Raw genomic sequence first — 144,179 nt, 5'->3', positions numbered from 1 at the left:
CAACATTAGCTATCCTCCAGTCATCTGGTACAGAAGCTGAATTAAGTGATAGGTTACATATTACAGTTAGTAGTTCTGCAATTTCATATTTGAGTTCCTTCAGAACTCTTGGGTGAATGCCATCCGGTCCAGGTGACTTATTACAGTTTCATCTATCAATTTGTTCCAAAACCTCCTCTATTAACACCTTAAGCTGGGATTGTTCCTTAGATATATCAGCTAAAAAGAATGGCTGACATGTGGGAATCTCCTTCTCATCCTATGCAATGAAGACTGATACAAATAATTCATTTAGCTTCTCTACAATGGCCTTGTCTTCCTTGAGTGCTCCTTTAGCTCCTATCTCGATCATCCAGTGGCTCCATTGATTGTTTGACAGTCTTTCTACTTCTGATGTACTTAAAAAATTGCTGTTAGTTTGTGTGTATTTTTTGCTAGTTGCTCGTCAGATTATGTTTTGGCCTGCCTATTATACTTTCGCACTTGACTTGCCAGAGTTTATGCTCCATTCTATTTTTCTCAGTAGGATTTGACTTCCAATTTTTAAAAGATGCCTTGTTGCCTCTATTGTTCAGCCATGATGGCATATTTTGCAGAAGTAAGTTTTTCTTGGTTTCAAAAATAAGGTAGGGTGACCAGACGTCCCGATTTTATCGGGACTGTCCCGATATTTGCTTGTTTGTCCCGCGTCCCGACCAATGTTAGGTCGGGACACTGGACAAACTAGCAAAGGCTCCGGAGCCCGAAGGGCTCGCGCCCTCCCCTGCCCCGACTCCGCCCCCTCATTCCCCCATTGGATCCTTCCCCAAATCCTCGCCCCCATCCCCGCCCCCTCACTGCCCCATTGTCTCCCTCCCCAAATCCCCGCCTCTTTCCAAGCATGCCATGCCCAGGAGACTCAGGGGAGTGCGGGGCCGGGGTGAGTGTGAGTCTGGCCTGGCCCCGAGCAGGCGGGACTCGGGCGCGGTACCTGGAGGGAGAGTAGGGGGGCGGCCTGTGGGGCTAGGTGGCGGCTGTTCTCCCCACCTGGGCAGGGGACTCGGGAGCAGCCGCTGCTGCAGCTCCCACTGCTGCGGGGGGAGGAAGTGGCCAAGCATGTGGCGCTCGGCGGCTGCGGCTTTGGTGCCCGGGCCCGAATCCCCCGAGCCCGGGCCTGCTGTGGGGCAGCGCGCACGCTGCGCCCAGCCCCTGGCCAGTCGTGTCTGGGCTGGCTGCCTGGCTGGTGCAATCCCATGGCGGAGGCATCGGCAGCCCAGTCCCGTTCGTTCCCCTGCAGGACCCGAGCGGGATGCGGGGGGCTGGGGCCTGCTGCCCCCACTCCGAGGCCGCCCGCAGGATTGCACCAGCTGGGCAGCCAGCCCAGACGCGAGTGGCCAGGGGCTGGGTATGCGCAGCGTGCACTCTGGGTCCCCACAGCAGGCCCGGGCTCGGGGGGTTCGTGGGCGCCAGAGCCGCAGCTGCCGAGCTTGGCCAGCGGCCGCTTCCTCCCCCCGCGGCAGTGGGAGCTGCAGCAGCAGCTGCTCCCGAGTCCTGCTGCCCAGGTGGGGAGAACAGCCGCTGCCTGGCCCCACAGGCCACCCCGTACTCTCCCTTCAGGTACCGCGCCTGAGTCCTGTCTGCTCGGGGCCAGGCTGGACTCACACTCACCCCGGCCCCGTGCTCCCCTGAGTCTCCCGGGCCTCCCTCCAGCGCTTGCGGAGGGAGGAGGAATCGGGGGTGGGGGATTTTTTTTTTTTTTGCTCTGCCCCCGCCCCGCGTCCCGATATTTGACCTGGGTGATCTGGTCACCCTAAAAATAAGGAGACATTGTTTTAGGGAGTGCAGTCAGAAAGAACAAAGAATGAGTGTGATTGGTTGAAATGTCTGGGTTATATGATATGCAGTCTGATGTAGCTGTGTTGGTCCCAGGATATTAGCGAGACAAGGTAGGGGAGGGTAATGTCTTTTATTGCACCAACTTCTGTTAGTGAGAGAGAGAAGCTTTCAAGTCACACAGAGCAGCTTTTCTTCAGGTTCTGTATGGCTCAAAAATTTGTCTCTCTCATCTACAGAAGTTGGTCCAATAAAAGATATTACCTCACCCATCTTGTCTCTCTGGGTTATAGGGTGGCATTCTCTGGTATGGTTTCATTTTCCACGCTGAGAAAGGAAGCAAAAAGCCTCAGTAAAACAGTTATGTGCAGCAGTTGCTTTTGCAGAGAACCGGGGCTAATTCCAGTCCAAGGTTTTTTTTTTTGCAGACTTCTCCCTCCCATCACTCTCTGTTGTTATCGCCTAAGCCACCTGCATATCACAGGTCTTGCATCCGAAGAAGTGGGTATTCACCCACGAAAGCTCATGCTGCAAAACGTCTGTTAGTCTATAAGGTGCCACAGGATTCTTTGCTGCTTCTACAGAACCAGACTAACACGGCTACCCCTCTGATACTGCATATCACAGTGCTTTCTGTCATATGTAGGCCTGGACTGTTGCTTTGATACTAGTGCACTGCATCGGAGGGCAGTGCAGTGCTACAGAGTCCCGAGGGGAGCACCACAGAGATCATGCTTCAAGCTTCTCCATGTACACAAGGCTCATGTGCAATTTGCTCTGCATGCATTGATGTTTGAGGTGCCCAATTACCTGCATTCACCAAACCCTATTGTTTTGGAAGGCCCTCACTCGGCCCCAGGAGGGCCTGTACACTTCTTGCCCATGCTTGCACCCATGTATAGCCAATCACCTCTCTGTCTGGCCCGCAATATTTTCAGTGTCTGGCGATAAACAGCAAAAAGATATGACACTTTTGTGTAAAAATCCCACAGGAAAATCCTGGAACACAGGTGCTCACTGAGTAGTTTCTAAAATAGCATTTAAAAAACATCTTGGATCCCACATTTAACAAACAGAGGTGCACTTATGTGCTCAAAAATGAGTGTGTGATTGCACAGCTATGTTTGCATACATAATACTTGCTATGCTGTTCTTACAGTGCTCCATGATTTGCATTGGCTTGCAGGTTGCAGCAAACTTCTAGTTGCTACTCAAAGGGTTGGAAATTTTCCAGCTGAACATTTTTGCATTGGAAAATATTATTTGTCAAAATCGACATGTTTCACGGAAACATGTCGATTTTGACAATTCTATTTTTGGGGAAAAAACATATGACAGTGTTCTGATAAGCGTCTCCTTTTTGGGATGGAATGTTTAAATTTTCTGCTCTGAAAGAACTTTTCATTGAATGTTTTAAAAACATTTATATCATGTAAAATAAAAAAGTCAACATAGGAACAAAATGTTTTGTTCAGTGCAAAATGATATTTTTAAAAAATTTTGCTTCAGACATTTTTTTTTAAATGGTTTAGTTCTTGTTCAAAACAAAAACATTTTTTGAAATGTAAGAATTTTGGGTGGAATGGAAATTGTGAGTTTAAGAGTTTTAGTTTGAGCTCATAAAGCCGTAAGTGGTTTGGGATCTCTTCTCTTCATATTAGATAGGGTTGCAGTTCAGCTCAGCAGAGAGAAGTGCTCTGGTTAGAACACTAGCCTGTTTCTTGAGAGACCTTGGTTCAATCCCCTGATCCACTACAGACTTCCTGTCTAACCTTGGCCATTTCACATAGTAGCTCTGTTTAGTTCACCATCTGGCAAATGGGGATCATAGCACTGCCCTACCTCACAGGGTCATTATGAAGCTAAATAAATACACTAAAGAATGAGGGTCACTCAGTTTCTATGATAATGGGGGCCATATATGTAAGTAGATAAGATAAGCTATGGTGCTTCTTGAGGGTAAACAAGAGGAAGCTCTGGCAGGGCATTCTCAACGACCATCCGCATATTGATCTGCCATAGCTCAGATTTATAACCATTCTGGGGATGCTGAACTGCCAGTGTATTCTTCTCACCTCTGAAGCTCTTCAGGAGTGGCTGGTTCAAGGTTGATAAATTTATTGGCAGTCCTTTGTTTCTGTTGTGATTTTAATTTATGGGACGGGTGTCCAGAGCACTGAATGGGCACCCCACAGCTACATTTTGGAAACTCAAAATAAAAATTGTTTATGTTACATTACAGCAGGCATGGGCAAACTTTTTGGCCCGAGGGCCACATCTGGGGATGGAAATTGTATGGCAGGCCACGAATGCTCATGAAATTGGATTTGGGGTGCAGGATGGGGTGACAGCTCTGGCTGGGGGGTGTGGGCTCTGGTGTGGGGCCAGAAATGAGGTGCTCAGGGTGCAGGAGGGGGCTGTGGGTTGAGGCAGGGCGGTGGGGTTCATGAGGGGGTGAGGGCTCCGGCTGGAGGTGTGGGCTCTGACATGGGGCTAGGGATGAGGGGTTTGGAGTGTAGGAGGGTGCTCCAGGCTGGGACCAAGGGGTCTAGAGGGGGATCAGGGCTGGAGAAGGAGGTTGGAGTGTGTTAGGGGCTTCGGTGTGCAGGTTCCAGGCAGTGCTTACCTCAATGGGAGCTGCAGGGGTGGTGCTTGGGGCAGCATGCAGAGCCCCCTGGCTGTCCCTGTGCATAGGAGGCAGAGGGGGACGTGCCGCTGCTTCTGGGAGCCATGGCATGCACACACAGAGCAGTTCCCAACCCTGCTCCCCAGCTGGAGCGTGGGAGCGGGGCAAGCCCCAGACCTCGCTTCGCAGCAGGCACTCGAGGGCCGGATTAAATTGGCTGAGGGGCCGGATGTAGCCTGTGGGCCATAGTTTTCCCACCCCTGCATTAGAGCCTAGTGGCTCCCCTGAGACTGGGGCTCCTTTTGCCATGCACTGTACAAATACATGAGAGACAATCCCTGCCCTGAGAATTTACAGTCTAAATAGAGAAAGGGGAAATAGAGGCACAGAGAGGGGAAAGAGACTTGCCTAAGTTCACATAGCAGGCCAGGGCAGATCCATGTATAAGACCCAGCAGCCCGGAGGCCCAGTCTAGTGCCTTTCACTGCATCATCACTCCTCACACATTGTTTGCAAATATTGTGCACAAAATGTAGGCAATTGTGAATGAAATCTGTCAATAAGGTGCTCCTCTAGCCATTTGTACCTACAGTCAGCTGACTGGCACACACAAAGGCAGCAATTTCACATGCATATGTGGGCTTACAATTGATCAGAGACCTGGTGCAGGGCTGTCCCTACCCATACGCAAAGTACACAGCTGCTCCAGTCCCTGCCCTGCCTCTTCCCCAGGACCCCCACCCCTGCTCTGCCCCAGCCCTGCTCTCATCCCACCCTTTTCCCAAAGCCCCCACCCCTGCTCTGCTTGCCCCACCTCTTCCCTCCCCTGCTCTGCCCCAGCGCTGCCTTCTCTCCACCCCTTCCCCAAAGCCCCCACCCTACTCCGCCCCAGCCCCGCCCCCACTCCTCTGAGGACTGCCTCAGGGCCAGGCCTGCATTCATGTGCACTCACTGTGTAGGGACCCAGAATAGTTAGGGATGGCCCTGACCTGGTGCATATATATTTTGCCTATTTAAGGTTTGTTTATTTGTTTGTTTGTTTGTTTGGTCTAGGTTACATTCATGTTTAACATGAAATTTCTTCTGAAGTCAAACTTAGAAGTTGGTCTTTGATCAGGAGAACTCTTTGATGACAAGAGTGACTAGCTGTTTTCTCCCTCCTCTGTTTCCAGAATTTTCTGATGTTTTGAGGGAACAGGTGATAATCCTCCACTTTCAGAGTTAAAAGCTTTGATACAGATACCAAATGAGCTCCTTTGAGGGTAAGCAGTTAATTAGATTAAGTGTTTCCAGCTCCGAAATATTAAAAAAAAAAGGAGCAGAATGTTATGATCTCTGAAATGTAAAGGGCCAGAAGCTCAATTTTACAGTATTATTATTGCATCAGTCCTCACTAGCTTTCATGTTTTCTCTTAATGGGATAGCCTGGCTCATCCTGTCAATCAGGATCTGTCAGCACAACATGATAACGTCTGTGTTATTACTCCAAAGATCCTTTTTTTCAATGTTAATTATCCTCCACCAACCAGGGTTACATAATATAATTGTACTGAAGTGGCAATGCAGTGCTTTAAATAGGGATGGCGGAGAGGGGAGGGGCTCATTTGGCCTGATTTTCTAACCTACTCAAACACCACTGGTTCAGAAGTTCGACTGAGTCATTGCTTGTTTTGTATAGGCATAGAAACAGGACGAAGTAAATATATCCAGAGAAGAAATACGGTGAAAATTAGAGCAGAGTGGAAAAAACAGAAAGAGAAAATAGGTGCAAGAAAAAAGTAAGTATAACACAAAAATTAAGGAAGAGCAAGAATGTTACTTGGCATGTGTGTCTACGCTGGAGACTGTGGAATATAAAGTGTCCACTTCTTGCCCTTATTGTACTATGTTGCTGGTGTGAGAACAAGGGATAGACAGGGCTCTGCAAGGCCACTGCTCTCCCAGCCCTGCAGAGAGGGGTGGGAAAGGTGTTGAGCCATGATGGTGTCCTCCAATCTGTTGGCTACTAAAGGTGAGCTAGAATTGTTTCTCCATGGAGCAAGTGGGGAGCCAGGGAAGGTGACACTGAGATGATCATGCATTCTAATTTCTTCCCTAATTTGCTCCTGAGGCAGCACAGATACACACAGCCACTTATACAGGGTTATATGTGAGGACACCATTTGTAGACCACACTGCACACAGCAAGCCTGCTTTAAAAGAACATCACTAAGGTGTGCAAAGTCAAGCACTCAAAAGGTAGGAAATGCCAGCCCCCAGGGGCATATGCTTTAGGATACAGTCTTAGCCCTCTCTCTCTCTTGCTCTGCCCAGCTCTGCAGAGCTGGCTGGTCACAGAAAAGGAATGGCCCCTTGTGTTGACTCCAACTTTGTCTCCTGGAGCTTCTGGGAGGACTTAAAGGCTGTGGTTAAATGCCATAGCCCAGGGGTCGGCAACCTCTGGCACGTGGCTCACCAGGGTAAGCACCCTGGCGGGCCGGGCCAGTTTGTTTACCTGCCGCGTTGGCAGGTTCGGCCGATCGCGGCTCCCACTGGCTGCGGTTTGCTGTCCCCAGCCAATGGGGGTGGTGGAAAGCCGTGGCCAGCACATCCCTCGCCTGCGCCACTTCTCACCACCAATGGGAGCCGCGGTTGGCCGAACCTGCCGACGCGGCAAGTAAACAAACTGGCCCAGCCCGCCAGGGTGCTTACCCTGGCAAGCTGCGTGCCAGATGTTGCCCACCCCTGCCATAGCCTATGCTTATGTTTCTTAGAGTGTAAGATCTTTCTTAGACTGAGAGCTCTTTGGCACCAGGACTACGTCTTCCTGTGTATGGAACAGACCTAGCATGTTGTAGGCGCAACCAGAATACAAATAAATAATATCAACCAAGCATGCCAGGTGTCTCTTGGCATCTCTGTCTAGATCAACATGGCTATTCTGGGAATATTCAGGACAGCTTGTAAGCAGGCAGCACACCAGCTGAACTCAAAGCCTGCATCCCTGCTACAAGTAACAATGTGTTTTTGTAAACAGTTTTTGATATACTCATATCAACCGTTTACAATAAATACGGTAGAGTTGTCTTACAACATAATGGCTTTCTCCACAATGCATCTGTGTTTCAACCATGTTTGTTTATCCCCACTTACTGTAGTGCTGAACTGTGATTATATTAATTGCCTTCTATGAGGAGATAACTGGGTCTGTGGATGAGGGGAGAGCAGTGGATGTGTTATTCCTTGACTTTAGCTAAGCTTTTGATATGGCCTCCCACAGTATTCTTGCCAGCAAGTTAAAGAAGTATGGGCTGGATGAATGGACTATAAGGTGGATAGAAATCTGTCTAGATCATCGGGCTCAACAGGTGGTGATCAATGGCTCCATGTCTAGTTGGCAGCCGGTATCAAGTGGAGTGCCCAAAGGGTCAGTCCTTATTTTGTTCAATATCTTCATTAATGATCTGGAGGATGGCGTGAACTGCACTCTCAGCAAGTTTGCAGATGACACTAAACTGGGAGGAGTGGAAGACACCCTGGAGAGTAGGGATAGGATACAGAGGGACCTAGACAAATTAGAGGATTGGGCCAAAAGAATCCTGATGAGGTTCTACAAGGACAAGTGCAGAGTCCTGCACTACGGATGGAAAAATCCCATTCACTGTTACAGACTAGGGACTAAATGGCTAGGCAGCAGTTCTGCAGAAAAGGACCTAGGGGTTACAGTGGACGAGAAGCTGGATATGAATCAACAGTGTGCCCTTGTTGCCAAGAAGGCTAATGGCATTTTGGGCTGTATAAGTAGGGGAATTGCCAGCAGATCGAGGGACGTGATCATTCCCTTCTATTCGACATTGGTGAGGCCTCATCTGGAGTACTGTGTCCAGTTTTGGGTCTCACACTACAAGAAGGATGTGGAAAAATTGGAAAGAGTCCAACGGAGGGCAACAAAATTATTAGGGGGCTGGAGCACATGACTTATGAGGAGAGGCTGAGGGAACTGGGATTGTTTAGTCTGCAGAAGAGAAGAATGAGGGGGGATTTGATAGCTGCTTTCAACTTCTTGAAAGGGGGTTCCAAAGAGGATGGATCTAGACTGTTCTCAGTGGTACCAGATGATAGAGCAAGGAGTAATGGTCTTAAGTTGCAGTGGGGGAGGTTTAGGTTGGATATTAGGAAAAACTTTTTCACGAGGAGGGTGGTGAAGCACTGAAATGGGTTACCTAGGGAGGTGGTGGAATCTCCTTCCTTAGAGGTTTTTAAGGTCAGGCTTGACAAAGCCCTGGCTGGGATGATTTAGTTGGGCATTGATCCTGCTTTGAGCAGGGGGTTGGACTAGATGACCTCCTGAGGTCCCTTCCAACCCTGATATTCTATGATTCTATGATTCTATTGTATACTGGGACAATACGGGAAGCTATCCCACCATGTCTCAGCAAGAGAGAGAATGCACCAGCAGTATATCAGGCATTGCCGTCTGGGATATCTTTATAGATGGTCCTTGTCTATGTTAGGTTTGTTCTCTACCATGTCTCACCAGCTCCATTAGCTGTAGCAAGGGTGGAGACCATCATATAGATGAGAAAATCGTGACCACTGGCTTTTTGTGCACCATGTCACATAAACCTGCTGTGAGTCAGGTTAGAGATTCATTGGTGATCCCTCAATTTGAGGATGATCTCTACCATGAATTTACATATGGGTCCTGAGATGACTCAGGAGTCTGATCCTGGAATCGCAAATCTGCCTACGGTAGGTACAGACATTTTGTGACAGGCCAGCTGCCTGCTAGGAGAAAGTTCTTTCTTTTGCCTGCCTTCTGTCTCTCTTTTCAGCTTCAAGGGCAAGGCGTTTCTCCTCAAAGTGGGTCACTGCCTGATGGAGGATATGGTGCCATTTGGGTCGGCTGGTGGCTTGCTCCTCTCAGCTTGTGATGTCCATATCAGTTTTCTTAAGATATGCTTTCAGTGTGTCCTTGTAGAGTTTCCTCTGACCACCACAGGGTCTCTGACCATGGGTGAGCTGAGAGTAGAGGACTTATTTTGGGAGGCAAGAGTCTGGCATCTGTGCACAATGTCCAGCCCAGTGAAGTTGGTGCATGAGGATCATTGCTTCAATACTGGTGACATTGGCTTCAGCGAGGATGCAGGCGTTAGTGGAGCAATCTTGCCACTTGACATGAAGGATCTTCCGGAGACAATGTTGGTGGTACTTCTCCAGACTTTTGAGGTGCTGTTGATAAGTCACCTAGGTTTCACATCCATATAGGAGTGTAGGAACAACAATTGTCTTATAGACCTGGAACTTGGTGTCCTGCCATAGGTTGCAGTCCGTGAAAACACGTCGAAGCAATTTCTGAAAGGAAGCACTTGCACACTGGATCCTGTGCAGGATCTCACTGTCAGTTTTTGCATTTTGAAAAAGTTGGCTACCGAGGTAGAAAAACAGATCAACTGTCTCCAAAGTCTGACCTTTGATAGTGATTTATGGTGGTCCATGTGCAAGGCCTAAAGCAGGTTGATAGAGCATTTTAGTCTTCTCAATACTGAGTGAGAGTCCTAGGCTTCGGTAAACTTGTGCAAGAAAATCCAGTATGGACTGAAGGTCATTCTCAGTGTGCACAAGGATGACACAGTCATCAGTATACTGAAGATCAATATACTGAAGATGCCCTGAAGACTTTAGACTTCGAGCGGAGATGTCGAAGATTAAAGAGCCGCCGATACATTCTGTATTGAATGTCAACTCCACTGGGGAGCTGATTTTTAACGAGGACCAATGATGCATCATTGCTTAACCCCAGTTTTGATGATGAAAGTTCTGTCTCAAGGCCGTTACAGAGAACCATGGCAGTCATCTGATCATGGACAAGCCTTAGGACCTTAATAAATTTTTTAGGGCAGCAAATTCTGGCCAGCACCTTCCACAAGGCTTCATGATTGATGGAGTCAAAGGCCTTTGTCAAATTGATGAAGGCCTTGTACAGGTCCTGATTTTGCTCCCAAGACTTTTCCTGGATTTGGTGGGCAATGAAGATCATGTTGGTTGTCCTGCAGGATGGTCTAAAACCACACTGAGATTCCAGCAATATTTCCTCAGCAAGGGGAAGTAATCGGTTTGGGAGGATACGGGCAAGAATTTTCTCTGCTGTAGATAGCAGGGCAATGCTTTGATAGTTTCCACACTCCGACTTACCTCCTTTCTTAAAGATTGTAACAAAGTTAGCATTTCTCAAGTCTTCTGGAATCTTCTCGTTATACCAGATATGAAGAAAAAGTTTGTGGAGCTTCCTTACCAGTTCTTCACCTCCAAACTTGTAGACTTTAGCTAACATGCATTTGGCCCTGCTTGTTCTTGGTGTGCATAATGGCTCGTATTGCTTCTTCGAGGGGGAGGGGGAGGGGAGGAGGTCAGCAAGAGATTCTCTTTCACGTCATTGAGGTACAGATTCAGTAGTGGCATCAGAAGCAGTTGTCTCACTGTTCAGGAGTAATTCAAAATGCTCCTTCCATCTGGCTTTGATGGCTTTGCTGTCCTTAAAATATGTGGAGCCATCTTGGGCTCAAAGTGGTGTGGATCCATGGAAGCATGGACCATAAATGGCACTTACTGCCTGAAAAAAACTCCTCATGTCATGTTTATCAGCATAAAACTCAATCTCCTTGGCCTTTTCTCACCACCACTTATTTTTGATGTCACAGATTTTCCTTTGGGCTTCAGCCTTGAGTTGCTTGTATGACTCTATCTTTTGCTCTTGTGATATGTCACTGTGCCACATGCTTTTCTTTTCTGGTTGAGCAGACCCTGAATCTCAACATCGTTCTTATCAAACCAATGTTGGTGATGGCGGGTGACATAGCCAATGGACTCAGCACATAGAGTTGAGCGGGAGTCAGATCTCTGGAATGGCACTATCAGAAAAGAAGGATTAGGACAGGCTATTTCCAATGACATCCTCCTCCTGAGCAATTGCATAGAACATGGCCTGGTCATCATGGACACCCTCTTTAGACAAAGTGAGAAGTATAAGACCACCTGGAGACACCCTCGTTCCAGGCATTGGCATCTACTTGACTGTGTTATTGTTAGAGATCAGAAGGATGTCCACATCACGAGGGCCATGCATGAAACCAATGACTGTTGGACAGACCATCGTCTTGTTAGATCAATCATGAATTTCCAGATTGCCTCGAGGCATCGCAAACAAGCAAAATCAGTATGAGAGAAATTCAACGTCAAGACCCTTGAAGATATAATGACTTGGGAGAAACTTCAGCAGTGTCTCCAAGAGAAGTTTGCCACTATGCCTACAGCTGATGATGGTGAAAATTTCTGGAAGGGATTAAAGACTGCCATTCTCTCAGCATGTGCTGTGCTGCTACTGGACTTGCCATATAAGGAATCCAGTGAACTAAAGTATCATTCTTTCTCTTTAACCAATTCTGCTGTGTGCTGCCCTGAAAAATAATAGGGAAAAGGTGTATTTGCAAAGAAATTGTAATAAGCCCTTTGAATCTGCTCCTATTGATCCCCCTGTGACTTTGTTTTAAAACTTGGTATCGTTCTTGGGAAGCTGACATTTAGGAACTGCACTGTGTTAATACAATCTCTCTTCAGAGGTTAAACCCTAAAACCCATTTTATTTTTAAAACAGGGAGAGCTGGAATAGGGAGACTGTCTGTGCTGCCATTGAACATTTCATTGAACTTTTGTATTCATTTTAACAGCGTGATCCTCTTAATTTTTTTCCTTAAAAAAAAAATTTGACAGTTTGGTTAACTGCTGCGCGAGACCGGGGAGATAATACACAGAAAGGACTCAGTTAAAATTGCACGTTCTTTAACTTTGGTGAAATTCATCCTTTTATTTGTTAGGCAAGATAGCAATGGGAATGGCCCACTGTCTGTTGTTACCATATTAAACATTGCCATTAAAGAGGTCACATTACCTAGGCTTGCCTGAGAAAAAGACATCTACTACGCACTGAGAAAAGCCCTATGTTAATTAATAGCACCTGCCACCTGCTGCTTGCCTTCCACTCCTGTGAAGATGAAAAAACAGACATATAATCCTATCCTTAGTATGTCCACTGTGATATTGGGAAGAACTATTAAAATGCGGAGGGACCATTGCTCTGCCTGCATGCAAACACACAAGGATATGCGAGATCCATTAAAGCTGTGTGCAAAATCAGAGCAGGATTGTCACCTGCAGGGGAGCAAGGAATCCCTTTTCTGAGGCAGACTGTATGCATTGATAGTTGGAGTGCAGTGGGTGGGGCAAACAGGCTATGTGAGGCTGTTATTCCCCATAAGGTAGGTGGTATGGTATTAAGCACTGTGCCTTTAAGGACTAATCATCCCAGAGACTGGAGGGGGAGTAAGGAGTGTGTGCTGTTACATTCCTATTATCCACAGCCAGTTGAAACCAGACATAGAATAAAACAGAGCTCTTGTAAGCACTTCCAACACTGTGCCCCAGGTCCTTAAAGGTAAATGGGCACCTAACACCCATTGGTTTCATTAGGTGTTAGGTGTGCCTAAATACCTGTCAGGATCTCAGCCTGAGTGATTGGTGAACACCACCGTTGAGTAAGAAATGGGCAAAGAGGGAAGGGAAGTGAGCAGATTTGACTCTGTCCGTCCAATATGCTGCCTAGCACAAGCTGATGCATTGTGAAGGAGGAAGTAATATGCTACTGGTATGAGCATATAATAAATTACTACCTGAAAATCAGGCCATTTATTTAGGTGCCTATGTATGACTCCAGTTTCATCAATATTTGAACATTTTAGCTGAAATCATTTGGGTTCAACTGAAACAGCGCTCAGATTTGCCCATAAAGGTTGTGATCCCAGATTGAATCCAAAGTTTTGTTACAAACTTTCATGTGTCCGTGTTAAATAAGTGAGATAAATGAGCAAATCCAAAGATCCAGAGGAATGCAAAGTGGCAGATTTAAACAGGAGAAGAACCATTATGTATCCTTCAGAACCAGTTCCCTGTTCTTGACTAAATGTTGATATATTTTGATTGCTTAAAATAAAAGCTGAAGTTCAAAGTAAAGATATTTCTTTTTTCTTGTTTTGTCATAGCAGTGGAATTGCTGATTTTTCATGAAAGCACAATATGTGCACGCTTATCTATCCTTTTCTGGGAGAAATTGATTCTTTCTGAAGTTATTCTTTTGGTTCTTGTGTTAATATTTTCGTTTCTACTAGAATTACAACAGGGCAGAGCTGTTGTTGAAAGTGTGTAATGTATTAAAATTATATTCAGGATTCAATATTTTACAGTTCCTGTCTTCAGACTCGAACAGCAGCTATGCCCAGCACCCTACTGGTAAATATATTTTCTTTGATCACTGCTGCATTAGTGATTTGAGTGATAAATATTACATCAACAGCTACTTTTCCTTTTGTCTGCTCAGCATGAGGTTTTCAAATAAGAGACACTTACTTTCAGGCCAAACATATTTTTTTTGTACTATGTATTTTGCTTTTCTATTTGGGCTATATTTGCATAACTAAATTGGGCTTTTATGCCCTCGAGAATGGGAAAGATGGAATTTGAGCCCCTTAAGCATTTTCAAAGGAGCTCATTTTCAAAGTGTTATGCTCACCAGAAGTTGCACCTGTAGGGAGAGGAGTAGAATGGGCATGGCCAGAAGACTATATCCTCCCTGGAATTTCCCAAGAAGGGGAGCACCTGTATGTTTTCACCATAAATTGTACTTGGTAATGGCCCCATTAGGTGGCCCATCCATACTGGTTGCCCTGCCTTGCCTCCGCAGATCAGCTATTTATGTACTGTAACTAGAGACAGACCAGCTTTCACTTGGGAGCCATTTGTGCCAACTTGGCACTGCTGCAGTACCATGCTTCCACCCTTCATGAGGGACAACCTGACTCAGAACACACAGGGAAAACAAGGAGTAGGTGGCTCACAGGACCTGAGAATACCACAAAGCCTGTGGAACCTTACTAGAGAAGGGTGTTGTGCTTGCAGTGCTGTGTTGGGAGATGTTCTGCCAGTCCTTCAGACACCCTATGGATTTGACCACTGGTCTGTCTGTAACATAATCATAAATTTGGAGATTAAAGAGATGTGTGAGGCTTTGTACCTAGTTCATTACCCTGCCAAGGAAGGATTTTTCCCTACAACACATTGAACAGTTTTGTTTGGTCAAAGTTGCAATGCACAAGTAATAGGTTGGAATAGTAATAATAGTTACAATCCGAAATAATAATATTGCCCTTTTGGTCAAGCAGTAGCTGAAATTCTGGGTCTTGCAGGGAGAAATATGTTAGGTATTTCCTTGATATAATTATTTATTTACAAAATGTATACAAGTCCTGTTCCTCTAAACAACACTAAAAGCAAAACTGCACCTACATAAGTATCTTCTGTAGAAGTCTCAGATCAGGAACTTCTACCCTATCCCAATAATAATTTATTTTTATTATTATCATTATAACTATTAATTATTAATTATGCATTTATTGTTTGTAGTCCCATAACAATTAGAAGCCCCAGTCACAGAGCAAGGCCCCATTGTGCTAGGCTCTACACAAACATGGAAGAAAATACTGTCCCTGCCCCAAAGAGCTTACAACCTAACTGTAAGACAAGAGATAACAGATGGATACAACCGGTTGGGGGAGTGTAAACAAACCAATGAGACCACATTGGTCAGTATGATCGGCTGTAATGTCAGCTGTTGTCAAGGTTTTGGTAGGCATCATGACAGAGTAGAGTTTTACAGAGAGACTTGAAGGACGATAACAAGGTAGCTTTGTAGAGAAACAGCTCTTTTGCCTTTGTTTTTCTCCAGGGATCCACACAGACTCTCAGCAAAACACAGACTCCCCTGCTCAGTGCCCACCCAACACTTTGCCCCACCCCCTGAATATGAAATGTATGAAATGCTGTTAGCACCGCACTCCGCTCTGGGCCACATGATACTGCCATGTGGTTCCGGGCATCAGCCATCGCCTTTGTCTGCAGCTGTTTTTCTGCACAAACACACTTCCATGCATCTTCTTTACTGAGGACTGTGATTGCCTTAGGATCAGAGGCTCTAAAGAGCAGGCCTTTAATACCCTTTTCCCAACAGTAATAATAACCCCTGCAAAAATACTTGTCACAAATAGATCTAGCACAGTCAGGACTGGTTTTGCAACCTATTCGAAGGATGGTTCCTCTCAGGGCCGGCTCCAGACCCCAGCGCACCAAGCGTGTGCTTGGGGCGGCATGCCGCGGGAGGGCGGCAGGCGGCTCCGGTGGACCTCCCGCAGGCGTGCCTGTGGAGGGTCCGCTGGTCCCGCGGCTTCGGTGGAGCATCCGCAGGCACGCCTGCGGGAGGTCCACCGGAGCCGCGGGACCAGCAGACCCTCCGCAGGCACGCCTGCGGGAGGTCCACTGGAGCCGCGGGACCAGCAGACCCTCCGCAGGCACGTCTGTGGGAGGTCCACCGGAGCCGCGGGACTGGCGACCGCCAGAGTGCCCCCCACGGCGTGCCGCCCTGCTTGGGGTGGCGCGATTCCTAGAGCCGCCCCTGGTTCTTCTAACAACACAGTGTCTCTAAGGATGACCCAGTTGGTGGCTCGGAGAGCTGTGTGTCTTCCCCAATGCCATGGACTTTCCCCAGTTGATGCTTTATGCCTTTATGCAATCTTGAACCAATCGAAATAATTCCTCTCATTTTGGGGAGATTTATACCCCAAAGATATATAGTTATCCTATACTCCCATTAGCATCCATTAGGCAAGAGTGAATATTCCTATTAATGTCATGTAACCTTTCCTTATAGCATATATCAGTCCTTCCAAACACTTACTAATTTTTTTTCTAAAATTCTGAAGTCCCTCCCACAAGCTGACACCTTTTGGACCCAGATCTCCCCATGCAGAGTTGCTAGAGCTGTATAGAAATGGACTATCACCTTCCTTCCCATGATACGATGCTGCTGCAATAGGAAGCCCAAAATTGCATTCACCTCATGCCATCACATCACATTGCAATTTCAGATGTAATTTGCTATCCGCTATCTCCCTTAGGTCGCTCTCGGCATTATTGCTTCTGGATTTCTCCTTACCTTTGAATGTACGTGTTGTGTATTATTTTATTCCACTTCTACATTGATTAGCTTGCATTTGTCAATGACATTTCATTTTGATATTTCCTAGCCGTATGTCTGACCTCTTGAGGTCATTTGCTCTCTGTGGTGTTTACAACAATTTCACATAAAACACAATTTACAAACAACCTGTTTTTGCTTCCTTCTAATGCAAAGAGAAGGCTAGAAATGTTTTCTTGTATTGCTACCTTAGAAGTAAAAGTAATGTCAATTCTACTCTTTTCTGCTTTGACTGGAGGACTTCTTTGGGATCTTACATGACTTTCATTGGTTGGTCTCCCATCTTTATCGCCTCAGGTCAGATTTTTAAAGCTATTTAGGTGCCAAAAGATACTGATAGGCACCTAACGGGATTGTATGTGGTTTATGCTCTTAGTTTTGGAATTCAGGGGTTCAATCACGGTGGTTATGGCCTACTACGGGGGTGAGTGAGTGAAGTTCTGTGGCCTGCAATGTGCAGGAGGTCCGACTAGATGATCATGATGGTCCCTTCTGACCTTAAAGGCTATGAATATGAGAGGCTTAATATAATCCATGCAATGTAAGTGTGCATGTTCCATGCCTAACCACTAGAGGGCATCTGTATGTAGCAAGATCCCTAATGGTGGGACAGTAGACTGTGGTGGAGGAAGAAGCAACACACCAGCTGAATAAATAAGCAGGTTGCTTAGCTCTCTGCCCATATCCTAATTGGCAAGTTCCTGGGTTCAGATGTTACAGATCTAACAGTGGCAAAGAGGAGGCTGGGCTCATGGTGCAGCTGTTGTTTTAACTGTTGTCCAGTATCAGGAGCCCATGAGTGCGGCCTGGCTAAAGGGTGATGGAGCTGGTGCAATGTATGGTTCCCCAGCAGCAAGCCTTACTGAGGGAAGGAAGGGAGCACACACTATCACTATAGCTAGACAAGGCATGTGAGGTGGGCTCAACAGCCTCGCTAAGATTTAAAGAGGCAAAACAGTTAGTTACTTCTCAGCAAATGTTAACTCACTAGAACTTGGAGCTAGCAATCTCCTTGGCATGTGAGGCATCACCCTATGGAATTGGAGCAGTGATCTCCCATGTGGTGCCTGATGGTCAGGAATGACATAACGCTAACTATGGACACACATTTATACACCCCCTTTTGGCTTTTCTCTGGAGGCTTTTGGCTTTTGCTCAGTCTCTGTGGAATGGTGTCCAAACTCTTTATGTGCACAGCAGCTCCTTAAAGATGGGAAACAAGCAATAGTCCCACTGTCTCCTTCAAATTCCCTTTGAACCTTTACAATGACAGTCTGCAATTTGCACTGTCTGAAGCAGTTCTAATCCTCTTTTCCAGTGGGTAGGGGAGCCTGCAGTCTAACCCAATAAAACTGGCAAATGCCTTGAACATTTTCCACACAGCAGACCCTTCTGGTTCTTGCTCTGCTCCACTACTGAGTCCTCCTGTATGGCACCCACACCTCCTATTTATATACTTCTCCACCTCCCACGCATTCCCATTGGTTCTATTCTCAGAGATGACTCTGAGTGTGTCCTGCTAGTCTCCTTGCCCATAATGGAAGTCAACCACATAGCTTCAAACAGCTAATGAGCACACCTAGTGCCTCCCACATCCAATTTCTGGATGACTCCAGACCATCTAGCAGAGTCACCCAGCCTGGCTCCATCAAGACTACAGACACACAGAGTGCTCCAAACCAAAACTAGCTAGTGATCAGGAGCATCAAACAGGGGAGAAACAACCCCTCCCCCCCCAAAAAATACCTCCAAACCTCAAAGAACAAACAAACAGAGAGTAAAAATAACGCAGGCAGCAGTCCAGTAGCAGAATGGGGGCTGTCCAGTTTATTGCACTGAATGCAGGATGGATGATTACCTGCCGTGGGGGCAGGTGGCATATGTTTGCATTCAGTGCAGGCAACTCATGGCCCTCAGAGATTGAGTATGGGCTCTTGAGACCAGAGTGGCTGAACTGGAGGAGCTAAGGGAGACAGAGAGGTACATAGATGAGACTTTCTGGGACATAGTAGAGTGGTGCCATCCCCAGTCTGACAGCCTATTGAGGAGGATGAAAGTCTTGGGGAAGGGGAACATCAAGCTGGAGCAGAGGGAAGTGATCTCATAGTTGGGACCCTACTTCCAGTTGATGTCATGGTCTCCTCTAGCACTGAAGATACCTCTCTGAGGGAAGGGACCCCAGGTATTAGGAAGAGACAAGGCTGTTGTGGAGAAGCTTTACATGAATACTTTACATTGTTCTTCACAGAAGAGGATGTGGGGGAAGATTCCCACACAAGAGTCAGTCTTTTTAGGTGATAATCTGAGGAACTGTCCCACATTGACACGTCAACAAAGGAGATTTTGAAACAAATTGATAAATTATTCAGTAATAAGTCACCAGGACCAGATGGTAGTCACCCAAGAGTTCTAAAGGAACTGAAATATGAAATTTCAGAACTACTAACTGCGGTATGGAACCTATCATTAAAGTTAACCTCTGTACCAGATGATTGGAGGATAGCCAATGTAATGCCGATTTTAAAAAAAGGCTCTAGAGGTGATGCTGACAATTACAGGCCAGTAAGCCTAACTTCAGTACTAGGCAAACTGGTTGAAATTATAATAAAGAACAGCATTACAAGACAAATAGAGGAACGCAATGTAGTGGGGGAAAGACAACACAGTTTTTGTAAAGGGAAATCATGCTTCACCAATTTATTAGAGGTCTGTGAGGGTATCAACAAAGCTGTGGACAAGGGTGAGGTGGCAAATTTTGCAGATGGTACAAAATTATGTGAGATAGGTAAATCCAAATCTGACTGCGAAGAGTTACAAAGGAATCACGCAGAACTGGGTGACTGGGCAACAAAATGGCAGATGACCTACAATATTGATAAATGCAAAGTAATGCACACTAGAAAATATAATCCCAGTTATACATACAAAATGCTAGGACCTAAATTATCTGTTATCACTTAAAAAAGAGATCTTGGAAACCTTATGGATAGTTCTCTGAAAACATTTTCTTAATGTGAAGCAGCAGTCAAAATAGCTAACAGAATGTTTGGAGCCATTAGGAAAAGGAGAAATAATTAGACAATAAATATCACATGCCACTATATAAATCCATGATACGACCTGTAGAAAGTACAGAACCACTAACAGTCCTGCCTAGTGGTTAGGCCAGTGTTTCCAGTCCTCCACTTTAGCACAGGTATTTGGGGGCGGGGGAACGCTAGGCCCTTGAATAGTCAAGGCCTTTTCCAGCTGGTCTCTCTCTCTTAGTTGAAGATTCCTGCTGTTGTAATATCCTCTCAGAGTGGGTAGACGATGCTGGGCCCTCCCACTTCACCGGGCTCCAGTCCAGGGCCCAATGGTGAGCAGGTACACTGAACACCTTGAGGTGCTATGCTGCTGCCCCCTTGGACTCCTTCCTACCCCTGTCCCCTTTAGCTTTCCAGAGTAAATCACTCCAGTCAAATCTCAGACCTGCACACTCAATACCCTGCCTCTGCTTTGTGGGTTTGCACAGGTCTGCATTGTCAGGTCTCAGGCAAGCAGCTCCCGGGATGTACTTTCCCCTCATGGCAGCCATTTGCTCCCTGTCACTGCCTTCCTCAGAATTGTTCTGCTCCACTTTAAAAAGCACTATCCAGCTTGTGAAGGCCTTGTAGGTGTGTCTGGGTGGGGCCTCCTGGGCTCAGACCTGTTCCTTAACTCCTGGCTTTCCAGTGTGTGGTTTGTAAACCCCATCACATGCCCACACTTTGAATACCGTGTGCAGTTCTGGTCACCCCATCTCAAAAAGGACATATTAGAATAGGAGAAAGTACAGAGAGGAGTAACAAAAATGATGAGGGATATGGAACAGCTTCAATACAAGAAAGAGATTAAAAAGGACTGTTAAGCTTAGAAGAGAAACGACTAAGGGTCTATAAAATCATGAATAGTGTGGAGAAAGTGAGTAAGTGTTATTTATGCCTTCACAAGAACCAGGAGTCACACAATGAAATTAATGGGCAACAGGTTTAAAACAAACATAAGATAGTACTTTGTTACACAACACACAGTCAACCTGTGGAACTCATTGCCAGGGGATGTTGTGAAGGCCAAAATTATAATTGGGTTAAAAAAAAGAATTGGATAAGTTCATGGAGTATAGGTCCATCAATGGCTATTAGTCAAGAGGGTCAGGGACTCAACCTCATTTTCTGCATGTCCCTATAGCCCTGACACCAGAAGCTGGGACTGGACAATGGGGGATGGATCATTCGATAATTGCCCTGTTCTGATCATTCCCTCTGAAGCATCTGGCACCTGCCACTGTCAGAAGCCAGGATATTGGGCTAGATGGATCATTGGTCTGACTCAGTATGGCCGTTCTCAAGTTCTTAAAATCAAGAATCTGTATATCCTCCCCATTGTTTCTTCCCTTATTTACACAGGAAATGCTGCAATGAAAGCACATGCATTACACTAGCAGCTGATGAGTCATATTCACTAGGGTTTTAGCCACTGTTGATGCATGCCAACTTGGTGTTGGGGGGTCTGCTGAGGCAATATTATGTTTAACTCCATTACACTCCCCGTCTTCCTGAAACTCAGCTGCACTCTTTGCTGAAGTACAGGTTAGAGTTCTGTGTTTTCAAAATTTTTCAGAAACCATTACATAGCATTAAACCTCAGGGCTGTTGTATCTAAACCCCTGGAAAGCTGGCAATACGTCATAGTTCCAAGTCAACTTCAAAGAGAAAGTGCCGTAGCTTTTCTTAGTAAACAAACATTTACTGCACACAGAACAGGTTCGTAATATTTGGAATATGATGAATAACTCTTAAAAAAATCTTTAAGGCCATAAATCTATGTGTCTTCTTTATACAGACTTCTCTATTTTGTTATTGTTGCACATATTTAAATATAAGGTTGGAGTCTTCAGAACTGGAGGAGAATGGCTGCATCTCAGTTCTTTTCCATACACTTCAGAGTCCTGTCAGAAAAAAAATGCTCCACAGCTAGCAGCATTCCAGCCCTTTGTTTAATAGCTGACTGGTCTTCAGTTGCTGGTGAAACAGAAATGTGTAACCTGTATTCAGTGTGGTACATTTATTGGGATCAGCATGCAAAATATCCAATCCCTGGATTTTTAGAAGACTTCATGTTACTCAGCATCTTCTCCCCAGTGAAGTCAGGTAAGAATTTACAAACCGTCACCACGTGCTACCCCATTCTCTCTTTAGTGGAGATAAAATCCCAGTTTAAAGCAGTTCACTAATAGTTAAATTTAAATTCCATAGGTGTGTAGCCTCTAGGGGTGACCAATGTCTGTAGGTCCTTAACAGACACCAGGGTTGACCAAACATTATTCGAATGGAGGACTTCCCTAGCACATAAAGCCAGAACAGTACTCACCTAAATACAAATTACTTCAGGGACTGGGACCTTGCCATCATAGCAGATGCAGCTCTTGATCCTGCAGGGGTCAAGCACTGAATTCACAGCTGTCTCTAATGCCTATATTTATAACCTTCCCCTTGAGACCTAACTGGCTCAGTTTTCAAATGGGGAATATGTGGGCAACCTGCAAGACTGCTTGCCTACAATAAAAATCTATCTAGCTTCAGGAACAGCTACTGAGCATGTCCAATAACTGCCACACCCTTCCTCTGGGTGTTTCTGGGCCCTTTTCGCTGAGATGCCGTGCTCTGCACTCTATATGTGCAGGAACACAGAGTATTCGGGTAAAATCCACATCTCCTCCCCACTGCTCCTCTCCCTTTCTTTGGGCCAATATGTATATCTCAAAGGCTGCCCAGGAAGCGTGTGGTTTACACTAGCACCCCTTGAACATGAGTGAGAGGGTTTTGTGTATGGGTAGAGATCCAGTTAACAAGAACAATCAAGCTATACCATGAGCTAACTTTGCAGTAAAGAGAAGCCCAAGGGGGCTTGATTTTCAGAAAATGCTGAGCATGCACCATCTGAAAAATCAGGCCCCTTCAATATCTCAAATTTGGTACTTGAAGTCACTAGTCACTTGTGAATATCTTGGCCAGTAGTGCCTTTAGATGCTCAAATACATCCTTCTTAATTTGTTCCTGACTGTTGTATGGTTTTCCTTGTTTTCCAAGGAACCAGTTCCATAATGACTTGGCTAGTAAAAAATTATCTTTTTTTGTAAGGAGTCCTTTTTGTAAGGAGTCCTTGACCAATTTTGTCCCATTCTACTTCATTTAAGCCTTTTAACAGAATCGTTTAATTTCTGTTCTGCTTGTCAGTGACTATCTTTGCAATACTTTGAAAGTTTAAAAATAGAAATGTTACAAACAAGCTATCTGGTAGTACCAATTCAGCTCAAACAATACTAAGTCAGCTCCTGTAAAAATTGCCTCTGCACAAAGTCTGAGAGTGTCTCCTTTTTCTTTTCCCTCCCTTTGTTAAACTTGAATGAAAGTTAATAGGGAGCAGAGAAAAAGAAGAGGGTAATAATTTGCCAGTGAAATGCTCTCCTACAGGAACATGTCCATTTCATTGAAATTTTGTTTAAAATAATTGACTTTGATAAAAAATTAATTTACAAAAATTTCAATATTTCATGCTGATTTTGTCATTTCATTTTTAAATTATTTTTATTTTGAAATGTATATTATAGTATATTATTTTATTATTCTGATATAATTTTATGTTATCTTTTTATTCTTATCTTTATTTTATGTATCTGATACAAATTACAATAGGAAATTGCCAACTATTAAGCCAATTTCTGCTCACCAATTAGAATTAAAATTAAACTACAAATGACCAGTTACAAAACCAGCTGAGCAAATCTGCTACTAATTGAGCAAACCAATTACAACTAGAACACCATTTAGTTACCATATGCAATAACAAGTAGCAATTAAAATGCCACTTACTAATTAGAATACCAATTACAATAGAAATTACCAATTAATAAATTAGAATAAAAATAAGTATAAAATGGCAAAATATAATAGTTTAATTTTTTTGACTTTTCTGTTATAATGGAAACGTAATGTTTTCTCAGGAAATTTATTCCATAGGAAATTTTTGATATTTCGGTTTCTTGTTCTGATTTGGAATGAAAAAGATTTTGAAATGTCAGAAGTTCCTACAGAATAGAGATTCTGAGTTCTAACCAGCCTGTTTTTGGCTAACACCAGATGCCTCAGAGGAAGGTGCAAGAACCCCTCAATGGATAAACATAGGATAATCTGTACTAAGATCTCATACTAATCTGCAAAAATTAGAGATTGGCATAAACCCTGAGACCATGAGGGTTTTTTATTTATTCCAAAACTCTTTGCTTGCATTTCTGTTTTCTGGATACATTTTCTGATCCATATGAACATCCAATCCATTGTTGAATCTTGCTAAATTCTTGGCCTCAGCAACATGCTGTGGCAATAAATGCCATAGTCTAATGTGCTGAGTTTAAAAGTATTTAATCAATTTTTAACAGGCTATCTTTCAATTTCATTGAATGTCCAAAATTCTTATATTGTAAGTCAGAGAGCAGATGCGCCAATGGTCCATTACCTTTGAATGGAGCCAAACTTTTCAGCTTTCAGCTGTATCTGTATGTGTGTATAATTCAGCCTCCTTGTGCATGTACATTGTGATACTTGAGTTTTAATTTTTATCATATATTGTGAAGAACTTCAAAAAGATCTCACAAAACTAAGTGATTGGGCAACAAAATGGCAAATGAAATTTAATGTGGATAAATGTAAAGTAATGCACATTGGAAAAAATAACCCCAACTATACATACAATATGATGGGGGCTAATTTAGCTACAACGAGTCAGGAAAAAGATCTTGGAGTCATCGTGGATAGTTCTCTGAAGATGTCCACGCAGTGTGCAGAGGCGGTCAAAAAAGCAAACAGGATGTTAGGAATCATTAAAAAGGGGATAGAGAATAAGACTGAGAATATATTATTGCCCTTATATAAATCCATGGTACACCCACATCTCGAATACTGTGTACAGATGTGGTCTCCTCGCCTCAAAAAAGATATTCTAGCACTAGAAAAGGTTCAGAAAAGGGCAACTAAAATGATTAGGGCTTTGGAGAGGGTCCCATATGAGGAAAGATTAAAGAGGCTAGGACTTTTCGGCTTGGAAAAGAGGAGACTAAGGGGGGATATGATAGAGGTATATAAAATCATGAGTGATGTGGAGAAAGTGGATAAGGAAAAGTTATTTACTTATTCCCATAATACAAGAACTAGGGGTAACCAAATGAAATTAAGAGGCAGCAGGTTTAAAACAAATAAAAGGAAGTTCTTCTTCACGCAGCGCACAGTCAACTTGTGGAACTCCTTACCTGAGGAGGTTGTGAAGGCTAGGACTATAACAGCGTTTAAAAGAGAACTGGATAAATTCATGGTGGTTAAGTCCATAAATGGCTATTAGCCAGGATGGGTAAGGAATGGTGTCCCTAGCCTCTGTTTGTCAGAGGATGGAGATGGGTGGCAGGAGAGAGATCACTTGATCATTACCTGTTAGGTTCACTCCCTCTGAGGCACCTGGCATTGGCCACTGTCGGTAGACAGATACTGCGCTAGATGGACCTTTGGTCTGACCTGGTACGGCTGTTCTTATGATGCTTTTCATGGGTAGATCTCAAAGCACTTTTCAAAGGAGGTGAGTACCATTTTACAGATGTGTAACTGAGGCACATAGATGAGGAAATTACTGGCTCAAGGTCACCCAGCAGGCCAGTGGCAAAGCTGGGAATAGAACATAGGTCTCTCCTAAGTTTCAGTCTAGGTTTCCATCCTCTTGACCACACTGCTTTCAAGGCACTCTTATTTTCAATGTTAGAAAAAGCTGGATTCATGATCATAAAAAGCAAATCTTTTCAGAGAAAATAAATCTGCATTTGGATATAGTTCCCATTGCCATCACTGAGGGCTGCATACATATGTGCATGGCAAGAATTTGATCTAGAATACTGTAGCAATATTTTTTTTTAGTGGAATGGGATCTAGGAAGGAGGATTTCTGCTTCAACTCTTACCTTCTATTTCCTACCTTCCGATGCTAAAATAAACCACACTTTGCCTGATATGGTGTACAAGAGATCCATCACAACATTGACTAGACATTAGCCGTAGAAAGTCAAAACCAGGTCCAACCAACTTAGAATAATTGCCCTCTTCAGAACTCTACATGAAAAAAGGTGCGAAAGAGCATTTTCTGTTCTTGCATAATACACCTCTACCCTGATATAACGCTGTCCTCAGGAGCCAAAAAATCTTACCGCATTATAGGTGAAACTGCATTATACTGAACTTGCTTTGATCCACCGGAGCACGCAGCCCCACCCCCCAGAGCGCTGCTTTACTGCATTATATCCGAATTCGTGTTATATCTGGTCACGTTATACCAGGGTAGAGGTTGTGACAAAGTTCCTCCTCTACCTTGGTGGGTCCTGCACTTATTGGCAGATTTGCTCGCCTCACAGTTTCACCCTGTGGGTCGGGAAACAGCCCAGAGACCTTCCCCTCTGGTAGAAGCCACAGTCCAGGTCAATTCCTCCTGTGTTTGATCAGGAGTTGGGAGGTTTGGGGGGAACCCAGGCCTGCCCTCTACTCTGGGTTCCAGCCCAGGGCCCTGTGGACTGCAGCTGTCTAGAGTGCCTCCTGGTACAGTTGCGCGACAGCTACAACTCCCTGGGCTATTTCCCCATGGCCTCCTCCCAACACCTTCTTTGTCCTTACCACCAGACCTTCCTCCTGATGTCTGATAACGCTTGTACTTCTCAGTCCTCCAGCAGTATGCCTACTCACTCTCAGCTTCTTGCACACCTCTTGCTCCCAGTTCCTCACATGCACAACTTCCTCTCCTCTGGCTCCCTAGCTCTCTTTGGCCTGACTGGAGTGAGCCCTTTTATAGCATCAGAGGGGCCTTAATTAGAGTCAGGTGCTTAACAGCCTCACCTGACTCTTAGCAGGTTAATTGGAGTCAGGTGTTCTCATTAGCCTGGAGCAGCCCCTGCTCTGGTCACTCAGGGAACAGAAAACTCTTTCTCCAGTGGCCAGAAGACCTCCTTTCTGCTCCTCTGCTGTAGAGGGTAGGAGGGAGAGGGCTGCTGCTGCTGTTGCTGTTCCTGCTGGGCCCTCACTGCTGCTACTGCTCTGGCTCCGGCTGCTCCCCTGGCTGGGCTAGACACCACCACCCACCCCCTTTCTCTGCTGTCTGCTTGCTGGCTGGCTAGTAGATTTCCCCCCCACCACCCAGTTGCTGCTGTTGCTCCACCCACAGCCCCTTGGGGGGGGGGGCTGCTGGCCCGCTCCCCAGAGGAGGGGAGTGAGGGACCCCAGCTCCAGGCCTTGTTGCTGAGGAAGCCACCACCACCATCTTCTGGGCGGGGTCCCTCCTGCCTAGCCACCAGACCACCACCTGGAGCTGCTGGAGCTGCTGTGTTAGCTGCTGGGGAGCTGCTGGAGCCCCGAGGAGAAGGAGAGTGCTGCCTGCTGCTGCTGGAGGACCTCGTAGAGACTCTGAAGGCCACCGTGGAGGGGGCACCTAAGGACTGAGTATTTTTCGGACTGTGCTCTTGTGGTGGGGGCTTGGACTGTATCTGTTGGGACACTGGGGGTGTGGCGTGGAGCCTGCCCCCGGTCAATCTGTGTCCCCCTTCGCCCCCACCACCGTCGTTGCCCCCTCCACCACCCCCGCTGGCGTTTTTCCATCTGCCTCATTCTCCTGCCTCTGGGACTGAGCTGCTCACCTGGCTTGCCATGCCCACCTCCACCATTTGGGCCTGCAGCAGCAGCCAGCTGCATTGACTTTTTGCACTAGTGCCCGTGGGCGCACCCCCCACCCCCACCCCCTTGGCCTGACCCCCTCTCCTTTGCCACATTTGTCTGCCCCGCCCATTTCCTCTGTGGCCCTGACTGTCCTGCCCCAGCCCTGCAGCTAGCCCCGTGGTCCCACTGCCCTGTTCCTAGTTTGATTTTCCCCCCGGCCCTGTGATCCCCCAGCCCTGATTGGCCCCTCCCCCCGGGCGCCCATGCCCTCCCATGCGCTTGTGCCCTTCCCCCATTTGAGTTTGCCCTTGTTCACTGCACCCCCCACAATGTTGTTAGCCCCCCTAGTCCCCTAGTGCAACTAGAGGAGCCGGAATTCCCCTTTGGGTCGGTGGCCTGCCACCCTCCCGCCCCTGGGTCCTTGCTTGCTCCCCACGCCCCTTTAGCCTTCCCTTTTTGGCACCCTCCTCCCCTGCCTGCAGCCTAACGGGGAGGGGTGGTCGCCTCCTTTCCCTCCCCTCCCCTTGCTGTTTGTCCCCCTTCCCGCTCTCGTTATGGCGGGGGATGCGGCGGGGGAGACCCCTCGTGATGCTCCCACCGCCCCTCCTCCCGAAACCCCCGTGTCCAATCCCCAAGCCTCTACCTCGACCGCCGCTGCCGGTTTACCTGCCACTGCCCCCGCTGGGGCACCGGCAACGGCGAGTATCGGGGAGACGTCCGCTGCTGCCACGTCCTTCGCCCCTTCCGATTCGGAGGGAGCCCCCCCAGCCGGTCGGAAAGGTCGGGGTGGGAAGAAGGGTAAGGGCCCAGCTATAAAGACCAGGCCCTCCATGGCGGGGACTACCCCCGCTGCCGTGGTCCCGGTACCGGCCGCGGCATCCCTCCCCACTGTTCCCTCTACCAGCTCCGCAGGTGTCCCTCCCCCGGCCCCCAGGGCATATGCCCAGGTGGCGGCGGCCCCCCCGCCTGCCGCTACTCCTCCGCCTGCCGCTTCCACTACCATCTCTAGCGGCCGGGGCCCCTTTCCCACCTTGACTAGGAAGCACGGCGTCCGTTGCCTCCTGGTGCCCGCCTCGCCCCACGTCGAAACCTATGTGAGGGCGTTGGCGAGGGTAGTGGGGCCCACGGCCATTGTGGCGGCCTCCAAAATGTACGGGAAGGTGGTCTTCTTCCTGGCGTCGGAGGCCGCCGCCCAGGAAGCGGTAGAGACGGGTCTGGCAGTGGGGGGCGTGTTTGTGCCCCTGGAGCCCTTGGAAGACCTGGGGGTCCGCTTGGTCCTGACCTCCGTCCCTCCCTTCCTGCCCAATGCCGCCCTGCTGCCCGCCCTTTCTGCCCTGGGGCACCCTCTTTCTGTCATCAGCCCTCTCCCGTTGGGCTGCAAGGACCCCGCCCTCCGTCACGTCCTCGTTCCGCCGGCAAGTGCAGCTTCAACTGCCGCCGGCGGCACGTGACGGAGAGGCGCTCGAGGGGTCCTTTGTGGTCCCCTACCAGGGAGCCCGCTACCGGGTGCATTATTCAACGGGGGAGGCCCGGTGCTACCTCTGCCGGGCGATGGGGCACGTCCGGAGGGACTGCCCCTTGGCCCGGCACGGAGGAGCGTCCGGGACCCCCGAGCCCCGGTATGGCGCCGGCCCCGTCACCGCCAGTGCCCCTAGCTGCCCAGCACCTGAAGCTGCCCCTCCTCCTTCTCAGTCCACTGCTGTGGAGGAGGGTGCGGCGGCGATAACGCCGAGCGTGGGAGAGGGCCCGCCCCAGGGAGACTCCTCCCTCGTTCCTGTTGCCCCTCCGTTGCCTCCCCGAGTCCCTAAGCCGCTGCCCTTGCCCCCAGACCTGACCCCTGTTAGCCAGCCCCTGGATGATGCCATGGAGGGCTGGTCTTTAGTGCAGGGGAAGCGGGGCAAGCGGAAGGCTCCGGTCCCATTACATCTTTCAGATTCGGAGGCCCCCCGGAAGAGCAGGAAGGGGGTCTCTGATGACGAGCCTTCCGCCTTGCCCCCCGACGACGCCCGTTTTGTGGTGCCGGCTGGGCGCGACGTGGCAGCACCGGACGGTGATGCTGCCCCTCCTCCAGGGTCCCTTCCTGAGGAAGCCCTCGAGGGAGCCCCCCTTGCTCGCTTGCCATCCGCAGCCTCCGCGAGGACTGAGGTGGGCGTCGCTTCGGGTGTTGGCGGGGAGGGCCCCGGGATGGCGGACGGCAATCTCCCCTCCATCTACGAGGAGATCGAGGCCCTGGGTCTGACCCCGGTTACACAGGGGGAGGACGACCCTTTACTAGCGGGCCTCGATCTGAGTGATCTCACCTCGGTCCCCCTGTCCCCGGTTTCCCCTCCCCTGACTGCCGCTTCTGCTCCTGCCTCTGAGGGTCCCCTGGGATGCTCCATCATCCCGGCTGCGGGTGGCACCCCGCTGACGGCCGCCGAGCCCGTCGAGGCGACGGCCGATGCCCCGCTGCCCGGACCCGATTCCCAGGGGGTGTCCCTCTTGGGTGAGGGCCAACCGACCCCTTGCCCTACTCTTGTCCCCTCCACCTCCCGTGATGCCATTGCCGCCCCTCGGGATACTCCCCAGGGTGCGGCCTTAGTTGTTTTTCCCTGCTCTGACCCATCAGGGGCTGCTGCTCTCCTTCCGCCGCCCCTGTTGAACTGGGAGCGGGGCGGGCGCGTGGCGCCGGCCCATCGGACGCCACGCCGAGGGTCTGCCCCTGCCTGCCCGCCTTGGTGGGCCACGGGCTGTGACGGGGCCCCGCTGGGGACGGTCATCGGTCCGTTACCCCGCCCCCCCATGCGCTGAGGGAGGAGCTGCGGGCGTTCCTTGAGGACGTCCGTGGCTCCCGTAACAAAGTCCAACTCGCGCTCCAGCGGTGGGGGGATTTCCATCTAATCCTCCGGGCCACAAAGGCCCTCATCGGGGAGGGTAAGGGGACCGGGAAGCAGGCCGCCGCGACCTACCGGCGGGTCTGCCTCTTCCGTGACTCTCTCCTCACCCACGGGTTTGGTCACGGATTGCTGCGCGGCCCGACGGAGGCCGTGGGCGTGTCTGCCAGCGAGGATCCCCCCCAGCACTCCTCATGGCGACGATCATCTTTGCCACTTTGAACGCCCGGGGCTGTAGGATGGGTCTCCGCAGGAGCCAGGTGCTCTCCTTCCTTCGGGTCGGGGGGTACTCTGTGGTTTTCCTGCAGGAGACCCATACGGATCCGGCCGCTGAAGCTAGCTGGCGGCTGGAGTGGGGGGACAGGGTCTACTTTAGCCACCTCTCGGTTCGCGGGGGGGGTGTGGCGACCCTGTTCTCCCCCGACCTACGGCCCGAGGTGCTGGGGGTTGCCGAGGCTGTGCCGGGCCGCCTGCTGCACCTCCGGGTCCGCATGGAGGGGCTTGTGGTTAATCTCATCAACGTCTATGCCCCGACATCGGGCCCGGAGAGGTTGCGTTTTTATCGGCAGGCGTCCGCCTTCCTCGGCTCCCTGGATCCTCGTGAGTGCCTGGTCCTGGGCGGGGACTTTAACACCACCCTCGAGGAACGGGACCGCTCGGGGACCGAGCAGTGCCCGGCCGCAGCGGACGTCCTCCGGGAGATCGTCGAACGCCACTCCCTGGTGGACGTCTGGCGCGACCACCACCCGGACAACGTCTCGACTTTCACCTTCGTCCGGGTGGAGGCCCATCGGTCGCGCCACTCCCGGCTGGACCGCATTTATCTGTCTCGTTTCCACCTTTCACGAGCCCACTCCTCCAGCATTCGGCCGGCCCCCTTTTCTGATCACCACCTTGCCACCGTGACGGCCTCTCTCTGCGCGGAGAGGCCGGGGCCGGCCTACTGGCATTTTAATAATAGTTTGCTGGAGGACGTGGGCTTCGTGGCGTCCTTCCGGGAGTTCTGGCTGGCCTGGCGAGGGCAGAGACGCGCCTTTCCCTCGGCACGGCGATGGTGGGACCTGGGGAAGGTGCGCGCCCGGCTCTTCTGCCGCGACTACACCCGGGGCGCCAGCCGACGGAGGGATGCGGCGATACAGCAGTTGGAACGGGAGGTTTTGAAGCTGGAGAGACGTCTGGCCGCCAGCCCCGAGGATCCATCCCTCTGCGGAGCGTGCCGGGAGAAGCGGAGGAGCCCGGGCCCTCGAGGATCATCGAGCCCGGGTGCCTTTGTTCGATCCCGCATCCGCCTCCTTCGGGAGATGGATCGCGGCTCCCGCTTCTTCTACGCCCTGGAGAAAAGGAGGGGGGCCAAAAAGCACGTCACCTGCCTCCTGGCGGAGGACGGCACCCCCCTCACGGATCCGGCGGAGATCTGCGGGAGGGCCAGGGCCTTCTACGCGGCTCTTTTCTCCCCGGATCCGACCGATCCTAACGCTTGCAAAGTGCTCTGGGACGGACTCCCGATGGTCAGCGCGGGCGACCGGGACCGGCTAGAGCTGCCTCTCACTCTGGCCGAGTTCTCGGAAGCCCTCCGTCGCATGCCCACCAATAAATCTCCGGGCATGGACGGGCTGACCGTGGAGTTCTACCGCGTGTTCTGGGACGTCCTCGGCCCAGACCTAGTCACCGTCTGGGCCGAGTCTTTGCGGAGCGGGGTCCTCCCTCTTTCGTGCAGGCGAGCCGTGCTCGCCTTATTGCCGAAGAGGGGGGACCTCCGCGATTTACGGAATTGGCGTCCCATCTCGCTCCTCAGCACGGACTATAAAATCGTTGCGAAGGCCATTTCGATTCGGCTAGGGTCCGTGCTGGCGGACGTGGTCCACCCAGACCAGACCTACACCGTCCCGGGCCGCACGATCTTTGATAACTTGTATCTGGTCCGGGACCTTTTGGAATTAGGGTGTAGGGATGGTCTGTCGTTCGCCCTCCTGTCCCTGGATCAGGAGAAGGCGTTCGACAGGGTGGATCACGGGTATCTCCTGGGCACTCTGCAAGCGTTAGGCTTCGGACCCCAGTTTGTGGGTTTTCCAGGTGCTGTACGCTTCGCGGAGTGTCTGGTCAGGCTCAACTGGACCCTGACCGAGCCGGTCAGCTTCGGGCGAGGAGTACGGCAGGGGTGTCCTCTCGGTCAGCTGTACGCTCTGGCGATCGAGCCCTTCCTCTGTCTCCTCCGTTGGAGGTTGACGGGGTTGGTGCTCCGGGAGCCGGAGCTGTGGCTGGTCCTGTCGGCGTACGCCGACGATGTGCTCCTCGTGGTCCAGGACCCGGGCGACTTGGCGCGGGTGGAGGCTTGCCAGGCCATTTATTCGGCGGCCTCCTCCGCCCAGGTCAACTGGGTCAAGAGCTCTGGCCTGGTAGTAGGGGACGGGTGGCAGGCGAGCTCCCTCCCACCCGCGCTTCAGGCCATCCGGTGGAGCGCGGGTCCGCTGCTCTATCTCGGCGTTTACCTTTCTGCTACGCATCCGTCTCCACCGGAGAACTGGCATGGTTTAGAGGGCGGGGGGAGGGCGCGCCCGAAATGGACAGGACTACTCCGGTGCCTCTCTCTTCGGGGGAGGGCGCTGGTGCTGAATCAATTAGTCCTGTCCATGCTCTGGTACCGGCTCAACACCCTGGTCCCGGCCCCGGATTTCCTGGCCAACCTCCGGACGGCGGTTCTGGAGTTCTTCTGGCCAGGAACGCACTGGGTCTCTGCAGGGGTCCTCCACCTGCCCCTGGAGGAGGGGGGGCAGGGCCTGAAGTGCCTGCGCACTCAGGTTCACGTCTTCCGCCTCCAGGCCCTGCAGAGGCTCCTATACAGTGTGGGTAGTCCGGCGTGGAGCGTATTGGCACACACCTTCCTCCGCCGCTTCCGAGGGCTCCGATACGACCGGCAGCTCTTTTCTCTCCATCCGAGAGGTCTTCCGCGAGACCTCTCTGGGCTGCCGGTCTTCTACCAAGACCTCCTCCGGACCTGGAAGCTCTTTTCAACGACCAGGTCCGTGGCGGCCACCGTGGGGGTCGATCTCCTCGCGGAGCCCCTGCTACACAACCCCCAGCTCCGTGTGCAGGTGGCGGAGTCCCCCGCGGTGCGCCAGAGGCTGGTCTTGGCAGGAGTCACCAGGGTCGGAGACCTCCTGGACTACGACCGGGGAGACTGGCTGGATCCCCTGACGCTCGCTCAGCGCATGGGGCTCTCCAGCCTTCGTACACCCCGGCGCGTACTTCAGGAGGTGAAGGCCGCTTTACTGCCCGCTGCTCGGGTTTACCTCGACCGGGTCCTGCGGGAGGGCACGCCCCGCCCACCTTCCACCCCGGGCCCTGTGGATCTTTTTATCGGGCCCCTGCCCCGTGGCCCCACTCACCCCCCTCGCCCTTTCACTGCCAGCTGGCTGCCCGATCTGCAGCCAGTTTTGTTCCAGACCGCGCCAAGGAAACATCTGTACACGCTCGTGCTCCACACGCTTCACTACCTCACCCTCGCGTCCCGCCCCGATACGAAATGGCGGGACCTCCTGCCACCTCTCGAGGGTGAGGAGCCCCGGTGGGCCAGCCTGTATTCTGCCCTAGTCCCGAGGCCCGCCGGGGATGTCAGTTGGCGGCTCCTTCACGGGGCCGTGAGCACGGGCATGTACTTGGCGCGGTTTACCCCTGTCCCCAACACCTGCCCCTTTTGCAGCGTGAAGGAGACCCTGGCGCATGTTTATTTAGAGTGCGCCAGGTTGCAGCCCCTGTTCCGGCTCCTCTTGGATCTCCTATTGCGTTTTTGGTTGCACTTTTCCCCTCACCTGTTTGTCTATGCACTCCCTATCCGTGGCCCCACGAAGTCGCGGGATCTCCTTGTCAACCTCCTCTTAGTCCTGGCCAAACTGGCCATCTATAAAACCAGGGAGAGGAGGTTGGCCGATGGGATTTCCTGCGACTGTGGGGCCTATTTCCGCTCCTCCGTCCGTTCACGCATCCGGGCGGAGTTCCTCTGGGCGGCGTCCACTGGCTCCCTTGACGCCTTCGAGGAGCAGTGGGCGTTGTCCGGGGTTCTCTGCTCGGTGTCCCCATCTGGTTCCCTTCGTTTAGCCCTGTGACCTCACTCCCGCTCCTGTTTTTTTTCATTAGTTGTCCCACGTACTTACTTAGTGTCCCGGACCTGTGGATCCTCTCCTTAGGCTGGGGGGAGGTCCTTTAGTAGTGGGCGGGCTTCGCCCGCCCACTTCCTGGATACTAATAGGACTACTCTGCTGTTCCCAACTGGTCTGGTCTATCACAAGGTGTATATGGAGAAAAAGTTGACAGACATTTTTAAGTGTCTTTATTACTTGCTTTTCATAGAGGGAACCAGTTTGGTGGGGTTGTCCCTAATATTGAGTTGCATCTTTTTTTCCATGGACTGTGTACTTGTTAATCATACAGACAAGATATGTGTAATATGATGATGAATGCAGAGTAAAACTTCTATAGAACTTCTATAGAACAGAATACAGCCACAGAGTACTGGGATACAGCATTCAGAATCAGAACCAACAGAAAACATTGCACTTGTCTGTTGTATACTTGTGACAGTGTCCCCGGGGTACAACTTGGAACTGTCAGACCACTGTGCCTCCTTAACTCTCTCGCCCAGGTTGTCTCTCACAAAGCTATACCAGTGACAACCAACAAAACCCCTCCAGAGGTTATGATCATTCATCTATCAACATGTGGAGCCATGCACCCAGCTAAATTGCATGAATACTCCCTGAGCCACTCATAAATCACACAGAGAGAGGCACCAGTAGATCACCCCAGCTCCCAGACTTCCACCCCAGAAATATACCGTGTTACACTGCTCAAGGTTCCCTTAGACAGTACAAGCTCATTAATAAGTTCACCATTTCTCCATAGGAAAATGGACATACATAAACCTTTGTTAACCTGACCTGAGATTCCCTGAGCACTTCCACCAAAAATGCAGTGTTTTAGGTAAAATATAAAAGAGATTTTTTTTAATTACAGAAAGATAGATTTTAAATGATTATAAGTAGCAGGCATAGAGTTCAAATTTGGCTACCTTAGAAATAAAAATAGAAACAAAGTCTAAATTTTAATTTTAACAGACTAAGGAAGATTTGAATCAATCTCTCACCCCCGCTGAATGTTCCAGGCAGCTTACAGTTTTCAATCCTCAGACTGAACTCCTTTCCAGCCTGGGGCCAATCTCCCAACTTCAAAGTCTTTGTTGTCCAAAGGATCTTTCGGGTGTTCAGATTGAGGGTGGGGAGGAGAGGCCAAGTGATGATGTCACTGCCCCTCTTTTATACTTTCTTCCAGCTGCTAGAAAGATCCTTGTTGTGCTGTGTGTTAGGCCTCCTCATTGTTTACGTGTCTTCTCTGAGAAGTCTCTGGGATAGTGGATTCTTCTTGAGCCATTATTGCCTGTCTGGCCAGTGATGGCTGCTCCTTTGTTGGTGTTTCCCAACCTCACAACATATTTCAGTAACAAATATAGTAATACTTCATAGGCTCACATACAATGCTAGTACATAGACTTCAATAAGATATTAATGTTCAACAGATTCAGACTTTTAAAATGATACCTCAGAAGGTATAATTTGTACAAAACATCTCATAATCATATGAAGTGGTGAATATAGGGGTTCCAAGGTGCTACTTTGAGGTACATAGTGTCACAATAGTGTAAGACCAAAATACTTGCAGGGAATCCTGTGTTGTGAAATCTTCTGGGTTTTTTTTCCTTATTGCATTTAAGATTAATGAATGCTTTCTCATGTTCATGTTGTGTTTGTGAAACAGATGGAATTTTAAGTGTAAGAGCTGTAATAAAATGTGTTGATCACCATGACAAAACATTCATTATGGGCTGTCAGAGGAATACAGAACACGGAAACTTGGCTCTCACATAGTTTGCAAGCATAAATGTGTGATTTATTTAGCAGTGTAAAAGGTAATGGTGTAGGCTGTCAAAACTACAAACCATATTTTTGTTTGTCCTGCAATGCTGCCTATCTGCCTTATAATCTGAAATAAGGAACTAGCCGTTCCCATTTGTTAGAGTGGTTTCTGTTTTGTTAAAAAAAAAAAGGATCTTTGTAGAAGAGGTTGTTTTGTATTTCTTACTATAAGTCCATTGCAACATGCTATAACAAAGTGAACCTTTTTAGAGTACTTCTCTTGAAAATATCAGAATGGAATCTGGTATTTATAGTTGCAGTGATTTTGATTTTAGTGAGATTTCCTCCTATGCATCAGAGCCAGGACAAGGTCTAGATGTCATTTAAGTCATCAAGATTGGATTTAAGTGAGACTTAAATTGTGCATACGTGATAGTTGCCATCTTGGCCCACACACTGGGGATTGAACCAGAGACCTGCAGAGCTAAAAGCAGAAGTAGCTACTGCATGAGCTGAAGAGCCAAGACTTTTCTAAGGGGTGCTGTAACAGACTCATAGCCACTTTGGGTCCCACACAGTAGTGGGTCTATAACACACTCACTGGGGGGGCCATACACAGACCATGTGGTGACCCTCAGCGCAGGGGAGAATTTAACTCATCAAGAGTATTTAATTTCTCCTTTCACTGTTACCAGAACAAGTCCCCAGCCTTGGGACACACCTGTAGAAGCTACAGAAGCCAGAACCTTCTGACAATCTTGAACCACAGAGGCTCTCTACACCCCTACCCTGAGAGATGGAGCAGTCCAAATTAGGGTATATAAGTGCTGTGGCTTCCCATACACCCTCAGTTCCTTCCATCTTGTTAGGCTCCAAGGAAATGGGGCTGGAGGCATGGATTTGTACTGATAATCTCCTCAGAGAACTCAAGTTATGGGTAAGTAACTCTTCTTTGCCCTCTTTATTTCTGAAAGTACCCCTGCAGGGATCTGCCATGCACAATATGCGCTGTTGATACAAATGTGTAGGCACAGCTCTCTGGTGAAACACTACAGTCACAGATTCCTGTTTAGAGATATAGTTATCTCTGAGGGGAATACACTCCTATTTAATGTGTAGTACATGGGTACTGATAAAATTATTGAAACATTCCTTAGTGAGGAGACAATGTATCAAATAAAATGTCTGAGTCAGTACTGATACACTGGACCATCATGACAATGAAACTCACGTAAGCACAGAAGAATGGGGGGGGATGCAAGTTGCCATACGTATGTAACAAAGGGTGTAGAATTATATTATATGGGCCCAAAGTTGAATGAAGTGAAGTGGGATGGCTAGGAGGAGCAGAGGACGTCATTTATGGATCATGGTTCGGGGATGCCTGGCCCTGGCACAAAATAGCTTATGCGGCAAAAAGTGGTTGTAGAGGACCAGAGTGTTTGGCTCATTAGATTGTATTACTGGAGAAAGAGTATGTGATCGTGTAACTAGGCTACCAGGCATATTCATAGCAGTTGCCACATTGGATCAGATCCATCCTGCATCTAGTCCAATATCTTATCTCTGACAGGAGCCAGGTGAAGGTGCAAGAAACTCCATTATGGACAATTATAGAATAACCATCCCATAAGTGAAGTTCCTTCATGTGTCTGGTCAGTGAGGGTTATATTCTCAAACATTTTTATTCTAGGTAGTGGAACTCTGGATGTTGTCAGTTTCCATATAGCTAGGGTGGCCAGATAGCAAGTGTGAGTGGGTGGGGAAGAGAGATAGTTGCATATATAAGATAAAGCCCCGAATATCGGGACAGTCCCGATAATATCGGGCTGTCTGGTTATCCTACTTGTAACTTTCTGATCATTCTATGAATCCTCCTTTGTTCTTGGCATCAATGTCTTGTGGCACAGGTTAATTATATGTTGTGTATAAAAAGTATTAGTTTTAAATGTGTGGTGTTTCAGTTTCACTGAATGTAGTACTCTGGTTCCTATATTATGACAAAGAGTAAATAGAAGTGGCCCAATTTAACTTCTCTGCATCTTCTTTTCTGGATACCTGAATCATATTCACCTACTAGCCAAACTGAATCACCCCAAACTTTTTACTTTCTCTTCTAATGGAAGCCTTTCCATTAATCTTTTGCATCATCTGTCTGTGGAAGCTTTGTATTTCTGCTCTCACCTTTTTTTAAAATGGTGACCAGAATCTCACACATCTGAAGTGAGGATCAACCTATTTAAACACTGTTATTACATTATCAGTGTCATTTTCTATAGGTATCCTACCACTTCCTTTGGGCTTTGAACCACATTGAGCAGAGGTTTTAATTGAGCTATAACACACTCCTGCCTGGTCTCTATAAAGTTGGAAGCCACCAGTGAATCTGAATAGTTCAAAGCAACAAAGAGTCCTGTGGCACCTTATGGACTAACAGATGTATTGGAGCATAAGTGTCATGATGAAGTGGGTATTCACCCACGAAAGCTCATGCTCCAATACGTTTGTTAGTCTATAAGGTGCCACAGGACTCTTTGTCGCTTTTTACAGATCAGACTAACATGGCTACCCCTCCAATACTTGAGTAGTTCAAATTACTCCATCCATTACCTTGCATTTTCCAACACTCGGTGTCATCTGCAATCAAGCTGCCTATTTGTGATGGATTGGATCACAGAAACCCCCTTGGGGCTGCCAACTGATGTGCCAAAACTACTTCTTCCCCTGCTTTCCCTGCCCTGGCAGCTTGGGACTTCAGTGCCCTTCCTGGTTAGAGCCAGAGCCTGCTACAAACCCAGACCCAGGGTCTGAACCACGTCCCCTAACAGCTGTAGGCTTGACTGAAAGCAGCTAACAGAAGTGTTCTTGTCTTTAACATTCAGATGTCCAACTCCCAATGGGGTCCAAACCCCAAATAAATCTTTTATCCTGTATAAAGCTTATACAGGATAAATTCATAAATTGTTTGCCCTCTATAACACTGATAGAGAAACATCTGTTCCCCCCCTCCCCAGGTATTAATACATACACTTGGTTAATTAATAAGTAAAAAATGATTTTATTAAATAGAGAAAGTAGGATTTAAGTGGTTCCAAGTAGTAACAGACAGAACAAAGTGAATTACCAAGTAAAATAAAATAGAACAATGCAAGTGTATGTCTAAGAAACTGAATACAAATAAAATCCCACCAGTTTCAGTAAGCTTCCTTTTACAGACTAGTCTCCTGCTAGTCTGGATCCAGCAATCACTCACACCCCATGTAATTACTGTCCTTTTGTTCCAGTTTCTTTCAGGTATCCTTGGGGTTGGAGAGGCTATCTCTTTAGCCAGCTGAAGACAAAATGGAGGGGTCTCCCAGGGGTTTAAATAGACTTTCTTTTGTGGGTGGAGACCCCCACTCCTCACTCCTATGCAAAGTTCAGCTCCAAGATGGAGTTTTGGAGTCACATGGGCAAGCCACATGTCCATGCACGACTCAGTTTTTACCAGCCAAGCCACATTTCTGTGAAAACTCAGATGTGGACTTCAAGTTCATTGTTGGTTTAAGTGGTTTTTGATTGGGCACTTAATTTGCACTTTTCTCAAGAAGCTGACCAAATGCTCTACAAGGCTAGTTAAAATCAAGCCAGTATTCATAATTTTGAATACAAAAATGGTACCTGCATACAAATAGGATTAATAGATTCAGTAGATCATAACCTTTACATAGATATATTACATGGCATATGTAGCATAAAACATATTCCAGTTATGTCATATATATATACACTCATAAGCATATTTCCATAAAGCCTTATGGGGTGCACCGTCACACTATTCACCTAGCTTTTTAAGTCTCTGTGAAGTTTATTGCTGTCTTCGCTCATCTCATCTTCTCTAAATCACTGTGCGCCACCTGAAATTTTGCCATTTCACTGTTCACCCCTTTTCCAGATCATTAATCAATGCATCAAACCATTTTCCTCCTACGATGGAATAGTGTCACTGTTGACCGCTTCCCATATTGAAAATCGATCACTTACTCCTACTCTTTCTTCCCCATCTCTTGGCCAGTTTACCACTTGTGTAATTGATTCCAACACTGTGACAGCAGTGATGACCTGGACCTTATATCATAATGCATTTGGGCTGCAAATTCAGCCATAACATAGGCATTTCCTGACTTCTGAGTACTGACCTATACAGCCCTACTGTTGAATGAACATAGTTCCTTTGCATTTATTATTGATATATTTGGTTTTCCTATTTGACCACCATCTTTACTATACACTCTGAAGACAATAAACCTGTTAATGAAGGGATATGTGGGGAGGAAACAGTATTTGTTGCTTTCTTGGGGTCTCTGTCATTCTCTAAAGGACTAGGGGATTTTTTTTTATCCAACAAGAGCTCTTATCTTCAAAGTGCCCACTTTCCTTTATACTATATATGACATTACTGTTCTGTTTAGTTTTTAATGGAATCTTTAGTGTGCTCTAATAGTTTCTCAGAGTGTAAGTTGTTTTAAAAGATGCATTAATCCTGCAGGTACTGTACATTCATCTTAGCTTCTCAGAGGCCACTTCAGTGTTAATTTAACCTTCTTTCTAGATAAAGAATGTTTATGGAGCCTCCAGAATAGCAGTGTTTTATTATTTGAAGATTTTCATAAGATCAAGTGAGTACTTTGGCAAAAACGATTTACTCTTACTCCATTTATCTATCAACATTTAGTCCCAAACTTTTCTGTTTTTTTTTCCCTTTCATGCAGAAGATTGTGTTCGCTTTGATGTAAAATAGTATGATGAATCAAAGGTTAGGTTTTAAGCAGTACCTATAATCATGTACCAACACTTCAATTTTAAATTCCACGGTTAAAATGACATTGACTAAAGGGACCCTGGTGGTATAAACATGCAAATCTCTGAGGGATTTTTCTTCCCTTCCCCAAGGGTTTTGCCCGCAAACAATTTGTAACCTGGATGTTTCATTTGATACTGGGCTCGATGTCATCATCCCTAAAGGAGAATACAGCAGTAATGTATCAGAGGGGTAGCCATGTTAGTCTAGAACTGTAAAAGCAGCAAAGAGTCCTGTCGCTCCTTATAGACTAACAGAATTATCGGCGCATGAGCTTTCGTGGATGAATACCCACTTTGTCGGATGCATGTAGTGGAAATTTCCAGAGGCAGGTATAAATATGCAAGCAAGAAGCAGGCTGGAGATAATGAGGTTAGTTCAATAAGGGAGGATGAGGCCCTCTTCTAGCAGTTGAGGTGTGAACACCAAGGGAGGAGAAACTGCTTTTGTAGTTGGCTAGCCATTCACAGTCTTTGTTTAATCCTGAGCTGATGGTGTCAGATTTGCAGATGAACTGAAGCTCAGCAGTTTCTCTTTGAAGTCTGGTCCTGAAGTTTTTTTGCTGCAGGATGACTACCTTTAAATCTGCTATTGTGTGTCCAGGGAGGTTGAAGTGATCTCCTACAGGTTTTTGTACATTGCCGTTCCTAATATCTGACTTGTGTCAATTTATACTTTTACGTAGGGACAGCAGTAATGAATACAAATACACTGCACTGTCTTTGTAACACCACCCTTCCAAGCTGGGCATGCTAACTTTTATAGACTGGTAGTGGTGGTGTTTGCAGGGAGACAATCAGGGTTTCAGAGAGATAAGAGGGGAGCTGTGGTTGAGCAGCTGCTTTTTACTGATTTGGGAGACTCGCTCTTTGTATCTGACAAGGTGAGCTGCTCTTCTGATGAGCTTTCTTTGGTGGGGAACACAAGTCCAGCAGAAGAATGCATCTTTTTCAAAAAGATATGGGCCAGCTTTTGTCATTAAGGTACCATCCGTTGCAGGGATGAATGTCAGGGTTGCTCCAGGAGACAACATGCATCAGAGAGGCATATTTCCTCTAGCAGCTTTTGAGCAGCAGTGCAATCACTACACTACTTACTACATAACCCTTTCAGACAGTATTGTGTGCTCCTCACTGCAGCCCAGACACCTGTGCTAGTCAATGCAGAGGTTGGGGAAAATCTGTCTCCTCCATGTCTTTCTCCCCTGGCCCTTTTGGAGAGTAGAGTGCATGTCATGATGCCAGCTAGTGTGTTGATCAATTTGCAGGTTGGTGGTGGAGTTACTTGAAGGCTGCCTGCTGCCCCCTTTCCCTGGCACAACTATGTAGGGACCAACCACAATTTAACACTATATCTATAACGGGTGTGGCTGCACAGACCAGATTATCATTCTATGAAACATAATAGAACAATGCTTAGAGTGGCAATGGCAACTTTACACAAATTTCATAGACGTTGAGAAGGCTTTTGATAGCATTCACAGGACCAGCCTATGGCGCATTCTGTGGGCCTATGGAATTCCTTTCCGTATAATCAACAGAATCCAAAGCTTCTATTTCAACTTTACATGCAGTATTCTTCACAGTGAGCTAGGTTCTGAAGTCAAAACAGGAGTACATCAGGGGTGTGTCATGTCTGCAATCCTCTTCAACATTGCCATCGACTGGGTAATGCGGCGTACAACAGAAGACATGCCAAGAGGCATTAAATGGAAACTCTTCTCATCCCTTGAAGACCTTGACTTCGCAGATGATGTTGCTCTCCTATCACATACCCAACACCACATACAAGAAAAAAACAACTCGATTCAACACATTCAGCCAGCAAATTGGACTGAAAATCAATTGCAATATAACAGATATCATGACCTTTAATATTTCCTCACCATCATCAGTATGGATAGAGGATTATGTTCTCACCAATGTAGAAACATTCACATACTTGGGCAGCACCATCAGCCAGGATGGTGGAACAAGCCAGGACATCCGGAACAAAATTAATAAAGCCAGGAACACCTTCAGGAGCTTAAATACAGCCTGGAAATCATCAAAATACAACACCAAAACCAAACTCAAGATTTATCAGAGCTGTATACTTTCAACACCACTTTATAATGCAGTATGCTGGGGAATGAGAAAGTATGACATGTCCAAATGATCTTCATGCCATACAACCTGCCTCAGAAAAATCCTCAGTAGCTTTTGGCCCAGAACAATCTCAAACCAAGATCTACTGACACAGTGCAGCCAAGAAGATCTGAGCACCATCATTGCCAGGAGACGTTGGAGATGGATTGGCCATTTGCTTTGGATAGAAACTGATTCCATCACCAGAGTAGCAATAAGATGGACAACTGATGGCAAGCGAAAATGAGGCTGCCCGAAAACATGGTGAAGAGCTGTGGAATCTGAGCTAAAAAACCAGGGGCACAGCTGGGGAACCATTGAAAGACTTGCCAGAAACAGACAAGAGTGGAGGAGCTTCGTCACTCCCCTAAATTCCAGAGGCGTAATAGGAACATGATGATGATGTAACTCTTCCCCGGCAATAGGAATGTAACTCAGAGTCCGAATCCAAACATTTTGGTTCCGTCTTGCAATTACTGTATTGTATGCCCAAAAGTCACAATGAAGTCAACAGGAGTCTGTGTGCAGGATCAGTCCCTTTGATTATGACGTATATGCTACACAGATAACCATTTGTGACAATGGGAGCCACACATGCAAATATTTTCAATTTGGGCCCCATATAGTGAAGTGCTGAGTCCCACTTAAGAGATGCTGAGAGGTGCTGAGTCCCCTTACCCACTAGCACCAGGCCCACTGACTCATAGACTCTAAGGTCAGAAGGGACCATCATGGTCATCTAGTCTGACCTCCTGCACATTGCAGGCCACAGAACCTCACCCACCCACTCCTGTAATAGACCCCTAACCTCTGGCTAAGTTACTGAAGTCCTCAAATCATGATTTAAAGACTTCAAATTACAGAGACTCCAGCATTTACACTACTTTAAATCTGCAAGTGACCCATGCCGCAGGGGAAGGTGAAAACCCTGCAGGGTCTCTGCCAATCTCACCTGGGGGAATATTCCTTCCTGACTCTAAATATGGTGACCAGTTAAATCACTGAAAATAAGGAGTTTTAATTCCTAAAGGAGCTTGTATTTAACAATCAGATCTTCAGCATTAGTTTGTTTGTCCTTGTGAGTCTCCTTGAAGTGCTTGCTGAAATGTTAAAAGTACTGTACTCAACCAGAGTAGGGGGTCTGGTGGCCTCCCGCTGCTCTAAGTGATATGCAGAGGTGAAGACAGTGATTAACCAAAACCATGGTGAAATACTAACCCATGCCCTTCAAAATAAAACAATCTCCATTCAAGTGTCATGCAGACTGCAGGGAAAACAGAGGCTTGAAACCAGGCCGCTCAAACAAGAAGGAACAAACTGCCTGGGGAAGTGGTGGATTCTCTATCAGGTCAGGACAGGATGCCTTTCTGAAATGAATTATTTTGCCAAACAAATTATAGGCTCAGTACATGGGTAATTGTATGAGCTTCTATGGCCTGTGAATTGTGAAATACAGGGTGACAGACTAGATCTAATGGTCCCTTCTGGCCGTAATCTATTTAATTATGAAAAAATCCAGTCATTATAGCTGATCATGAAAACATCAAGCCTAAAATTCTCTTCTCTTCTCTTCTCTGCCGGTCTCTGGCATGCCCATCACTGTGGCATCTGATTGTATAGGAAGAGGAGTGCTATCTAATAAATAGAGGGCTAGGTAGCTTTCTTGAATTTATCATTAATTATTATTATTAATTTGTAATAGCACTCGAACCCTACTTATGGACCAGGACCCCATTGTGCTAGGCACTGTACAAATACTTATTCAACCAAGCAGGGGAAAGGGCCCAACCCATCCCTTTGCTCAGCCTACCCAGATCTTCAGGCTTGTGCTGCATGCAGCTTCAACCAAGTGCAAGGGGACCAGTCAGAGAGGAGTGCCCGGACCTTGGCTAATTGCTGGCCAAAGGGAGAAAGTAAGCTTGACTCTTTGAAGGGCTGCAGTAACTCAGGGCATGCCTACACTTACTGTGGATTGATGCTGCAGTGATGAATCCACCAGAAGGAGAAGCATAAAGTAAGTCGATGGGAGAGTTTCTCCCGTCGACCCAGCACGGTGTAGACACGGCAATATGTCGACCTAAGCTATGTCGACTCCAGCTGCACTATTCTCGTATTATTACGTAACCCTGTAGTGTAGACCTGCCCTCACTCTCTCAACCCCAGGGCATCAGGTTAGCAAAGGAAGAACTGTGTCTCCGAGAGAGAAGGACTATTAGGGTATATGTACACTGCAATTAAAAACCTGTGGCTGGCCTGTGCCAGCTGACTTGGGCTTGCAAGGCTCGGGCGGCGGGGCTGTTTAATTGCAGTGTGGACTTCAGGGCCTGGGCTGGAGCCCAGGATCTAGGACCTTGCAAGGTAGGAGGGTCCTAGAGCTCAGGCTCCAACCTGAGCTTGGAAGTCTACATCACAATTAAACAGCCATACAGCCCAAGCCCTCCGAGCCAAAGTCAGCTATCATGGGCCAAGCACAGGTGTGTCTAAATGAGGTGTAGCCCTACCCTTAGAGCCACTCCTACAATGGTACTGTTTATACACTACCCTGGCTAAGGGTTGTGCCTGTGGTGTATTGAAAACTGTATTAAAATGAGAAGCTATCACTTTAATTTGTAAGGGGTTTTCTGGTCCTGCTTTCAGGCTAGGGGATCTGTTCTTGTGCAGTCAGCCGGCACACAGTCTATAGCAATGTGGGATGCACTGTGTCTCTATTCTAGGGAGCAGTCTGCTTTGTCTCTCACTGTATTGGGGTTCTTGTGTGTTAGGGTTCTGAATTCTAAGAAATAAAATAGTGTTAGGTAGCAGCCTTCCAGCAAGAGTATTTTATGTTCTGATCTAACTTCCCTGTATGTATGCCATGAATATAACAGTGCCTAAGGCATAACCTAGCCTAGAGGATGCATGTAAGTAAAATAGTCACTAGCGTCAAGAAGTTTTACCTTCTGCATTCTGACCCTTCAGATTTTTTTGAGTCACTTGAAGCTTCCTTCACAATAATCTGTATCTAGAAACTGGCAGGCTCAGGTCACACAAAAAGAACATTTATTTTCTGCTTGAGCTCTGTTGCCTTGAGCAATGCTGGGTAATTTAAAAGCAATCAAATAATCAGAAATATGAGGCAATGTCACTATTCCTCTGCCATTCTCCCGTGTAATCCCAATTGCCTGATCATGTGAACACACAATGCTTTGATTGGAGTATTCAAATTTGAATGCTTCAATCAAATTCTGCTCATTGCTTCATAAATATTCATATATCCATGGGTGTTCTGTTGTCACATTGGATGTTTTATTATTTTGTTTACCTCCATGGTTTGATGTATTTATTGCTTCACTGGTTCTAGTGAATCCAGCAGAGTCTGAGAAAGATCTGATAAAATGGGGTACTTCTCCATTTAGAACAGTCTCTGAAAGGTGCCGCATGAGTTTGATATCCATCACATAGACAGTTACCGCTGCCTATTTAGTTAACGATGGAGGCATTTAATTTTCAAAGCTTCAATTGCATTGTCTGTAAGTCTACATGCACCTGGAGGAGAGGTGGGAGACAATGTGTCTGAATTACTCTTCATCCCCCAATCACCTTAGAGCAGTCTAAACTAATTGCCCTTGCTTTCTAGTTCAGTTCAAGAAACATGAAGTAAATTATTTACCAGAAGGAAAAGGAGTTTGATGATTAGAAAGGGGGACTCAGGATCAGCATTCCTGGCCTTTTTTTCTTGGGCAAGTCAATCTGCCTTGGTTTTCACATCTGTAAATGGGATTAATAGCTAACAGGAATGCTGGGTGACTTAATTATTCCTTAAAAGCATTCTGAGTTTTTTGGATAAGGAGTTTATTATATAAACTCTCCTGGTTAGGGACTGTCCTGGTATTTGTATTTTGCACAATGCTGAACACAATGCTGTCTCTTAAAGAGCAACAAAATGTCTTCTAGCTCTTATATAGGGCTTTTTGTTAGTAGATCTCAAAGTGCTTTACCAGCAAGCACTAACTATCACTATCCCCATTTTAAAGACGGAAAACATGAGGCACATGGAGGTGGAGTGGCTTGCCCAAAGTTGGTCTGCAGCCAAGCAAAGACTAGCACCCAGGTCTCCTGAATCCTAGCCCAGTGCTCTAGGCACTATGCCACACACAGGAAATGCAAAGTAGTATTTATTAGCTTTCTTCTCATATGACTAAATACATTTCATTCCCAGTCACGTGACAATGAATGTGTAACTACAAGTCATACAAACCCTTACTCAGTGGGACTACTTCCATGAGTAAGGACTACTCATATGAGTAAAGATTCTCATGAGACAAAAATGTTCTTGTGGACTAAACTCAAGGGACCAGGGTTCTATTCTGACTTCTACCAAATCCCTGTGTGACAAGTCACTTAATCACTCTCTGCCTCAGTTTCCCTATCTGTTAAATAAGATAATAGCCTTCCCTACCAGACACAGGCGTATTATGAAGACACATTAATGAATATTTATGATGCTACAATAATTGGGGCCTTAAAAATACCTAGACAGATGGAATGAAGTCCACAAGAACAACACAACAACCCTCAGATCTACCTACAATAGAAAGCAGAAATTAGAAGATGAGAGAGAGGGTCGCAAGCTGAGCTCATCCTAGGGGATATATTTTCCACATTGCAAAAGCACCACTCAGTGCAGCATGACTTCAAAGGCAGCCTCTGCTCAAGAGAGACCTGAGGTGGTAGGAACATTATGGTTTGTGACGAGGCCTTTCAAGCACTGGCCCAGCTTCCATGAATGGGATTGGTACTGTTTTTTTCATGAGCACCTAACTCTATTAAAAAAAAAGTACAAGAAAAAGAATTAAGTTTAGGGGGTAAAATATTTATCAAATATTCCAAAATATTTCAAGGTTACTCTGGTTGATGGTGGGAGTTCTTTAAATGATTTGATGCTTTCTCAAGCATGTATTGGTGAAGCTTCATTTATCATAGGGTTAATTTTCTCTGGAGAGAAATATGTAGCCTCCTTGCTTTGCTCAAAAGGTGTTTTGGGAACTCAGGATGTGATGAATTGCTCTCTGAGTATGGCCAGATTATGGCCTTGTACCTGCAAAGAGAACAACAGGAGGGGTGAGGGGAGGTGCTCTGAGGCACTATGATTACACATGATAGATGCAGGCAGAAGGCAACAGCCAGCCCAGGCAGGAGTGCATTGTCAAATTCTGCTTATACCCGCTGGTGAAAGGCTGGTGCAGTATGTACTCACCTACCCAACACAACTTGCCTACTACGGCTAGACGCTAGCCAGTTCTTGTGGGATGGCAGGGGTTCTGACCACACCCTTAGTCGGAGAATGTTCCCTTCAACCCATGGAGCACCCAGCATTTCAACAATGACCCTTGCAACACTAACTTCCCCTTCTACCTGCCTCTCCCTCAGAAAAACAAATACCAAACAGGATAACCCCTTCTGAAGATTCAAATCAAAAGCCTTTCCAAATAAACCCACAAACAAATCAGCCAACAAACTACAAATCATAACCCTACTCCAAGCAGCTTTTATACCCAAAAAAGAATTGTCAGGGATTACTTTTCTTTATAACCATGGGGGCTAGAAACATAATTTTCACAAAAAGCTTTTCATTTAAGGTGAAAGATCTGATTCCGATGTCATCATATGTCTCCACAGGCCAGGCCCTTAGACACATGCCTGTAGTGCCTATACTTAAATCTAGCCCTGTGTGTAAACAATTAGCTAAGATTCTGGAAAATTAGATTATACAAGGCACTGGCAAAACAGACCTTTAGAGTGCAGCAAGAAATAAGTGATAGTAGCAGGATTTTGCTGTTGAATATAGTCTTGGGTTAATCACTGCTATGCATTTTTCACCATTTATTTTTATATGTATTTGTATTACAGTATTTAGGAATCCCAGTCAAGGAGCATAGCTCCATTATGCTAGGCATAATGCAGACAGATAATAAAGGGGGCCTTGCCCAGGGGAGCTTACAATTCAGGTGTCAGTCAGGACGTGATTGGTGGGCACGACTTACCAAAGAGATGGGGGAGAATTGGAAGATGAATCAACAAAATAAATGGTAGAGAAGAAAAATGGAAGACTCAGCTGGCCACATGCCTAAAACTGGGATTAGTGTTTCAGAATAAAGCTGGTGCGGGGAGGGGGGAAATCCAATTATTTTAAAAAAAGAGATGTATTTCTTTTGCAAAAATCTTCTCGAAAAATGTTCTTGTTTATCAGCCAACTCTGTGTGTTGTATTATATGTGGTGAATAGCACATTCTCCTTTCTTAAGTCGTTGTGTTGGCTGTGACTCTGTGGACCACTATTTTAAAAATAATTATAGGATATATGAACAAATGTATTGCCATATGTGTTATCCCAGACTAAGCCAATATATTAAGTCTCTGCTACTGCTATTCTGGCCCATTTGCCTGTATACATTCCTCAGGATTAGAGCTGTGCAAATATATTTGATATTTAATAGAGTTAAATTCTCTCCTGGAGAACTGAAAATGAATAAGAGCCTAGGGCCATGTTGCCATGCAGAGTTGGACCAATATAACTTAAGGTATGATTTTTAAACTGATGTAGTTGAAAAAGTTGTGTGGACTCTCTTATCTGAGATTTTAAAAGTGTATTTTGTCTTAATTTATCTCATAGGTTTAAGCTAAATCAAATTAATCCACTCCTAATCAGAAATTAGAGTGTCCATGCTAGGGTTTTGCACAGGTTTCACTGAACCCATGTAAATTTGTATGTGGACAATGTTTTATTCTGAGGAAAATTTTGTCATATTTTGTTAATGTTCACAGTCAAGAAAATTTCCCACCCTCTATGAGCTGTGAAGCGTTAGTTAAAATTATTGGAAATCTATTAAGGATTCATAAATGAACTACTATATTAAGACTGGATATCTAGAGCACTCAGCATCGGCAGATTTCTGTAGCACAGTGGAGCTGAGAGGGAAAGTAAGAGCTTTGCGCTGGTGTCAACAAGTTACTGTGCTCAATGCTGGCGTAACTGGATGAAATTTAACATCTATAAGATCTATAATAGGTCAGTCTAAATGACTCCTTATGGTCTTAAACTCTATGAAACTAGAAAAGAGTATTTGCATAGTAACAGAACAGAGGTAGCAAGCAGGCACAATGGGATTGTTTTTGTCACACTTAAGTCTCCAGTAAAGGACGCTAACCTTTCTATTAAAGTTGTGATAATAACACTGTAATCAGTTTAATGGCTCAGGCTCATGTGTTTGTCTCTTTAAGCTCTCCCTGCTGCTCTGAGATTCAGTGAGCATGTGCAGTTGTCTGTAACGCAGTGAAACACAGAGGGAAGAGCAGCCCAGGTTGCAGTCAATAAGGAGAGAGCTGATACTGCCAAGTAATGAGTTTGCTGGCAAGAAATGTAATGACTTTTGGCACCACACAATGTTTTAATGCCATCTGGTGACTCCTCAAAATGTTACAAGAACATTTGCCAAAACAGTCAGCTGTAAATAAATAAGTCTGCAGCAAGTGAATTTTGAATTGGTGATCATGAGTGTCTGCATTGGAAACCTGATCTCAGAGTTCTGCTCATCCAGTTAGAGAGCAGAAATACATCATGTGGACCTATGTCATAGCAGCTTGAATTTCCAGCTTCAAATATTTGCAGTGAACTTCTGGTGAACAAGATGCAAGCCAAGAGTTTTGACAGAAATTATAAACCATTTGAGAAAATAATGATCTGTCCAAAGACCACATGCAAAGAGAAAAAGAAGTTACAGAAATGATCCATAATGAAAATTCTTCAGCCGCCGCTGTTCAGGACCCTGATATCTATCCAAAGAGCAGAAGAGAAATATAGATGAATGAAACATATTGGAGATCCTTTCCCACCCGCCCATACACTTACAGGAAAATATTCCTTTTGAACAGTGCCAACCCCTCATGCTACATGAAGGCATCTGGGTCAAAGCCAGTCACTGGAAGCCAAGATCCCAAAAAGTTTGATGCTGGAAACAAGAAAACACTTTAAAGTTATTTATTGGAATGTGAGAACAATGTTTCAAAGAGCAAAAATCTCAGATGATGGAGGAGATGGACAGCTATAGACTCAAAATTCTGGGCATCGGTGAGAGCAGATTGACAGGTGTGGATAAGTGCTTGAAGGAAGAGAAGAAACATCTCATTTATTCAGGCCGTAGTGACAACAAACATGCAGAGGGAGTAGCGCTCATTATGACAGATTTTGCGGAAACATCATTCATCAGTTGGGAACCTATCAACCAACGCATTGTACACGCCAGATTCCTAAAGATGTCAATCACACAGTTCTGTGCTCCAACAGAGGAACATAGCGACGAGGATAAAGATTAGTTCTATGATTGCCTCCAAAATGTGATTGACAAAATACTGAAACATGACTTACTCCTCGAGATGGGTGACTTAAATGCTAAAGTAGTATGTGAAAAACAAGGAATGGAAAGAGCAATGGGGTAGCATCGGCTGGGAATCATCAACTAAAATGGTGACAGACTTATTGAACTCCAGCCGAGTTCTTGCAAATACCCTGATCCCTCACAAAGATATACACAAAAACATGGAATTCACCATGTGGTAAGATGAGAAATCAGACCACATGTGCATTAGCTTGAGATACGCCCATGTGTCTTGGACCTGTATCGAGCAGCAGATATCAGCAGTAACCACAATCTTTGCATTGTTAAGCTAAAATTAAAATTGAGAGATCAACTTTAAACAGAAAGTGGGGTAAAGAAAATAAACAGTACAAAACCCAAACATAAAAGTACTGTGAGAAATTCCAACTGGAACTAAAGAACAGCTCCAAGGCGCTACCAGAGGCAGAGGAAGATGAGAGAGACTGAACCTGAAATCAAATGGGCAATGTTCAGATACTAAGTGATTCAGACTAAAGCAGTCAAGGTTGGATATCAACATTGATAGAGAAAGAATTGGATAAGCCAAGAGATATAGCATCTCATTGGGGAGGGGAGGGGGGAAACACTGAAAGGAAAACTCCTGAAAGCTAAGACCAGTGAATTACTGGTAAAAGCAAAGGAGGAGTACAAAAAAGCAGACAAAGTAGTCAAAAACAACCCAAGGAAAAATAAGCAGAGATGTTGAGAACCTAGCAGCTGAAGCTGCCACTGACTGGACACCACAGAGCCATTCACCAAGTAACTAAAACCCTGTGCGGAAATTTCAAAATAGGAAATTGGCCAATATGGAAAAATGTTTACAATTGAGGTAGAACAGAAAAATAGATGGGAAGAGCATTTCAGAGAAGTCCTCCATGGTCTGAGCTCCAATTCAGCAACCCATTTCAATGAAACACACATCTGATCAACGTGACATTAACAACAGTCCAGTAGAGATATCAGAAGTACAGTCTGCAATCAAAAAGCTGCAGAAATGCTGAAAGAATCTGATAACATCATCCTAACATTGCCCAGTTTCCAGGCCAGTCCTAGCTAGTGGCCCATCCCCAACCCATTCCCCCTGATTGGGGCTGGAGTGGCAAGAGCTGATTAGGGCTTCCCCTACAGTTCTCTGCCAAAGTGTAATAAAAGGTATTACTTCACCCACCTTGTCTCTCAGTTACTTAACTGAGTTATTTTTCAGAAAAAAAATGCAAAACACAATGAAATGAAGTTCCTAGGTTGGCAGCAGGTCAACTCTTCAAGCATCGTGCTTTTCTTTATCTTTTTCCCCCTTTATCAGCTTCAACTGCTTCGGCTCTATTTTTGTCATCATTGTCATCATCAGTATCTCCTCCTTCCTCCATCATTTGATGAATATTGAGTCAAATCTTCATCTGCCATTTTCTTCTCTAATCTTAAATTGTGATACAATCACCAGCTTCCCAGCAGTGGATGTTGTCAGTCTATTTCCTCCATGAACTTTTCTAATTCTATTCAAACCCAGTGGGGAGGGATAGCTCAGTGGTTTGAGCATTGGCCTGCTAAACCCAGCTTTGTGAGTCTAATCCTTGAGGGGTCCACTTAGGGATCTGGGGCAAAAATCAGTACTTGGTCCTGCTAGTGAAGGCAGGGGGCTAGACTCAATGACCTTTTGGGGTCCCTTCCAGTTCTGACATAGGTATATCTCCATATATAATATAATATATAATAGTAATTTTGACCTTCACAACAACTCCTAGCAATGAGTTCTGCAGGTTCATTGTGTGTTGTATGAAGAAGCACTTATTTTGTTTTTAAACCTGCTGCATATTAATTTCACTGGGTGATACCAGGGTCTTGTTATATGAAAGGGTAAATAACACATCCTTACTAACTTTCTCCCCACCACTCATGATTGTATAGACCTCTATTAATCTGCCATTTTCTTTCTCACTCTCCCAGTTTTATGAGATCCCTCTGTTACTCTTCACAGCCTACTTTGTACAGAAGCTCCCTGACTTAAGCAAGCTTTCCATTCCAGAATGCCTTGTGTAAGGTGAATTTTGCATAAGTCGGGAACGTATCTCTGACAATTATGCAAAAAAAAAGCTTACAGAACTTTTTCTGTAAGTCGGGTTTGCATAACCCAGGGAGCATCTGTACTTAACTGTCTTGAGTAATTTTGTATCATCTGCAAACTTTGCCACCTCACTGTTTACCCCATTTTCCAGATAATTTATGAATTATATTGAAGAGCAGAGGTCCAAGACAGATCTTTAGAGGATACCATTATTTTTCTCTCTCCAGTGTGAAAATTGACCATTTATTCCTACCCTTTGTTTCCTGTGTTTTAACCAGTTACTGATTCATGAGGGGACGTTCTCTCTCATTCCATGACTGCTAAATTTGCTTAAGAGCCTTTGATGAGGAACCTTGTCAAATGCTTTCTGAAAGTTTAGGTTTGCTGTATCCTCTGGATCACTTTTGTCCATGTTTGTTGACACCCTCAAAGAATTCTAATGGATTGGTAAGGCATAATTTCCCTTTACAAAAGCCATGTTGATTCTTCTCCAAAAATATTGTGTTTATCTATGTGTCTGACAATTCTGTTCTTTACTATAGTTTCAACCAATCAGCCTCTAATTGACAGGAGCCTCTGGAGTCTTTTTTTTTTTAAAAATTGGCACTTCATTAGCTATCCATCAGTCATCTGGTACAGAGACCAATTTAATCTATAGGTTACACACCACAATTAGTAGTTCTGCAATTTCATATTTGAGTTCCTCCAGAACTTTTGGGTGAATATAATCTGGTCCTGGTGACTTATTATGATTTAATTTAATTCATCAATTTGTTCCAAACCTACCTCTATTGACGCCTGAATCTGGTATGCATGCAGGATTGCTGTAGCCATGTTGGTCCCAGAATATAAGAGAGATGAGGTGGGTGAGGTAATAACTTTTATTGGACCATTTTCTGTTTGATGATAGAGGCAAACTTTTGAGCTTACACAGATCTGAAGAACTTCACATATCTTGTCTCTCTTGTACCTTAACCTGCAACAGTTCCTCAGACTGGTCACCTAAAAAGAATGGCTCCAGGTCAGAATCTCCCTCACATCCTCTGCAGTGAAGACCAATGCAAACAATTCATTTAGCTTCTCCACAATGGTCTTGTCTTCCTTGAGTGCTCCTTTAACATTTCCATTGTCCAGTGGCCCCACAAATTGTTGGGAAGGCTTCCCGCTTCTGATGTATTTAAAAACTTGTATTGCTAGTTTGTGTCTTGCTAGTTGGTCTTCAAATTCTTTTTTGACCTGCCTAATTATACTTTTACACTTGACTTGCCAGAGTTTCTACTTTTATTTTTTTCTTCAGCATTGTGGGTTGGTTTTTTTTTGTGGGGGAGGAGGTACATTTATTTTGAGCCACTTATGGTGTATATATAAAAAGTTTCTATGCATCTTGTAGGCATTTCACTTTTCTGACTGTTCCTTTTAAAACCCATTTACCTAGCTTCCTCATTTTTATGTGGTTCCCCTTTATGAAGTTAAATGCTCCTCTTGTGGGTTTCTTTGGTATCTTCTCCCATACAATGATATTAAATTTAATTACGTCATGGTCACTTTTACTGAGCAGTTCATCTATATTCCACTCTTGGACCAGATCCTGTGCACCACATAGGATTAAATCAAGAATTGTCTCTCCCATTGTGGGTTCCAGAACTAGCTGCTTCAAGAACCAGTCATTAGTGCTTTTCATAAATTTTACATTCCATCATCCTGAGGTGCCAGACCTGATAGATAGATAGATGAAATCCCCCATCAGTATTGGGTTTTCTGTTTTTGTAGCCTCCCTAATCTCCCTGAGCATTTCACAATCACTGTCACAACCTGGTCAAGTAGTGGGTAATATATTCATACTGCTATATTCTTATTATTCAACCATGGAATTTCAATATATAGAGATTATATGGTCAGTTTAAGTCCTTTAAGGTTTTTACTATATTTGACTCTATGCTTTCTTTCACGTATAGTGCCATTCCCCCACCAGAGCCACCTGCTCTGTCATTCCTATATATTTTGTAGCCCGTATTTCACACAGTGCACAGTGGAGCTACTTGCCCAGGGATGTTGTGTAGGCCAAAAGTGTAACTGGGTTGAAATTAGAGTTCATCGAGGATAGGTCAATCAGTAGCTATTAGCCAAGACGTCAGGGATGCAATCCCATGCTGTAGGTGTCCCTAAGCCTTTGACTGTCAGGAGCAGGTAACGGATGACAGTGGATGGATCACTCAATGATTGCCCTGTTCTGTTAATTCCCTCTGAAACATCTGGCATTGGCCACTGTCAGAAGAGATGATGCTGGGCTAGATAGACCATTGGTCTGACCCAGTATGGCCATTCTTATGTACTGGTAGCTCTTTGGGGCAGGGCTGCCTCTCACTAAGTGTATGTACTGTGCCTACCCCTTTGGGGCCCTGACCACACTTAATCAATCTTTCATAATTTTGAAGACTATATTTTGATTTCCACTTGCTGCAATGAAGTATCTTCAGCCATTGCAGACAGTTCAGACAAGAGTGAGGCAGCAACTGTCAAAATCTAAAGGCCAACTTCTGTTGATTGAAGAAAGTGTCAGGCATAAAAATCAGATAGCCTGGGATGAGGAAGAACAACAGTGACCTTCATGTCAGGAGACACAAATATATCAGAACCTTGGTATGGGAAAACAAATTTAATCATAAATGAGCCATGACTGGAGTAAAGAACCATGAGGTTCTGTGTGTGCACAGGGATACAGATGTACTAATAAACAGAATAGGACACACACAGGCATGACACTGATCTTTGTTGTACAACATCTGATGCATCAACATCAAATAAAACATTTGAAGAAACATTTGATGAAACATTCAAGGCACAAATAATATATGAATACTCAGTGTACATAACTTGTTGCTAGTCTTGTTGCACACATTTTATCAGGTGACACAATAGAGAATGCAACTCTGTCAACATTTTCCATTCACATCTCAGACTTACCTGCTTGTCTATTTGTTGAACACACTGCTGAGTTATATATAACATCACAGACAATCAATGACTCATTCAGTCAGGTAAAGAAGGAAGTTGGCCTGTGGTTAAAATATAAAATCAAAGATTATATTTGTCTCTATATGCTGGTCACTGTTTAGCCAGATGTAGGGTGTGGGTGGCCTTTCTGAGGAGGACCTCCCCAAACTTTTGAAAACAACTTGTCTATTGTTAAAGCATGCAGGATCATTCGTTTTGCTGCAGTGACAATCTAGGCTTCAGCAAGGAGAAGTGGAAATTTTATCCAGTTTGGCCTGTCATTAAGCAAGTCTGGGGACATCTATACTATATTGGCAAACATAATGGAACAGTGGGGAGAGACTTATTCCAAAAGAATTTAACAAGAAGACAACCACATGTAGCTACAAGTTCAAATAACTCTGTTGTACCTTCTCCATAAAAATCTCATGCTGGAGTTACCAGACCTATTCGGAGTGACATAATGTCTATATAAAACTTCATAGTAGTTTCTTAACGGGGTTGTGAGGATAGAGAGGTTACAGGTATGTTTGTAGGTTTTACACCAATGTTCTTGAGATTGGTGGAAATTAAAGTACTTTTGTCAAGCAGATGTGTATGAATTGCCAGCTGGAGAGAGAGTGTGTAACTGAAGAATATATCATTTAGAAGTTATTCCATTGCCTATAGTAGTGTTTGAGGAAAAATATACTCAAGTATGAGTAATAGTCCTAACACAGCTGCTTTCTTCTCTGAAATAAAATGTCTGATCTTAAAGAACTAATAGAGATGGAGTTTCTACACGACATTTTCCAGTGGAAGTAGCTATTTGCACAGTTGGTTTTGGAGCTAGGTAAATGTTTTCAGGAACATATTCACTAAATTCAGTTCCCAATTCAGTTATCCTGTTTGTACTTTTTTTTAATGCTACTGTTTTTCCCCCCTCACAAGCATCTTGGAAAATGATTTTGGTTTGCATAAATGTTAGTGGAGGAGCTGAAAGTCATAACAATTAGGTAGGTGGCCCTGATCAAGCAATGCCGTTAAGCAGACACATAACTTTAAGGATGTGAATAATCTCTTGACTTCAGTAAGAGTACTTGCATGCATAAAGTTAAACATGTGAGCGAGGCTGGTACTAGGGGCGGGTGAGCAGAGCATTTGTCCTGGCTGCCAAGTTCCATTAGGGGGTGCTAGATTACTGTGTGCCCCATTCATTTTCCCCCCCTCTTTGATTAGCTGGCTGTGCTTGCTCCACTGCTGATTGTCTGTTTTATACTTCTTTTTCAGCTCGCCTCAGGATGTAGGGGCAGGGGCACCAAAAATGTTTTCTGGGCTGGCTGGCAAAATGACTAGGGCACCTCCTATGTGTGAGACTGTTTGTAGACCCAAAGTCTGAATGAGCAAATTTGGGTATTATTGTGTCAAAAGTGCAGACATGGTCACACCTCTAGTCTATATATGTTTTTGTGTGTTTGGGATTAGGGTGTTAGGAGGAAAGAAGAGGGTGGGACAACGAGATTTCAACACAACCAAAACTGAATCCATGCTGGTCACTGTCAGCATGAGCAGCAGTGACAAGGAGGGGAAGAGCAGAATAGCTGGGTAGAAGGGTCTCTGGTAGAGGAAGGAAATGTCTTGCTTGGAAACACTTTAAGCATCTCAGAGCATGGAATACAATATCTGCAGTGGTTGAGGGTGGGGGGAATGACTGCCCAATGAATCACCGCTGCACACAGCGCCACGTAGGTTGTCCTCTGGACATATGTCCTGCTGGTGTGATGCCAAAGAGCCACCAGGTAAAATGGGGCCGCAGGCAGGAAGGAAGGGGCAGAAAGCAGATGCAGCAAGTTAGTGAATAGCTGCTGCAGAAAGATGATGGAGAGTTCATTGCTGTTGCTGCTGCATTGGAGTGGCACCAAAACAGGTTCCGATGCTGGCAGACCAGGTGCCAACTCATGCTAAGGGCTCTGGCTCACTGAACACTGACAAATGTATAGCTGGAAAGCCATCTGGGTTAATGTAGTTAGAATAGCTATTAGTGTTTGTTTGGTATTTAGACTTTATTTAATGCGTGTACAGTGATGCATATATTAATTCTACTTATATCTATAATCAATGCTAGAAAGTAATTTTAAGTGTTTGTTTGCTTATAACTGTAAAATGTTTGCTCTGAAACACTGTAAGCCACCAAAAGGAAAAAAAAAACTTCACAAGGTGCAAAATGCTGGGTTCCTACCAAAGGTGTTATCTCCTGCCCATCAGGAAGGAGTACTGAATCCAAATGGGCCCATTGCTTCCCCACACCTACCTCTGAAGAGGTTACGTGCAGACGTGCTCATCCCACAGTTTGGACTTTAGGGAGATGGGGATAAAAATCCCTGACTGGAAGGAATTAGGGTCTTTTTATGCTATTTGGACTCAAAGGGGCAAAGATTCCTAAACATAAGCAAAAGGTCCCCAGGACTAACCTGGGTTAGCCCTAATGGACAGGCAGAGTGCCCATATTTCAGCAGCCCAATCTCTGTCTGAAACCTAAGGCTGCAAGTCATTTGTCATGTATGTTTATCTGTTTTAACCTGGTAAATCACTCTTATTTCTTTTTCCTAGTTAATACACCTTTAGTTTCATTACATGATTGGCTACCAGCGATGTCTTTGGTGTGAGATATAACTGACCTGTGGTAAGTGACTGATCCTTTGGGACTGGAAGTAACCTGAATATTTTGTGATCTTTGTAGTAAAGTGACCATCTCTCACAGAGTCAAGCTTACCTGGGTGGCAAGATAGATCCGAATGCCCCAGGGGACTGTCTGTGACTCCATGGTAAAGCTGTATAGTGTCTGAGGGGTTTACGCTTGTTACTTGGTTGGTAAAATCTAAATATAGCACTCACAACCAGTTTGGGGTTTGTGCCCTGCTTCTTAACAGCCTGCCCTGCGGTTGGTAGTCTCACTTGAGAGCTACTCCAGGCAGCATGACATAGGGGGCATAGCATTTTCCCTTGTTTAACAAGGCCCCACCACACAAAGAAGAGAGCAGGAGCTTGCACGAGTAGGGAAGCTCCTGCAACGGGACTAGGAGCTGCTGGTTGAGGGTATTAAATAGCTGCAGGAGGGCTAATCATAGTATCCTTTAGCATCAGACCCCTTTCTGGTCTACCAGGCTGTTCTAATAGCAGGGCTTATTCCTCCTGCTCCAAACCCTGGGGCAGGGCCGTCTGTTATTGTTGCCCCGGTTGCTACTCAGCAGGATTCTACCCCTGCTGCTGGAGTTGCTAGATTGGATGCTTCGACTATCCTGTTTTTACTACTCTTAAATACTGTAGCTGCTGTTTCGCGAGCCCTTCTGAAGGGGAGGGAGGTGTGACTGTAGGCTAATGGAAACCAGGAGGTTATGTAGCAGAGATACATGGGGGAAAAAAGCACAGAGATGAGCATGAAGGAAGCAAAGGGGTGTCATTAGTCAGGCTGTTCTTGGGCAGAGGAAAAGAGGACAAGAGCAGAGATATTGAGTCTTCATTCATTAATACTGGTGAAGTGACTGGAGGTCATTACATTAAAGATGCTGTAGAAATGCAAACGATTAGCACCGAGAAAAAGGAAGTAACATGTACAGATGGTATGTCCAGAATGGGAGGAGAGAGATTCTGGTTGGGTTCTTTGTCGTTTTTTCATATGCATCTCTTCAAATCTTGGGTGAAGTGACTCAGGCTTTTATTCAAGGGCACTGTGGAAAGCAGTTTAGATTAATTTCTATCTTTTGTTTGTTTGTTTTTGTCCCAGAACTGTCTTTATCTGAGTTCTCACTTCCAAAGCCACTTAAAACACATCTTTCCCTGACATCTGTGGACTTTTTCATGACTAGTCTCCTCCAATGCAGGGGCTTATTGAGTTTGTCCGCCCCATCTTGACCCACTCTCAGGTGGTGAGAAAATGCAATCTGGGTGTTCATTAGCACTCAAACGGCTTTGTTATATTTGCAGCATTTGAAGCTTCTGCTGTTAATGATCTTGATGGTGACAGTGTAGCATTTTCTGTTCTACTAGAGGGTTTTTTGTACTCCCATACTCCCCAGCGTTCCCTGATGCATCTCACTTTAATGAGATGTTCCTAGGTTTAGAAGCTGGGGAAATAGGAGGAGAATAATGACATTAATAAAGCCCCCAATACTTTGAGAGAATCCTACCAGTGATCTATGTCTTTATGATGTAAAATACGGCGTTAATTCTGTCCTTGACACATGGATCAAGCAACCTTTGCAACACTTCACCTTTTATGCAGTCTGTGGCCATCCTCAGAGCTATTTTATCTGACTGCTGTATTATCTCTGATGGTTTTGAACTTAAATTCCCTCCTCCACACAAGATTTGCAGCTATCAGGTGGTATCTATTTCTGTTTTTTCCCTCACACCCAGCACTGTAGCATCTGATACATGAATGCTCTTTAAACAAGCAGGTTCGCCATGCTCACTCATGCTATTGTTTCAGCAAGCCACAGCTTTCAGCATTGTGCGAGATCCACAAACCACATGGAATGGCTTTCATCTTTCAGTGACTATGGGGAAAACAGCAGAAGTGGGAGGGATTATGGTAGAGACAGCTATGATGTAGCTGAAATGGCTCAGTCAGCACCATGGGGCATAGGGCTTAATAAATTCTATGACTAGAAGGGACCATTATGATCTCTGTTTATCTATCTTAGGTACTTACATGGCCTCCACTACTGTAGTATTGGAGCACCTTACAATCGAACGTATCTATCTTCACAAAACCCCTGTGAGGTGGGGAAGTGCTATTATTCTCACTTTACAGATGAGAAACTGAGGCACAGAGAGGCTAAGTGACTTGTCCAAGGTTACAGTGGAAATCTTGGATGAAGTAGTCTTTGAAATCAGGTCTCCCAAGTCTAGACTAGTGCCCTAACTACTGGTGCAGCCTTCCTTGCTGATCAACTAGTCTGATTTACTGAAATGAACTCTCAATTTTTTACCTTTTCCACCAGTGCTTTTAACCCAAAAATTTATGAGTGAGAAACATACCTCTGGCTCACCAGGCTGGACCACTGATATGTACTGTTTCTTTAATATGTTTTGGTCTGTCTGTGGGAGGCAAGGGAGAAGGTGCTGTAGATTTCTCCCACTAGTGACTGGAATTAAAAAAATAAGACCTAGTTGAAATGCAGTGTTGTAGCTTTGTAGGTCTCAGGACATTAGAGAGACAAGGTGGATGAAGTAATATCTGGTACGGACCAACTTCTGTGTGTTTGTGAGAGAGAGAGAGGCTTTCGCACTCACACAGAGCTCTACTTCAGGTCTGGGAAATATACTGAGCATGTCACAGCTTAATATGAGGTTGGACAAGTTGTTTAGCATAAGTAGTTGACATACATTTCAATGGACTGTTCAAGGTGCAGTGGAGTTCAAGGTGAAGCTAGTTGGAATATAAATCAGTGGCTCTCTGGCATGGAGTAAAGGTTAGTTGAGAACAATCCTATCATCAGCTGGCAGCAGACTGTATTAGCTCTAACAGTAATGGGGAAGTGGGAAGGGTGGATGTTATACTATCAGCATAGACTGATTATCTTAAATTCTGAGGTCAGGGCCGGGGCCTGAAATGAAGAGAAATGGTTCAAAGTTACCCTTCAAGTCAGAGGCACAGCTAGGAATAGAACCCAGTATTTCTGGCTCTCTTATTTGAATGTCCCCAACTTGGTATCTGACACAGAGGCAGCTGTCAACAGATAAGTCTACACTTATGTTAGTGTGTGGAGTATTGCACACCCAGATAGCATAGAGTGACAGCATTGGAACTCACCACCGCAGCACCTCCCGCTGGTCACTCCAGGAATTAGCTCAGTCCATGGGGAGCGGCCTTTCCTGTTGGTGGCCCATCCATCTCTCGCCCTCTGTTAGCACTTGGACCCGCATTGCTCCTTTCTGCTCACAGCATCACCTTCAGGACACAGCCCTCTGGCAGTGCCCCTTAGTCCATCCTCACCCCCTTCTGGGTGGTGTTGGGGTTAACAGCAATCTTTCTCTGCACCCCAGCCACAGTGGGCATCCACACCCCAAAGTCTAACCCCTTGTGTCAGGGGTTTGGTGCAGTCCACTACTGCCACATCCAATGGCTGGGTGTACATGCAAGGGGAAGAGGGGGACCCAGGCCCACCCTCTACACTGGGTCCTGACCCAGGAACCCTTTGGCAGCAGCCTACTTGCCCTCCTTCTCTCCCCCTGTGCATCTCTCTCCCTGGGCCGCTTCCCCCTTCGGCCCCTTTGCACCACTAGGCCCTTCTCTCAGGGCCTGCAGATAGTAGGCTGGAGTTTCCTTCAGCTCCCCCGAGCCTGCTTACCACTGTACTATCCCAGCTGCTAGTCTCCCCACACAGGAGACAGACCTTCACCCTTTGAAGGCTTGGAAGAGACTCACTGCTCCCTTCTTGGGCAGCCTTTATATAGGGCCTAGCCCAGCCCTGATTGGCTGGTCCTCTCCAGCCCCTGATTGGCTCCTGGCAAGCCCTTTCCCATTGGCTGCCCGTGTGCGCAGCCTCACTGGCCTGCCCTGGCCCACTCTCTCACGGGTATTAACAACAGTGTAGATGGTGAGGCATGGCTTAGGCGACTGGAGTAGAGTGCCCTTCATGCCTGAACCCCCAGGGTATATACACCCTATGCAGCTCTGGACATGCCCAAGCAGTGTAGTGGCCTGCTGCTGGAGCCTTTCACTGCTGCAGTGAAACACTCCAGCAGTGGGGAAAAGCTGTGGTGGGGGGGAGGCAGCGGGGAAAGACTCCAGCAGTGGGGAAAGGCTCTGGTGGGGGGTGGAGGGGTGGGAAGGGAGGCAGTGGGAAAAGGCTCCTGCAGCTTCCTGCAGCCAGAGCCTTACACTGCAGCCAGTAGCTACACATATCCTGAATGCCACCTCAAGCATAGGCAAGGTCAAAGAGACACAGCGCAGAAGATTCCAAGCATATTATTACAATCTATCAGCCAGATCCACTCAGTTGCCTTTCCCGGTGGGGCCACTACCAAGGTGGTGGAAGGCACATCCCGTTCTGCTGTCATCTGGCAACACCAGTATATTCAGCAGACTATTAGGTCTCAGGTTGTGAGTACACAGGAAAACTCTCTTAGTTCAGTATATCTCTATGGATGTAATATACTGGATGAGCTGCAACACAGAGAATTACAGTAGTGAATCCTACCTTAGGGTCTGTCTGGCTAGTTTCATGGTTGCTAATGGATGGAAGGCAAAGATGGCATGATGGATGGGACTCTGTGTACATCCGTTGCTTTGTGCAATGCCCAGATTTGACTGGCCAGTCCTTTGACAGAAGAATATGAGGAAATAAAAGCTCCTGTTGGAGAATATGTGCTCATGACAGTCATTAACGCAGGCATGTTGGACCCTCCAGGTATGATCTGCTTGTACACCTGCTTATTCAGTATGCTGGCAGGAGACGGCAATGGTCTCTTTAACTCTACTGAAAGTTCTTAAGCAGACAAAAAGGCTGTTGCAATGGGCAACAGAATCAGCAATTACTCTTCTACGGAAGGCTCTCTCGGAATTTTACCTCCAAATCCTGCAGATCTTTAAAGTGCAGTTGTTAGAAAAATGAATATGTAATTGTTTGTATTACAAGACTAGCCAGTGCCTCCAATCAAGTTCTGCAGCCTATTGTGCTAGGCACTGTAAGAGATTATAGTTTAAATAGACAAGACAGCAAACGGTGGGAGAAGAAATAGAGGCAGAGAGAAGGGAAGTGATATGCCCAACATCATGCAGCAACTCAGTGGCAGGGAGAGGACGAAAAGCCAGGTGTCCTGAGTCTCAGACCAGTGCCTTCGTATCACACTGCCTCTCCAGAATAGCAGCTTTGTACCCCGTGCACTGCTCCCTTAATAACTTGCACTTATATCTGCCAATACAGCTGTGGAAAAGGGAGCCGGATTCATTCTGGATCACACATCTATGAAATTACTGGCCAGGGGCCTCTCTGAAGTTAATAGAAAAACTCCTATTAATTTCAATGGGCTTTGGATTAGGCCCTAAATTGTGAGAAAAGCTCTGGTGGGAAACTATTTCTTTTCCTCTAAGAATATTTGATCAACATTTTTGTAAAAATTTTTGTCGATGAAAAAGTGTTCAGTTGCCATAAACTGAAAAAAAGGTGTGTATGTGCATATGTACACACCCTTTTTATATATTATAATATATTTTATATAATAATAGGTTAAACAGAAAAAGTTCAACCATTTCTACTGCAGAGTCTTTATTAGAGGTGGTGACGGCAAGGGCAGAAGCAAGGGACGCAGCTTGACTTCCTGATTCCAGGGGAGCTCTGCACCTCTAACAGTTAGAAAAATAATTGCTTGACTTATATACTAAGCATACCTGCTCTGGAGTGACGAGAGAATAAATAGGAAACTCTGCAATCTCATTAATACAGAGTCACTTTCTGTTTTTAAACCTCTCCTTTAAGAAGTCACTACAGAAACAAGTGCAGACACAGATGCTTTTTTAGTCAGGAAATCAAGGGTGATGAAGAATCTCCCATTTAAACTCAGTTTAATTAGGGGACAGTATGAAGCTGCAGGCAGGCCAGCTCCACTGTGTGTCCTCATGTGCAGATGGTGAAGTGCCAAACGGAATCAAAAGAAACTTTAATTACAAGGATGATCAGCAAAGGCAAGCCACATGGAAAAAACAGAGCTATGAAGAGGAGAGTAGAGCATTGTTACATAATAGCATCAACAAGGATGCATCTTATCACTACCCTTTGGGAACTGCTAACATTAATAAATGATAGCAGGCATTTCTAATGTATACAATTACATTTTTAGTTCAAAGGATCCATTAAATTGTTTATAATAGGCGAGTACAGATCTGTATCTATAAAAATAGCTGAGAAATGGGCCTTACCCAAAATTACAGATCTAAACACTCCCAAATTTGGGGGTGCCTGAATTTTTTTCAGGTTTTTAAACAAGAACCTTTGTGCTTTCTCCCACGATGCCCTGGACAGTTGGGAGGAGCTCCCTGTAAACATCTGTAAAACCACCTCATTGTTCTCCTTCAAATCCCTCTTTCGATCTCTCCTTTGCTGTGTCGACTACCAAAAGCTTGACAACGGGTAGGCAGCTATTGCGCTATAGGTAGGTCCCTACCAAATTCACAATCCATTTCGGTCAATTTCACGGTCATAGGATTTTTAAAATAATAAATTTCATGATTTCAGATATTTAAATCTGAAATTTCACAATGTTGTAACTGTAGGGGTCCTGGCCCAAAAGGGAGTAGTGGGTGGGGGGAGGGTTCACGAGGTTATTGTAGGGGGGTCGTGGTATTGCCACCCTTACTTCTGTTCTGCTGGTGGCGGCACTGCCTTTATGTCTGGGCCGCTGGAGCTACTGGTCGGGAGCCCAGCTCTGAAGGCAGTGCCACAGCCAGTCACAGCTCAGAAGTAAGGCTGGCATGGTATTGTATTGCTACTCTTACTTCTGAGCTGCTGCCTTCAGAACTGGGCCCTCATCCAGCAGCTTCACTCTCTAGCCACCCAGCTCTGAAGGCAGCACAGAGGTAAGGGTGGCAATACCACAACCCCCCTACAATAACCTTGCAATCGTCCCCTAGGACTCCCTTTTGGAACAGGACCCCCCGTTTGAGAAACACTGGCTCCCCTGTGAAATCTGTATAGTACAGGGTAAAAGTACACAAGACCAGATTTCATGGTCCATGATGCGTTTTTCACAGCCTTGAATTTGGTAGGGCGACGGGCCCCATCTGTAGCTCATCCTGGTATATGACTTAGACACTATGGCAAATAATAATGATACTAAATACTGATCTGTATTTTGAGGCTTTAGTTTCTTTTTTACACATGCACACACATAGTTGATCTAATTTACAATCGAATTAAGTGTCAGAGGTATGAACATACAATATATAATATAGTATTGTGTATATATAATGAGTTTATGAATGGGATTATGAGACAGGGTTGCCTGCTGCAGCAGGGGACTGGACTCAAGGTCCTTTCCAGCCCTATGTCCCTTTAATAGGAAAATTGCAACCTTCAAACTTTAACCTTCCACTGATAGCACACAGGAGAGTAAAGGCCACTGAATATCCTTGAGCACCTGGAAGAAAGACATTCTTCTCCAGCAGGACAGGTGGCATTTGAAATCTCCAGGGCTAATAATTTAAAACAAAAGATATCCTCACAGCTCCCCGAAATTCACGTTTGTTTGTCCAGACTCTATCTAAAGCACCTATTGGCTTGATACCTGCATCAACAGGCACAACAATAATTAAACCTCTTAGTAAGTTTTAATTAAGAGAGGAATATAAAATGGTCAAGGGCCTGAATTAGAAAGGCTTTGCCCTGGGCCATGAATACAGTGATGGAAGGATACCACCAACCATCATCCCAGAGAGAGTTCCATAGAAGAATATTCTGAACAGAAAAGTCCTGTCCCTCTAAGTTACTCAGGATAAAACCAGTGGAACATGGCAAAAGTAATAGAGGGCAACATCCACTATTGTTGTTGACTGTGATTTTTCTCAACTTATTTTGCTAGGTTGGGCACATTAAAAATGGACCACTTGTATCAATTTTGTAGGAATGTGCTCTCTCTGACGTATCAAAAGACAGAGTTAAGGTAGTGATTCACATGCAAGAGGCTGTCCAGTGCTGAAAGATCATTTTAATTAAGACTGCAATTAAAATATTTGCTTTATAAGGCTTCTGTTGCTCTTGAATCTGGTTTTTATGCTTATTGATTTATATGTTAATAAAGGAAAGTCCAACATCTGTTTCACTTAGTGATTCTTTTCAGGATGTGTCTAATGTTTTAACCCAAAATCACACTATGGAAAAACATTGCAGAGTTTCCTGAGATTTCTATCATGAATCAGGAAGTGATAACCTTTCTCTGTGCATTGACAGGTTTCCATACAGAGAGGGTTTCTTACTGTACCAAATGTTAGTTTCACAGATACTGCCTTATCCTCCACCCCCAGTTTGTCCTCTCCTCCTATTGCCTTTCATCATATGCTAAAACTTTAAAATCTTTGGGGTAGGCACTATTACATGTGGAACCAGCATGTGCCTGACACAACGGGGGTAGGTAGGTGTTGTTCCTGATAGGATCTGGGGTGCTATGGTAATACATATAATATCTTATGGAACTAGAAAGTGAAGTGCACTGGATATGTGAATGGCCATCTCTCCCTGTCAGTCTTGGAGGGAGGCCATGCCCCCTCTCTACCTTAAGCCTATAAGTGTAATGCTCAACAGGGGAATTAGCAGTCTACAGGCACTGACCCTCTGGGTAGGGCAGAGTAACAAACTATCTGAGGCCCAGCTCTCTGGCTGGGGCAGACAAACACAAGCCATACAGCCTAAGGTGGGTAGGCTGCCACTCCAGGAGTGAGTCTGGCAGAAGGAGGTAGGGGGACCCAGACCCACCCTGCTCCACTGGGTCCCAGCCCAGGGCCTTGACAGTGGCAAAGGGTTCCGCCACTGGGTCAGTGGGGGATCCCACCAAAACATTCTGAGCTAGACTGTGGTAACACACTCAGACTAATGTCTGGTGTCCCTGAGCTACTTCCTACTACCCCTTCTGAATATACTTCTGTCTCCCTGGGGTACACAGCCAGCGGCAGTTCCAGTAGCTCCTCTGGGTACTGGTCAGTCAGCAGTCCTGGCACCTCCCTGGGTCCTTGGTACGCTAGAGCTCGGTCTCTGGCACAGAGCTTGGCAGTGGGCAAGGAATGTCTGCTCCTTTCCCTAGCTCTGACACAAATGAGCTGTAGGGCCTGCCTTTTAAATTTCCTTTCTTGCCCCTCTGCTTCTGGTGTGTGTGGGGGGAATGGCTGGTTCACCTTGGCCCACCAGGAGGAGCGGTGTAGTCCGTACCCATCGGTCTTGGAGGAAGGCCACACCCTCTCACAACAGCGAGTCTCCTCTGGAAGGGTTGAGACACTTTCCCAAACTTTTTTCTACTTTGAGCTGAACAGTTTTGAGGCTCACGATAATTATAATGAGAGACACATTTGAATTGCTCCTTCCTCCACACCCCCAATTTGAACCTGTGCTAAATATTGGGAAATTTCAGATGCAGATGCAGGAAATGTTTCTGTGATAAGGAAACTGACTTCCAAATATGAATGGATTTAGCCTTACATTAATTAACTTCACAAGGCAGGGAAGCAATTAGTCACCATTTCAGAGATGGGGAACTGAGGCACAGAGAAGTTAAATGACCCAAGATATCTGAGGCAGAGCTGAGAATTATCTCTAACTCCTCTGAATATTAGTCTAGTGCTGTAACCATTAGCCCAGAAATGAGGCAGACATTGAAGAAAGCAGACTCATAAATAGGGGGCAGAGTGACTGGACAGACAATTGAGCTTCCAGGACATAGATGTAAGTGAGACTAGATAGCGAGCTGAGCCACATGTGACACATACCTGTGTGACTCATGCTCTAGCAACTAATAGAGCCCTCCTAGCAAAAAAATCTTTATTTCTGGTAATGATGCTCAGTCTAGAAAGATCACAGCTTGACTGTCAGATCCCAGTGTGTGTTGGCAGGGTTGGCAGTTAAGGGGAAAAATATCTTTTTACTTGTAAATGGAATAGAACTGATACAGAATCACTAGGAGAGAATAAAGATGAAAACTTCATGGTGCCAATTTTACAGTCACCTTTAAAAGTAGAGCCTCACTTTAAACTTCAGCTAGTTGAAAACCCAATTTTCTATTGAAAAGCAGTTATGAGGGAACATTTTTTGACCCTACTCCTGAGTCCTAGCCCTGGGCCCTACTCACAAGAACATCTTTGTTCATCTGTTCTTGGCTATTTCTAAAATTGGCCATAGTCCCATTGCAACCCAAAGGGTAGATCTGTGGAGAATGCTCCCTCTACCTGTTATATGGGTGTAGCAAGTTACACAGCATATTCCTTCCAGTACCTAGGAGGCATTACCTGATCATTGGTATAATGCCTCTCTACAAGCCACCCTGGTTTTGCAGGTGCATACAACTCCCCAATACTTCCACTCAATAATTTGGCCAATTACAGGAGACAAATATCCATAAGGAGATGGAGTTTGAATGCCCCTTAGAGGCTAGGATGACCCATTCCTATTCAATGCTTTATGAATAGGAACAAGCACCGGCAATGACTACTGTAGGACATCCAGCATCCAAACCTAGGAGTGCTGGGGTTGGATTAAAGTCCTTCTGTCCAGTTTGCTAAACAGTGAGGTACTGTAGGCTCAACCATGCCTCGTGCTGGCTTCAGTAGCTCTTTAGGACTGATCTCTTATCAGCACTGACATTTGTGATAGAGAAGGTTGGCCATTTCTCCAGCTGGTTCCCCAAATGTACCCCTTTATGGATCAGCTGGTTCTCATTTCTGGAAAGTGCTGGGTTTGCAGATGCAATCCCGTGCTCTTGCATAGGTCAAGTGTGAGCAGCTGTAGTAAGTATTTGTCCAAATCCCCTGTTTACACCATATATGGATGGTTGGCGAAGAATGTTCTGGTTGCATGCACTGTAATCTGGTTATGCTTATTTTTTCTTTCTCATTGTCTATCTGTGTGCTATTACCGTAGATGCAAATAGCTGTCTGCCTGAATACTGGCCTAACTGCCAGTCTGGGATCTTGGGACTAGCTTGGCTGAGTATGGGAAATGTATTGGGACATTTGATTTGTTTTGTAAGGCACTGTATTTCTTCCTCTCTCTCCGCCCATAGCTCCCTTATACATAAGGGAAAACTATTGGTATTTCCAGCCAATCTTTCAGAGGCTGCCCTTGTCAAATATGATGTGTTTTTGTATGGCTTTTGCTCATTAGATAAAGAAAACCATGGTAACTCAAGCTCTCAGAGGGCAGCAGCATGGTGAGCTGGCAAGAAAGTAAATCCAAGCCAACAGAGAACTGGATTTGCAGTGGGTTTGGGATGGTTAAATATGGTGGAATATTTTTATTTTCCTTTAACATTTTTTCAGAAAACAGTGAGTCTGGAATAGAAACAGCAAGTACATTAACTTGTAACTGCCTCTGAGCCCATCTGACAAAGCAACTAATCAGTGCCCTGGCCAGCATTTCCATCCAGTTACAGAGTGAGATTCTTATGCAGTATTGGTTAAACTGTGCCTTTCAGACACAGCCCTGTGCTAGGATTCAGAGAAGGGATAACGTTCCTGCCAGGCCCATGGAAAATTCTGCCTCCGTGAGCCAGAATTCCTTGTGAGGAATGTTATAGTGGGAACTCTGCCGCATTTTGGAAGTGGGTAGCATGTACTCTGCTCTGCCCGCACTCAGGCTGCTGCTCGGTTTGGAAGTGGGATGGGGCCATGGACATTGCAACCCCCCTTACCTTCTCTAGGAAGGCTTGTCCTATCACTGTGCAGTGTCTGTGTTCCCAGTCCACCAAGTAGCAAGAGTTATCCTCTGCATAGGGTAGTGGGGAGGTCCTTTGTATCCTCATCCACATTTGGGCACCAACAGTCTGGCCCTTTTTGTTTCTAAAATAGCCTGCCACTGCTTCTTTTCATATCTACAAATATGAACTAGTCCGAGGAGTATGTACTCTCTAGTTCTGTTCAGACTAAGGTCATCATTGAAGAGGATCATCTTTTTCCTACCTCTCAGAAGCTAGTGATGGAAAATACCTACCAGTTCAGCCAGTCCTTCCCCTAAGCTTGCAGGACTGCTCTCGATGGTGCATTTCCCAGTCCCATTGTAAATGCCTCATACAATGATGCTTGCATTGCTTTTTTTTGTGGGAGGCAATTCTACATTCTAATTAAGCTCCCTGCTAAGAAGTTTTCAGCCCAAATTTTCCTTCACCTTTGTCAACTTCTGGAGGAGGTCAGATTTAAGTCCTGCTCCGGGAGAGCAGGACTTAAAAGGGCCTAAGGTCCAGATGTTCAAAGGTATTTATGCACAGAGCTCCGATTTAAATTAATGGGAATTGGGCAGCTAACTACCTTTGATGAGCTGAAACCTAAGTGACTGAAACCTGGTGTATGCTAGAAAATTAAGTCGGCTTAGCTACGTTGTTCAGGGGAGTGCAAAATGTACACCCCTGAACAGCATAGTTTAGCCAACCTGACCCCCGGTGTAGATAGCACAAGGTCAATGGAAGAATTCTTCCATTGACCTAGCTACTATCTCTTGGGGAGGTGGATTACGTACCGCAATGGGAGAACCGCTCCCATCGGCATAGGTAGTGTCTACACTGAAGCACTTTAAGTGTAGACATATCCAAAACCAGGTGGTGCTTGTGAAAATTTGCACCCCTGGACTTTTCAACTTTTGAGTGTTTGACTTCTAACTGCTAAGTGTTTGAGACATGGAAGTACCAGATTTTAGGTACTTTGAGGCCTTTACTTTGAGATCCCACATTCCTGAGATTTTTTTCTAAACACAGTGTTTGCCTCACTTCCTGACATAGGGATAGTGAGACTGAAACTAGGGTGGACTAAAGGCCTGAGAACTGAGAGAGAAGGGACAAAAATTATCCCTGGTGTTGATCGCAATGGAGATAGAGTAAGAATTAATCTGGCTCTGGGTGTATTAAACAATGCTCACTGCTTTCGTTTGTATCTCAGAGCCACAAGCCTTTAACTTTTCTATAAAGTAGGACCATATGTGTGTCCCTGTTGTCAGGCACCTAAATAAGGGGCCTGATTTTCAGAGGTGCTGGGTTCCTGAGACTTCCATTGACTTAAATGGAAGTGACATCCACTGAGACCACAGCTGAATTTGACCCAGCATCTCTGCACTAATCTGCAGCTTCTTCTTTTGAATCTCTCAGTGTAATGATTTGCTGCATCAAACAAACTTACATGAGCTCTGTGCCCTTCCTCTGTGCTTAGTTGTGTCTTACTCTATTACCCAGTTAGCACCTTATTAACTACAATCCATGAGTCTCTTTCCTCTAACACAATAGTAACATCATATTATTTATGCTAGCACAATTAGACTACCCCTCTTTGCAGCCAGTGAAGTCAGTGGGAGTACTCTGGTGTTTACAGTTAAGCAAGCGCATAAATCTTTTGCAGAATCAGGACCCAAGATGGCATTTGGTTTTAGAAATATTGTGCCAGATCCTCTGCTGGTGTAAATTGGCTTAGTTCCATTGAAACAAAGCCAATTGACCCCAGCTGAGGATCTGCTCCATTATGTATCAGCACTTGGCTTTTTATTCTTTACATGATTTTGGTTTATAATTTTTAAAAGATAACCAGGGTCAGAAGATTTTATTTTATCTAATGGGGCTCAGAATGCCCATAAAAAATTCTGAGCCACAAAACAGATAGGTTGGGAGTGGTATTTATAATTTACTGCAGACACAAACCTCACTGTTTTCATTCTGTACCACGTTAAATTATTTAAAGCTGGAGGTTGTGGTCTCATCAATTCTCCTACACTAAATGGGGTCAGTGCTTGCATGGGACTCCATTCCCCATCAACACCCTGTGAAAACTCGGGCCTCTCAGGAAATGCTGTTGGTGACAGAAAGCTGGTAGTCTTACCTCTGAGCTGGGAATGAAACAATTTTCTGGAAGATGGTCAGGGTTTAATTTTATAAAATAATATTTAACGTGACAGGGAAGCTACCTGCTCCACTGTGAATAAAGAGGTAAACTTCAGCTCATCTTCTCTCTCTGACTGCACAGGTGCTCTGGAGAAGGGGTACATGACTTGCTGGCTCTATGACTGATGTCAGACAGAATCCCTTTGGAAAGGGAAGGTGCTACTTCTGGAGTTAGTAGGGCTGGAATGCAACTGGAGTTGGGCATTTAGGTAATGTGGGTGTATGAGTTACCAAAGTGTCTCAGTAATGGATGGAGGCACATATCTATTGCTCCCAAAGAAATACTCGATAACCTAATAACTCACTATCAATTCTGACATTTATACTTTTAATTATTGCCTTAGTAAGGATTGCAAGTGTTGATACAAATGTTGGCTGGGGCCAATCGGCAAAAGGAGACCCCATGCTTGGATGCTGTAGAAGCATGTTCATGAGCTAGAAACAAAAACATGTAAAAGATGTTGGTCTGCTGTAAAGTGTAAATGAAACTGTGGGGTGAAACCATACAACCATAACCCACCTTCCTTACCAAAAAATCAATAGACATAAGTGTAACTTGACTTTCATCTTGACTTTTAAAACCTAGATTGTAAAAGGGACCCTAAGGATGGAGAAAAAAATATATGATGTCATCAGGCAGTTGGATCACACTCTATCCAAACTTTTTTTAAAAAGTTTAACTTTTGATGTGGCTTTTGACTCATAGGCCTCTGTCAGCCACTAATTTTCATAAATATAATTTTTACTGTACACTCAAATATAGGTATTAAAATAACATTCATAATTTTAGAGAAGCAAAATTCCTTACTTATAGAACATATTCAAAGAACTTTGCTCATGAACGTGACTTGGAAAACTAGCTGTCATATATAAATCTTGCAAATATGAGTAGAATTTGATGCTATTCTAATATCTTGGAGGGTAAATTATTAATGTTCAGTGTTAAAGAGAAAATGTGTCTAGTAGGTTAAATACACAACCTCCCTACGATGACATTCATATACCCTCACTTTGAAAGTATGTGGGGGAAAATGTCAATATCTTTAGAAAGTGAAGTGTGGAATGCTAACAGAAATTTAGTAGCAGGATATAGCATTCACCTTGCTAAATACCATCTATTCCCAAGTAATAACATGCTTATGATGCTGCCAGGCAAATTATCAAATACTGAGATTGCTAGATTTTATATGTATACTGCAAAACGGAAGATGATCCAAAAGGGTAAGGATTGTGGAAGAAGTAGGAGAGGTCTCTGACTGTGGAGCCTCAGCCTGTACTTTGAAGTCATAGAATCATAGGACCGGAAGGGACCTCGAGAGGTCATCTAGTCCAGTGCCCTGCACTCATGGCTGGACTAAGTATTATCTAGGCCAGGAGTCTCAAACATGTGGCCCACAGAGTTATTTCCTGTGGCCCACCAAGCTCTCCTCCCCCGCCACCACCGCCCTCAAGTGCGCCATGTCCCTGCTTTTCTGCCTACCTCCAGGCACTTCCTGCTGCCAAACAGCTGTTTGGTGGCACTTAGAGCTTTCCAGGAGGGAAGGGGAGAAGCGGGAAGCTGCACGGTCAGAGGAGGAGTTGGAGAAGGGGTTGGAATAGGGGCAGGGAGGGGGCGGAGTTGGGGTGGGGACTTTGGGGAAGGCATTAGAATGGGGAAGAGGTGGGAAGAGGTGGGATAGGGGCGGGGCCTCATGGGGCCCATGTCCCACTGAAGGAGGGAATAGCTACAGTAGAGAATGGTATTGTTCCATTACCACATGGAGATGGTAGAATCACCAATAATAATGCAGAAATGGCAGAAGTGCTCAATAGACATTTCTGTTCAATATTTGGGAAAAAAACAGATGATGTAGTCATGTCATATGATAATACTTTTTTCCATTCCACCAGTATGTCAGGTGGATTTTAGAAAAGTTTGAAATTTTTAAATCAACAGGTCCAGATAACTTGTGCAATTTTTTTTTAAAAGAGTTGTCTGAGGAACTCACTGGACCATTACAAATAATTTGTCAGTAGGTCTCAGAACACAGAGGAAGTTCTAGAAGACTGGAAGAAAGCTAATCTTGTCCCAATATTTAAAAAGGGTAAATAGGATGATTTGGGTAATTATAGTCTTGTAAATTTGACATTGAGCCTGGGCAAGATAATGGAGCAGCTGATGCAGGACTCAATAAGTAAATAATTAAATGAAGTTTGTATAATTAAAGCCAATCAGCATGGATTTATGGAAAATAGATCCAGTCAAACTAATTTGACAACCTATTTTTATGAGATTACAAGTTTGGTTGACAAAGGTAATAGTGTTGACATGATAGATTTCTGTAAGACACTTGACTTTGTATTGCATGACATTTTGATTAAAAACTAGAAAGCTATAAAATGAACATGGCACCTATTAAATGGATTAAAAGATGGCTAATGGATAGGTCTCAGAATATAATTTTAAGTGGGGAATCATCATCAAATGGGAGTGTTTCTAGTGGGGTCCCACAAGGATTGGTTCTTGACCCTAGACTATTTAACATTTTTATTCATGACATGGAAGAAAATTTAAAATCATCACTGATAAAGTTTACAGATGACACAAAAATTGGGAGAGAGTGAGAAATAATGAAGACCATGTCACTCCTTGCAATCCTTGCAAGAAATAATGAAGACCATGTCACTCCTTGCAATCCTTGCAATCCTTGCAATCCTTGAACGGGTTCCTCAAGCACCTTGCTCAGCCTCAACTTATCTCTGACCTTGTTTCTGCTCAGATAAAAAGGCAGGCTTCAAGGACAGCACATTTGTTTAAGCTCAGCATTTTCAGTTGCTTTCACAAAGGCCTAAATTCTTCACACACTTAAGAATGTACCTAACTTTGCTCACAAGAGTAGTCCCAGTGGCTTCAGTCAGACCACTTGTGAGTCAAATTGCTCATGTGCTTAAGTGTTTTCAGGGTTGGGGCCTTATGTGTCTGTGGTGTTGGGAGGACAGCTTGTGCCTGATTTTCTTTCAGAGGTGCTGAAACCAATGGAACTGCATTGGTGCAGCAATCTGTGCTAGCAGATTCTGACACAGGATCAAAGCTGAAATATGCACATACTGATAAGCATGGCGTGTAACCAAATAAAATGAGCAATATCCAGCATCTGCAAAGTTCCATTGCTTGAACAAAAAATACCTGGGGTGGAACTTACAAGTCTTCAGCAGTGGCCTAACTCTTACTCACATTAAAGTCAAAGGGAGCAGAGCTAGGTCAATGCTGAAATTTTTGATTAATTAGTGTAAGGACAGTTATGATTCATAAATTTACATAATGGCTAATACAATATCCATACTGCAGTGTATTTCCAGTACTCTGCTACACTGTGTCTGCATTGTAGTTTTTGTCTAATAAAACTTGCAAATTGTTCAGAGCTGTGATTGTATGTTCTGTTCAGAACCAAGCACTCAGACAGAGCTCAACAAATAACCATAACAGCAGAAAAGTAAGTCTCCCCTTAACTCATAAAACCTTTCCCCAGTATATGCTGCTGCAAAAGAAAGTTCTGAGGATTTTTCACTTCCTACTGTACTGTTTATCTTTATGGCCTGCAGCCATACCACCTTGATCTGTGATCTTGTCTGATCTTGCAAGCAAAGGGCTGACTCTTCTAGGGCAGGGTTGAAGATGGATAGAGAACTCTGTCCTCTTAGTCTACCAGCTTGGCACATTCAAAAGTACTAACTTCACATGAAATCTTTTAAACTGAACCAGCAAAACCCAAATTCCTGGACCTAATAATGTTCTCCTGATCTGATGTTCCATTAAATATGAATAGATCTGTGATGGCTCGTAACAGGATAAAAATCAATATGGCTCCATAGTCACCTTGTTTAATACAGTTACTTGGGGTATTTGGAGAGTGGCAGTCTGGGCTACTTGGCAAGTGGGTGACTTATGTTGACAGAAGACAGATGGTCTTACATTAACAGTGCTGGACTGGGATTTGAGAGGACTAGGCTGAGTTTCCAGCTCTGCTACCAACTGGATGGTCATGGTAAAGTCACTTAATTTTTCTGTGCCTCAGTTTCTCATCTGGATAATAATACTTCCTTTGTCAGCCCTGTCTATTTATACTGTAAACTCCGTCTCTTACTATATGTATGTCAGCACCTAGCACAATGGAGCCCCTATCTTGGCTGGGGCCACTAGGTGTTACTATACTTATACTAATAATTATAATAATTCGCATGTAGAGACCTTGTTCAGAACTGCCCTCTGACATGGGTCTAATAAATCCTCTTTTGGATGAGTAGTGCACCCTCCACCACCCCCACCCCAGTCTATTGTATTTATGATGGAAACATTAACGAGAGATAAATGTTAAACGACTGCCAAAAAAGTTTGTTGTTCTAAAGGGTAGAATCTGCTTGGTTGCTTTTTAAAAAAACGAACCCTTGCCGATGCCTTTCCTATTGATTGATAGACTTATTGATGCATTATCCAGCAGCAATCTATACCAGCAAGGTCAATAGGGTGTAATTACTAGCAGAACAGGCCAGAGTCTGCTCCCGGAGCTCTCCTCGCTGCACAAGCTCTTTCGGTATGCATATCACATCTCCCTGCTTGTAGCAGGCTGATGAGTGTGTGCAGTTAGCACAGGCACACATATACTTCTGCGCTTTCCCTGAAAGTGGAGCATTAGCAACTGCAGTCAAAAAGCACCCCTGCTTCTTCAGCTGTGGTACTAGCAGCAACTGTCTAATGCTGTCTGGAGGAACTTGGAGACAGCCCTGAAGACAAGTTTAAAAGGGACCTAGTGGCACCCTGCTGTCACATCTGGTGTCATGAATCCACTTATGAATAGCTCATTTACAATCACTTTCTTAGTCCCATCAATAGTGTACGCTCTTCCAGAAAACTGTCTGTCTTGGAAGGAGGGAGCACACTGCTGAAGGTATGTTGCAGTCTTCCTTACCTTAAATCTTTTGCTGAATGTTTCCATCTGTGAATCTTGCTTGCAGACATTCCTGTTCTATGCAGTTTTCTATTGTGGGCTGCTCGGGAATCGCTTTAGCAAATCATAGCAACATAAATAAATGGTCAGGAATCTTTCACTCAGTAAACTGAGTAGATCGTGTTGTTAAAAGACAAAATAAATATGACTGGATTAAAGTTTCAGAGCAGATGATAACTCAGCCTGCAGATCATATCATAGACAAAAAAATGCCAGTGTTAATAGCAATGCAACATTTCCTGTCATAGGCTTCCTAAGTGTGGCCATACAACACTGCTTTTTAATTGATGTGTTTATTAAAAATTATCCATTCTTGCCAATGGTAGCTGCAATTTGCATATGTGTTTGGGAATCAAAAATATACCTTTTAGTTAACTTTGATCTGGCTGTGGACTACAACACACTTAGCATTTCTAAAAGGAAAGGTGAGTGAACCATGCAGTGCAACTCACATCTATAGTTTTACAGGTATAAATCTAGTTAGTAAAACTCTTGGCCAAAGCCAAGAAGTTTACTACAATTGTGAGTTTCTATGAATGTAGCAACTGAGCAAACACTAAATATTAATTGTTCAGCTTTCTGATCCCAAGGTTTTATAACAATGTATGATGTTTAAAGGTGGTTGAACCTCAGAGAGAGGAAATTATGACAGCGGAGATGTGATAAGCATAGAATATTGTTTTGTTGCATTGAACTAGCTGACTGTACCTTTTATCTGCTTGCAAGAAACTTGATTTGTGAATTATACTTGTGGATTCTTTTGCTAACAGGTCCCCCACAATGTAACACAAGTACATTTTTGATATTTCAGGATCTTTCACTAGCATGGGAGGTATATTACAATATGTCCATACAGCCCCAATATCTCCTCCATGTGTCAAAGCATAATTTACCATGAGGTTATTCTGATATAGCCATTGTTTTTAATGTGAATTCGGTATCATCTCCATTGCTTGCAATAAAGGTAAACTTACATACGAATATTGTCAAGGGGGGAAAAAAAGTCCTACTCATAATTGTATATATTTTGAAAGTATCAAAACAGACTTTGATTAATATTCCTTCAAAGTATAAAGAAAATCCCTATGGTTGTAATTTACAAAAATTATTCATGCAGCTGAGTTGATCCAGCCTAGAATAAAGAAATAGTATTGGCTTGAGAATACACAAGGTGGGTGTGGGTGTGGGGATGTTTGTGTACCTATTCATAGACTGAAAAATTAAGTATTCCAAGTTGTCTATAGAACTCAATGGCTTCTTTTATTATTAACAATGTATTCCATTAACAGGGCATGCTATACACCATGGTAGCTATGCAACCGAATGAAACAAGCTAACAGGAATCACCTTGTATACTGTCTTCTAAAACACTGGTAAAGGAGAAAACTCTTTGATGGTAGTTATGGTTATTTCCTTCAAAATCTAAACAGTATGTGGGAGTCATGAGTGGTTGTAAAGTGCCTATATCTCACAAGCAGTCTTATTTGTAAATGTGTGCAGTAGAAGCCTATTTGTGCATGCTCTTAGTAGATTTAGGCTTTCTGATATCCAAGGGCACATCTTTGGGAATCTGTCCTTACCAGAGTTGGACAGTAGCCATTCACCAGTGGCAAGGTCACTCCAGCCATCCTGCTGTGCTTTTCACAGCTGTAGGAGCTGCTTCAGCACTAAAGCTGTGGTAGCCTGTCACTTTGTGTCTCATGTCCAGGGAGAATCAGGGGGGAAAAACACACTTTGTTGCTTTCATCAGTCTTAATTTTTTTATAATTCACCACAGTGCAACTGACACACTTTCTGGTGTATTCTTCTATAGTTATAATGTCCTGTCAATCTTGACTTTCAGTGAGTACAATCATAAGGTGAATTTCAATATGTATATTATTTGCATGGGTTTAAAAAGAAAAAACTTCCATGAGGGCCAGACTCTGTTTCCATTACAGTGGTGTGTATCCACAGTCACTCCTCTGGAGTCAGTGGAGAGGACGCTCCAGATGTTCATCAGTGTAAACAAGAGCAGAAACTGAGTATGTGGGCCAGATCCTCAATAGGTATAAATTGAGGTAGGTGGTTTCAGGTTTGAGGTCACAGGTTTCAGTGGAGCTATAGTGATTTACACCAGCTGAGGATCTGGCCCTTTATTTTTTACAGCGTAGATTCTATTTCAGCATAAGTATTATGACCTGTAATATCCCAATACTGCCAACATACTGGGAGAGAACATCTATCTGTGTGCAGTTGGAGGAAGTGGGAGGAATCTGAAAGCAATAATCTTTTATCTACTCCCTTACCATAACCTAGGAGAGAGAAATATTTCCATGTTTTTTCACTTTAAGATGCATAGGTTCTTCCTTTTTGCTTGACTGTATGTCAGGCTCAGGGTGTGTCTACACTACCAGATTAGTTCGATTTAACTTAATTCAAATTTGTGGAATCGACCTTACAAAGTCGAATTTGTGTGTCCACACTAAGGACACTAATTCGACTTTGTGAGTCCACACTAACGGGGCAAGTGTCGACATTGGAAGCGGTGCACTGTGGGAAGCTATCCCACAGTTCCCGCAGTCCCCGCTGCCCATTTGAATTCTGGGATTTCCCCACAATGCATGCTGGGGGGAAAAATGTGTCGAGGGTGGTCTTGGGTAACTGTCGTCATTCAACGTGCTTTCAGACGTCTCAAGGGGAGATGGAGGAGCTTACTGACTCACTCGGATCTCAGCGAAACCAATATCCCCATTGTTATTGCAGCTTGCTGTGTGCTCCACAATCTCTGAGAGCAAGGGGGAGACCTTTATGGCGGGATGGGAGGTTGAGGCAAATTGCCTGGCTGCTGATTACGCTCAGCCAGACACCCGTGCGATTAGAAGAGCCCAGCGGGAAGCGCTGTGCATCCGGGAGGCTTTGAAAGCTAGGTTCCTCAGCGAGCAGCGTGACCTGTGACTGTTCAGTTTCTTTAGAGAGAAGCTGAACCTGCCCCTGCTTCAGTTACTGTTGACTTTCTTCTGTGGTTACATACCCCGTTCACCATGTTTCCCCCCTTCCAACACACGTTTAAAAATAAAGTTAATGGAACATTGTTAATTAACAACGTTTTCTTTATTAATGAATTCGCGTTAAAAGGTTGAAACAGGGACGCAGACTGTGGTGGGTAGGGTGTGCAGTGATGTTAACACTGCTTCTACACTCGAGGAATGACAGGCTCCTGCTCCTAGAGCGGTCTGCAGTGCTGGACAGGTTGTTTCAACGGAGCCTGCCATCCCTCCTTTTCGGGACTCTGTGTGCGGGGGCTACGTGACCTTGTGGCGGGGGAGGACGGTTACAGATTCCCCTGCTGCGTGGCTCTGTGGTCCGGGACAAGGACCGCTGCATAAGTTCTGTAACCGCCCTCCCATGCCACAAAGTCACGTACCCCCCACCCACACAGAACATGGAAAACACTGCCAGACCGACCAGGGTGCCTACTGACTGCACTGTGTGTGTGACCTGCTGTTGATCCTGCCTCCATGTCTGTACCCTGGTAAAGGTGTCTGTCCTATGCAATTAACAACCCCCTTCCCCCCCCTTCACAGACAGTCTTCTGTAGAAAAACTTGACGGAAATAGTAATTAACAGCAAACTACTTTTAATAATCAACTACACAGTTAGGGGATGAAACTGGGATTGGGGCTTCGGTGAGCCAGGAAGGGAAGGACTTCTCAACATTTAGGGAATGAGAGCCTGCTTGTATTTGTGCACTCTGCAGGGGTGCAGTGACAGTTTTCATGGCCCCTGTCGCCCCTCCTTCTTGTTACTTTGGGTGAGGGGGGTTTGGGACTTTGTGGCGGGGGAGGGCGGTTGCAGATACAGTGCAGGGGGGCTCTGTCCTCCTGCCTGCGGTCCTGCAGAACATCCACAAGGCGCCGGAGCATGTCAAATTTTCCCTGGGCATTTCCTGTGTGGCTGGTCAGAACATCCAAGCTCGGACTGCTGTCCAGAGCGTCAACAGAGTGGTGCACTGTGGGATAGCTCCCGGAGCTACTAAGGTCGATTTCCGTCCACACATAGCCTAATTCGACATAGCCATGTCAAATTTAGCGCTACTCCCCTCGTCGGGGAGGAGTACAGAATTCGAACTAAAGAGCCCTCTAGGTCGAACTAATTAGCTTCCTGGTGTGGACGGGTGCATGGTTAAGTCGAATTAACGCTGCTAAATTCTAAATAAACTCCTAGTGTAGACCAGGCCTCAGTGTGCAATGTTAGCTCCATGCTTCTGGTTACCTGATCTCAACCTGAGGTTCTGTGGAGGTGAAAGGTAACTCAGTTCAATCTGTTGAGGCTAGCTCACCTCTGTGCCTCTTCAGAGCAGATTTGTCAGTTGTGTAAAATGCCACTGCTGTTGCTTTTATACTCTGAGTCACTAGGCAAATCAGAGTCAAAGAGAATCAAACACATTTGCTAAGTGTGACAGGGTAGCAGAGTGCCACCCAGCCCCCTAGTGTTTTGAAGTACTTTATGCAAAGAGGTCTGCTCAGATGTTAAGCCTTGTGCAGGATTCTGAAAAACTCATCAGAGGTTGAGGAATTCATCCAGGACTGTTTTCTAGTGTGGTAGACAATAGACACAATGTCCAACCTGCATACCTCTCATGAGTATAAGTGGAAGTAATAGAGTATCCTACCTGGGCTTTGTGTAGTTACACAGCGTGCCAATAATTGTATGATCACTGCTTCAAGTACCAAGAGAAAAAAATCTAAACAGGTGCAGGTTTTTTTAAAGATAGTTATCTATTTACACACCGTACCAGGCTTTCCCAAATAGCCTTAGATGAAAAGCAAGCTGCAACAATAATATACTGTACACAGCCTTAAGTGCTCTAATGAGTGATAGCTGGAAATGAGAATAAAAGCGAAGAAAATGCCATGCAGCTTCAATATTGTAGAGAAGTAGGATCCAGATGGCAAGCCTTTTTATAGCAATACACTGGATTCATGGCTACTAGTCACTTGTTTAATTTGTCTTACTTTAATACTAGTTCAGTGTGATGATTTTGCTAGGTAAGGCCATAAAAATGTAGGGTTTTGAACCTGGTGTCTGCTTTCAGCCGAACTTCCCCCACTTCCCTTAACCCTTTCTTCAGTGATTATTGGAATTCTTTACTCAGGAGCATCACCTGGAGTATTTCATGGGCATTTACACTGCAACACGAAATAGAATCAGAAGGTTTACATATAATAGAACCATTGTTAACAAGACTTCACATTGGAGGATAAAAAGATTGTCAGTGCGCTGTTTGAATGCCTCTAGCCTGAAATGTTTTTTACTTTTACTTTTAAGCTGCAATTGGAGCTGAAATGCTAGTTGGGCAATACCAAGGCATACTATGGTTGTAGTCTAGCAACTGTCTTGTCTTTTCAAGTGATGTAACTACACATATATTTGTGACTTCATACTGCTTTCTCTAGTTTGTTTCTATTTACACCCCAGTGTGGGGTGTTCCATTCCCAAGCAGCCACAGTAACAATGATCGCTACCATTGCACCATCCCGTAAGCTTTCAGTAAGTGACACCCAGTGGTGATAATGAGCATCAATGCTACCATTCACTGGAACCTGCTGTGGGGGACTTCTGAAACAGGGTAGACAAACTGCCAAACAGATGGATGACTAATGGTGACCTGGCTCTGATTTTATGAACCCCCCATTGTGGGTCTTGGACCTTCTATCTTAGCTACTTATATGGCTGCCATCACTGTAGTAATTGAATCCCTCACAGTGTTCAATACATTAATTATTGCAACAGCCCTGTGAGGTAGGAAAGTGTTGTTACCCCCATTTTACAGATAAGGAGTTGATGTACAATGATTCTCAGGCTATAGCTACACTGCAGCTGGGAGGTATGATTCCCAGCACAGAATTGCGCTAGTTCCGCTCAAGCTAGCATGATAAAAATACCAGCGTGGACCTTGTGGCACTGATGGCAGCCTGGGCTATCCTCCTGAGCAGCTAGTCTGAGCCACCACCCGTGACACAAAATCCACATTGCTATTTTTAGAATTCTAGCTTGCACAAGTCTCTCTACCTGCTCTGGGAATCACACCTCCCAGGTGTAGTGGAGACATCTCCTAAATGATTTGCCCTAAGTCTGTGGCAGAGCAGGGAATTTAACAAAGATCTCCTAAAACCTAAGCTAACATCCTAACCATTGGATCATCCTTCCTTTGGATTTCCAGTACCAAAGCCCAGGTTTCTGCCACATGAGTGAAGAAGTAATTCCATTATCTGGTAGCAATAGTAGTGTGACATTGCACTCCATAAGATTTTGTGAAAATATGCTAATGCGTGTGAATATAACATAACTGGAATATGCTTCATGCAAAAAGGTCTCTTGTAAGGTATCATTACAAAGCTTATAATCTATTGAGTGTGGTCACCCTATTTGTATAAATGTATCATTCTTGTATCTGAAACTAGAAATATGAAATATAACTGTGAGGTCCTATTGTAATTATGCAAAGTGTGGGCCATCAATGGTTGTTCAGAATCTTGATGGCTCCCATCAACTAGGACAATTGACTGTGGATGGCTCTGTTTACTTGCAAGCCTTCCTCTGAGTCAGGCTGGGAAGAATGAAGGCTTAGGGTCTCACAGGACATGTGACCGTGCATAGGCACCAACTTTCCCCAGCACCGGTGGGTGCTCGCGCCCCCCCTGCCCCGCCTCCATTCCAACCCCTTCCCCAAAGTCCTCTTCCCCAACTCCATCCCCTCCCTGCCCCTATTGGACCCCTTCCCCAAATTCCCACCCCGGCCCAGCCTCTTTCCCAAGTGCATCGCGTTCCCCCACCCCCAGCGTTTGCTGCGTGAATCAACTCTTTCATGGTGCAAGCGCTGGGAGGGAGGGAGGGGGGAGAAGTAGGATGTGGTGGTGCACCCAGGGGAGGAGGCGGAGGCAGAGTGGAGGTAGAGGTGAGCTGCGGTGGGGTGGGGGCAGGGTGGGGGGGAGCACCCACAAATTTTTCCCCATGGGTGCTCCATCCCCAGAGCACCCACAGAGTTGGCGCCTATGTGACCATGTCACATGGTACTGGAATCCATCTTTAACCTGGTGTTTTTCCATTTAGAAGGAGGGATGGGGACCCAAAGAGACAAAAGATTCCCACCTTGTGGCAAAGCTATATAAGGGGGTGGAACAGAACAAAGGGGGCTGCAGTCATGAGAAATCCCCTAACTACCACCTGAGCTGAAACAAGGACTGAACCAGGGGAAAGGATTGGGCCCACACTAGAAAGGAGTCTAGTCTGTGAAAGAAGCTTATTGGAACATCTCTGAGGGTGAGGTTTCATCTGTAATCAGTTTCTTACTGTATTAGGCTTAGACTTGAATGTTTTGTTTTATTTTGCTTGCTAATTTACTTTGTTCTGTCTTTTATTAGTTGGAACCACTTAAATCCTACTTGTTATACTTAATAAAATCACTTTTTGCTTATTACTGAACCCAGAGTTAGTGACTAATCCCTGGGGGAGCAAACAGCTGTGCATATCTCTCTATCAATGTTATAGAGGACAGACAATTTGAGTTTACTCTGTATAAGCTTTATACAGAGTAAAACAGATTTATTTGGAGTTTGGACCCCATTGGGAACTGGCTATCTGGGTGCTAGAGACAGGAGCACTTTCTAAGCCATTTTCAGTTACGTCTGCAGTTTTGGGGGACGTGATTCAGACCTGTGTCTGTGTTTGCAGCAGGCTAGCATATCTCGCTCAACAAGGCAGGGTTCTGAAGTCCCAAGTTGCCAGGGAAAACGGGCTCAGAAGTAGTCTCAGAACATCAGTTGGCAGTCCCAAGGGGGGGCTCTGTGACCCAACCCATCACAAGTAGGCTCTTATCCTCTACATGGCTAGCCACTAGAGAAGGGCATGAGACATTTACTGTATTATACATACACTCTCTGTTGAAACAGGGTCAGCAAAAGGAACACTGAGAAATCTCCACACTCACTTTTGCCATTTTACTGGATAAGACAAACTAATGGTTTCCCCTAAGGCTTTATGCTGGCACCAATGCTTTTCAACCTGTACACAAACAACCTTCTGCTTACCCAGTCCCACAAGTTCAAGTACGCAGATGACATTTGATTAGGTGTCCAAGCACAGTCATTCCCAGAACTTGAAGATACCCTAAATACTGATTTAAATAATGCTATAATTGGTGGAATTTACAACCAAGGGGGACCAAGACAGTTTGAGTATGTTCCATCTCAACATCAGAGCAGCCCAAGAACTGTGTATCATTTTCACTGGACATTACTTGAAACATGAATCCCACCCAGTCTACCTTGGAATAACCCTAGATAGATCTCTCATATACCTTAATCATCTGAGGGAAAATTTCAGCTGAGGTGAGGTTGTGTAACAACCTTATAAGCAAATTGGCCAGCACTTCATGAGGAGCAAAAACTCAGACCCTCTGAACATCTGGTTTGACTCTCTGTTACTCTGCAGCAGAATACTGTGCTCTGATCTGGCTCCATTCATCTCATGTTGAGTTGGTTGATACACAACTATATTCAACCATGTGCATTGTAAATGGAACAATTCAACCCAAGCCAGTACCATGGTTCCCCATGTTAAGCACTATCACTTCTCCGTACATCCATCATGAGGATTCTACAACCAGAATGGTTGAGAAAATCAGGGCAAACCTGAGCCTACCACTATACACAGACTTCTTTGACCACCCAAGAGTGCGCTTGTCATAAAAGCATCTGTTGTGGTCCCACTTGCCCTGTCTATATTTCTCTGTGACATCAAGAATGGTCTGCAGCTGACATGAGAAACTAGTCTCTTATAATTGACCTGATCATGCAGGTACCTGGCTTTGATGTGGTATGGCTCTCGTGGGCCCTTCAGAACTGATTTTAAATGTGTTAGGGTCAATGTGCAGCCAGCCTTCACACCAGGGAAGATGTGAAGGAGAGGTTCCCACATGTGACTATGGCCAAAGACAATGTCTCGCATCACTGATGGCTGCCCTCTGACCGGATTTGATGGTGGTCTGAGGGCTCTGCTCTTCATTGATGAGGCTGCTGCAAATTGGCTTGGCAAGTGCTGAATCTGATAAGGAGACTGTAAAACAGAGTCCACTATATGATGACTTTTCTTTTGGCCTGGTTCAGTTTCTCATAGTTACCTGAGCAGACGTTGTTCAGATTAGTTCTCCCTTTCCATAAAAGAGTGGCTTTATGAGTCGGAGTGGAGAAGCCTCATGAAATCTTTCCTATAAACAGTCTATTCCGTGTTGTAGATATTAATCTGCTTCTCAGCCAGGCAATACTGTTCCCCTTCCTCTAATTTTTTTTTCTATTTGCATTACGAGCCAGACTCAAATACCCTTCCTCTGAATGAGTAGTACTTGAAATGTCCCATTGAAATCAGAGGAAGAATGTCGCAATCAGGCCCTTAATTAATTAATTAATTTAAAACATGTTCTTTTAGACCTTGAGATTCTAAGCCATTGTGTAAATGTATGTAAAGTGCTAAATGCTTTTTTAAGTGTCAGAGGGGTAGCCGTGTTAGTCTGGATCTGTAAAAGCAGCAAAGAATCCTGTGGCACCTTATAGACTAACAGACGTTTTGCAGCATGAGCTTTCGTGGGTGAATACCCACTTCGTCGGATGCAAGGAGTGGAAATTTCCAGGGGCAGGTATATATATGCAAGCAAGCAGCAAGCTAGAGATAACGAGGTTAAATCAATCAGGGAGGATGAGGCCCTGTTCTAGCAGTTGAGGTGTGAAAACCAAGGGAGGAGAAACTGGTTCTGTAGTTGCAAGCCATTCACAGTCTTTGTTTAATCCTGAGCTGATGGTGTCAAATTTGCAGATGAACTGAAGCTCAGCAGATTCTCTTTGAAGTCTGGTCCTGAAGTTTTTTTGCTGCAGGATGGCCACCTTAAGATCTGCTATTGTGTGGCCAGGGAGGTTGAAGTGTTCTCCTACTGGTTTTTGTATATTGCCATTCCTAATATCTGATTTGTGTCCATTTATCCTTTTCCATAGAGACTGTCCAGTTTGGCCAATGTACATAGCAGAGGGGCATTGCTGGCATATGATGGCGTATATTACATTGGTGGACGTGCAGGTGAATGAACCGGTGATAATGTGGCTGATCTGGTTAGGTCCTGTGATGGTGTCGCTGGTGTAGATATGTGGGCAGAGTTGGCATCGAGGTTTGTTGCATGGATTGGTTCCTGAGCTAGAGTTACTATGGTGCGGTGTGCAGTTACTGGTGAGAATATGTTTCAGGCTGGCAGGTTGTCTGTGGGCGAGGACTGGCCTGCCACCCAAGGCCTGTGAAAGTGTGGGATCACTTTTTTGCTTTTTTGTTTCAGTTTTCACCAAAAAGGTTAGTAGGGATGATACTTCTAACGCAGTGAACACCAGTGAAAATGAGGTAGGATCAGCGGCTAAAATAGGGAAAGAACAAGCTAAAAATACTCGCAGGGAACACACTAGGACTTTAATTCTAATTTATTTTAGAGGGCTCTAACTAACGCTCACCAGTGGCTGGATAAAATTTCCAGCCTTCCAAGCTGGCTTGAGACTGGTGTAGCCATTGGTAGTGGAGTGGTGGCTTGAAATACCATAACTAACCACTGCTACTTTGTGTGGATGCTGTGGCCACTTCAGAGTAGCTATTTTGATGGCTACCCAGACCACGACTCTCCACCATCCTTTTGTCTGTTCTGGCGCTTGGATTGCGCAGAATCTCTCTGTCTGGGGCGTTGATTTGCGGAAATGACTTGCCTGAGTTTGAAAGATAGCTCCAGGGCAGGTGGAGGGACGCAGAAGTCCAGCTCTGTCGTCCAATCCCAGCAGTCTCCAGCAGAAGAGCACAGACAATCAAGAGTGTGGGGCGAGGAATCTGGTGGACCGGTGGGCGTGCCAGCAAGCGGGAAAGCTGTGGAGGGCGAGGATGCAGCCTTCGAGAGAAAAGCCGAGAAGCGAAAAGAAAAAGGCAACAGCCAGAAGGCAAAAAAGAAAGTGAAGAAAAGTCATAGAGACAAAGGTACCCAAAGTCAGTGAGCCCAGAAGCGCCGCGGGGCCATCCAAACTGCCATTGCACGGACGGGCACCTCGACGCCCCCTAGGTGGGTCAGTGCCTCACCAGTGACGGTGGACTCTGGGTGGGGAGGCCACCAGTGTAGGGAGAGGTGGACTCCTGCGGGCGCCCGATGGGGGGGAAGGATCTCTTCCTCACCTACCGAGACATGGCACGAGCGGAAACGTCCCCCGCCCGCCGGGCGCGGCCCGGAATCATCGGAAGGATTCCCCCCGCCCCAGCCCAGGGAGGGATCATCCGGTAAGGAAGAGGGGAAGAATAGAAAAATTATATAAAAAAACAAGAAGGATACAAAAATAAAAATAACATATATAATAAAAAAAATATATTTCAAAAATAATAAACAAAAAAAAATAAAATAATAAAAAAACAAATATAGGAAGAAAGAATACAGGAAGAAAAGGACAGGACAAGCCAAGCCAGAGTGGCAGCTGGAAAAGCCTCAGCAGCAGGTGGAGAGGGAGCTGGAAAAGGAAGGGTGCTCAGGTGCGCCTTGCCAGGTGCCAGGCCCAAGCCTGGCAGAAGCATGGTCCATCATCCTCTGATGTCTCTTGGCGTCTCGGTCTGGTCGCTAGCATCTGGCCTGGCTGTCTCTCTCTGAGTGTGCAGGAAGTCTGTCATCTAATGTACTGTTACCTCAGTTCTGCATCTATTGTGATGTCTGTGTGGAAGACTTGCATAGAATGAGACTAATTTTACTACAGACTTTTACTTTATAAGAATTTTTACTTTGCATTACTTGTGAAACTTAACAGCACTTATGACTTTCCTGAACAGATACACAGACTAACACTTTTTGCTTCTTTTAACATAGCAGACAGCTAGCTTACCAGTGTTGCACTTCTGCAGGGCGTGAGCAGGCTCTTCCTTTCTTGAGCATTGCCAGGAGCAGCCTTTTGGCAGGCCTGATTGACTTTAGCGCTTTTGCACAGGGTGCAAGGCAGCCACCAGCAAAGCGTCAACATGCACGCTGCGGCTCTCTCTGCGCTGCAATCTCGAGGCTTCTGAGAATCTCCTGAGACTTGGTTCCTAACTGAAACTGACTAGACTCCTGAGACTGTTGGTTGGTTCCCTTTGGTCTAGACTTCTGAAACTGGACTAAAACATGTATGCTTTACTCTTGCAGCACACCCCGCATCGACTGTTTCATCGCATTGCAGAGGCTGGCTCCTCAAAGGACTCCCTAGGACGGAGAGCGGACTCTCCTGATGAGACTGGAGAAGGGAGAAAGACAGAGGCTGGGAGCGGCAGGCTGAAGACAGGAGCAGAGCAGAGGAGTCAGCAGAGAGGCACACAGGGGGAGCTGAGCAGGCACAGCAGCAGTGAGGCCAGGGGCTGGAAGGACAGTGGCGGGCTAGCAAGCGAGGAGGATGACACTGACGAGCATGGCAGGCAAGAGGAGGACTCCGCAGCATGTGCTGGAGCACCTTGGGCATGCGGACGCAAGAGCGCTGCCCTGAGTGCCTAAGAAGCCCTGCCCCCCAACCCAAAGTTACACCCCCTCACAACGCAAAGGAGAGGTGTCCGGGGCCCTGAGGGCTGACTCTAGAGGACCTGAGGCTCAACAGAATGCTCATGTTCGCCTGTCAACTACAGCACTACAAGCTCTTACTTTACGTTATCAATCCAATACCAGTCCTAACCCCCTGTGTGCCCCCACTGTGTACTACATTATTGTTAGCGGTTTGAGTGTTTCACTTGGTTCGTGTGTTGTTTGGTGGGTGTTGGGTGGGAATTGAGTGTGCAGTGCACAGCCCACACCCAGTGGTGCAGTACAGACTTGGGTGCAACAGGTCAACTGCACAACCTGCAGTCACCATGCACCAGGGTGTGTCTGGACAGTCTGTCTGTGTGGGTGCTGTGTAATGTGCTGTATGCTGTGGTGTGTATGCTGTGCATCCATGCATGCAAGGTTCCCTTGTGCAGGCCCCACTGAGGTGCCGCAGTGCCCTCATCCCCGCACTGCCCCCCAGCCCCAAAGCCCCCTCCCCCCCTCATCCCCCCCTCCCCCTCCCACACCCCCACCCCCCCCCCCCACCCACCCCCCTTCCCCCCAACCCATAACCCCAGCCATCCCCAAAACCCCTATCCCCCCAAAAACCCTCCCAACCCCCCACCTCCCCACCCCCCCTCCCCCCACCACCCCAACCCCCCCTCACCCTACCCCACAACCCAGGAACAGTCCCCCACCTGTCCCCAGGAGGTTGTCCGTCCACACAGGACATCAGGTCTGTACATCAGTGCACACCTTGCAGCAATCAAAAGAAAAAAAAAACATGAAAAAAAGTTTAAGAAAAATTTTTAAAAATTTATTGAATTTTGTCTTAGTTTTTAAAACGTTTTGGAAGTGGGTCTGGTGGTTTGTCTTTGTTTTGCTTAAATCAGGTCTTAAAATCAAGTGGACAGCCTGCTCTACAAAGCTCCTTGCAAAAAACTCGCTTTCAAAGCCTCCCCCGCTGCAGCCGCTTCTGGGCGAGCGGTGTCTCAGCAACACAAGCCAGCCACCAGCAGCTGCCCCCGCCCCCTCAACCTCCCAAGCCGCCAAAGCCCTTGCTCTCACAGAGACACTCACAGAGACAGCAAGCAGCAATAGCAGCAGCGACATCAGGGGATATTCTTTTCGCTGATGATCTCCCCACCAGAGTCACCCACCATCTCCACCACCTTGACACGTCACCTCACCTCCACCACCATCAGTTTGCTGCTCCTCGAGTCAGGAAGTTTTCCAGGTTCCTAGGCGAGCAGGGGGCTAGAGCGAGCTGGCTCAGGGGCATGAGCCACTGCCCCGGGTCCCCATGTACTCACTGTAGGCATCCAGGAATTTTTGTGGTTCCTGAAAGGTCAGGAAGAGAGACAGACCTCCTGCCCTGGCGGCGATGAGAGTTTGCCCGCGCGCCCTTGCATGGACCACCGCCCACCCACCCCATGGTCCACCAAAGCTCTGCGTCCCAGCACCTGGCCACGGCTGCCCAACCCAATAATGTTGCCCCTGGTTGGCTGGCCAGGCTGGGGTGGTGGTAGGGATCTAGTCCCATCTAGCATTGACCCCCCCACCATCACGCCCCCATCCCCGATGACTGATCACCTCGAGTGAGTCGAGAGTCACGTGGACTCACTACCTGCGAGCAGCTTTACAGTTGATTGACAGCAATCAATGAGCATCAGCAATCCCATGGTAGGTGCCCGCGTGCCGAAGTGGTTAGCTGCTGTCTGGCGCAAGTCTGCTTGGGCACACCTGCTCTGCACTGCGGCCACTGCGCTCCTCAGGTCCTGGGCTGGCTGCAGTCAGTCAGGCAGCAGGCAGGGGACGTCACACCAAAGTTTCGTGTCCTCAAGCTGAAGCATCCACACTCTGTGTCATCCCAGACCTGCAGCACAGACTGCAGCACTATGCGGTCCCCTTGTTGCTGTGCCCTGCCCTGGGCCCACCACACCATGAACGCCCATGCCATTGACCCTGCACCACCATCCTGGCTTCTCCTGGCGTTTCTGACTCTCTGAGCCGCTGTGCCACTCCGCCTGCGCCCTGCCCTCAGCTCTCTTCGCAGGGGCTGCAGCTGAAGGTGAGTGGATGGCGATAAGGTGAGGAGTTGCGAGCGTGCATAAGGCGCGCGAGAGTGCAGCGGCTCTCATGCTCGCAGTGCTGCCATGCGCAGACACCAGACAGGCGCGCGAACAGATTTCAGCGAACAGATTTCAGGAAGAGGAGAAGAGGGGGGAGAGTGGATTGAATGTTCACACTAAACACAAACCACCACCACCAACCCTTCCCCAGCATGCATTGGGCAAGAAATGAAAAAATGGGAAGCGGGAGGGGGGGGGGGGGGGGGGATAGCTTCCACTTCCCACAGTGCACCTCCACGCTGGCCTCGTGAATGAATGGTGAATGTGGAATTCGAATTTGTGTTATTTAGTGGATACACAAAATTGCTTTTCTCGTGGTCAATCACAAAATCGACTTTAAGTAGATTCGAAATAGTCCTGTAGTGTAGACAAGGCCTTAGACAAGTTAGATGTCTTCAAGTCACCAGTGCCTGATAAAATGCATCCTAGAATACTTAAGGATCTGACTGAGGAGATATCTAAGCCATTAGTGATTATCTTCTAAAAGTCATGGAAGATGGGAGGGATTCCAGAGGAACGGAAAAGGGCAAATATAATGCCAAGCTATAAAAAGGAAAATAAGGACAACCAGGGGAATTACAGACTAGTCAGCTTAACTTCAGTACCCAGGAAGATAATGGAGCAAATAATTAAGCAATCAGTTTGAAAACACCTAGAAGATAATAAGGTGATAAATAACAGTCAGCATGGATTTGTCAAAAACAAATCGTGTCAAACCAACCTAATTGCTTTCTTTGACAGAGTAACAAGCCTTGTGGATAGGGGAGAAGCAACAGATGTGGAATATCTTGACTTTAGTAAGGCTTTTAATACTGTCTTGCATGACCTTCTCATAAACAAACTGGGGAAATACAACCTAGATGGAGCTACTATAAGATGGGTACATAACTGACTGGAAAACCATTCCCAGAGAGTTATCAGTTTTATACAGTCAAGATAATGGCATAGAGTTTGTGGATGATACCAAGCTGGGAGTAGTTGCAAAAGTTTTTGAGGATAGGATTAAAATTCAAAATCATCTGGACAAACTGGAGAGATGGTCTGAAGTAAATATGATGAAAATCAATAAGGACAAATGCAAAGTACTCCACTTAGGAAGGAACAATCAGTTGTACACGTACAAAATGGGAAATGACTGCCTAGGAAGGAGTACTGTGGAAAGGAATCTAGCGGTCATAGTGGATCACAAGCTAAATATGGGTAAACACTGTAACACTGCTGCAAAAAACCAAACATCATTCTGGGATGTATTAGCAGGAGTGTTGTAAGCAAGACACGAGAAGTAATTCTTCTGCTCTACTCCACACTGATTAGGCCTCAACTGGAGTATTGTGTCCAGTTCTGGTTGCCACATTTCAGGAAAGATGTGGACAAATTAGAGAAAGTCCAGAGAAGAGAAAGAAAAATGATTAAATGTTTAGAAAACAAGATCTATGAGGGAAGATTGAAAAAATTGGGTTTGTTTAGTCTGGAGAGGAGAAGACTGAGAGGCAACACGATAACAGTTTTCAATTACATAAAAGGTTGTTACAAGGAGTAGGGAGAAAAATTGCTCTCGTTAGCCTCTGCTGGTAAGACAAGAAGCAATGGGCTTAAATTGCAGCAAGTGTGATTTAGATTGGACATTAGGAAAAACTTCCTGTCAGGGTGGTTAAGCACTGGGATAAATTGCCTGGGGAGATTGTGGAATCTCCATCATTGTGGATTTTTAAGAGTAGGTTACACAAATACCTGTCAGGGATGGTCTAGATAATACTTAGTCCTGCCATGAGTGCAGGGGACTGGACTAGATGACCTCTGGAGGTCCCGTCCAGTCCTATAATTATATGATTCTATGTAGCGTCCTCCTCCAGTGCTTTAAGGATCATCAGAGGGCCAGATTCTGTTAGCCTTACTCTCCTTGAGTAGTTTCTTTCTCCGTGGGTACCTCCACTGAGTTCAGTGGCATTGTGAAATAAGGTAAGGTTCAACTTCAGTAAGGCTATCAGAATCTGACCCAAATACATGACTGGACTGAAGTATAAACTCTGGCCACCTGACACGATGAAAAAGCCACAGAAATGCTATTACTAGTGCATTGAAGAGTAGTCTAGCAAGAAGCAAAATTAAAAACTCCTTAAACACATACAGGGTCGATTCTGATTCTCTTACTCCCATTGAGTAGTAACTTTCCCCCCAAGTTATCCCACTGACTTCAGAGGGTCTAGTGGTGACATAACTGACTACTCAATGGCAGTGAGAGTGTCACAACTTGGCCCTTTGAGCTGAATTTACCCTAACATTGGTTGTGTTTCCCAAGTAATATATTTATATTTAGGAATTAAATTGGCGGAGAAAAAGGAAAATGATGTCAAGCCCAAATCCTCTTCCTCTCTGGTACAGAGCACACAGAGATTGTGATGTATTCTGATATTTAGTTATTTTAGGTAAATGAAGTGACTCCAAAATTGATGAGTTTTTGCAATGTATCATTTAATCATTTGGACCAGGTTCTGCCGCTCTAACTCCGTGAACAGGCCCTGTGGGGTGGATTGTGACTTTGACCACACTTTTATGCATGGGAGTAAAGGGCAGTAAGAACTCTCATTACGTTTCTGCATGGACTACCTGGACTTTGAGTCCAGGCGTATACAAATTAACTTACACCTCATGAGTGGGTGGGGAATCGGAAGAATCCCTGCTCCATCACAGAACACTGGCCAGTACAATTGAAGTGGTGAAGGGAGTGTTGTAATGTGTTGTTGATATAAGCCAACAGCAAATTAATAATCCCTCAGAAGGAAGCAAGGCGAGAATTGTGTCTGAATCAAAGTGTCTCCTGGTGCTACTTTTGGAGTGGTGCAGCAAATCTGTCTAAAGGCACAATCTGACCCAATGGGAGTACTCAGGTAGCAAGGGACTAGTCATGAGTAATGCCCCAAAATACTAAAGAATTTGTTACAAACAAACCATTTTGCAAATGGACTGAATGAAACTCTTTCCTCTCCCCACCTGGTGACAATTCTTTAGCTGGGTGGTGAGTGCTTTCTTCTTTGTCTCCTGTGCTCATTTGTCTGAACTCTCAGCCTGTGCAAACCAATAATGGACTGAATGATAATGAGGGGGAACACGCAAAAGTAATTCATTGCAGGGAAATATGGTTTTCTTGCTGTAAAGTTACTGCATGTAAATAATACATGAGGTGATTTCCTCTCAGGAAGGCTACTAGCAAACATTTCCAATGGTTGGAGACATGAAATTGGCAATAGAGGAGTGCTCAAATTGTTTTGCAGATCTTGGAGGTAGAGAAAGCAGTGAAGGAAAAAACTATTGAATTCTCTCATGCTCTAAGACTATAGAGAAATGCAAATATACAATTTCATTAAAATAATTAAATAAATGATGAGGGATTCTAACATTCTGGTTTTACAGATGCACAGATAAGTTGTAAAGAGAATTTCAAGAAAGTAATTTGAGACTCTTCTGGATTTTGTTTCACTCTGTGATGCAGTAGGGTGCACAAGATGATTATTGCTGCTGTTTTGCCTAAACTTTAGGAGTTTTGAAAAAAAAAACCTTGTATTTAACATCTCCATTTTTTTTGTCTAAATATTTCACCAACAGTAGACACTGATGGAGCAACAATGCTGATTATGGTTTCTATGGGGAAAAACTAGCCACTGATTGTCCTTTAAAAGGGGCCTACAACAGGATTTAGTTGGAGATGTCAAGGATGAGTAAAGAACAATCTATGATGATTTTTTCCCCAGTGGAATTCAGTTTAGAAAGTTCTTTTTAAGAGACAGAAAGCCATCAAGTATTCACAAGTTTAAAACCATAAATCATAATGGAATAAGCAACTTCCTATTTCAGTTACCCAACTCCATAAGCTTTATCTACCTCATAGCTCTTGCATTCAAGGCTCTTAAAAATCCTCAGTCATTTTTCCCCCGAATTGTGATATGTTGTGTTAATCATTCACTATAATGTCCCGAAAATGAACCAGAATATTTTTACAGATTTTTCTGCATAAATCATGCATGCATGCTCATATACACACAAAAATCTGTTTAAATAGGAGGATATTTTTGGACCTCATTTGCTTTTGAAGTAGATTGAGGCTAGGATACTGATGCTGTCTATGAACAGGCTCACTTATGTGGCAAGATGCCAAGTCCCAAAGCACGAAACAACTTGGGATTAAGTCCTTTCTTGGTAGTAAAAGATATAGCAAAAGAAAGGAATTTGCTTTCCATGGCTTCCCTTTGCTAGTATCTCACAGGTTGTATTATCAGTATAACTTGTTTTGCCTGTGTGGTGGCATGTGTAATGTTAAGTGTTACCTTGAGACAATGCTACAGTGTTATGGTAGAATGATGCTTTTGCTTATCATTGCTTCCAGCAGAAATTAGAATAAAGCCTCATAAAACTCACCTCCACTGTAATGCATACAGAAATGTGCCATCTGATATGGCTGGTCAAGTGGGGAGATGTGACTACTGCTGCTGATTGACTGTGAATCCTATTATTTTTGTCAACTTATCTTTCCACCTTGTTTGTTTCATTTGACTATTATGTCTTGTCCTTTAGGCTGTAAGCTCTTTAGAGGCAAGGACTATCATTTACTGTATGCTTATACAATGGGGTCCCCACCTGTCCTTAGCTGCAACCACAATGAAAATGAAGTTGGGGGTTGGTCCTGCTTTGAGCAGGGGGTTGGACTAGATGACCTCCTGAGGTCCCTTCCAACCCTGATAGTCTATGATTCTAAATGATTAAGAATGAGAATGAGAATGCATCTTCACGCCATCTGTTATATCACATGCCACCTGGAAAAGCTGCTTAGCAACAGAAGTCATGATGGATGCATGACTGGTGCCCCAGTCTAAGGTTTTTTTTCTGAGAGTCAAAGTGCTCTGTGGGATTGGCACTAGTCCTTTGAAAAATCCCCCTGCCCTCTACATACACACACAAACACTTTCTCTGCACCTATCATCTCCCATGTCAGTTACCTTCTACTGGAATTATGAAAATATTGCCCAGTGTGAATGCAGAAGTCCAGGTTTCTTAGGATTCAGTTCAGACACCATATCTTTGTATGACAACATTTTTGCAAACATTTTTATTGTCACATTGTCAACTGCTTTCTAAACAATGAATTATAATGGCCTGGAATTAACTTTCAGTTCCTTGACATTAACTGAACAGAATCTCTGTTTGTTCTCCTCAGATATATCTTCTTCTTCCTCTCTGGTATCTCATTGTCTTCTGGAACAAGCCTTGGATCTATTTGTCTGAGCTGAATTTTGTGCAGTCTGCTAGAGAAGTAAAGAGTGGTAGTTTGCATGAAATGTTGGGAGATAGAGGGGTTTAACATAGTGAGATGCTGCAAACTGGTGTGGAGTGAGAGTAGCTTTATTGGGGAAGATTTCAATAGTGGCAAAGCCAGCAATGGCTTAAATAAATAAACAAATAGCACTAATTATGTAATCAATAGTGTTTGTGGAGGGAAAAATATCCTGCTTAACATTGAGTAGCTAAGCTAGTACCTTTTGCAGGAACATAAAGTAATCAAGACTGTGTTTGCACAACGGTACCCCAAAGAGAGAGAAAAGCAGGTAAATCAGATACCAGTTAAAGTCAGAGCTGTATGCGAGCTGTTGATGAGCCACATTTCCCTACACAGCTACTGTTGAACAAATGCATATCCAAAGCCCGGTGGAGTGAATGGGCCTCTTTCCACTGACTACTGTGGAATTTAGATCAGATCCCATATATGAAATGGGTGCAGTTTGAAGCAGAGCTGGCTTGCAGGCAGGTGGGCAGAGCGGGGAAAGCTCCCGCACCCCGACCCCGTTTCCTGGCTGCAGCGCTGAGTGGGCGGGCAGAATGGGTGGGGACACGGGGGCGTCAATTTTTCCAGGCCCCCACAATTGGCCAGGGCCCCTGGGCACGGCCCTGTTGGCCTAGTGGCTAATCCGCCACTGGGAGGAGGGCAGGCAAGCAAGTGGGCGGCCAAGCAGTGGAGGAGAGCCTCAAAAACAGGTAGGCCTGCTGCCTTGGGGAGCTGGGCCCGGCATGGGGCAGTGGGACAGGGACAGGTGCTGGCAGCCATGCATGCTGGAGAGAGGCCTCTCTTCCCAGAGCCGGGTACATGCCCAGGGCCCCAGGTCAGAGTGTCCATTAACCCACACAAGGCTGGCTGGAAGGAGTGGGGAGAATGCAGGCCACCGATCCCTCCTGTCCCCCCACCCCTCTGTCATTTTCTGCCCACCCGAAGTCTGGGCCCACCCAAATGTCCCATCCTGGCTACGCCACTGACTGGGGGCCACGGGGAAGTGGCCCAAGAAAATGAACTGAGGAGTCGGAGGAGACGCAGCAAGTGGCAGCCATTTACAAGGTCCCTGAGCTGGGACACAGCGTAGTGGGTGGACCTAGCTTCCCTCCCTCCCCCTCACCACCATGAGGAAGTGGCCAGACAATTGGCTACAATTGCCACTGAGGGAAGTGGCTTGACAGGGAGCATTGCACAACTTTAAACGAGCATGTTCCCTAACTGATCAGCAACATAGCAATGAAACAACATTAACCGGGATGACTTTAAGTGAGGAGTTACTGTACAAGAAAAACACAGTCAGTCGGGGATGTAAAAGAAACAATACAAAATTTGCCCTGTGTGTTCTATCGAGTGAGCCAAGAATCCTTCTCTCATATCCTATCTCCAGAGGGAGAACTGTATGGGGAGGGGAGAGTTTTGTTGTAGAAGGGATTGGGTTTTTGGGTTTTGTTCTATATGTGCAATGTTTGTACAGACAATCCTCAGACTTAAGACACAATTGGTTCCTAAAAATTGCATCATAAGTCAAAACTTCATAACTCAGAACCACAGTCCACTCCATTGCGGGACTGAGCATCGCAAAGTCAAAAACAATTGTCATAAGTCGAATCAGGGTGTCAATTCAGAAGCGTCGTAAGTGCCATTTGTCATAAGTTGAACATTGTAAAGTCAAGGATGGCCTGTATTTAAATATCCAAACTTCATCTCTTGAAAGTCCAACTCACAAGTCTCAAACTGATGCCAAGTCTTCCCCAGTCCTTGCCTAGGTCTCAGGGGAGGTTCTGGAGGGTCTACACTGAGCTCCCACCTTCTCTCCCTTAGTATATCAAATCCTAAAACTAAGTAGAAGCCCATTATGCTGCCTCTTTGGCCATGGCCACTTCTTTCATCTGGTTCCAAGTTGTTTAGAGGAGAGACAAAGAGCTCCTGATCTTTCCACATCTCCCACTCATAAGAAAGCCGCTTTTATGCAGGCTACCATTCCCGGTATACCTTACTGTAGCGTTAACTCCCACCAGCCCCTAGGAACCACAATTCTCAGCATTCTTCAGGGCTGGATCTAGGAACATGGTATCTGAAGAGTGGCCCCGAGCACCTTCTCAAAGACAGTACTTCCTCAGAGTGAAAATTTCTCATTCTGTGTCACCAACATCACTTCTACCAGCAGCTGGGGTTTGTGTGTGTGTGTATGTGTGTGTTATGTTTTTGGCAGTCTCCTATCCAAACCCTGACTAGCTTTGACCCAAATTATCTCACAGAAGCTAGTATATAGACTCAGAGACTCAGAGACTCTAAGGTCAGAAGGGACCATTATGATCATCTAGTGTGACCTCCTGCACAACGCAGGCCACAGAATCCTACCCATCCACTTCTATAACAAACCCCTAACTTATGTCTGAGTTATTGAAGTCTTCAAATTGTGGTTCAATAGCAGCAGGTCTGAACACAAGAACTCAAGAACATGTAGGAACTCACCTAGTAATTATTTTGTTTGGTTGGATGAATTAAAGCCCATCCATGTTTCAGGTGCTCCACTGAATTTTAAAAATAATTGGTGATTAGAAGGCATAATTTTAATGTACAGCAAGAAACCCAGCCTCTCGCCCTTTTTTTTGTTTTGTTTTTCAGGATTTCTGAAGTAGTGTAGCTTTACCACTCTGAAAGGATGCCTGCGTGATAGCTTCACATATAAACATTTTTCTTTATTTTGCAAGAGTAATTTTCTCTTTTATTTTAGATACACTGTAATCCAAAACCACTGCTGTGCTTTCAAATTCATTTCAACCCCTGTAAATCCTTGCACTTCGCTCCCAGCAGCTAAAGCCATACATTATACAGTTCCGAAGCTGATCTTTGTCTAGCTGAGAAGACTTATTTATTTTGATAAAATAATATTTATTAACGTCAAAATTCCTCAAGACATTTATAACGTGGGAGATTTTCATCTACTCATGGTGGGAGAGCAGCAGTTTTGCTCTGAAGAAGTTGAGCCAAATTCTGGACAGATATTTAGAAATTCAGACACTGTGCTTTGATATCTTCAGTAAAGCCATCCGCTCTTTGAATATTAATCAGGGGATAGAAGAAAAATAGGTGTTATGTTATGCAGAAGGATGAGGCTGCTTGAAACAGCCTGTGCTCTTGTGAGTTACCTCCTGCGCTCCAGAGCTTGTTGTTATACAGCTAAATAACTTAACAAATCTTTTTTGTTAAATGGCTTATAGAGCCAATCCTGTCCTAAGTAATAGCCTGGATTTCACTGGGGTCCTGTGAGCATAATGGAAGGAAGAATTGTGTCTGGTGTCAGTGATGTGAAAGAAGAAATTGATTATTTCATAGTACCAGATGGTGCTTAACAGAAGATACAGAATGGAGAGAAACGGGAACAGACTTTTCTCTGGGGTTTTTGCTCCCTTTAGTGCAGGGGGATGTACTAGTAAGTGGGAAATGTCAATGGTGGGATCTGAAAAGTGGTGTACTTCTGCAATCTTTACTGGCAACAAAGTTTGGTAGCCCTGAGGCTGCTCTTGTTTGCACCAGGGGCCAAAGTGGATCAAGGCAAAAAGTGATGTAAAGCCAGGTATGTCTCCCCTCTCCAGCTGTACCACATGCTACTCTGATGCATCTTCAGAATATGACTTGTGATGCCTCCCACAAATAACTTAAATTTTAGAAATAACGTAATTGGGTGGGGTGGTGACAGCAAATACAGAACAGATGTTGGGAGGAGGGTAACAACAGTATAATACCCTACCATTTCTCACTTTGAGACATGTGCACATCTTGGTGAATCCAGAGTAGTTATAGGTTAGTTGGTTGGTTCATCTGTTTGTTTCAATGTACCTGAAAGAAGGAGGGTGAAGCTAATTCTAGACTGTTGTGGGCATTGCAAGAAAATTGACTTATTTTTTCCAGGAGGGATTGAAATAAGGGTGGGAGAGTGGTCTTGCATATGAGGTGGCATGGAAAATAAAGAGACTTTTGTGGGAGAAGCCGATGAATGGAGCTTCAAGGCTGGCAAAAGTAGTGGAACCATATCAGTGTGGAGTGAGAAAGGCGTGAGAAAGAGAGTAATGTAAGGCTTTGAAGGCAAGAACAAGAAGTTTACATTAGTTGCAGTTGAGATGATGTTGCTCAAAACAGGAGATTTTTTAATGAATTAACATTCAACGTTTTCTTATTGATGCATACCTGATCAGTGGGTTTAACTAACACATGTTCTACGTGCTTCCCTCTGTGCCTCATCCATTCTGATTCAGCTCTTAACTAGTGGACTTAGTTCTTTAGCTCAAGCTGCAGAGGGTTATGGTTTTTGCTCTGGAGATCCCAAGCTCAATTTCCAGTGAGAAGCACAATGATGATGATTATTAAATGGGTGTATTTATAATATGATTGATAAGACAAAGCATGATAAATAAAACTCTGATAGGCTGTGTACAAAGGTTCCTGGAAACTGATGTTTTAACATCAAGAAAGATGGATGTTTTAGTGACTAGGGCATTAGACTAGGCCTTAGGAGTCCTGAGTTCAAGTCTCTGCTCTGTGACAGGCTTCCTATGTGACCTTGGGCAACTCCCTTAGTTTCTCCATGTCTCAGTTCTCTATCTGTAAAATGAGATTAATAGCATATGCCTACCTCACAGGGCTGTTATGGGGATAAATACATTAAAGGATATGCTACTATAGTGATGGGAGCTATGTAGGTGCTTAGGCTAGATCACGGATCTCAAACTCAAATCACCAGGAGGACTACTACATCAGCCCAAGGGCGGCATCACTGAAACCTTTTCCTACAACAATACAAAAGAATAGTAAAAAATGAAGAGTAATATAGTATGCTATTAAAAGTCAATGTATTAACTTTTTAAAAACTGTAATGTGAAAAGTCAGTGCTAATGTTGACAGTCATTTCATTTTTAGCCACTTAGCTGGCAGCGTTTTGCATCAGCCAGAGCATGAATATTAGGTTGGTTTCATCTCAGGATATCAAATCTCAATGTTGCTTGCAAATGTTCATCAGTGAGCCTTGAACTTAACACAAATTTGTTAATCTTCATGGAAGAGAAAAACTGTTCATATATATATACTTCCAAACATTGCCATTACCCTTGCGGAAGCAGAGAATAACATGGGAAGTCTTTCTTGTGAAAGAAACCAGTAGAATTCTGGAATTCCAACATCTATATACTTCTGCTTCAAAATGGTATCACACAGAAACTCCACTAACTCCATCTGCATTTCCCCTGCCTCCGACCCTGCCCCTACTCCACCCCTTCCATGAGGTCCCGCCCCTGCCCCGCCTCTTCCCACACCTTCCCCGCACCCATTCAACCCCTTCCCCAAATTCCCACCCCAGCCCCGCCTCTTCCGCACCTCCTTCCCAGAGCGCACCATGTTCCCACTTCTCTCCCCCCCAGAGCGTGCAAACAGCAGTTTAGTGGCGGCCAGGGAGGAAGCACTGGGAGGTAGGTGGAAGAGTGGGAACGTGGCGCACTCGGGGGGGAGGGAGAAGGAGGTGGGGCGGGTGGAGGAGGGGAGCTTGGCTGCTGGTGGGCAAAGAGCACCCACTAATTTTTCCCCATGGGCGCTCTCAGCTGTGTATTTGAGACCCCTGGGCTAGATAGAATATAAAATTCTATACTTGGAGACTCATGCTAGTTACTAGCATTTCAGAGAGTTTGGCCATGCGAAGTCCTGAGTGCATCCTAAATGGTGCTAAGAACCTTCAATTCCCACTGGAACCAATGCTTGGCACCTCACAGGATGGCTCTGAAAGTGGAACATACCCACTCTTGCAATTCTCATAGGCTTCTAGAAGTCAATGGGAGTTTATCCTGCCTAGGAATTGCTGGAGTGGGCCCCAGAGGATATTTTACTTTAAAATACACCTTTCTCACCTCCAAGCACTATGTGCAGCAGCTTCCTGGCTTTTCATCTTTGTGTCAGCATGAAAAAACTTTAAGGAAACTATTATACTTATTCCACTATATTCTCTACAAAATGTATGGTTTTTTTTCTGTCTCTTCATCTCCTATACATAGTATTTGTTGGAGGGATTGGCAAAAGATGGCATTTAATAATCCATTAGCAAATTAAAAGCCCACATGTTTTCCAGCTAAGAGTGCTTCTTGCTCGCAGAAAGAAAAACCTTCTACACCATGTCAACATTGAAAATTGTTTGCAAACATCAGTTGGAAACCTGCCTACATGCTGCTATTCGAACCTGGAGCAGGGACATCTGTGGTTTGGAATTGGGCTCATTAAACACCTACCAGCTTCCAAAGGAAAAAAAATACTCTGGATAAATCTTAAAATGCTTCCCATCCTGCAATGAGGTGATTCCACAGACCATGGAAAAGAGCTCCACTAATAAACTCTCACTGTTACGGAAGCAAATATTGGGACTTCTTGAAAGGAATATCTAGCAGTTGCATTATCCAGCATTGCATCATCAGCTGTTAAGTAGAGTGAATAATAAAAATAAAGGGTGAGATTTTCAAAAGTCCTGTTTCAAAGCAAAGCAATTCAGGAGGTAGGAGTGCAAGCCGAGGTGAGTGATGCCCACTTCCTTGGATCTGTGTTCAAAGTGAGAATTCATGAACAGGCTTGGGCTCTAACAGTAATGGTACTTAAACATTGGAATGGTTTAAGAGTGGTGGTAGTGGAGGACTCACCCCTGCTTGGAGTCTTTACAAAGACATCTAATTTTGTTCTAATAGACACTCTTTACTCCAGCTTCTGGGAACAATTTGATGCCTTATTTTTAATGGAGGTTCAGATTGATAGTCTCATTGGCCATGTAGCCAATCATGTGAACTGGCCAGATTGGTAGTTCCCTCTGGCTTTGGAGTCTATGAATCTCTGACTTAGTCTCATGATTTGCAATACTGTTAAACCTAAAATTGATTCAGAGCAGAAATGGCTGAGGTGTGTCAAGAAATATTCTAGGAGATGAGACTTAGCTATTAGCTGCAGCAGCCCAGCACCTGATAGCCCAGGTGGATATACAAGTTGTCTAGGTCAATTAACTAGGCCACCACAAGCAGCCTCCCAGAGCAAACCACAGCCATTGAAATGGCTGAAAATACAAAAAGAAAATACAAAAGAGAGGTGTGGATGGTTCAGTGAAAATGGCCTGTTTTAAGGATGTGAGGCTGACATATGTGAAGTCTAAGCGTTCTCAAGCATACTTCTTGTATGATTATTTATAATTATACAGACGTGCTCATGAGCTCCAACCAGGATTGGATACCCAACATGCTAGTCACTGTTCCAGCACATCGTATGAAACAATCCCTGCCATGAGGAATTTACAGTCTTAAGCCCTGATCTTGCAAATCTGAATACACGCGTAAAAGTTTTCAGGACCAGGGTCTACACCAGGATAAGACAAACAAGGGGGGATAATAGAGACATTAAGGTGGCCAGGGAGTGGAGATGATAACTTTCATAGTAACATCTGGTATATAGGCTTGCTGTATGCACAATGCGCAGGTTTTGAATCAAGTGTTTGGGTTGGGTATGTTACAGGATATTAAAACAAAATAATGAGTTTTAGTTTGTGTCCTGAACTTAGACTGATTTATAGATAGAAATCGGTTTGGATGGTTTATGCTTTACACATAACAAACTATCTTGTGGCAGTATTTCACAATTGAAAGGGAAAAGAATAGGTTAACAACATTTTCTTTCCATGCAGCTAATGAGGAGATGTAATTTCTCTTCAATATGTTTTAGCAGCATAATTAACATAAGTCCAAATGCTAATTGGTGCTGAGCACCTTGCGGCTTCCATTGAAGTTGTGGGTCCTTGACACCTCTGAGGATTTGTCCTGTGAACAAAACCGAACTTCTATTTTAGGCATCTGACAGTGAATAATAAGTACCCACCATATGGAAGCACCATCTTTAGGACTGAACTGTGAGTCATAATAAGTACTGGATGATATTCTAAGCACTCACTAGTCACCTGCAAAACATTTTTATAACACTCGTTGTACTGTGTAACAACCCATTTGTTGTTGAAATAGAACTTTAACTTTTTTATCACAAGGGTTGAAATAATCCTTTATTTTATTTATGTAAACTGTTTGCACTTTTCCCCACCATGCATGCTTCCTTTCACCCTGCAATATCCACATGCAAGATAATGAGGCAATATAGAAAATGATCTCTCTTGCATTTATAATATGACAATGTCACATCTTACTAAGTGACATTGATGATGGGTGAACAACTAAAGGTTTTTGAAGTTTGATTAGATATGCACATCTATCTAAACTGAACCCTGACCTTTGGGGTACTGGAAATATAGCAAAAGGAGAACAGCCTGGTAATAGTATGGTACTTTCACCTCTTGCTCAGCCAAATAAAAATTACGCAGGTCTTAGGTTTGGGTCTGGTGTGGAAAGCAGCCCTGTTTCTTCCAATACTCCCATTGCAACTAAATGAAGTGAAAGTTGGCAGAACAAATGAGGAGTAGGTTAGGCCTTGTTCTGTTTTCTCTCCTCCCTTGTGCTATTATAGAGTAAGTCCGCCAGGAAGCATAGAGATGCCACACTTCCTGTATACTCAATGTGCAATCATTTTGTTTTCCTGTCATGCAAGTCATGCTGGGTAAGAGAAAACAAAGGAGCCCAGGACAAGCTGTAGTCACAGGCTACAGCTAGAGAGTAGTAAGCAGTTTTGTTGCCTGATTTTGGTGCATAGTTTCTGTTCTTAATAAAGGATTTACTTTGAAACTTGCCCTGCTCATTAGTAAGTTACTGCTTGGTACTGGAGATGGAAGGCATGGAGTGCTGGAAGACCCAGGGAGAGAGGTAACATTGAAATGGCTGCTATAGAGCCCATATAACTGCAAGTAACTCCCCCACCATCCCTGAGAATCAGGGCAAATGCTGAAAGTGCCTGGAAAAGGTTCAGACAGCAGTTTGAGCTGTATATGAAAGCCACAGGGGCAAATAAATTGGACGATGACAAAAAGGTTGCTCTGCTCTGAACAGAAGCAGGCACAGAAGTCCTGGATGTATACAATGCATTTCATGACAACAGTGGGGGAAAGAGAGAAAAAAGCTTTCCGTAAATAAAGAAAATGTTTGAGAATCATTGTGTCCCCAGACAAAAATGGTTACTCATGAAGGACATATGTTCAGAATGAGAACAGGGAAGGGAAGGGAAACAACAGAGAAGTTTGTCACAGACTTAAAACTAAAAATTCAGATTTCCTGCGAATATGGAATATTAAAAGACTCTCATTAAAGATCCTTGTCCTGGGATGGAATAATAAAAATGCCCATCAGTTGTTAGTAAAGGAGATGGTTCGACACTAGAAAGGGCAATACGTATTTGTCAAGCGGCAGAACAAACAGAAACACTAATAAAAGCCCTAGAAAAAGGTACAGACCATATGACTGTAGATACCATAGCTAGGCCAGCAAGGGAAAAGTTCATAGAAATTAAATTGGCCAGAGAAAGAAACACAGAAAGCAATGCCAGTGATGTGGCAACCAACATGAGTGTGAAATACCCAGCATTCAGGCACATATACAGAAAGTGTAATAAACCCAACCACGATGCTAAAAGGTGCAAAGAAAACATATGTGCAAAGTAAATGTAATAACAAAAACTAAAAGAGAGGCATAAGGAACATATAAAAAGTGGGATAGGCAAAAGGGGCTGTGAAATACTATACAGGAGGAATAATTCCAGTGTTGGGAGTGTTCACACTGATACTTAAATAGAAAGGGGAAATTATAAAACAAGAGTTTGTGGTGGTGCAGAGGCAAGCAACCAGACTTGGCCCTACACCTGTGCGAGGTGCTTACTCTCATTAAAAGAGATAGAAAAACAACCTAGAACAAGATATTAAAGTATTAATAGCATCATATGAAGATGTACTCACAGGAAATAGGTGCTTCCCAGTAGGATACAAGATATGGGTTCGAGAAGATGCAGAAACAGTGGAGCATGCTACATGAAAAGTAGCCTTAGGAAAGAAGTTAGAAGCAGAGCTTCAAAACATGACCTTAGATGGTATAATTAGGAGGATAAAAGAACCAGAAGATTGTGTTCGCTCTTCTATAACTGTAGAGAAAAAAGGAGGGGGACCATAGCTGTGTATGGACCAGAAGGAGATGAACAAAAACATAAAAAGAGAACAGAGCCCCTTGGACACTCAGAGTTTCAAGATCTGCACTTTCAATACACCAGTTGGCAACACAGCAAAGTTTTGGATTATGGGCAGCTCCAGAAGATGTTAAATCCATAGGACCTGTGCTCTGTCCCAATCTGTAAGAAGGCCCTTTGAAGTGTGCCAGACCCACAAGGGTCAGTTTTCCTAAACAGTAGGCCTCAATGCATCCAAGACTGAGCCTCCAGGCTCCAGCTCTCCTGCTTCGAACTGTGAGCTCTCCAGTGTATCCAGCTTAAATAGACTCCTGTCAGAGACTTTTACCCCTCCAGGGATCAAGATTTCAGCAAGCATCTGCAATCACTACATGCAGCCTTTTCAGAACAGAGTAGAATGTATTGGTCAACTGGAATACAGCGCCGAGAAATCCTTGTTAGCACAGATGAGAAAAGTTTAATACAGCGTTCAGACTGGTCACCTCCAGGACTCCACCCAGCCAAGTTGCTGTAGAATCTATCTTGCTTCTCTCTCTCTCTCTGTCTTTGTTCCTTTGTATTAAGCCTGGTCTACACTGGGGGGGATGGGGGGGTCAATCTAAGTTATGCAACTTCAGCTACTTACCGCGGTGTCTCCACTACGGTGAGTCAACTGCTGCCAGTCCCCCGTCTATTCTGCCTGCGCCTCTCGCCAAGCTGGAGTACAGAAGTGGATGGGAGAGCACTCGGGGATCGATTTATCGTGTCTAAACTAGACGCCATAAATTGCCCCCGCTGGATCGATCGCTGCCCGCTGATCCGGCCAGTATTGAAGCCATACCCTTAGTTCCAGGTGACAGCTGGTGTGTCTGTGAGTCCACTTCTTATCACAGACACCTAACACCACTTTCCTTTGTTCTCCAGATGTAGCCATGCTATGTTCACATGTTCAGCTGCCTCTGCAGCTATATGTTAATCTTTGGTCACTGGGGTTTCCACTGTCTCCATAGGGTCTTCCATTGATATGGGATGGTTTCAGCTAGTTCTTAATGACCCATTCAGATCATCCCAGGTTGTTCAATTAAACATACACCTCATGTCTCCTGCTCTGCCTAGGAGCAGCATTTCAACCCTTCTGCACCCATTAGGTAGCAATACCAGGGTAATAGGTAGAGAGTTCATAAAAATATTACAGAAAATTCCCACATTCATCCCACTTATATTTCACTGTACAATGGGCTAGAAGGTCTAGCCAGCATGAAAGTGTATATGGATGACATAATTTGTGGCAGCATTGCCACTGAACATCAGGAATGACCAAGGAGCAGGAAGGCCTTGTGAGAGCCCTGGGCCTGGCTAAAAGTCTGAATCAAAGCAGGCAGTGAGCAAAAGTAGGCCTTGGTAGAATAAAAGCACTTTGTATCAACTAACAAGTCAGCACATTCCTGAGAAGATGGTACAGGAACACCCAGACCCCTCATATGATAAGGTGGGAATGACAGGATAATGGAGGAGGATTTTTTTTTTCAAACTATCAGTACAAGGATGGTAACTGGTAACATTTGGAATGTAACTTGTTTATATCAATGTATAAAAGGAGAATGGAAAGAGGAACATCTTTTTACTGGCCTAGCGGACAACATTATGTTGAGAGAACTGATACTTTGTCGTGGGCATACATGTGTTAGTGTGCCTCTAACCAGTGAGCCAGGGGACTGATACCAAGCTTTGCTCACAATAAGCCTGGCCCACCTTTCGCCACCGAACGGAGCCTGTGGTCTTTCTTTATGATTAACATTGACGTCTGCTGAATCAGCAAGCTGTAAGCTACACTCTAGCAGATAACACCAGCGCTCCAAGAACAGGATAGGAGCAACACAGAGATACAACAACAACAGAGAATACTGGACAGAGCGAGAGCTAATAACCATAAACTGACCAAGGCCAAATATCTATACTTGGAGAGAGAGACTGACCTCAAAAGAGACGTTTCCCCGATGAATCAAAGATTCAGGCTATGCTGAACATGCCAAGACCTGAAGATTAAAAAACAATTCAAGGGTGCTAGCCATGTTGAATTATATCAGCAAGTTCATTCCTAAACTATGCAGTTTGCACATCTCACCTAAGGCATCTCCTGCACACAGTTGCTGCATGGGCGTGGATGCCGGAGCATGAAAGAGAGTTCAATGATTTAAAACACATTCTAACTTCAGCTCCAGTGCTGCCATTTTTTGACGCATTGAAAGACATCAAACTATCCACAGACGCCTTGAATGGAGGGCTGGGAGCTGTGCTATTATGGTGTCATTGAATTGATTGGTTGCCAGTCTCATATGCATCTAGGCAGTGGTTCTCACACTTTTGTGTTGGTGACCCCTTTCACACAGAATTATAAATGCTGGAGGTGAAGCGGGGTTTGGGAGGAGGGATGCTGACAGCTTATGACCCACCATGTAAAATCCTCACGACTCCCTGAGGGGTCATGACCTCCTGTTTGAGGGTAATGACAGCTGCAGAGAAGATGTATGTGCAAATTGAAAGAGAGACACTAGGTCTGACATATGGATGTAATAGATTTTACAACTTCCTTGTAACTGATCACAGACCACTGACTGCAATATGCAAAAAAAGGACTTGGAGAAGCACCACCAAGAACACAGTGACAATTTCTGAAAATACTGAAGTATGATGTGACCCCGGCGTCCCAACCCAGATGCGAGATAGTAAGGGCAGACGCGCTATCAAGAGCATGTGCTCCATCTGTCAAAACACAGACTGATGAGCTGGAACAAGCAGTAAACGTATATGTGAAGATAAAAGTTTCATGTGCTGTTATCTCCAGGCATATGGGATAAACTGGAGACAGAAACGTTGCCAGCAATGATACAAGCAGTAAGTAAAGGGGGCAAAAATCTCAGGAGTGCTCTTGAAGGGTCAGAAATCATGGGACCTACCGTGTTAAGAAGGAAATCATTGGAACAAATACACCTTGGAATAATCAGCTCAAAAAGGAAAGATAGAGAGGTTTGCATTCTGGCCACAGATGAACACAGACATTGAAGAAATGTAAAAGCAATAAAGAATCCTGTAATATAATAGCATGAGCATAGTTCTGCAGAAGCTTTTTTTCTTGAATACCTGAAGAAGTGTTATTGCATGAAAGTGAATAAACTCATGCTCACAACATCTGTTAGTCTAATATATGCAACACTTTATCTTTTTTTTACAGATCCAGACTAACACGGCTACCCCTCTGATAATTGAAGAAATGGTGAGCAGACATTGAAGGTGTCAGAAGTACTGAAATTCTGAGCAGCACGAACCACTGGTATCACATGAACAACTTATGGTTTCGTAGCACAGAGTTGGAATTGACATGGTCAACCTGGGAAGATCTGATCTTCTCATTACAATGGACTGCTTTACCATTTCCCCAGAAATAGTCATGCTCAAACATACCACAGCTGCAACAATTGTCAAGCACATTAAATCTGTATTTGCATGTCATGGAACTCCAAGAACAGTAATAATGGACACTGGACCACAGTTCAAGAATAGGGAATTCCTGGACTTTGTTAAAATGTACAACTTTCATCATGAAACATGTAGTGCTAGATATCCTCAAGGCATTGGACTAGCTGAATGCAGAGTGTGTATAGTGAAGAACTTGCTCAAAAAAGCAACGGTTACAAGAAAAGATCCATATTATCACTATTCAATTATAGAGCTACACCACTGCAATGTGGAAAGTCACCTGCTGAACTTCTCTGCATCCAACATATAAATACTTGATTACCAGATACGAGAGAAAAAACAACAGCTGACAATTGAGTCCGTGATAGTAAGGAAAAGGCTGGGAAAGTATATGCAGACAAAATGTAACTACAAAAGAGCAAGACCTCTTCCACAGTTAAAAATGAAAGATTTGGTGAGAGTTTGGCAAGATGGGCACTGGCCAATCAAAGCTACAGTGATAAAAGAAGAGTCACCTTGCGCATTCTTAGTGACCACAGAGGAACGCCAATTCTTATGAAGCTACCAAAAGATCTGCTGAAGATACCTGAGAACCTGGCATAGATGGTGAATTGAGAGGAGAGACACAGTTTGAAAATAGCTCACAAAGTGTTCCTGTTATTAACTATGAGATTGAATAGTCTATTACAGGCAAGGACTTGCCTAAAGAGGGTTTGCAATACGGCAGATCATGAAGATTTTTGAAATGCCCTAAGAGACTGATGACACAAGTTAAGGTTGTATTAGTGCAACCTGAAGGGCTAAGTCAGCTATTAGTATTTTTGTATAGTTTGTTAGTTTAATTCAAAAGTGGTTTTGGTTAGTCAGGGAATTTGGAAAGGGTTCTAAAAAAGGGAAGATGTGCTATAGAGTAAGTCCTCCAGTCTGCAGCTTGAAGTCTTTAAATCATGATTTGAGGACTTCAATAACTCAGGGCTTGTCTACACTACCAGTTACTTTGGTATAACTTACATTACTCAGGGGTGTAAATAATCCACACCCCTAAGTGATGTAAGTTACACCAACCTAAGCACCAGTGTAGACAGCTCTATCGGTGGGAGAATGTCTTCACCAGATGCACTACAGTGGTGCAGCTTCATCAGTATAGTTCAGCCCTCAGCCAGAAGCTATGGGTTCATTACAGAAGTGGGTGGGTGAGGTTCTGTGGCCTGCCATGTGCAGGAGGTCAGAGAAGATGATCATGATGGTTCCTGCTTAAAGTCTATGTAAACATACTTGCACAAGCCTTCATCCAGCTAGCGTGGGGGGCTACTAGCAGTGTAGCTGAAGTAGCACAGGTTGCAGCCGCAAAGGCATGGCTGAGCTACGCTGAGTGCAAAAGGGTATGTGTACACCACCAGGGGAATCACGTTCTAGCTCCAAGTGTAGTATAGCCTGAATCACAGGCCCTCCCAGGGCTACTCCTAGGTTGGAGTGAAAAAGAAAAAAAAAATCTAACCCTACGAAAACAAAACATTCTACCATACACACTTCTCCCTTTGGGGAGAGGATGCAAGAGCAAACATGTGATAGATGTTAGTCACGTTGTTTAATGCACTGCTGGAAGGCACTCAGATTCAGTGATGATGAAGGCAGTATAATAACCTAGACAGAATAGAATAGCAGCTTCTGCACTTTTTTGGAACACAATCTAGCCCTTGGTGATGGGCCAATTGCCTCATGCCACAAGGTTACCAGATCAGGTACCATTCAGATTTAAAATTCTCTTTAAATGCCAAGAACAAGTCAAATAACTCTACTGAAAAAAATACCACACTCAGATATTAAACATGCATGAAGGGTTAATTCATGCAATGGACTGGCTGAAAGTTGTTATCTTTTCTGTGTAAACTATTACTGTCCCATTCAGCCTTACTCCACTTTCCTACCTGTTGTTTGTTACTCCTACTTGTTGCTTTCTGAATTAAACTAGAATGCAAACTCTTCAGGACAGGACATGTAATGTATTTATTTGCACCTCATCTAGCACAATAGGGCCTTGATCCGGATTGCACCCTCTGAGTATTACTGTAATATAAGTAAGAATAGTGATGATATTATTATCAATATTCTTCATTTATTAAGATAGCCCCATAACATTCAATGCAAGTGTGGCAAACCCAGGCCAAATGGCTACAAAGGGGGGTGGGGGGGTAGGAATTAGTCCCAGGGGGATTAAAAGGCTTCTCCCTATCCATTGAGGAGAGACAGCTGTGAGAAATTAGGTTCAGCTGGAACAGGGGTTTTCAGGGAACTAATTTGGTTCAGCTGGCCCCAATTGCTGGTGACCTTTTTAAACCCTCCCTGGCAGGGAAACAGTGGGGGAGTGAGAGAAGCTGCCAGTAAATAGGTGCAGCAAGGAAGACTGCACTCTGTCCCCAGAAGGGGAGTAAAAGAGCAAGGGGCTGACTGAGAGGAGGATCTGCCAGACCCTGCGTGACTGGGAAGGCTTTTACTTTGCCCAAGCCTGTGTCTCCAAGGCAAAAAGGGGCTGAGCCAGCTGAGGAGAAGCACATACTTTGCCACAGCAAGGTATTGACATATACTGGAAATATTTTTTCATTGTGCTTACTTCTTGTGAAAAACTCTGGAGGAGAGAGCACTACTGAATTGAAATTGCTTATAAAAATCTGAACAGGAACTGCATCATTTGGTCCCATGTGGCATGTCAGGGAAATGAAGGCTCTTCTCAGTGTATTGAGAAGCATGCCATGCTGGTTTGCCTAGAGGAAGGGATACCAAAGCTGGTAGAGTAGATTGGGGTAAGACTTCAGCTTTTCTGAGTGACATGTTCCATGCATAATAATGTTCCATGTGGCAATCCTAACTGTAAAACAATTGAATGCCTTTTGATATTGCTTAATACTGATTGATAATGCTGTGCCATATACTGTCTGAATGTAACACCACTCACAAAATAGGATGAGACATGATGTTCAGTAGTATGCTGACTTAGTATCTCAATTTAAAAACACACCTTTCACACAATGCAAACCTGGCCTGGGTCAGTATAGCGCCCGTTCCAGTGGGCTCCACTCATAGCTGGGGCCTCTAGGTGCTGCTCTAAAACAAAAAATAAGTAACAATAGCTTTCCCTTGTGTGAAAATCATGCCTAACGCCAATGGCATAAATAGTTACATCAGGGTAAAACTGATGTGAAAAAAAAAATCAGTGAAGTTGTCACAATATTTATTCCATTGTAGGCCTTGAAAGGGGGTGCTGCTGAAGGCAGTGTGGTTTAGGGGATAGAACAATAGCATGGAACTCAGGTGACCTGGGTTCTATTCACTGCCCTGATAGGTGATTTTGACCAAGCCACTTCACTGCTGTGTACCTCAGTTTCCCCCATCTCTAAAATATAGCTACGATGCTTACTCCTCTGTAAAGGGCTTTGTGATCTACTGATAGAAAGTGGTCTATAAGAGCTAGGTGGAATTATTATTATTTTATTACTTACTTGGAAGGCAAATTTGACTCTGTACATCAGTGCTTGTGTTTAATTCCAGTATAAGTGTAACCTATGCTTGGTTTTAATTGTAGGAACTTGACAAGAACAGTTTCAAAATTGTAAGAGACTGTGCAAGCTGCCAATCAGATTCACAGCAATTGCCTGAAATTTTTTGGAGTTGATTATATAGGGTTGGTCGCTCTCTCTGGTGTTCACTTGAAGGCTTTCATAACAGTGCAGAACAGTCCACTGTTGACCACTGAGGCATACTGTAAGAATGCACAGCAAATGGGATTACTTTATATCCTTCTGTGTATTCCTTTGAACAACCATCCTAGCTGCTGTTTCAAAAATCCTGTATCCAGTCACAGATCTGCTTCTGTGTCTCCATGCTTTGCTCAAAACTCCCATGCCTGGTGTCCTGTGGATAACATGAAGAGCCGGTAAGACGTTATGGAAGCAAACCAAATCCATTCCGCTTCAGAAAGATTTAAATTAAGCCTTCAATATTGTGGAAGGCATAGGCTGCCGATGTAAAGGACTTAAAATGAGCAGCACAACAGGTGTTTATATTATGTCTTCCATTTAATTCAACAACGAGATGTCAAATAGCTAGGCCTAATCAACTTTATTAATCAAAGATGATTAGTTAAAGATTAAAACAGCACAATACAGAAATGCATAACAATACACTACCATCGGTCCAGGAGGAAGCGGTGCAGGTGGTCAGAGTTCTCAATATGTGAGCTGCCCTTTGCCTTTATATCTACTAGGGTTGAAGGTTTCACCAGTTCTTTGCATTACTTCTTATCTATTATCTTTGGTATGTTTTGAAGACTTTTGGCTAGGCTTGCACAGACCCTGAAGTAAACAGTAACTACTTTATTACCTTGCTTTGCTCATAGTATTCCAGAAGACAGCAAAACTTCAGAGACATTCTTCATCTGTTATAGCTTGGTACAGAAGTCATGTTAACTAAGCATCAACAAAATTGTTTGTCTTGTTCGTGTTCTCTGGAATGTCTCTATCTATACCTAACACTGAGTTTACAATACTCCCCTTGGTTAAACAGCTTAACACAAGTAAAAAGCCTTTGGGAAAAAGCTGAACATGAATAAAATTCATTGTTAAACAAGAACATAGCTGATATTACACCTCTACCTCAATATAACACTGTCCTCGGGAGCCAAAAAACCTTACTGCGTTATAGGTGAAACCGTGTTATATCGAACTTGCTTTGATCCACCAGAGTGCACAGCCCCGCCCCCCACAGAGCACTGCTTTACCGCGTTATATCCAAATTCGTATATCGGGTTGTGTTATATCAAGGTAGAGGTGTATATGTAATATTGTATATAATATTGACTAACTATAAACCTTACAGCTGCTCTCTTATCTGGCTTCATATATATTTTGTAAGACACAGAGGGTTTTTAGTAGCTACCTAAAGCTTGGTGGGTTGAGTATTTCTCAAGCCTCGCTGTAGTCTCCTGCTGTTTACAGAGCAAGGATCATACAAAGGTTTCAGCATTTAATTATAGTTTAGATTTAGTGTTATATAATTCAGCACGACTATAAGGCATTCTAATGTATAGTGTACTATACTATTTACTATTAGCTAAATATTTTGGTTACATAACATTTTATTTTTATATTCATACTTATAGCTACTCCACCACCTTCCATGCTTTGATGAATGTATTTTGTGCATGAGCTCAACATCTCTATTATCTGGTGCTTAGCAAAGCAATTTACCTTCCTGGGTAATAATTCTGTTTGAGAGTGCTGGGTTCCCAATAAAGTCTGTTTTACAACCTCGATAAAGTCCCTTCCTTATATGATATCTACCCCAGCAGCATTTTAACAAGGTAAAACTTTGCAATCTTGGCTTTTCCATTTTGCCTTTAGCCTGGGTAGGGCCACCATGGGGCCTTGGCTTAGTTCAGTCAACAATATTATAACTCACTTTTATTCTTCAGGCATTTGTTATTGCAAGCTTCAAAGCAGTTTGCTTTTTTTTGTTGGGTGAATATAAAGGCAGAGGGAGATAATAGTTTGAGCAGAGAATTGGAAGACAAGGCTCTTGGGATTTGTTCCCAGTTGTGCCACTGAGTCTTTGGGTGACTTTGGGAAATTCATTTAACTTTTCAGGGCCAAAAATTCTGCTCTCAGTCATACTTTCTATTGGCTTTACCACATTTACACTGGTAAATGAGAGCAGATTTTAACTCATAGGGTCCTCCTTTTACTCACTACCTTGGCTCTACACAAGCTCTCGAGAGCTGGCTCGCATTTCTGAACTATGCTACGCATCCCTGAATCCCAGCACGCCATCTCTGCTGCAGAGCTGGCACATCAGTCCTGGAGACTGGAGTTGCAGGCTGTGCTCCATACTTGAGTGAGAGGCTGGAGAGCTGGAGAATATAGCTGGATACTTTGAACTGCTGGTTTCCACAGCCTGCACTAGAACTGACCACAGGTGCCAACTTTCATGCGGTAAAGAAGCACCCCGACTTTCACAATAAGCCAAAACTCAAGCTAATCCCATTTCAAAACAAGGCCAAAACAAGCCAGTCCCTAAGAACTCCAACACTCCATGTGACTAGATCCCCCAATGTGCAGTCTGGGACTGTGGTGGGCCTGCTGTGCACCCCTGACTCTCTCCCCTCCTTGTCCCTGATTGCCCCACCTTACCCCGGCTTGCCAGGAGCCAATTAAAAAAAAAAACAAGCAAGCTACTAGCCAAACAAGCAACAAGCCAAAAAACTAGCCAACAAACAACACAACAAGCCAATTAAGCCAAAAACAAGCCCAATTTCTGTGTTTGTTTCACAGGTTTGGCATGTCTGCAACTGACTGACCTCATGCTGTCACCAAAATACTATACAAAAATACTAATAGCTGACTTAGCCATTCAGGTTGCACTAATACAATACTCCCTGGAGATCCTTTGGCCACAGATCTCCAGTCCTAATCTCAGGATCTCCAGCTCCTGCAGTCAAAGGCTGTGGCAGCTCTTCAGCTGGAGCCTCTTCCAAAGGTCCTTCCTCTCCTGCAGTCAACCTAGAATGAGCTGGGCTGCTCCCATTTATACTAAGGCAGCAGCTGGAGCATGCCCAGCACAGTCTGAGGGGTGGGATTTCCACCACCTATAGAGTGTTAACTCTTTCCTGCCCAGTGCAGGGGTAGGCACACCCCGTCACAGGCCCTATGGGTCACATCTGATCTTTCAATCAGGATTGGGGTCCTGTTGTGCTGTGCACTGTATGAACACCACAAACGAAGACCTGATGTCTGCACTGAGGAGTATAAAAGATACAGCAGGTGGTTATACAATCTGAGGGAATAGTCAAGGGAAGATGAAGGCAACAGTGATAGAAATATGTGATTACATAGGTTCACCATGGGCTCCCCTAGATGGTTTTGAGTCATTAAGGTAAAGATTTTTTTTTATTTAATCCCCACATTTACTGTCCATCTACCTAGCCCTGTTCTCTTCGGTATATTTATGCATTACTTTCCCACATTCATAAAAGACCTCTATATAGCTAATTGAAATATTTTAAATATTTTTCCATCAAAAATAGCATCTATTCAAAAGTAAAACTTTTTGGAGAAAATTTTTGGTTCAAACAAAAATTTTTCATCTGTAGGACAAGATGTGGGGGAGGGATAGCTCAGTGGTTTGAGCATTGGCCTGCTAAACCCAGGGTTGTGAGTTCAATCCTTAAGAGGGCCATTTAGGGAACTGGAGTAAAAATCTGTCTGGGGATTGGTCCTGCTTTGAGCAGGAAGGTGGACTAGATGACCTCCTGAGGTCCCTTCCAATCCTAATCTTCTATGACAACTTCCATCAAAACTGTATTTGAAAATTTTGTGGCTGTTTGATGGTTTACCAAAAAAAATCACAATTTTTATTTTATTTTTTAATTATTTTACTTTTCAGTTTGCTACAATGTAACATTGAATTGGGTACTAGTGTATTTCTGATGTATTGGTTCAAGGAGGATGCACATAAATACATTATGTAGTCCCTCCAGCTATGTCTCACACAGGGGTTTCTTTGTAGTTTGGAAAGATATTGGTTTTCCAAAACCACCAAAATTCCTGTAAAAATGTTTAAACTTGTAAATCTTTGAAATGGAAATACCTTTTATATTTTTGAAAGGTAAAAAAATCAACTGTTGAACTGTTCTCAATCTAGGTCAATAGAGCCAGCTCAAAGAGATGGTTCACACTCTAGCTGGATGCCTAGTCTTGCTGTTTTAAATCACTGTTCATTGGTTATTGCTTTGTCTGAAATTAAAACAACTGAAGAAAAAGGCTCCTGCAGATGTGCACCAGCATGCACTTTGTTGCCTCAGGGAACTAATCACATCTCCTCCGTGGGAATTTATGGAACGTCTTATTCATTGAAGTAATGAATGTTCACAGTAGCAATCTAGGGTAGCATGGGGAAACTACATCAGATACACTTCAACTATTCCTTCCCCATATTTCACCTCCCGGAAAAAATCCCCTTGCCCCAAAGTGTGTGTGTGTGTGTATAATTCTGCTACAGGTTTCATTTAAAGTGTGTCTATTTAAAGAAATAGATACAATAATTATATGTATTATGGTGACATCTATGCAGCATCTACACTGCATGCTTCTTTCAGCAGCGTGTACTGGGATAGCCCCCAAGCATGGCTTTAAGTAGCAGTTTAGACAGTGAGGCCTGGCTAAAGTGAGTAGAGTACAGCCGTGCCTGAAGAAGTGGGATGTGCACCCAAGTACATACCCTACGTGACGCTCTATTTGCCCAAGCTCTGCCTTCCTGTCTACACTGCTATTCTTAGCTGTGTAGTGTCCCACTGCTTCCCAGGGAAAGACTCCGGCAGTGGGGAAAGGCTCTGGCAGGGGGAGGCAATGGGGAAAGGCCAGCTGCCTCCCCACCTGCCAGAGCCTTTCACTGACACGTGTAGCTACACCCCATAGTGTGGACACAGCTTGCTTTGCACTGCAACATGTAGCTACACCTACCTTACATGCCACCAAAAGTGGTGTGTAGCATAAATGTAGTCCTGGAGGCCGTAATTGCAGGCCCATTGTGTCAGGCAGCATACAAACATATAGTCAAAGATGGTCCCTTCACCAAAGACTTTACAGTCTAGGAGAGAAAACAGATAAGAAGAGCATAAATTATGATTATTAGTGCTATAGGCAGCATTCCTAGTGCACTAGAAAAAAAAAGTTGTTAATGGCTGACTAATTGGTTCTGCTAAAGTAACAACAAGGTCAAATAGCTTTGGTGCATAAGTTTCAAACTTAGTAACGTTCTTCCAAAACTGTAATAACTTGAGGCTTTAACCAAAGTCCATTGAAGTCAATTGAAGGGTTCTTGCTGACTTCAATGGGCTTTGGATTGGGCCTTGGGAAAAGAGTATGAAGACCTATTTCTAATGACAAAGTAGAACTAGGAACCTCTTTAACAGACTGAACATCTGGACATAAGAACATGAACATAAGAACGGCTGTACTGGGTCAGACCAAAGGTCCATCTAGCCCACTATCTGTCTACCGACAGTGGCCAATGCCAGGTGCCCCAGAGTGAGTGAACCTAACAGGCAATGATCAAGTGATCTCTCTCCTGCCATCCATCTCCATCCTCTGACAAACCAAGGCTAGGGACACCATTCCTTCCCCATCCTGACTAATAGCCATTTATGGACTTTAGATGGATGGTATATGGCTTATGTCCCCAGAAGACACCTAGGATACATATAAAATAATCTCCATGTCCCCCACTTGCTTAGGGCATTAGCCTTTTTAGATGCTTTTTTATTGAGAAGCAAATAGGTTCACATAGCAAATTAAAAGGCCTACTCTTAAAGTAAACACTGACCACAAGAATCAAAACAAAGAAGAAAGGTAGCTCTTCCAGATGCAGTGGCCAGCTCCTCTCTGTATTCTAAACCCCAGCGCAAAACACCACTCACCAATGTGGAGAGCATGCATATGTCCCTGACAACCAGGAATGTGCTAATTTATAGGGATACTCCCAATAATCAATGTTTTACCACCATTTTTGACAAGCCCTCAGACTGCCGAGTCAGTGGAGATGACAGTAGGGTGGCTGAATGCCTCAAAATCTACCATCCCTGCCCATTTCCTGAACTATAAACCACCGCCACTCGGTCAGACACATGATGAAATGCTGCCCTCCCTCTGCCCCCAAGATGCTTTCCACAGGTGTGCACCATGATGAGTTGCTAGGTGTCCTGAATTCCCAATGAAGTTAATGAAACGTATGGATACTTAGTACCCCGCAGAATCAGGTCTAAGTCATATGAATAAAGTTGAGGGATGCTGGATCAGGCAGAAAACTCCACATGGGCTAAGACATGGAATCATCAGAGCCTGTGATTATAGGAGCAACGGATTGTCTGTGGGCAATTTTATTTTCATATGTATGCCCCACTTAAATTATTTTTGACATCTTGGAGCTTCAGCCATGCTCCAGACAACAGTTTTTGCCGGTGGGCTGAAGTGCAGAGATTTGTCTGAGAACAAGAATACATGCCTCCATGCCCCAAAAGCAAATGACTGAAGAACAGACGTGACAAGGTTATTGAGGTAGCTGTAGCTGGGTTGCAGGTTGAGGTTCCATACGGTAGTTCTTTGTAATTGGATCTATGACATATATGCCTGAATGGTACAGGCAGTGCTATAGCATCATAGACAGGCAGTTATCCTTGTGAAGTGCACAAAAGGGCAAAAACCCTGCAGCTTGAATTCCCAAACAGTAGTGGTGAAGCTGGTAGTCTTGCCTATTATTAAGGTTGCCTGACACTTCCAATTATAAGATCCTGGTTTTAGTTGCTTGTAAGTTTGCCAAACATTAGCCATTTAGGCTGAAATTGTCTGCCCCAGGTGTCTGCCTCAGCCCGAATTTATCTTGAAAGTTTCAGCAAAATGGTTAAAAAATACATTGTTTGCCTAGGTTAAAACATTCTTAGGTTATCTAATGAGTGGCTAGAGGGGGAAATGAATGCAATAGTTAGTAATTGGCATATGCTAATTCCCCCCAAAACACTTATCATGTTACTGAATCTTGCTGCTTGTTGCCTAGTGGATATTACCCCTCCACACTTCTAGTTCCTCACCTAAGTTGGGATAATTATATTTACTCTAAAGCTTTTAGATCTAAGGAGTGAAAGTGCTGTAGAAATACAATTTTTTTTTTTTTTTTTAGTATTGTGTAGTGAGTGGATAGTGAACAAAGAAGGACTGCTTACTCAATATTGCAGTATTCAAGGTATTTCACACATTAAGTACAGGAAGGTCAAAGTGAATTCTACAGTTACAAAGATAATTGTATTTTAGGGTCACCACAGTATGCCAGTCATACAGCATGTAGGCTTAAGCAGACTTTGCATGCCTACCTGTCAGTCACATGTGGTGCAAAGGCCATTGAGACTTACAAGCCTGGACCTGATTCACCATTGACCTACTCCAGGTTTATGCCAGTGCAACTCTACTGAAACAGTGGAATTATAATGGAGTCATGCAGTGGTAGAAAGTCTGGGAGGAAGATGGTGCCCAGTTATCTGCTGGCATAACTCCATCACAACTCCACGTTGTCACTAGTGCCCGGTAATGCCAATTTGCTTTTCCTTTCAGGCTTCTGTTATGGCTAATGTGCCCATACAAAGTAGGTAACTAGGCCAGATCCTCAGCTAGTGTAAATGGAGCTACACTGTTTTAAAGGAGATAAGGATCTGGCCTCATTGATGTCAGCCATTATGGTCTCTTGGCAGATTTTTCCTTTGGGGGTCCCTCTCTCAATCCCTGTCCTCTCCCTGACCAATGACTCCCTCCCCATGTGGATGCAGTGCTAAAAAAATGAAAGTGGCATTTAAAAATACATAGGGCTAAAATTGGTATACAAGCTACAGAGAGAGAAACATTAATTTTTAAAATTCCACAGCTTTAAGGCCCTGGCGTGTCCACTGAACTGTCCATATAAAGGGGATAGGCATAGCCTAGGCATGTCTTGAGAGTCACAGGACAATTAATGCATCCTGGGGCCTCCACACTCCTCTGCAAACAGACTCCTGCCATGGTGAGCTCCCCATCCATGTTTGGCATGGAGGAGATGAAATGGAGGGAAGGGTTTGATGGAGGGAAGTGGCAGATTAGCAGTATCTCACGCAAAGCAAACCATGAAGAACAGCCAGGGAGTGATGCGGCAGAGATAAGCAATTCCCCAGTTCTACCCCATTCCCACCTTGCCCCTTTCCCCCGCACCCATTGTAGATGGCATGCCTCCAAATGCAGAGGGACTCAACAGCCTTGAACAGGTTTTTGGTCATAAACATTGTTTTCCATTCATTTCATCTCCTCCATACATCACTCCATGAGGTTTGTTCCAGCCTGCACTGCTGTAAGAGAGCAAAATGAAGCCCAGTGTGGCTAGACAGAAGCCCAGAAGCTGTGCACAAAAGGGAAAAGGGACAGAAAGTTGGTGATGGCTCTCTGATTCTCTGGCTGGCCACCACCCTAACAACCTAAGGGCTGCTCAAAACTGACTCAGATGGTAAGAGTCCACAAACTCTGGTCATGCCCCTTCTAGCTCCCAGCACTGGGGTCACAATGATGGTGGCATACACCAATGCTACGCCCAGTGGGAGATTGACTCCCTCAAAACATAAAACAATGACTGATAAAGATTGCAGAGGACACAAAAATGGGGGGAGAGGTAAGTAATGGAGAAGATGGGTCACTAATTCAGAGCAATCTGGATCACATAATAAATTGGGCAAAAGCAAACAATATGCATTTTAATATGGCTGTGGTGCTGGCAAACCAGGTGCCAGCTCATGCCAAAGCCCCAGGTCTCACTGAATGCTTACAAATGCATAGCCGGAAGGCAGGCCAATTCGCTTGTGTATTAGTGTAGATCAAAGAGATTGGTCAATGTATAAGAGTGTATTTGGTGGTTACATTTGATGAAAACTAATGGGATATTACTAGCATTATTTTCACTTATATGTATCCCATTATAGTGTAGTAGCAAACATTTACATTTTGTATACCCCTGTAATTAAATAACCCATCAAATGAGAAAGAAGCCATGTATAATGCAAATGAAGAACTTTAACAGAAACGTGCTAATTTCAAAGCAAGTCGTTATCGTGTGTGATGACTCAAGGTCAAAGGAAGAGCCCACATCGGTAGTGACCTTATCAGCTTGTTTTCTGTGAGAAGGAGCAGTAAGTATGGATTGATAGAAAGAACCTGCATCTCTGAACTGTTTGAGTTCTAACAGGGTGGAATAACTGAACGAGAAGGCGGAGATCCCCAGAGTTATTCTGGGTAGCACTGAGAGACTTTTGGGAAACTGGCAGAACACTACATCTCTGTTACCCCTTGGAATTATAGACTGTAATTCATCTGTACGTACATTTTACCTGCTTTAACCTCTCAATAACTCTCATTTCCTTTTCTTAGCTAATAAAACTTGAGTTAGTTTACTATAGAATTGGCTACTGGAGTTGTCTTTGGGATAAGATCTAGGATACTAACTGATCTGGGGTAAGTGACTGATGTCTTGGGACTGGGAGCAAACTGAATGTGGTGTGATTTTTTTATGTAAATGACCTTTTATCACAAAGCCAATTTGTCTGGGTGGCAAGATAGGCTGAAGAATCTAAGGGGACTGTCTGTGACTCCATGTTAAGAGTGGGATAGTGATCCAGAAGTTCACATTTGTCATCTAATTATAGAACACACCAACAGTTTATCCTGTTTTCTGACGGTCTGCCCTGCGGCCAGCATTCATGGTCATGAACCGCTCCAGAGAGCATGACAATGGCTCAATGTAAATATAAATCTAGGAACAAAGAACACAGGCCATACTTACTCTATCCTGGGAAGCAACAATTCTGAGAAAAAATTGGGTGTCAAGGTGGATCATCAGCTCCCAGTGTGATGCTAAAAACTGCAAAAGAGCTAATGTGATCCTGTGATGCATAAACAGGAGTCTCATGTAGAAGTAGAGAGGTTATTTTACCTCGATATTTGGCACTGGTGCGACCTCTGCTGAAATACTGTGTCCAGTTCTGGTGTCCACCACTCAAGAAGGATGTTGATATATTGGAGAGGGTTCAAAGATGAACCATGAAAGTGAGTAAATGATTATAAAACATACCTTATAGTGATAGACTCAAGGAGCTCAATCTATTTAGCTTAACAAAGAGAAGAGTAAGGGATGACTCAATTACAGTCTATAAGTATCTGCATGGGGAACAAATATTTAATAATGGGCTCTTCCAACTAGCAGAGAGAGGTATAACATGATCCAATGGCTGGGAGTTGAAGCTAGACAAATTCATCCTGGAAATAAAATAAACATTTTTAATGGTGAGAGTAATTACCCACTGGAACAATTTACCAACAGTTGTGGTGGAGTCTCAACTTTGATCCAATGTTTAAATCAAGATTGGATATTTTCCCAAAAGATCTGCTCCAGGAATTATTTTTGGGGAAGTTCTATAACCTATGTTATACAGGAGGACAGACCAGATGACCACAGTTGTCTCTTCTGGCCTTAGAATCTATGAATCTATGCTGAGGGAACCCACGGAGGGAGATGCAGCCAGGTTTTACTACATTTTGCACTACCTGAGTGGAATCTGCTCCGGAATTTAGATACACCATCTGAAACAGTGATATTTCTTCTTTATGTTGCAAAAGGTGCCCTCTGAATTTAGGGTCAGCTTCTGGATTTTGGCCGTGCAATTACATCCAGGCTCAATGTGCCTCAGCAGAATTTTCCAAATCTATTTTCTCTTCTTTTAGCTTTTTGTTCCTCCTTTTGTGTTGAAGGTACAGCCTGGATGTCTTTGTGGAATCACAGAGCAAGACTGTGAAAGATGTATGGAATGAAATATCCTTGCTCATCCTCTCACACAGAGAAGACAGGCTCCTGACTGCCGTGCTATTTGCTTTGTGCTACACAGATGCACAATATCCAATAAAGTCAGAGGTGCACCATAAAAAGCCCACCAAGACCAGAAGTAAGAAACCCCAGAGAAATAAACCATTTTTATTAAAGTGATTTTAAAGGTTTTTTCCCCCTGGTTTTCCTATTCTTTAGCGCACCTCCTTCTGCAGCTAGCTTTGTAGAGTCTTTTGGGAAAGGGAATCGTTCACATGCATCAAATTTTAAAAACTTTCAAAGTAAAAAGTACTTTTAAACACAAAATTCTTTGAAGCAGGTTTTTTTTCCTTCCCCAGTGATTACAGCAGGTTTTAAAATGGGTTGAGCGTATTATTGTTTGTTTTTTGTGTATCTGCCTTCATGGCATTAACCCTGCCTCTCTTCCAGACATCAGCTAAAATGACCACTTGTGATGCTGTGAAACCGAAGAGCTCATATGGCTCCAGAGGGATGAGCTTCTGAAGAAAGCAAAAGCCTTTAGTTATACTTCTCTTTGGTTAGTTCCCTAAGGAAATCCACTCTCTCCATGTGGGAGGTTAGTGAAATACATTAGCAACAAGAAGGTTGGTGCCCCATGTTTAATGATCCTTAGCCACAGAAGTGTCCTACTGCAAATGGGATGTAAAACTACTCTAAACTGAGAGATGAGGCCAGGCATTGTAGTTCACCTATTTTTGCTTCTAAGCTTCTTGCTTTTCTATATAGATTCTTACATCTTATGTGCCTATTGTTAACTCCTTAGTCTGACATCTTGATTTCACAGACTGCCTCTGATTTTTACCTATCCCTGGTCTAGTTCAGCTGTGTTTTCTGTCCCATCTTTTACTGGTTACTTTCCATGATAGACATCTCTAAGTGATGTCTATGTCCAACACTAACGCTTCTCTCCACTCACTGTCTTACCCCCTAACTAAACAGTTTCCCAAAACTTTATTATTTCAACGTGCTTACAGTTATTTTTGGTCCAACCCTCCTTTACAGGATGCTCTGGCCCCAGAATGTTCCTCAGTGCCTAATAAAAGTAAACCCCTCTTATTCACATGTTTTCATCCTTGTACTGAGACCCTGCAATTCTTCTCAACACCCCCAATCTAGTTGTTTCTGCACATACATGGAACTGGAAGCATTTCTGGAAGAGCTGCCTAAGACACCTTCCTAGCAATCTAAAGTTAGCTTCCACAACCTCTCTTACATCATTGGTACAAATATGTACAACTACAGACTGTTCCCCAGCACTCACAAAGAGAAAGTCTAGAGATCTCATGAAACTCATCGCTATTGAACCTGATAGGTAAGTTGCTGACTGTTTCTTACGGTCAACACATGCCCAGCTACCTGCATTTTTAATGATCTAATCAATGCCACAAGAGCCTTTTCCATTCCTGCAGGCTCTATCCCCACATCTACTAGCCTTTGCAAAGACAACTTACTTGCCTACAAATGGACAATAGAGGATCAGCAAATATGCCTCATTTCAGGAATGTAATTAGGTATGTGTCTAGCTTTAAATCTATGACTCTATGTCTACACTGCATTGTAAACCCAGGTCGGTGGGACCTGACATTTCCAAGCCCATGCTTGAGCATCCACACTTCATTGTAAACTTGGGTTCCCAGTTGCTGGACCCGGGTCTCACAGCTGTGCTAATGTATCCATACTACACTACACAGATCTTCTGACATAGATCTGTAGATTTGAGTTGTGTACACACTGCAAAATTACAGGGCTTGGACTCAAGTCACAGGGGTACTCAGGCTCTGATGCCCCCTCCCTCCCCCCAGACTACCGGCAGGTTCCTGGGACCCAGGTCCTGATTGCTTGCTGACCTGAGTCAGACTGATTTGGGTGTGGATGGAAGGGGGACTTGGTCTCCAACCTGAGTCAGATCCTAGGCTTAGTGTGCGGTGTAGACATATCTAGTGTCATTCCAATGGGTTAGGAACATGCTTTAGTACCTGCTGAACTGGGACCTTAATTCTAGGGAAATGTAACCAAATACAGACACTCATACATCATTTGAAAAGGTAATAGAGGACAAGGACTGATCAGTAGATACAGATACAGAATAAGAGACAAAAGATATCTCTGTGTGCCGTTACTCAAAGATGTGCAAGAGAAACAGAGAAGAAATACCCATATTTCCATGCACAGAAGAATGACACTTTGTTCACACAGACCAGTGTGATAAGGAGTTATTCAATCAAATAGAAACAAAAGGAAATCAGCAAAAAAAAAGCACCTGACAAGTCTATGGATCATAAAATAGGAAACAATGACAACTCTTGCCTGTGTAATTCTGAGAAAACCATTTGAAACATAAAGATGATATGGACTGATTAGCACGATTAGGAATCTAACAACTTCACAAAAAGAAATCGGAGCAGCACTAGCAGTCACTGGTAAAAACAGTCCTCCCCTTTCACTAAGAAGAGAATGTTCATTTAGGAATATTTTTATATATTAACATTTGTGTTTCTAAAGCATCTTCTGCTTGCAGATGTCACAGCGTTTTGCATAAATCATAAAACTCCACAACAGCCCTTCTGAGGTGAGTATCCCCCCTCCACACACACGCGCACACACACATTTTAAAGAGATTAAAGCCCTAATTCAACACAAATTCAAGTGCTAGAAAACTCCCAATAGCCATAAAGCATCTCCTTGATTATTACAGGACATGGAGCAGGCCCTAAAAGCAACATTTTCAAACTTGTTTGCCCAAATTTAAGCACACATAGGGTGAGGTTTTTAAACACACAATCTGTGTTAGTACCTAATTCTCACTGAAAGTCAATAGGAATTAAGCACCTACTTGACATTTTGTGCTTTTGGAAATCTCCTCAGTGGGCCCATAGTCAGCAAAGAAACTTAAGGTACATGCTTAAGTTCCACTGACATTCATAGGACTGAAGCACATAGTTAAATTTAAGCATATGCTTAAGTACTTTGCTGAATAGGGCTAAACTTAAGAACATGCAAAAATGTTGATGAGCTGGGCTCAGTAATAGGTACCCTAGTCTTCAGATGTACCAAACTCATTCAGTTTCCCTTGCTATCAATGGATGAAATTCACCCCCCTGCAGACAGCACACACAATAGCTACACAACATTTAAGCATATGCAAGGGGGAGAAAATATGTGTGTTTAAAGGCTGCATTTGTATCATTTTGAGCATGGCTATACTAATGTTCAGGAGATATATTCAGAATGCATCTTCACGTGGACTGACTTGTCAACTCTTTCTCTATTGGGCTGAGGAGAAATCTTTTACAAAACTTCGCTACTAATGAGTTGGCAATACCTCAGCAATAAACTACAACCTGCATCTGCATAAGCTTATAAAAATACCTTTTGGAGATAAAATTGGCATTATTTATGTGTGTCACTTAATATGAATAATGTATCAAGTTAGCTTAAACTGAATAATTCAAATCAAATGTTGGTAAACTCTAAAAGCCTTTTTAAATGGAGATTGGGAAAGAATCATATCTCCTTTGAGACTTTCACCAAATGAGTTTTCTGTAGCTCTTTTAACATTTTTTTAAAGATCCTGATTGAGATAATGTGCCTTTTCTTTTTCTAGTGGGAAAAAAATAACTGTTGTTGCCGTACATTAGATGGCAAGCACAAAAGACATCATCTCAGATGTGTTTGAGGCAGATCATATTATTTTAAATTTTACATGCAGATTCCCCAGAACATGCAGTTTGCAGAGAAATGGGGAGACTGGAAAAGGAGGGAAGATTTAACGTTTATTTGTGCATGTAAATAGCAGAACATGTAACTTCTGGCACAGTTACTTTCCACTGGAGGAGCAGTGATAGATCATTGTACAGTGGGGTGAGAAAACAAAATTCCAGTCTCTTTGTTAATGCTTTAAGGTCTGTTTTTAGCCACCTATCAAGGCAAGAGGACAGGAAGGATTAATTTATTATGCTATAGAGGCAGAGCTAAATTTTAACTTGGCATACCTATCCATGCAAGGAAGTACACTGGTGAAAAAAATCAAGCCCAATAACAGAGCTAGTTAAATTTCCAATACTGAAATATTTTGGCCAAACGGCAACATATTTTGTTTTGGGAATGCCCTGGAAATGTAGGGTGGAGGCCTCATGCTCCCTTTTGCCAGGGTCCCTGGTCAGCCTACATCTCATGGTGCACCTGGTCTTCCTCCTTGGCAAGGGGAGGTAATTCCCCACAGGTATCTGCAACAGGGTGGCTTGCTTGTGGGCCAGAGAGCCCATGCTAGGGCTAAGTCAGCCCTAATTACAAGATGAGCCTCACTTGAGAGGAAGGAAGTGATTCCTGTATAAAAAGGCAGTAGGAAGCCACAACGGGGGTGAGGCTGAGGAAAGTAGCTGAGGACTGCCTGAGGCCCGGCAGTAAGCTGGGGGATGCTCAGGAAACAGGAGCCTGAGAAGCTGTAACTGGCTGGAAGCTGCAGCTGAAAGGAGCAAGGCTGGCTCTTGCAGAGACACTGAACTACGACCCAGCTCTGGGAAGGCAGGCTGGGAATCCCCCAGTTAAGCAGAGAAAGATGCTGAACTGAAGTTGGGACCCAGAAGGCCAGTGTAGACTTGAGGACTGAATAAATTGGACCCCACGTGGGGAAACTTCTAATTTTCCCATGGCGTTTTTTTGAGGAGCCCTATGAAGCAGAAAAGAGGGGTGGGGCACTGCAGAGGCAACTGTGGCCAGCCATGGACTGGTGTTCAAGAAGCAGTGAGGGGACACTGTGCCAGTGTCACTGGCTGTGGTACATGATGGAAAAAGTATTCCAGCTGGGGAGTCTGGACAATAGAGGAGACTAGACATGAGATGACTGAACTACAACTCCCATGAGGCACCATTGCAGCATTTCCAAATTGAAATGTTTTGGTTTTCAGGCATTTGTCAACAAAATAATTGCAAGGAAACATTTGTCATGGGGGATAAAGGGGAGAAAAACCCAATTTTCCATTGAAACAGTTGACAAAAAATGTTGACCAACACTACCCCAAATTACACAGTGCAACAAGAAAGTACATAACTCAAATAGAAAACAAAAGCAAAATTAAGTTTCTCCCAAAGGAGACTCTGGTATATGCTGAGGAGGAAGCTTTCCAGATATTCAGACTTGAACTTTCCAGTTTATAGTTGGAGCTGGTTAGCAGTCTGAAGCCTGCAATCTCAGCTGTCACACTGGGACAAGTGACAAGAAATTAGACTTACATTATTGAAGGGTTTAAATGCCAATATCAAAATCTGGTATTACATTTGTGGAGTCATGGTAGTCAATGCTGGTTGCGAAGTATCCTGACTGGAGCAATAGGACAAAAGCAACGGTAAAAGACACCATATTTTCCCCAAATTACCCACTTTGAGGAGATCAATACACAGAACGTTATCTACAGTAATGCTAAACAAAAGCAAGCTTTGCTTTACAACTTCCATGTTAATTATGCATCCTTTTATATGCATCAGTATCATCTTTCATATTTCTGTTGGATGAAAGCAGAAACATCCTGTCACACATAAGACAACTAAAACCAGATTGTTTAGACTTGTTTTTGGGTTCAGGAAGGCATTTTTTTTTAATTTCTAATTAATTTGACAGTTTGATATCACACTCTTCAAGGCACTGTCCCAGTGGGTTTCAGTTCCCCTAGGATCACAGATAAATACGGAAAAAGTGGTGAATATTTAGGGTGACCATATTTCCCAATGCTGAATATGGGACACCTGGTAAAATTACTCGTATTCAACCAAGTTCAGTGGCAATCAGTCTGAACTATGTGGTACAAGTGTTCAAATTAACATCAAGTTGACTGAGCCCCTGTTCTAAAGAAATACTGCGTAATTGGATTCTTTATATTTACTTTCTTATCTTTAAGGCTTTAAGGTTCACACAGGGAGGGTGACACACACACCTACCCCCCCCACACACACATACATGGGGATAGGTGACACACACACACACACACACACACACACTCCCATACGCCTCTCTCACAGAGGTGGGGAGACCAACTGACCCAATGCTCCCAGCCCGGCACTCTCAGCGCTCCATTCCTGGCTGGGCCCCCAGGATGGACCCCCTCTCTCCTGGTATCAGGTGCTACATCTTCCTGATGCAATATGGGGTGGGGGGGCACACACAGTCACATGCCCCTTCCCCAGATTTCTGTCAGGGTTCACACCAGAATGTGGCCAGAAGCACCCTTTCAGCACTATGAGGGAAGGAAGGGATGGGAGCTGCTTCCAGCCTCAGGGGAGGAGGGAAGAGAAGGGATGACCTGGCCCGTGTCTTTGCAAAGCTCATCTCTTCCCCTGTGGCTGGAAGCAGCTTGTCCCTTCCTGCCCGCACAGTATTGAAAGGCAGCTAACACCTTCAGGTAGCTTCTGGCCACCAACATAACTCAGCCATCTCCTGTCCCCCAGCTACAATGCGGGCAGGAAGGGGTTAAGCCCTAAGGATGAATTGTGCACCAGGGCCCAGCAAACCCAGCCAGAGAGGTGACTCAGCAGGGGAGGGTGCCTAGGGGATGGAGTAGTCCCGTGCTCCCTGGGGTCAGGACCCAGGTGTGGCATTACACCCCATATCCTTCATAGCAATATTATTATGATTATGGCATAACTATGATGTGTTTTATGCAGGATAGGCCATGTAAGATATCACTGAAAAGGTTATGATTCACTGAATATGATTATCCTATTTGTATGCATGTATTATTTTGGTATCTAAAGTTAGGAATATTACCTATGGCTCTATTACAAATGTGTTTACACCTGGGGAATGCCCACTAGGCAGAATGCAATCAGTCTAGATGGCTGGTTTGGAAGAGCCATTAGGGAGAACAATAGGTTTTAGAAGAAGCTAATCTCCCACCAGGAAGCCTTCCTGAGGACTCTACAAACAGCCTCTGAGTCATGGCTGCTGTGACCCTACAGGGACATGTGACCAAGTCACCTGATACTGGACTCCATCTTGGAATACCAGAGTTTTTCCACTGAAAGATGTGGGAACTAAGCCTGGAGACCATGTGCAAAAGCTATTTAAGGTGGGGAGTGACATGATCCAGGTTCTTCACTGACTCCCTGCCCAAGAAGACTGCTGGAAACACCCAAGGAAAAAGGACTGGACTGAGGAAGAAGGGCTGAACCCAGGCTAGGGAGATTTCTAGCCTATGAAAGGAATACCTGGGGTTTAAAGATGCAAGCAAGTGCAGTTTGCCCTTTAATAATCTCTGCAACCTGCTTAAATCACCATTTAGGGTGAGAATTTGCTACTCATATCCAACCTCTTGAGTATATTAATCTTAGATTGTGTTTTTATTTATTTGTGAGGTAATCTGCTTTGATCTGTTTGGTATCCCTTATGACCACTTAAAATCTATCTTTTGTAGTTAATAAACTTGTTTTTGTTTTGTCTAAATCCAGTGTGTGGAAATTATAACTTGGGGGTGGAAAGCTGTTGCATATCTTCCTCCACATTGAGGGAGGGGGCGAATTTCATGAGCTTATGCTGTACAGTTCCCTGTGCAGCTCAAGATGGTATAATTTTGGGTTTACCCTCCAGAAAGGGTGTGCTCCTGAGAAGCTGGCACGTGCCCTAGCTGTATAGCCTTCCCATGCAGGGGCTGGTCAGAAAGCCTGTCTGTGTGTTACTATAGCTGGGTGTGTCCCTACCTGTGTGCTGGTGAAAGTGTGAGACCAGGAGCATGTCTGCAGCTTTTCACAGCATTACAGGGTGAGTGGGAGCCCAGGCTGGTGGGTTGGGGGGCTCACTGGTACCCCAGTTCCAGGTGGCACCCCAGGGGGAACCCATCACCCCAGGGTGGGGGCTGGTGAAGAAGGTGCTCTGGAGCCTGCAGGGTCAGGGTGTGAACAGGCTGGAAATCACTCCCCTCCCACCACTCCAGAGCTTAGCTGAGGGGAGGAGAGGCTTCTCTGTGCCAGCGCTCTGCAGGTCTTGGAACATGCAGGGCTCAGCTCCCTCGGCCAGTGCCCCGGCCTGGACGGTATTGGCCTTTCCTGGGGCACTAGCCCAGCCAGAGGCAGTGGGGGAAAGAAGGAGCCTGCTGACCAGGCTGTTGGTGAGTTGAGCACTCTGACCAGGGGCTGGTTCTCCGCACAGCCCTGGGAGCAGGATGTGCCTCGGCGGGGGGATATGGAGGAGCAGTGGGGCTGGAGGGGGAGGGTGAAGCATGGAGAGGACAGTAGGAGAGGGAGAGAAAGAGGGAAAGCAGGGAGAGGACAGTGAGAGGGGGAGCATGTAAAAGGCCAATGGGTTGGCAGCAGAGGAGACACGTAACCTGCTGCCGCCTGGCACCTGCCCACACTCACCAGCCACAACCGCTCACAGCATGCAGCCAGTGCCTGCCAGAAACGGGACATGGGAAGAGGCCCTGTTGGCTGAGAGCTGGCACGCAGTGAGGGCTGTGCTGATGAACCAGCAGGGGGAGTGGCCAGCCCCGCATGCTGCTGTTTTGCCCCACCCCCAGCCTGGGAAACCCACTCTCATCGTCAGCCACTGGGTCCCCTCCCCTCACTGGTGGTGGGAGGGCAGCAGGCGATCAGGGATCTGGCCAGCAGCAGGACCCACCAGTACTGATGGGGGAAGACAGAAAATATGGGACAAATTGCCAGTTTTTTAAGAAAAAGTCAGGACACCTGCAGGAGGACTTAAATATGGGGCTGTCCCATTTAAAAACGGGACATCTGGTCACCCTATGAATACTTAGATGTTGTAAATCAGCATAGATCTATTGACTTAACTGAGTTACACCAAGTTACAACAGCCGAGTATCTGGCCTGAAGCAATTTTGTTTTTCCCCAAGATCCTTTGTGTTATATACTTATGTCAAAGATAAGATTGTGAGGTACCTTGGTCACTGTGCATTGGTACTTACACATGCAAAAGATATTTGACAGTAAAGGCTTTTCAATCTAATAGACAAAGACATGACAAGATTGACTGGAAGTTGAAGTTAGAGAAATTCGACCTTGAAATAAACTGCAGTTTCCTAATAGTGATGGTAATTAAATATTGGAACAGTTTACCAGGGGAGGTGGTGAAATCACCAGTGCGTCTTAGAAATGAGATTAGATAACTATTTAAAAAAACATGCTTTAGTCAACCTTCTGGGGGAAGATCTATAGCCTGTGTGTACAGGAGGTCAGACTAGATGATCATAGTGTTCCAGTCTGGCCTTGGAGTCTCTGAATCAGTGAATCCTTGAGTAATTGTGGGTTATGGGGGCGGGGTGGGGGGGAAGTAAAGCAAAGTCTCACTAACACAGAAAAATCTTTAAAGTCAAATCTATAATGTATGATACTATCCTATCAAGTGTTCAAAATCATCATCATTCATAGTTACATAGAATGAGACCGCTGCTGAAATTAAATCTATTTTCCATCTAAATTACTCTTCCTAGTACATATAGAGCTAGATGTCATACGTGCAGGTATGGGGTGTTGCATGTATAAGCGTGAGATAGAAATGGGCGTATAGAAGTGCAGAGGAATGCAATCCTGCACTAATGAAAGTGCTGCTTGCTGACTGCCAGTTTATTCCTACATAGGAAAGGGGATAAGGCCAAAGAGAGGCATGTGTAGTTAAGTTCTTTGTTAGTATAATGAGGATCATGCTCAAGCCCATATCTTCTCAGACATGCTCATGCTCCACTTCCACCCTATCCATTTTACCCTGTATGCTTGTGTGTGAGGACCTGAGTGCATCTTGGGGGGTATTGAGGACCCTCAGCTCTGCTACAAGTCCAAAGGGGTGATGAGTGTGAAAAGTGCCCAACTCCCTTTGAAATTCAATAGGAGTTGGGTGCCTCACTTTCAAAAATACCAAGCTCACAATGCATTTAGGTTATTGATGCTAAGGTTTCTTGGCCATAGGCCATAGGATGAGGGAGACTGTTTGCCTAAACAATAATAATAATAAAGGTGCTAATCTAAGCCCTCTACCTGATCATTACAAAGGCTGAAAATAAAGGAAAATTTCCACCGCTTTCTCTTTCTTCTAATAAACCTCCAAAAACACTTTGGCAGATGAAGGGGCATTGCAAGAGGATAATGAAAGTTTTAAGGTGAAGTTTGTACTCACATTGGGTGTTGGACTGACAACACTGATGTCTTCTATGTACCCAGAGAACAGGGAACAGTTGTGCAGGTGCCTGCAGTAACCTGAAAATGTGCCTCAGCTGTGCCATGGAATTTTAATTTAATAATTGGAGATATACCAATCTCCTTGAACTGGAAGGGACCTTGAAAGGTCATTGAGTCCAGCCCCCTACCTTCACTAGCAGGACCAATTTTTGCCCCAGATCCCTAAGTGGCCTCTTCAAGGATTGAACTCACAACCTTGGGTTTAGCAGGCCAATGCTCAAACCACTGAGCTATCCCTCCCCCCAAAGAAGAGCTATCTCTGGAAGCAACAGGGCTGTGGAGATTGCAGACAAGGGTACTGGTTTAAAGTAGTGCTGAGATATTGATACCTGTCCACTAGGAAGTGGGCTGAAAGCCGCAATGTATTTCCATGTAGACCTCTGAACTGCCATTAAATGGTGACCACTGGAGCTGAGCAGAGATTTTTCATCAAAAGTGTTTCCATTTAAAAGCTTTTCATATTTTTAAACCTAGGCTAATAACTTCCAGCCCTTTTCAACCTGCACTTGAACCAAAGCCCTGTAGCCCATTAATCTTCTGTGCTATATGGCCCTAGCTGTTGAGACTTCTAGGGCTGGTGGCTGAAATTTTCCGAGGGTACACAGCGCCTATTAAAAGGCAACAAAAGTGTTCACTGGAATTCATTGCTCACCCATTTCTCCATCTAACAGTATCTGTACAGAGTGCTGCTATTCAAATTCTTCTGCTTACTTCAGTAGGGTTTTTTAAGCAAATCATATTCGTTTGCAGTCATTTTAGTGGCTTCTTTTTTTTTAGCATTAGATTAATTGCTAGATTGCTCATTTGATTTACAAATTATTACATTTGCTCCCTCTCACCACTGAATTTGATTTCTCCATCTGGATTTATCGCTTCTTTCAAATCCAAGGCTGCTGGGTTTGTTTGGTCTTATTTATTTATTAATTTATTTTAACCACACGAAATAACTACTTGGAGACCTTTCCCTTTTTCCCCGTTTTCATTAGTTTTACAACACGATAGAACTCCTAGAGTTCAACAGCAAACCGTGTGCCTGCCACAGCATAATGAGTGGAATACATACAGCACTGTATATGATATCAGAATTGATCCCATGGCGATAAAACTAATATCACCAACCCTGGATTGTGGCACCTCAGAATGAATCATGGGGGGAAGCGCACACTGAGAATGAAGTGGAAGGCTTTTATTTACACATTTATCTTGCTAATCAGGTGTGGTGGGAAAAGGAAATTCAGAAAAGAAAGTGCCTGATGGTTTAACAGGAGCTCTGATGAAATATTATATTGTTTAAAGTTTGCCAGAGTGTGGTTCTCTAAGGAACAGAATCGCTCTAGTGATTTCTTCATCTCACCGTGTTTCCGAATGGAATCTGCCTTCTACAGAATGTTGCAGAGAGTAGTATACAGAGCATTACATCTCTCCATGTCTCTTTCACAAACAGAAGATGCTCCTGTAAAAGATTTTATCTCACCCACCTTGTCTCTCATCTCTCCAGGTAAACAGACTAAAAAACTTTTTATTTGTTAACCTTTTATTTGTATTACAGTAGTGCCTCGAGGCTGCCCTGAAGCCAAGACCCGGCACCCATTGTGTACATACGCACAGTAAGAGTAAAGAATAAGGTGGGTTTGTAGAAGGGCATATGGGCAGCTTGGCCATATTGTGTTTAGGGCAGGATTAAAGGGGAAATAGGAAAATGTGGCTTTAAACTACTTTTACCTTAGCACTCAGATATATTATTTTTTTTATTTGTATATTCCTTTGCAAATAGTGAACCAAAATGCATAAGGGGTACTATTCCACTGAAGTTATTGAAGCAGCACTGAATTTGACTCATTAAGTTAATCCTCAGAATGAACAACTCTCTGATGTAAGTAAGCAATTTTTAATTTCCCATTCCACAGAATGAAGCTGATACAAAAAGGTCTGATGACTTGCCCAGGGTTGTAGAGGCAGCCAATGTCAGCGCTAGTGTGACCAGTCATTCTGATATTATTGGGATTGTCCCGATATTAGGGGCTATGTTTTATATACACAACTACAGTAACTCGTCACTTGTTCCTGAAAAATGCAACTTTAAGCAAAAGTATGTTAAGCAAATCCAATTTCCCCATAAGAATTAATGTAAATGGGGGGTTAGGTTCCAGGGAATTTTTTTTTTGCCAGGCAAAAGACTATATTTTATTTAATACTGTACACAGCAATGATGATTGTGAAGCTTGGTTGAGGTGGTGGAGTCAGAAGGTGGGATAGTTCCCAGGGAATGCCTTGCGGCTAAATGATGAACTAGCATTTGGCTGAGCCCTCAAGGGTTAACACATTGTTGTTAATGTAGCCTCACACTCTACAAGGCAGCACGAATGGAGGGAGGAAACACAGCATGGCAGACAGAGACAGAGACACACACAGTGTGTGTGTGTGTGTGTGTGTGTGTGTGTGTGTGTGTGAGAGAGAGAGAGAGAGAGACACACACCATGTGTATGAGAGAGACACACACACACGTTGCCCCTTTAAGTATGCTGACCCCACTCTAAGTACACTGCTTTTTTAAGTAGATCAGCAAGTTGAGACAGCAGCTGCTGCCAGCAAGCTTCCTCCCTCCTGAGCCCCGTCGTGTCTCCCCCCCCGCCTCCCCGCGTTCTATGGAGATGGGGGTAAAGGGGTGGGGGTCAGGGGCGATGGGGAGGGGAACACCCTGACATTAGCCCCCCTCTTCCCCCCTCCCCTGCACAGCAAGCAGGAGGCTCCGGGGAGCAGCTCCAAAGCAGAGGGCAGGAGCAGTACATGGCTGTCGGGGGAGGGACAGCTGAACTGCTGGTAATTGATAACCTGCTGGGTGGCTGCTGCACAGAGAACTTAGGGCAGCAGGGAGCTGATAGCGGGGCTGCCAGTCCACTCTGGTTCCAAGCCCCCACCAGCTAGCTCCAATGGGCTGCTCTTCCTGCAAGCAGTGGACAAAGCAGGCAGCTGCCAAACAATATTATAAGGGAGCATTGCACAGCTTTAATCGAGCATGTTCCCTAATTGCTCAGCAACGTAACAACGTTAACGAGGATGATGTTAAGTGAGGAGTTACTGCATATACATGCACACAAAAAAAGTGTCCAGATTTTTCAAACTTGCTATCTGATCACCCTAGTAAGAGCAGAGACAAGAACCCAGGAATTCCTCTTGCCCAATCCTATGATCAGTCCAATGGAGTAGGTACTTTTCCTCTTTGTAATTTTGGGCACATTCATAATTGTTTGCAGTATAGCTAGACTTTAATCTTTTTTATATTTGTCTTATTTATGTTTCAGAAGCATGTAATCAATTAGCATACATACTTATGTATTTATAAACAAGAATATGCAAGTTCAGCCGCGCCCCCCAGCTTTTTCTCTATAGACTCTTTTGTGTTGTATTTTTATTTTAAACATATGGCTGCATCAAATTCCATGCTCATGATGGACAATTAACATGTGCAGTTGGTGAATCACGATGGAACATTCCTATAGATAAATGCAAGATGAAATTACCTTTGTTATATTTGAGAATCATGAAGACACTTTTCTTCCTCATACTCCCTCATCTTATTCCAGTCATTTAAAATCTGTTCCACAACATTTCATATTAAGCCAAGTTAAAAAAAACTCAAAGAAACAAAAAACACTTCAACTGTAGAAAAATGGAATCCAAGATTTTGAAAAAATGGGCATCTGCACATAGGTATAGGTTTCTTGATCAATACAACTGTTAATCCAGTGGCCAGTATATCTGCCTTCTGCTATTTTGCTGTACCCAACTGGCCTGGGTCTATCACAGTAGGCACCTAATAAGTGGCCTGATTTTCAAAAGACAATGGGAAGAAAATCAAGCCATTTTATTTAGGTGTGAAATATAAACGAAGATGCCAAAAAGTAGACACTCTTTTAGAAAATCTTGACTCTTATATTTATTAACAACCCCTCCCCCCCACATTTTGGAACAATAAAGTTTGCAACAGAACACACCCCAGGCAGACAAAATCTTAAAAAGCATGAAAATAAGAAGTTAAGGTGATAGACTGAGCATTCCTTTCCACTGTCATATTGCCTGCAACATACTCTGACACAGTCAGACATATATATTTCAGATACCAAAAACAATGCATACCCCAGCTTTGTCCAAGTTGTACTCTAAGGCAAAACCTGAATAGTGACTTCATATGCTTTTATACCCGTTATTTCAACAGATCAGCCCATCTCAAAGTTCCACATTCCATGCAGTTGGGAAGTTATTCTGCCTTAAGATGGGTGAGGTCTCTGGTAAGATTGTCCTTCATTGTCATACATTATCATCAAACCACCATAAAAATTTCAAATACCACTCAAAGTTTATATTCTTTGTTATGTTTTTGCCATTTCAAATAGATTTTTACAAAATAAAAATTTAAGTTTATGTTTAAACTGAACTTTATAGTGCAAGTTTAACTATGGGGCAGCTACTGCTGCATCATAATAAAAACAGATCCATTAAGTAAGGGCTGACCATTTACAATGCATGATGAAGTGAAAGTAGACTGAAAAGTGACTGCTCCATATTTATTCACTTTCAATGAGTTTCTGATCAAATTACTGAGTTTATAAATCAAGATATTTACCAAAATTTTCAAACTTTGGTGCCTAATGATTCATAGATTCCAAAGTCAGAAGGGACCATCTAGCCTGATCTCCTGTATAACATAGGCCATGGTACTTCCCCAAATTAATTCCTAGGGCATAGATTTTAGAAAAACATCCAATCTTGATTTAAAAATTGTCATTGATGGAGAATCCACTACCACCACTGGTAAATTATTCCAATAGTTAATTACCCTCACTCAAAACATTATGCCTTATTTCCAGTCTGAATTTGTCTGTCTTCAGCTTCTAGAGATTAGTCCATGTTACCGCTAGACAGAAGAGCCCATTATTAAATATTTGTGCCCCGTATTATGTATAGACCGTAAGCAAATCACCCCTAACTATCTCTTTGCTAAACTGAATAAACTGAATTCCTTAAGTCTATCACTGTATGGCATGTTCCCTAATCCTTTAATCATTCTCATGGTTCTTCTCTGAACCTTCTCCAATTTATCAATATCCTTCTTGAGTGGTGGGCACCAGAACTGAACACAGTATTAGAGCAGAGGTTGCACCAGTGCCAAATACAGAGGTAAAATAACTTTTTGCTCCTACTCCAGATTCCTCTATTTATGCATCCTAGGACCACATTAGCTCTTTTGACCACCGCATCACACTGAGAGCTCATATTCAGCTGGTTATCCACCATGATTCCCAAATCGTTTTTAGAGACACTTTCCCAGGATAGAGTCCCCCATCCAGTAAGTATGGCCTACATCCTTTGTTCCTAGATGTATACATTTACATTCTGCCATATTGTTTGCTTTGCCCCGGTTTACCAAGCAATCCAGAGATCACTCTGAACAGTGACCTATCCTCTTTGCTACTCCCCCAATTTTTGTGTCATCTGCAAACTTCATCAGTGGTGATCTTGTGTTTTCTTAAGCCTTATGCTCTTGTGTTTTGTTCAGTCCTCAATCATTGTAGGCATCTAACATTTTCATTTATGTGCTTTTAAATGGAGTGAAGAGCCTAACATTGGACAATGTTGAAAATGTTGGCTGATTGCTTCAATTTTTTTTGCTGTAAACTCATTCTGGCTTGTGAAACTTTAGCTGAGATCTTTCTGCTTCTTGCGCCACTCTAGTAATAACCCCTGATTATTTTGTTGGATAGAATCCAGTGTGCTTTTCCATTCCTTCATCAGCTTCACTGTGCTAATAGTATGGCAGTAGATATTTCCTTTCATCAGTACCATATGCAGGTCTGATGAAGACACACACAAAGATTGAGGAGTCTTGGTAATTTGCACAATCTTCTCTCTTCCTTCTCTGAGGTCTCCAATGACACCTCTAAAGTTTATATTCTGCTGTTACCAGGGCTGGCTACAGGGTTTTTGTCTTCCCAAGCAGCAAAAAAAACAAAAAAAACCACAATTGCGATCAGCTCTAATGCTGCCGCTTTAGTCTTTGGCAGCAATTCAGCAGCTGGTCCTTCACTCCGAGAGGAAGTGAGGGACCCGCCACTGAATTGCCGCCGAAGAGCCGGACATGCCACCCCTCTCCGTTGGTCGCCCCAAGCAGCTGCTTGCTGGGCTGGTGGCTGGAGCCAGCCGTGGCTGTTACTTTCCTGTTGACTTTTCCTAGAGACATTTAAGATCAATTTTAGGTCACACAGTAATTTCCAGGAAGAACAAGGTTTCAGTTATACCTGTGCTATTTCCCCCCTTTTCCTGAATTTCCTACAGTTCCCTGTGTATGAGGAAACCGAAACACGGTAGTTCCTTAGAGACATTTGTTGAGGTAAAGAACTGCAGTTCCACTGCTTTGCATTACAGACTCTAAGCTTCAGTTGAGCATTATTGATTTCTTTGGCAGAACCTGCCACTCCATTCTATGTAAAGGATGTGTATACTCCTGTCCAATCACTTTGGCAATCCTGTCTCATTGATCTAGTAAATCCACATACTTGAAGTACTGTACATTATTTCCCTTATAGATGCGATTTGTGTTTTATTCTTATTGGCACTGACTAGAAACCATATAGGTAAATCAGGGCATATTGAGATTACGAAACTAGCATTGCACTAATGTTAGAAAGGGTGAGAAATACAGAGTACAACAGGTCCAGAATACGGTATCTCAGGTGAAAAGGGTTCTTATTAGTTTAATGAATGTGCTTTTGAAAAATGTAAATACTCATATCATAATATGTAAAAATCAAGTTTACCCATAAAGAAAGGGTCTATTCTGGTTCTGACGACAACTAGTAGATGACTATGACATATAAACCCAAATTTTCAAATGCATGCCTCAGTTTTTGATACCATACTGAAGTTACCAAGGGGCTTGATTTTCAGAGCTCTCATGGCCATTGACAGGCCCACTGAAATTAAGAGAAGGTGTATATCAGAAAAGGGCAAACTATGGCCCCTGGCCCATATCCAGCCTGCGGGACTGTCCTGCCCGGCCCTTGAGCTCCCGGCCAGGGAGGCTACCCCCTTCCCACGGCAGTCTCAGCTCACTGCACCACCAGTGCTCTGGGTGGTGAGGCTGTGAGCTCCTGACAGGCAGCACAGCTGTGAGAGCTGCCTACCTGCCCCAGTGCTCTAGATTGTGTGGCGGCATGGCTGGCTCTGGACTGGCAGCACGGCTGCCAGTCCTGGTGCTCTGAGTGGCATGGTAAGGGGGCAGGAGCAGGGGGGTTGGATAAGGAGTTGGGAGTCCCCAGAGGAAGTCAGGGGACAGGGAGCAGGAGGTGGGTGGATAGCCTGAGTCTTTGATCTTCAGATGCTGGGGATAAGTAATTGGCAGACAGTGGTTCTCTCTTCAGGGCATAGCTTCAAAAAGTTGGGTGGAGGTGGGAATTTGCATTCACTACCCTGAGGTATTTCCTAGGAATCCCACTTAACTTTGTTTGTTCCAAAAGTTCCTTCTTGTATGGTCCATTGTTTAAAATAGTCATTTGAAGTTCATAACACTTCCCAAGGTTTACATTGACCATGTCTCCCTTCTACAGAAGTTGCAGCCAATCCCACAATAATAGATAAACTTTGCATTCAATACAATAGACTCCAAAAATACTTAAACTTAATTCTGTAGGGTTTTTCAATGATATTGCAGGAAATTGCCCTGTCACACACTGGTCATAGAACTTCCCCAAAATAATTCCTTTGAACAAGACCATTACACAAAATCCAATTTTGATTTAAAAATTGCAAGTGGTGCACCATGACTCCTGGTA

The 144,179-nt window shown here is 44.6% G+C and overlaps 2 long non-coding RNA genes across 3 annotated transcripts; one reads left to right on the top strand and one right to left on the bottom strand.

Annotated features, from left to right (window-relative positions):
- Positions 1 to 36,954: 36,954 nt before the first annotated feature.
- LOC120386737 lies at positions 36,955 to 104,623 on the top strand. Of its 2 annotated transcripts, XR_005589893.1 has the most exons (4): positions 36,955 to 37,028; positions 40,683 to 40,749; positions 59,116 to 59,188; positions 104,278 to 104,623. It is a non-coding gene; the product is annotated as an uncharacterized LOC120386737 (long non-coding RNA). The 2 variants fall into 2 exon arrangements; XR_005589894.1 differs by lacking the exon at positions 40,683 to 40,749 and having other exon boundaries at positions 36,959 to 37,028.
- A 10,600-nt stretch (positions 104,624 to 115,223) lies between these two features.
- Positions 115,224 to 118,252, bottom strand: LOC120386736. Its single transcript, XR_005589887.1, has 3 exons — positions 118,115 to 118,252; positions 115,905 to 116,069; positions 115,224 to 115,629 (listed from the first exon to the last, which is right to left on the bottom strand). It is a non-coding gene; the product is annotated as an uncharacterized LOC120386736 (long non-coding RNA).
- Between the last annotated feature and the right edge of the window lie 25,927 nt (positions 118,253 to 144,179).

Source organism: Mauremys reevesii, linkage group 1 (genome assembly GCF_016161935.1).
Source record: "Mauremys reevesii isolate NIE-2019 linkage group 1, ASM1616193v1, whole genome shotgun sequence".
Taxonomy (NCBI): domain Eukaryota; kingdom Metazoa; phylum Chordata; order Testudines; family Geoemydidae; genus Mauremys; species Mauremys reevesii.
This window is presented reverse-complemented; position numbering and strand designations above follow the sequence as displayed.